Genomic DNA, 144,179 nt, shown 5'->3' with positions numbered 1-144,179 from the left:
CAAAGCCCCATGTACAAACCCCTTGTGGACGTGGCTACACTGGAATACAGGCACATTTTGCTCACCTGTAGTCTGGACAGGGCCACAATCACAGAGCTGTGTGCACAATTGGAAACTGACCTGATATCTGCTATCCGTCTTCCCACTGGGATCCCCCTCTTGTGCAAGTGCTATCAGTGCTCCATTTCCTGGCAACTGGTTCTTTCCACATGACAGTGGGCTTGGCAGCAGGAGTGTCACAGCCAATGTTCTCAATTGTGCTGGCAAGAGTTTTGTCTGCCCTGGTGAAACACATGTGCAGCTACAATAGCTTTCCCCCAAGTGGAAGATCTGGCCACTGTGAAGGCCGGATTCTATGCAATGGGACATATCCCCAATATTGTTGGGGCGAATGATGGAACACATATTGTGTTAGTCCCCCTTGCCAGAATGAACAGGTGTTCAGGAATCAGAAGAGTTTTCACTCACTGAATGTGCAAATGGTGTGCCTGGCGGACCAGTACATCTCCCACATCACTGCTAAATATCCTGGGTCGGTGCATGACGCCTTTGTCCTGAGGAATAGCAGCATCCCAAATGTGATGGCCCAACTACAGAGGCACAGGGAGTGGCTAATAGGTGAGCCATGGTCCCCACCCACTGTATGTTAGTGTATGCCTTCAGGTGTCATCCCCATAGAATTGTGTGAGGCTAAATGTTGTCCCTCAATACTTGCAGGTGACTCTGGCTACCCAAACCTATTGTGGCTGCTGACCCCTGTGAGGAATGCCAACACAGGGCCTGAGGAACGTTATAATGAGGTACATGGGCGAACCAGAAGGATCATTAACCCGTTGAATGCGGGCGTCGGCCACTGGCCGACGCCCACACACCGTCCCTGGTGCGGGTCACGACCAGTGGCCGGCACCAGGAAGGGTATCAATAAATCCTCGGGTGCGTCGCACCGGAGGATTTTTTTTTTTTTTAAACCCCCCCGGGAGACACGGAAGCTTCCGTGTCTCCCCCCGCCCCACCACCCGCCCCTTTGTGACGTCAGCGCGCCTCGCGGCGCGCTGACGTTGCAAAGGTGTTTTCCCCATCAAAGCAGGAAGCAGCCTTGCGGCCGCTTCCTGCTTTGATGGGGAAAACGGCCTTTCCCACGTTCGGGAAGGCCTCGTAAGAAAGGGGAGTGTCTCCCCTTTCTTACGAGGCCTTCCTGAAAGTGTTTCCTGGCCCCCGGTCGCAGCTGTGCTGCGATCGGGGGCCAGGAAACACTTTCAGGTTTCCTGGCCCCCCGATCGCAGCACAGCTGCGATCGGGGGCCAGGAAACACTTTGAGAAGGCCTCGTAAGAAAGGGGAGACTCTCCCATTTCTTACGAGGCCTTCTCAAACTGTTTCTGGCCCCCGATCGCACAGCTGCGATCGGGGGCCAGAAACAGTTTGAGAAGGCCTCGTAAGAAAGGGGAGAGTCTCCCCTTTCTTACGAGGCCTTCTCAAAGTGTTTCCTGGCCCCCAATCGCAGCACAGCTGCGATCGGGGGCCAGGAAACACCACTAGACGCCAGGGATTTCACTTTGGGGGGGCGGCCCCCTCGGAAAACGGGCCGCCCCCCCGGGGGCATAATTAATTTTTAAAAAAAAGGTAGGTGCCCCCTGGGGGGGGGGGGGGGCGCGATCGCGCCCCCCCCCCAGGGGATTGTTTTTTTAAAAAAATAATAAAAAATAAAATAAAAAAAAATGACAGGGGGTCGCCCGTGGGCAGGGTGACCCCCTGTGGGGGCAATTTTTTTTTTAGATGTTGTAGGGTTTCCCTGGGGGCCATTTTGGCCCCCAAGGAAACCATACAACAACTAAAAAAAATAGATCTATATATAGATCTATATTTATATATCTATGTAGATAGATATACCTATGTACATGGATATATCTATAGATATATCTATGTACATAGATATATATATATATATAGAGGTAGATCTATATATACCAAAGAGATTTATAAAGTGTGCTACTCACCTGTGAGGGTCTCAAGGCGCTTGGGGGGGGGGGCGGGGGAGGGAAAGGGGCTGGGAGGTTCACTGTTCGAAAAGCCAGGTTTTGAGGCCCTTCCTGAAAAGAAGTAGGTTTTGGGTCTTGCGAAGGTGGGTTGTGAGGGCGTTCCAGGTTTTGGGTGCAAGGTAGGAGAAGGATCTGCCCCCGGTGGTGGTGTGTTTGATGCGGGGGACAGAGGCGAGAGAGAGGTCAGCTGAGCGGACGTTTCGTGTGGGGGTGTGGAAGGTGACTCTCGTTGAGGTAGGCAGGGCCTGTGTTGTGGAGTGATTTGTGTGCGAGGATGAGGATCTTGAAGGTGATCCTTTTGTCAATGGGGAGCCAGTGGAGGGATTTGAGGTGTGGAGAGATGTGTTCGTGTCGGCGGAGGTCGAGGATGAGTCGTGCTGCTGAGTTCTAGATGCGTGTAGTTTGCGCTTGAGTTTTAGAGTGGTGCCGGCGTAGAGGGCGTTTCCGTAATCAAGCCTGCTGCTGATGTGAGCGTGAGTGACGGTTTTTCTGGTCTCTGTAGGGATCCATTTGAATGTTTTTCAGTATACGGAGTGTGTTGAAGCATGAGGAGGTGAGAGCGTTGATTTGTTGGGTCATCGAGAGGGAGGAGTCTAGGATGATGCTGAGGTTGCGTGCGTGGTTGGCGGGGGTGGGTGCAGGGCCTAGCGTGGTGGGCCACCATGAGGGGTCCCAGGTGTTTTTGTGTGGGCCAAAGAGGATTATTTCGGTTTTGCTTGAGTTGAGTTTCAGGTGATTGGCTCTCATATATATATCACTTTTGTCAATATGTGTGTGGTTTCCCTGGGGGGAAAAGGGTCCGACTTGTCTAGTGGCAGTTTTAGTGCCATAAAGAATCGCAGAAGGTTTATATGCCTACTGCAAAGAGCAAATCTGTATTTTATGTAAATAGCTGAGTACATTAGCAAAGTCTATGGAGAGATGAAGGGCACTTTTGCTGGGTGGTAATGAGGGAATCCGAGGAGGAGGGAGTGGGAGCACCAATAATGATTGTTGGACTGGGCGCAGGAGGTGCTAAAGACTGTGACGAATGGTACGTGACAAGGTGTTTTTTGAGTGTCTTGAAAGTACGTGCTGATTGAGGGAAGAAGCGCAGGTAAGGTGGCCTCTACTGTTGCACGTATCTCACACACCATCGATTTTGTGACTGTCTACGTAGGCTAGTGTTTTAGAGCAACAGTTTAGCCAATAGCAGAGATGGCATCTTGATGGATGACTGCTGCCTGCACTCGGGTTATAGAGGACCGCTCTGACATAGGATCAGAGACTGAGACATCAGATACTGAGACAGCATCTGAGGGATAGGACAATGGCGCAGACTCTGGGAGTGATTTTTCAGTCAGAGGAGTCCCATTCGATAACTCCTCTTCCAGTACATTATGAGGGAGGTGATGAGGACAGTCCTGCTGTCCCTTCGCAAGCTGTTTGTGCAACTGGGTAATAGTGGGTTAGGCCAACCCAGAGAGCAGGTGAATGCGGCGGCAAGCAGAGAGAGAGTGCTCTCTTGGGAGCTCCCCAATTTAGTTCAGTCCCAAATTCCACCACCCAAATCATATTGTGGAGACATCAAAATTATCCATGGCAAAACAAACTGGTTTTGTAAGGCAGGTACCTGTGTTTTTGGTCCTGGATTCGGCGGCCATATAGAGAAACACACTAAACCCAAACATTTCTGGAAACTAGACATTCGGGGGAGTCCACAGAGGTGTGACTTGTGTGGCTTCCCCAAAGTTTTCTTACCCAGAATACCCTGCAAAGCTGAAATGTTGAAAAAAAACTCAATTTTTCTCGCATTTCTGTCACACAAACTACAGGAATATGCTGGGATCCACAATATTCCTACCACCCAGTGACTCCTCACCTGTCCTGATAAAAACACTACCCCACTTGAGTGCCTACACCTAGTGTCTGTGTCAGGAATGGATCACCCCAGGGTCAACAGCTGCCTCACGTAAGGACCAACATTGACCGTTGTGTGATCTATTCCTGTCGCAGGCACCAGGCCTAACCACACAAGTGAGGTATCATTTTTATCGGGAGGCTTGGGGGAACGCTGGGTGGAAGGAAATTTGTGGCTCCTCTCAGATTCCAGAACTTTCTGTCACCGAAATGTGAGGAAAACTTGTTTTTTTAGCCACTTTTTGAGGTTTGCAAAGGATTCTGGGTAACAGAACCTGGTCCGAGCCCCGCAAGTCACCCCTCCTTGGATTCCCCTAGGTCTCTAGTTTTCAGAAATGCACAGGTTTGGTAGGTTTCCCTAGGTGCCGGCTGAGCTAGAGGCCAAAATCTACAGGTAGGCACTTTGCAAAAAACAGCTCTGTTTTCGGTGATGTGTCCACGTTGTGTTTTGGGGCATTTCCTGTCGCGGGCGCTAGGCCTACCCACACAAGTGAGGTATCATTTTTATCGGGAGACTTGGGGGGACGCTGGGTGGAAGGAAATTTGAGGCTCCTCTCAGATTCCAGAACTTTCTGTCACCGAAATGTGAGGAAAACTTGTTTTTTTTGCCACTTTTTGAGGTTTGCAAAGGATTCTGGGTAACAGAACCTGGTCAGAGCCCCGCGAGTCACCCCATCTTGGATTCCCCTAGGTCTCTAGTTTTCAAAAATGTACAGGTTTGGTAGGTTTCCCTAGGTGCTGGCTGAGCTAGAGGCCAAAATCTACAGGTAGGCACTTTGCAAAAAACAGCTCTGTTTTCTGTGATGTGTCCACGTTGTGTTTTGGGGCATTTCCTGTCGCGGGCGCTAGGCCTACCCACACAAGTGAGGTATCATTTTTATCGGGAGACTTGGGGGGACGCTGGGTGGAAGGAAATTTGAGGCTCCTCTCCGATTCCAGAACTTTCTGTCACCGAAATGTGAGGAAAACTTGTTTTTTTAGCCACTTTTTGAGGTTTGCAAAGGATTCTGGGTAACAGAACCTGGTCAGAGCCCCGCGAGTCACCCCATCTTGGATTCCCCTAGGTCTCTAGTTTTCAAAAATGTACAGGTTTGGTAGGTTTCCCTAGGTGCCGGCTGAGCTAGAGGCCAAAATCTACAGGTAGGCACTTTGCAAAAAACAGCTCTGTTTTCTGTGATGTGTCCACGTTGTGTTTTGGGGCATTTCCTGTCGCGGGCGCTAGGCCTACCCACACAAGTGAGGTATCATTTTTATCGGGAGACTTGGGGGGACGCTGGGTGGAAGGAAATTTGAGGCTCCTCTCCGTATCCAGAACTTTCTGTCACCGAAATGTGAGGAAAACTTGTTTTTTTAGCCACTTTTTGAGGTTTGCAAAGGATTCTGGGTAACAGAACCTGGTCAGAGCCCCGCGAGTCACCCCATCTTGGATTCCCCTAGGTCTCTAGTTTTCAAAAATGTACAGGTTTGGTAGGTTTCCCTAGGTGCCGGCTGAGCTAGAGGCCAAAATCTACAGGTAGGCACTTTGCAAAAAACAGCTCTGTTTTCTGTGATGTGTCCACGTTGTGTTTTGGGGCATTTCCTGTCGCGGGCGCTAGGCCTACCCACACAAGTGAGGTATTATTTTTATCGGGAGACTTGGGGGGACGCTGGGTGGAAGGAAATTTGAGGCTCCTCTCCGATTCCAGAACTTTCTGTCACCGAAATGTGAGGAAAACTTGTTTTTTTAGCCACTTTTTGAGGTTTGCAAAGGATTCTGGGTAACAGAACCTGGTCAGAGCCCCGCGAGTCACCCCATCTTGGATTCCCCTAGGTCTCTAGTTTTCAAAAATGTACAGGTTTGGTAGGTTTCCCTATGTGCCGGCTGAGCTAGAGGCCATAATCTACAGGTAGGCACTTTGCAAAAAAACAGCTCTGTATTTTGTGAAAAAATGGGATGTGTCCACGTTGTGTTTTGGGGCATTTCCTGTCGCGGGCGCTAGGCCTACCCACACAAGTGAGGTATCATTTTTATCGGGAGACTTGGGGGAACATAGAATAGCAAAACAAGTGTTATTGCCCCTTATCTTTCTCTACATTTTTTCCTTCCAAATATAAGAGAGTGTGAAAAAAAAGACGTCTATTTGAGAAATGCCCTGCAATTCACATGCTAGTATGGGCACCTCGGAATTCAAAGATGTGCAAATAACCACTGCTCCTCATAACCTTATCTTGATCCCATTTTGGAAATGCAAAGGTTTTCTTGATACCTCTTTTTCACTCCTCATATTTCAGCAAATGAATTGCTGTATACCCAGTATAGAATGAAAACCAACTGCAGGGTGCACCTCATTTATTGGCTCTGGGTACCTAGGGTTCTTGATGAACCTATAAGCCCTTTATATCCCCGCAACCAGAAGAGTCCAGCAGACAAAACGGTATATTGCTTTCAGAAATCTGACATCGCAGGAAAAAGTTACAGAGTAAAACATAAAGAAAAATGGCTGTTGTTTTCAGCTCAATTTCAATATTTTTTTATTTCAGCTGTTATTTTCTGTAGGAAAACCTTGTAGGATCTACACAAATGACCCCTTGCTGAATTCAGAATTTTGTCTAGTTTTCAGAAATGTTTAGCTTTCCAGGATCCAGCATTGGTTTCACACCCATTCCTGTCACTAACTGGAAGGAGGTTGAAAGCACCAAAAATAGTAAAAATGGGGTATGTCCCAGTAAAATGCCAAATTTGTGTTGGAAAATGTGGTTTTCCGATTCAAGTCTGCCTGTTCCTGAAAGGTGGGAAGATAGTGATTTCAGCACCAGAAACCCTTTGTTGATGGCATTTTCAGGGAAAAAACCACAAGCCTTCTTCGGCGGCCCTTTTTTCCCATTTTTTTGGAAAAAACTAAATTTTCACTGTATTTTGGCTATTTTCTTGGTCTCCTCCAGGGGAAACCACAAACTCTGGGTACCATTAGAATCCCTAGGATGTTGGAAAAAAAGGACGCAAATTTGGCGTGGTTAGCTTATGTGGACAAAAAGTTATGAAGCCCTAAGCGCGAACTACCCCAAATAGCCAAAAAAGGGCTCAGCACTGGGGGGGAAAAGGCCCAGCAGCTAAGAGGTTAAGAGGACCTTCGGTCTCCTGAAGGCCAGGTTCAGGTGCCTCCATCAGACAGGTGGATCCCTGTGGTACTCACCTGGGAAGGTCTGCCAGATAGTAGTGGCATGCTGCATGTTGCACAACCTGGCCCTTAGACGGCATGTACCTTTTCTGCAGGAGGAAGAGACTGGAGATTCCCCTGTGGCAGCTATGGACCCTGAGGACAGTGAGGATGAGGACGCAGAGGTTGAGGACAACCGAACATCAGTTATACGTCAATACTTCCAATGACACATAGGTGAGACAGTGCAATTGACCATTGCTCTGACTATTGATGTTTTCAGTGTGGTTGTAGCATGATGGCATTAACTTCCATTACATCTCAATTTACTGTCACCTACGACATTTTACAGATGTTGGTGAGATAACAACTGTGTACTGATGTGATGACTACAGACAGCTACAGGTCATTATTTCTATGCTCTCACAGTGTTCAGATCATTTGCACTAAATGTGACTGTTTCCATAAATGCACATTTTCAACACATAAAATACTAGTAGTCAAGTTGTGTTCAAGGGTGTTTATTATAGTGCTATGAAATTGAGGGAAAAGTGCAATGGAATGGGGTCATGGTGGAGGTAAGTCCAGGGCATTGTTCCAGTCTGTTTGTAGCACAGGTCCAGTGTCCAAGGGGCCCTGGGAAGGGGAGAAAAGGCAGTTCAAAGAGAATGAGGTGGGGGACAATCAGGAGAGTCTTATTTGCTGGTGGTGGTCTTGGCAAGTGTCTCTGGCTTCTGCTGGGTCGCAGGGAATGTTTGCGGGGTGGTTCACTTTCTGCAGGGAGATGGGTGCTGGTGGCCTGTGCGTCATGTGGCGGGGCCTCCTGCCTACTAGCTGCAGCGGAAGTGGAGGGCTGGTCAATGGACTGGCTAGTGGTAGGGGTTCCGATGGTGTGCTGTTGCTTCCCTCATGATGTTGGCCATGTCTGCCAGCACCCCTGCTATGGAGATCAAAGTTGTGCTGATGGCATGCAAGTCCTCCCTGATCCCCAGATAATGTTCCTCTTGCAGCCACCTGTTCTCCTACACGTTGTCAAGGATCTGGCCCATCATGTCCTGGGAATGTTGGTAGGCTCCCAGGATCTCGGTGAGTGCCTCTTGGAGAGTCGGTTCCCTTGACCTGTCTTCTCCCCCCCTGCCCCCTGGTGCACAGCGGTCCTCCCAGTGTCCCTGTTGCCCTGTGCCTCTGTCCCCTGAATGGTGTGCCCATTGCCACTGACCCAGGTCCCTGATTGTCTTGGGGGCGTGGTGTGGACTGGGGTCCCTGTACAGGTGGTCACACTGCTGATTGACGTGTCCTGGGGACAGAGGTGTGGGCATGCTGGGTGGGTGCTGTGGTGTTGGATACTGATGGGGGAGGCTCTGTGGTGGACTGTGAGTGGGCTGGGTTGGCCGACTGTCCAGTGGTGCCTGATGGGCCAGGTTGTTGGTCCAGATCCTGAAGTCCAGAGTTACTGTCATCACAGGGGGCATCTTCTTTTGGGGGACTGGATAGTCGTGGCACCTCCTCTCTGCTGGGATTGGCTTGGGCACCTGTGGGGATGTAAGTGATGTATTATGCTCCATGTTTGTGGCATATTGTACATCCCTGGCTTCCCCTCTATCGTTGCGGTTGCCCTGCCACCTTTGTTTGTGTATGGTGATGTATTGTGGGATTGTTAGTTTCCCTATGCTGTGCATGATTTAGTGATTGGTGTCCATGCAGGGCTGAGAGGGCTGTGCATGCCTTGGAATGGCATGTAGGATTTGGCATTGGGGTTAGTCATATGTGTAGGTGCAGTGTGTGGGATGGAGTGGAGTTATGGGAGTGAGGGTGAGGGGGTGTGATGGCATGCAGGTATGGGGGTGATAAGTAGTAAATATTGACTTAACAGTGTCCAGTCCTCTGGCTACTCCAGCGAGTTCCTCAGGATGCAGTAATGCCAAGACTTGCTCCTCCCATGCTGTGAGCTGGGGGGGAGAGATGGGGGTCCACCACCAGTCCTCTGTATGGCAAGCTGGTGCCTTGCTGCCACCTAACATACCTTCCCACGTAGGTCGTTCCACCTCTTCCTGATGTCATCCCTTGTTCTTGGATGCTGTCCCATGGCGTTCACCCTGACAACAATTCTCCGCCATAGCTCTATCTTCCTGGCAATGGATATTTGCTGTACCTGTGCTCCAAACAGCTCTGGCTCTACCCTGACTATTTCCTCCACCATGACCCTTAACTCCTCATCAGTGAAAAGGGGGTGCCTTAGTGGGGACATGGGCGTTGTGTGGTGTGTGTTGTTGAGAGTGCGATGGGTAATGTGGTGCGGTGTGTGATGTGGAGTGCGTGAGGGATGTATGGGTGTATGTGGTGTGTGTGTCTAGTTGTCTCTGTGCTGTTCGTGTCAATCTCCTGGCAGTAATTGTTGTTCGTAAAGGGTTGTGGGTAATGTGGGTGTGTGTTTTATAGTGCTGTGGGTGTGGTGTGTGTATTATTGTCAGGTGTGTGTTTTTAGTATTGGCCAATGTAGTGTTGTTTTGTATGTGGGTGTCCATTCTGAGCACGGCGGGGGTACCGCCAATGGTTTACCGCCATTGAATGTCAGCTGTGGTGATTCGTGGGTCATGATGTGGTGAGTGCTGTTTTGTTGGCCTAACGGTATGGATGTTGATACCGCCACTTTATCACTGACCTTTGGGCTGGCGGATTTGTGTATGTGGCTGTTTTCTGTCAGATTGGTGTGTGTGTGTCATAATATGTGGAATGGATATTCGCCACCGCAGCGGTATGTTGGCGGCCGTCACCATGGCGGTAAGGGGGATTTATCGCCAATGTCATAATGAGGGCCTATGTTTGACTGCTGGAGACAAAAACTCAGAGTATCCTGGCAGCACTGTTGTGCTGATGGCCCAGGTCTTCTGGACACAGCGAATGTATCCCCAGAATTCAAGTAGTCCACAACGGATTCATCTTCTTTCATTTTTTTAAAGCCCACCATGTTTCATGAGGTTATTGTTATCCGTGAGCCATAGAGGGGCCCATCTGACTTGTTGCTTTCTGTCATGTTAGGGATTCCAAAGAGTTTGGCTTACTGTGGGCCAGGCCATCCATCTCTGTTCCTTTCTGGCAGCCTGAGCTCATACAACCCTTTGCTCATTTATGCATGATATGGTTAAAGTTGTTTCCTTGCAGTATTCTAGTTGGTATTTCTAAGTGTGGTGGGTACTGGTTGTGCCTCTTACAATGGAGTTTGCCCCTTGCTTAGAGGACTGAGAAAGAAGCACATATGGATATTTCGCAATTAGATATTTGTGATTTATTTCCCACATGCAGCAAATTGGGGGGGCTTCCATTATCACTGTGCCTATGTGTGCTTGCTGACATACCCATTTTGGGTGACTCGCCATGCATATCTCCAATGAGTCTTTGAAACCTGACCCAGACAAGATCTTTAGTTCGCAAATGGGCTAGTGATGGAATGTGTTGAAATAGGCGTATCATGCTCCCCCTGTGTGGGATGTCATGGTGGCTACTTGTACGGTAGCGCAGAATTAGCACTGTCTCAGAGATGTCCAATGGGGTGCCTATGTTGTTTGCTGCAAAACACTCTTATGCAGATGTAGCCTTGGGCACATTGGATCCGCTAGTTGGGGGTGCTGCTGAGTTAAGTTCGGCACTGGTGGAATATGTTAACTGTCCGTTTAAATATGTGCACATATTGCATATTACTGTTCCTTGTGACCCGGGAGTTTCTATGCTTAACTCATTTTTTGGTTCACCTTGCGCGCTGGCATCCACTTTTAAACTGGTTAAAAGGAGTGCAGTGTTACTCACATGGGGCAGCAGGTAACTTGTTTGCAGGGCCCTTCCTAGGGCCAACCAAACATCGGTTTTCTAGTGCTAGTGCAATTTTTTGGCTGTTGTGGTTTTCTTGAACTGTTTTTTAAGTTATTTCTTCTATATGAAAGTGTTTTTTGTATTGTTTGTGAATTATCTTTGAAAAACTCTTTACAAATGTGGATTTAAAAATAAAAAAGTTATTTAGAAGCAATGTGAGAATAAAGCTCTCCATTGCTATTAAGTCATTTTGCAGGGATCAGTGTTTATCCTATAGAAATAATTCGTGCTTCCAATTAAGAAACAGTAGTCAGTCCCACACACAAGCGATATAAGACGCAGTGCAGGTACGTTATGGTAGAGGGCAATCTGCTGCGGACAGATAAATCAAAAGCTCCTCTGCTCCATGAGTGAGGCAGGCACTCAGGTCACCGAGAAGACTGAGGGCTATTGCGCAGACACGCACACATCATGCAAAAACATAGGCCCATATTTATGTAAAATGACACACAAGAGTCAAAAAAAATTACGGGAGCTGACGTCATCCCCTAGTGCCATCCGTGCACCCCTATTAAAAAGGACGCACGATGGCGCTAGGGAATGGTTAGCATCATAGAAAATGATGCTAGCAGGTGATGGATGGCGTTACAGAAATGGCCCACATTTCAGTTTGTTGGGCCTCTGTTCCTGTCGCTTTGGTTAGGGACGCATTATTTCCCACACCGGGCAGCATTCCTTTCTTTCCTTCAAGAGTTGGTCACAGAAGCACCCCTTCCTCTACAATCCTGATCCTGTTTGCAACCTTAGTGAAACTAGCAACTTCCAGAGTCCTGTTTCCTACACACAACATATAAGCCCAAGTACACAAAACTCACAAAGAAAATAAAAGGACCTCACTTAGGGGCACTTGAGGATTGACACAGATTGAGATGGCTAATTTCTCTCTGAAAGGTAAAAAAACGCTTCTAGGACCTGATCCAAAATCTATAGAATCTTACATGTCAGCAGTTGGCAGGTTCCCCAACGCATGGTGAATGGGAAGTAGCCTCCTTCTGTTTTGAGTGTAGATAAAGATTGGGTATGCTTTGGCTGAGCTGAGCCTTGTGCTCTCTTGGTGAACAACAGCAAATCACATGGAGTACCTTAAATTGGGCTCACCTATGTTCAGTCCACTGGTAGAAATCAAAGACCCAGACAGAATTTGGAATTAAAAAGCGTAACGCAGATCAGCCTGCATGATGGAGAACTTTCATCCCTGCACATACTTGCCAGCATATGTGTTTTCTTAAAGCACGGGACCGACAGCTTGATAGCCTTTATGTGATTTTTTGGGGGTTGAATGTGACTTTGATACATATATGAAGGTATTAGGTCTCTCAGTATGACTTGTCTTTCTACTTTTCGGGATACCGACACCAACCAATGAGTCATCTGCAAAGTACCTCAGAAAGAGACAAGAGAGTCATACGTAAGTATTGATTCTATGTGTTCCTGTTTTATTTTATGCTTGTACACTCAGGGAATATGCAATGTGGAATGGGTTAGGTTCCTTAAAATCGCACCTGTGACCAAGGGTACAAACTTTGTGCTCAAAACACTGAGGGTAGTATTACCTTTATTAAAGCGTGAGAAAACAAGGGTAACTAGCCCCAACAGAGCACGAGTGCCCCACCAACTTTACGTGCTTCCTTTCTCTGCACCCTCATACACAGCCCTCCCTGCCTTCCAATTAAGTAACTGGAATGCACCTGGCAAAGCCAGGTTCCTCCATGAACATGGATGGGTTCTCCACTTTCTCGGCTGAGCTCAACCGGGCTGTTCTCTGCTCATCTGGGACTGAACTACTCTTCCCACTTTAAAGTCCCCAAAGCCAGTAGGACAGTTGCAGGTCTTCAGTTTCCTACTGCTTCCTCCGCATTCGTCCGATCAAGATCTTTACAGAGTTATCGCCAGGAACTGTTACGATCTTCCTACTTCGGCATCCCTCCTCCCAAATCTGAGACGCTGTCTTCTGGGTCGTTCTCTTCTTTTGTTTCCTGTATGCCAGGGTTATATGTGTGAAGATCCCAGCAAGACCCCGCCTCTCCTGCCCATACATTCTCTTCCTTAAGGGCTCATGATCTTTCTCCTGAGGGAGGAAACAGGCAGTGCTTTGATTATCGTGAGGCAAATGTGACAATGATTTTCTCTCGGTCTAATATCCTGCTTCATCACAATATTGGTTACGTAGTCTTTATACACAGTGGTCATCATTGTCAGGGTCTGTATGAGCCACAGATCAGTGGGGTCTGACCCTCATTGCCCTGTCTCCTGTCTCTTCAGCCTAGAATGAGCACATGGGTCACAGAGAAGTTCAGGAGTAGAGGGAACTGAAAAGGAGAGGAGGGTGGTTGGCAGTCCCTCGATCAGCTCGCACAGTTCATTGACGTGGTGAATAAACTATTTAAAGAAGGAAGACGGATTGCATAGATTATCACTGTGTGTGGTATTTTGTGCCAATCTGCCCCCTGTTGATTTGTACCCATATCTTGACTGGATGAAATATGCTTCTCCACTTTATGGGTATGCAGTGGGGTTGCTCCAGACCTTGATATACCCTCTGCGACTTCTTCACAAAGGAATTTTGCAATATATAAAGTATTACTCCTGTGGTAAATTTTTTTACATAATTTATGACATTGTGACTTGAACACAAATCATCTAAAATGATAATCAAAAGGAAATATATTGTGAATATTTATATACAGTTAGTAGAAACAGAAAGGCCTGTGCCCTTTTTGCATGTTTACCAACTGAAAGTTGGATGTTTCATGAATGATTATCAAAGGTATGAAAGAGTATATAAAAAGTACTTCATACAATGTCTTTCTTATTTTACCCTGCCACAAACTGAAATATCCTTGCTTCCAGCTGACCTCAGTTTTGATTCAGTATTTTAGCTTATTCAGCACTTAACTCAACTAAGATCAAAGGGTCCTTAACAAGTTAGATACAAAGGGGTGGTTTGAAGTACAACAGGCATCCTGCTAGACCGCCGTCTAGGTGAAATCCCTTGTCCACACACCCTCAGAGGAAAAGCTTACTGTCACAGCAGAATCTTCGCAACTGCATCACCATTCAACCTTGTGTGCAGACGTTTTCTAACAGAGGGCCTCATTCACAAAGGTAAATGTGCACTTTTCTGTTAGTTTACAATTGTTTGGTATGCACAAAGGGGTTTACGAGTAGTATATTCACGAGGGTGCAGTCTCTGCACGTAAAAAGATAGGACTGCCCTAGAACAGTATAAAATAATGCAAATTAGTGCTCTGCACTATTTTGTGCTACTTTGCGCCAAGGGGTCAATTTTTGGGTGACACATGGGTGTCTCTTTGCACCCACCTATGGATTTTAATGCAAAGTTCTAGCTACTAACATTAGTAGGCAGGGCTTTGTGCCAAAAATGTATGCCTCCTCAAGGGCAGGTGTAACATTTGAGAAAAGTTTTTTTTTTTTCAGTAAACCTTTTCAAACTTTGCATGCGTGCTGTACTGTAAACCACATATACAAAGTTAGAAAAACTTTAAACTATGTTGAAGCTCAATATTTTGTATTGGAATTATACCTTTCCAATAGAAAACCAAGGCTAATCATCAAGCACATAATCTTGGACTACGGTGTAGCATGTGTGTATTGGTGGATTTCTGTCTAAAGTGAGCCAGAGCTGGCAGAGAAAAAACAGAACAACACTATGGGGGTCATTCCGACCCCGGCGGGCGGTGGGCACCGCCCGCCGGGCGGAAACCGGGCAAAGACCGCACCGCGGTCAAATGACCGCGGGGGTCATTTCAACTTTCCCGCTGGGCCGGCGGGCGATCTCCAAAAGATCGCCCGCCGGCCCAGCGGGAAAGCCCCTGCAAAGAGGAAGCCGGCTCCGAATGGAGCCGGCGGATTTGCAGGGGTGCGACGGGTGCAGTGGCACCCGTCGCGATTTTCACTGTCTGCTAAGCAGACAGTGAAAATCTTTGTGGGGCCCTGTTAGGGGGCCCCTGCACTGCCCATGCCAGTGGCATGGGCAGGGGCCCCCAGGGGCCCCACGACACCCGTTCCCGCCAGCCTACACCGCCAGGAACAGGCTGGCGGGAAGGGGGTCGGAATCCCCATGGCGGCGCTGCAAGCAGAGCCGCCATGGAGGATTCCCTGGGCCAGGGGAAAACCGGCGGGAAACCGCCGGTTCCCCTTTTCTGACCGCAGCTTCCTCTGCCCTCCACCCTGGCGGTTTGAAACCGCCAGGGTCGGAATGAGGGCCTATATCTTATTGGATATGGAACTGCTCTTCTTTCTTTTTTTGACACATCGGAGTGCAGCAACTTTGGCTGCTGTGCTCTGATGCATGACTTTTTAGTAAATTTGCCCCTTTGTGTTTTGTACTGGACATAGTTTTTGCATGGTATATATATGGTTTCCTGTAACATATAACTATTGCTCCTGAGTAAATTAACTACACCACAATCTTTGGTTTTTCCGCTTTCTCTCTTGATATCAGCATAAACTACATAACCACATTAGAATTGACATTCAACATTTTCCACCTCAAGTGAAAAGGGCTGCAAAATCTGTTGTTTTTTAAATTACTGTTTAAAATTCTTCTGTGATATTCATTAATTTGACTCATTGTTTCCAGAATGTTCCAGACCAATAGAGAACACATTGGGTTTCTCCTAGAGTGAAATGTGTGGCTGATATTACATTTTTTCAGGGTTTTGTTGATTTCCTAGCCCAGTGCCACAGTCCAGGGGAGGGAGATACAGCGAGCATCAAAGCCAGCTTATTTCCAGCAATGCAGCACCCCGGTTCAGTTCACTGCTCTGATGCACATTGTACAGAACAACACAGAGTAATAATTCAGAGATCACTGGGGACACACAGATAATACTGATGGCAGAAAGACAGCAGGGAAGATTTATGAAAAGTGGTGTTGCACCTAGTGCAGCGCCACTTTTCTTGCATCCCTTAGGGCCCCCCTAAGGCCATTATGTCTGCGCCATATTTAAAATGCAGTGTACCATGGTGGTAGTCAGGGGGACTAGCATCATACTTTTTTACGCTAGTCCAGTGCTTTGCAGGATTAGTGTAAAAAATAATGACGCTAATCCTGCAAAGCACACAGAGGCCCATTGAACACAATGGGAGCTTCTTTTCAATTTCTGCTCTTGGCATGCGTTAAAAAATGACAATAAAAATGATGTAAAGAAATCTCATAGATTTCTTTGTGCCATTTTTTCACCCCCCAACCCTCAGCGCCGGATTGCCCCCTTTGCATACATTCTGCCTGGCGCAGGCATAATGTGGCATAAGGGGTTGCAAAGTGGCGCAATGCAAGCATTGTGCCACTTTGAAAATATGGCGCAGCGTTTTTGGCCTTCCAACACCAGATTAGCGTAAAAAATTATGCTAATGTGGTGCTGGAATGTCGCTAGGCCTATGGTCAGCTCATAGACAGGAGGAGACTGAAGTAGCTAGCAGGACCTTGGCTCTTCAACTGAATGTACATAGGTGACGTAAGTGACAGTAGTCACTTGTTTATGTGTACAATACTCAGGTCTCACATTTAATGATCTGCCTTGGAGTCTGTGGGTTGGGTATCTGTTGATAACTCTGGGATGCAGTGCTTTCTCCAGGTACAGCAGACAGATAGGTGAGTAACCATGATGTAGAGAAAACCAGCCTCCATATGCAGGGACACATCATCTTCACACAAGGCCTGGAGAGAGCTTTATCCACTTACTCATCCATAATTCATTCATGCACTTATTCACCTATTCACCCATCTACTTAGGCCCATAGTTTTGCATTTTGAGTGCCGCATTTGCGACGCTTTTTGACGGAAAAGCAGAGGAAACTTACAAAATACAATTTATTGTGTACGTTTGCGCCACTTTTGCGTCATAAAATGACGCAAATGCAGCGCTAAAAAGGTATAAATATGGGCCTTATTGTATTTTCTAAGTTTACGCTCCTTTTGCGTAAAAAAATGACACAAATGCGGTGCTAAAAAAGTATAAATATGGGCCTTAGTTCTCACGGATACTTGTATTTCAGACTGAGCCTTCTAGTGCCACAATTTGATGCATGAGCAGCAACAATGCAAGCTTTCAAAGTTAATAACGTCAGCATCTTGGTGCTTTTCAGTTGTTTGAGGCGATCATAGTCCGTGTTTCTCAGACCTGGGGATCCGGTGGGGGGGAAGGGTTCTATGTGTTCTACAGTTAGGTACAAACGCAAAATGCTGATTTTAGGCAGGACCAAAACACATTTCAAATAAAACTTGTTACACCACCGGTACTGGATTCCAGGCCAGTGTACATACATGAACAGTTTCAAGGGAAAAGTGTCTTCCGCGTCAGGGCAGACATTGGGATTAAGTCCCCCGAGATCAGTAATAGAGATGCCTGCTGCCTGGTCAGACATCTCAATGGTGATGTCACTCAGGAGCACTTGGCCATCTTGAGGGTGATACAGCCACAGACATGGACAGGTTCCTCCAATAATTTGCTATAAAATTAAATGTTCTATATACCAACTTCTTGATCTATTCCATTTAAAAAAGAAAGATCTGTCCTGAAGGGCGACTTAAAACGTTGATGAGCAAAGTACTCCTGTAGTTTCATAGATCACATTAGTCGAGTTGGAGCAACTTCAGCACAGGATTTGCATACAAGATGGCAGCAAATCCTCATAAAAAGTACACCACAGCTGGTCCTTAAGGCTCTGACCATTGAGTCTGGATGACCATTTCCTCCCACAGTTATAGAAGATTTCCCAATGCCAATCAATTTCTCTTGAAGGTGACAGAAGAGAAGTTGTCTGTTTCTTATCCAAAAGTCCTCTGTTCTGGGGCACAAAGGGCCAGATGTATCAAAAGATTTTGCACTCGCAAACGGCGAAATCGGCCGTTTGCGAATGCAAAATAGTGGTCAGCAATGCATCAAAGGCATTCGCAGACCATACAATAGAAATCGCAAAAATTTTGATTTTTTGCGTTGCGACCTGAATTTTGCGAATCGCAATTTGCGATTCACAAAATCCAGGTCGCAAGGCAATTCTGCAAAAAATCGCAAATTGCGATTTTTCGCAGAATGGTATTTTGCACATGCAAAATACCATTGTCTGCAACCAGGTGGTAACCTGGTGCAAAATGTAAAAATGCAGTAAAACTGCATTTTTAAATGTAATATGTAAAGCATACATGCCCTTTTGGCATGTGTGTACTTTACATGGTCAAAAAAAAAAATTGGGGTGCAGGAGAGGGGGCCTTAGGCCCCCAGCACCCTGGCCTTTTGCATTTCCCAAATTGCGATTTCTGGCTCAGAAATCGCAATTTAGGAAATGCAAAAAACTCGCAGCTATGGGTCAACAGGCCCGAACTGGCTGCCTACCATCATGATGTGGCTGCTATTCTCAAGAACCAGCAGATACTCCTTGCTGCAGTACTGCCCTTAAGACCTTCACAGGGAGCAGCGACCGGGATGTCTGACTCCATGTCTTCTAACACTGAGGTGTGTGTTGCCCCTTCACAACCAACAACAACAATGACAGAGGAGGCAACACACACATCAGAAGAAGACATGGAACAGATCACATTCACAAGGAAAAGTACCCGGAAGCACTAGTCCCTGCCAATTGGCCAACTATTACCAAGGTCCTGCGCTTTGTAACATGCCAGTCTTGCAACAACGCTACTTAATGACTGCTATGCTTACCACTGTATATCTTGTCAGCCTGCCCAGTGATTGTCTCTCTCCTACTCATTGGCAAATCCTGTCCCTCTGCACTGTCTGAAACATCAACCCCAGCATGTCAAAAGCATTTCCGGAACCCCTTGTGTATGATCACAATGTAAGATGTCACTATAATGGGCTCACAATAATGGACAATGTACAGATAGCACTACAGCACTTTTCAATAAATAGCACTTACACAACAAATCTGTCTCTGGGTAATGTGACATATCAACTGTGCAGTAGATAATTGAAGTGTGCCTACTGTCAAATTACGTAGCTTGTCAATACAACTGTTGTGATATTATGTAGTCAGATAAATCTGCACAGTGCCAATGATTGCATCATACTCTGCCCATCCTGAGGGACATATCTGATGAAGTGAGAAACCATACACCATCATGCTGTGTTGGACAGAATAATGCTTCCACAAGGGATATCTAAGTCATCAAATAGTGTCCGCAAAATGTTGTCACCATGCAATACTAACACATATAACAGTGCACACTAATCTTACCAAACACTACAAAAACTGCATAAATGAAGGTGTCTGAGTTTACATACAAATAGGTAATCATGCTGAACTGTGTCACAAATGACGTGTGAGAGTCATGAAGACAAGAATACAAGAGTGCCTATGAGAACTCATCTTATAAGGGTGTCCTTGATAATCACACTACAGTCAGACTAAAACTGTTCCCCCAATACCAAGTCAGGAAGCACTGTTTATGACGTAGAAAACACACTTATCAACAGAGACACATTGTCATCCATATTAACTGTGATTGGTGGTTGCAACGAAGGGTGGAAACTTTGCAAGGTAGCTCTGGCGTAGCTGCCAATCGTACAGCTCAGTTGGGATTTGTTTGTAGCATAGGGCACAAATGTAATAGTACAAAATTCATGTACACTGATTCCAAACCCAGGATCAAGTAGCATTTAACACATACTGTTAAGGGTTAACCAAATATTTATTAAATGCTAATCACAGAAACTGAGGGAAAAATCTTACCTACCCTAATCTACCCTGACTATTCATTGCCCACAACTGTCCCTAACTAACCTAAGCTACACTTACTTATCACATGTAACAAAACGTTCTAAACATCTATCCCCCACCCCCCTTATGAGAAGGGACACATGGAGGACAACACATACTAACCTAAACACAAACTATACTATCCTAAACAAATATATATTTGTTGTATTATTTTTTTTAATTATTTTTTTGTATATTTTCTTTTTTAAAACACACAAGAACCCCAACATACAACACACACTTAATAAGTAAAAATAGAAAGAATCAGCACCCCCCCACCCCCCACCCACAAACACTAACTAAACTAACAGCCTATACTAACCTAACACTAAGCCCCCTAAGCCCACTAACTATAAGAACAAGGAAAGAGGAGGGAGGGGAGGGAATCATGTCCATTTCAAAAACAGTCTAGAGGTTGGCCCTGCGGAGGGTCCTCTTGATTGACTTCACACGCCGGTTAATGTGGCGCACATCCCGGCTCAGGTGGCTTAACTTGCGCAGCACACGGTCCATCTTCCGTTCCATGTTGTGGAAGGCTGCAGGGTCAACAGATGGAGCTGGGGCAGTCTGGGTATCGGTGGAGGAGGTCTGTGTATGTGTGGAGCCAAGGCCAGTGGGCTGTCCTGCACCTGTACCAATGCTGGGGCCTGGAAGTCCAGCTGATGTAGGGATGACAGTCCCAGCTGTGGGTGGGGCCACCTGGCTTGAAGTGGTGGTTGTGCTGGTGGTGGCTGTGGTGGCCAAAGTAGGGCCACCCTGTGGGAAGGCCCTCCATGCCCCGGAGGCCCATTCATGGCGATATCGACGGGCCAGCCTTCTGAACCCCGACTCCACCAGCAGGATGTACTGGTATCTCATGGCCCGGTGCTGGAATTCACAGACCTGGTCTGGAGTCATGTTTACAGCTGTGAAGACAAATGCAAATATTCTACATTAGTAACTGCATTGTGTGAAATGGCACAAGAAGTTAATCAGACAATACAGCTAGTGTACTTCTAACAGCTCATATCACCGTACAGATCATTGAATGTCCCTGAGGAAGTACATGGCAGGGCAGCCTACAAAGGTCACATCACACATAGCACATCCATAACCTACAAGATGGGTAACAACTGGCTTTGACTTGCCATCTGAGTTCTGCCAGTTATCAGCTAACAATCATGCTGCGTATCCTCCGCCAAGACCTGGGCTACAAATGTCAGTGTACGGAATGCACAACTAAAGCCACATGGTCTGCAAGTTGTAACTGGACTTGCCAGTATAGTACCAAGTGCCATACCTGAGTGTGTATACTAGGTTCCAACCAAACAGTCACTTATTCACATGTATGTGTAACATACTGGTAGCATCAGTACTAGGTACCCCATTCACAAACCCATGCCCATGTTTGAGGGTGGGGGGTGGATAAACAACTATCAATTTCCAACAACATGTACACCAAGGAGTGTATAGAAAACTCCACACGTGTTTGGCTCTACACACACACACACCACAGGTAAGGTCTATCAACAATGAGGAGTCTGCAAACCCTAGACCAATCACAGGGCCACACATGTCAGGAAATGCAGAACTTGGTACACAACATATACTTCCAGTAAGGCCTGACTTACATCAGACACAGAGTTGCAAGAACACCCATGATCATGATTAGCATGCACACCTAGGCCATTGCACTCAAGGTCCACATACTTGTAGCACTACATGTGGAAGTACATGCTGCTAGGAGGTTCTACCTACAGTTTAATAAGTACCTTGGTAAATAGGGAAGCAGAAGTCTATTGGAAAGCAATTTGCTGTACCAATCTTGGAGGATGTGGGTCTGACAGGCTGACTAAATCTGAGCTGACTTCCAGTGCGACTCTTGTTGATACAAGTGTCATACACATGACTCACCCCAGTACTCACTGTGGGGCCTACAGGAATGGCCTACAATCCCTAGACAATACCATAGGATACATATTTGCCAACTCAAAACATTTGAAAAACTGAAATCCCACTCATGGAACAAGAGAAATGATTGCCCAACGCATCACACCTTGCTATGCGTTCAACACACACGAGTCCATAACCAGCAAACACAACACATAACAGACATATCAACACTTACTGGAGTGGTCGGGGTCCTCAAATGTCGCCACCTCTCCCACAGTGTAGGGTGCCGGTCAACCTGTAAGGCATGGAAGGAAGAAATGTGCTCAAAATCTGTGCACTGACCAACAATTTCAAAGACATATACAATGTGTAGGTTGAATAAGGAAATGGCAGCGATTCAGACATGATGATACTGCATCTGATATATCACGGCCAACTTGTACATAGCATGGGTCTCCTGTGACAGTTACACACATGTCTGCACACATGCATTGGCCCTAACTATCATGTGGTGGCAAACATGCCCCGTCATTGGTGACCTGAAAAAAATATGGAGTGTAATCGTCTCATCATGTGCATCCAAGAGATACTTCCAAATCCTGGTTACTTGAGGACTGCATTACCAGTCAAACATGCTATGTGGCCATGACACATTAATGACACATAGGTACAATGTACAGAGGGAGGGGCAGCGACTTTTGTAAGCCATCCTGTTGTTACAGTTTATTCAATTGATGTGGCCGAGCTATGGTGATTTGCACCAACGATGGAGATGTGAACCCATGTGCATACGTTTGGACTGCCATCCCTAATTGGAATATGGCACAACTAACTCCAACAAACATTCTAAGATGTTAGCTGAGGGCACCTTACATCTTTTCCCGATGTTTCCAAATCCAGATCTGACATGTATCCAAAAAGATAAAGGACCACAATAATCCCAAACATTCATAGTACTTCCGTTAACGCTTTCCTTCCACACTCACCAGACTCACATGAGACATATGTCTGAGCCACTTTGCTATAATCAATTGACGTGAAGCCAGCACTCATTTTCTGCATCATGTAGTGATTCTAAAGTCAGTCTATCTATTGCGTCAACAAAGTTAGCCAATATGTTGGTACATCTTTACTTCTCTGGCAAAAGTGCCCTATATAGACATGATTGGCTCCTATTTTGTTTGGTTGTCTGACACAAAGGCCACACCAATTTACTTCATGGAAAAGTATCCTGTAAGTTTGCTGAGCACGTGCTAACTGACAGCTAGCAATTGTGATCCTTACCATAGTGCATCAATTATACCTGTATGTTTCCCCAGCATTACACACAGTCAGCAAGTTAGCTGGCAGACATAGTACAAATCTTCTTATGTCACTACAGAGCATTTAATCGTGCACATTTACATGATTAGTACTCACCAACAGTGCCACCAATCACGATTCCCAGATGGTCCAAGAGATCCTGCTCCCTGGTGATGAGGTCAGCCCACAGGTGCTTCAGCTGGTGGTCACTCCTCTGGCTGGCATACAGACGCTGCAGGTGATGCAGCACCTTTCACCACCGGATTCTGCGCGCCTCTGTTTTATACCCCTGTATCACCCTGCCCCCTGCCTCGATCATGAGTGGCAAGAAATGGCACACAAGCCGTATGAACCCCCCCCCCAACTCCTCTTCACCCATCCTGCCAAGATGTGGCCTACCAGACATAGTAGAGATGTGAAAGGGAATAGGGGTTAAAGAAATAGAAAGGGGAAAAGGGGGAAAGTAGAGGTACAAATACAGATGAAAAGTAAACGTAACCACTAAAAGAGCACAACTATCCCCAAACTACCACTAGCCACAACAGACTCCCACAAACAACAAAAACACTAGGTAAATGGACAAATGTACACTAAACACAGTAGGACAGTATACACCAACAATATTTATTTCACAAATTGACAATACAGACAGCACACAGGACAAAAAAGCACAAAATCTCAGGACACCACTCTCTACACAGCCACACAGTCTAGAAGAATCATAGGGGGTCATTCCAACCCTGGCGGTCGGTGTTAAAGCGGCGGCTAACCCGCCAACAGGCTGGCGGTTGAAAAAATGGAATTCTGACCCTGGCGGAAACCGCCAACAGAGACCGCCACTTTAACACTCCGACCGCCACGGCGGGACAAACAAACAGTGCGGCGGTCACCGCCAACAGACAGGCGGGAGTCAATGTACCGCCCACCCTATCACAACCCACCAATCCGCCACCTTTTCCGGGGCGGTAGCCCCGCCGATAAAAACACGGCGGAAACAAACATTTCAAACGGAAAACGCTCACCTCCAAACACCCCACGAGGAATCTGGACAGCATGGAACCCGAACTACACATCCTACCAGCTATTGTATTCCTGCTCCTCTACCAGGAGCACGAACGCCGGCGCAGAAGACTACGGTGAGTACTGCACCTACGACACAGGGGAGGGGGGAGGAGAAAATATTACGGGCACACATACGCTACACACCCACCACCACCCTCACCCACTACAACACACACATCAATGCATAGCAATACATCACTGTTACAACCCCCAAACCCCCCCGGAAGAATGCAAAGACAAAATGAAATGATCATAAACAGTCGAATATATTGTATTATCGGCATATAAAAATAGCACACATTTAAAACTAATATATACATAAATATTAAAAGTCCGATATTTTAGCAGTCATTGTCCGTGGACCACTGGGCCCAAATCACATGGGCAAGACCCACACAGGATACCTGACACCAACGGAGAGAACACTGCAGGGGAATCAGATAGAAAAACTACAGGCACCTCAGGGGGAAGGGAAGGAGGGGCACCTCAGCCACATGAGTACACGACGCCAGATCCACGAGGGGCCTCCATGGCCACTATCTCTCAAGTCTCTACAGTGGGTGGTTTGCCCACTGTTACATCCTGGGGAGTGCAAAGCCACAGTCTCTTAAGTGGATGACAGTGTCCACTGGTTCTGGAGGGGGACTGGTGCCCTGAGTGCTTCGTGCAGCCCTGCCCGACACAGATGCAGCACTGCCCCTTCCGCCAATGGGCCAGTGGTGCTTGAGATGAAGGGCCCAGAGGAGCGGTGCTTGAGATGAAGGGCCCAGTGCAGCGGTGCTTGAGATGAAGGGCCCAGTGCGGCGGTGCTTGAGAAGGCGGTGCCCAGCGGAGCGGTGCTTGAGATGAAGGGCCCAGCGGAGCGGTGCTTGAGATGAAGGGCCCAGCGGAGCGGTGCTTGAGACGGCGGTGCCCAGCGGAGCGGTGCTTGAGATGAAAGGCCCAGCGGAGCGGTGCTTGAGATGAAGGGCCCAGTGGAGCGGTGCTTGAGACGGCGGTGCCCAGCGGAGCGGTGCTTGAGATGAAGGGCCCAGTGCAGCGGTGCTTGAGATGAAGGGCCCAGCGGAGTGGTGCTTGAGATGAAGGTCCCAGCGGAGCGGTGCTTGAGATGAAGGGCCCAGCGGAGCGGTGCTTGAGACGGCGGTGCCCAGCGGAGCGGTGCTTGAGATGAAGGGCCCAGTGCAGCGGTGCTTGAGATGAAGGGCCCAGCGGAGCGGTGCTTGAGATGAAGGGCCCAGCGGAGCGGTGCTTGAGATGAAGGGCCTAGTGCAGCGGTGCTTGAGATAAAGGGCCCAGCGGAGCGATGCTTGAGATGAAGGGCCCAGCGGAGCGGTGCTTGAGATGAAGGGCCCAGTGCAGCGGTGCTTGAGACGGTGGTGCCCAGCGGAGCGGTGCTTGAGATGAAGGGCCCAGCGGAGCAGTGCTTGAGATGAAGGGCCCAGTGCAGCAGTGCTTGGGATGAAGGGCCCAGCGGAGCGGTGCTTGAGATGAAGGGCCCAGCGGAACGGTGCTTGAGACGGCGGTGCCCAGCGGAGCGGTGCTTGAGATGAAGGGCCCAGTGCAGCGGTGCTTGAGATGAAGGGCCCAGCGGAGCGGTGCTTGAGATGAAGGGCCCAGTGCAGCGGTGCTTGAGATGGGGGTGCCCAGCGGAGCGGTGCTTGAGATGAAGGGCCCAGTGCAGCGGTGCTTGAGATGAAGGGCCCAGTGCAGCGGTGCTTGAGACGGCGGTGCCCAGCGGAGCGGTGCTTGAGATGAAGGGCCCAACGGACCGGTGCTTGAGATGAAGGGCCCAGTGCAGCGGTGCTTGAGATGAAGGGCCCAGCGGAGCGGTGCTTGAGATGAAGGGCCCAGTGCAGCAGTGCTTGAGATGAAGGGCCCAGTGCAGCGGTGCTTGAGACGGCGGTGCCCAGCGGAGCGGTGCTTGAGATGAAGGGCCCAGCGGAGCGGAGCGGTGCTTGAGATGAAGGGCCCAGCGGAGCGGTGCTTGAGATGAAGGGCCCAGCGGAGCGGTGCTTGAGATGAAGGGCCCAGTGCAGCGGTGCTTGAGATGAAGGGCCCAGTGCAGCGGTGCTGGAGACAGCGGTGCCCAGCGGAGCGGTGCTTGAGATGAAGGGCCCAGCGGAGCGCTGCTTGAGATGAAGGGCCCAGTGCAGCGGTGCTTGAGATGAAGGGCCCAGCGGAGCGCTGCTTGAGATGAAGGGCCCAGTGCAGCAGTGCTTGAGATGAAGGGCCCAGTGCAGCGGTGCTTGAGATGAAGGGCCCAGTGCAGCGGTGCTTGAGACGGCGGGGCCCAGCGGAGCGGTGCTTGAGACGGCGGTGCCCAGCGGAGCGGTGCTTGAGATGAAGGGCCCAGCGGAGCGGTGCTTGAGATGAAGGGCCCAGTGCAGCGGTCCTTGCCCTGTTCAGCGGTGCTTGCCTTGGCGGTCCTTGCCCTGTTCAGCGGTGCTTGCCTTGGCGGTCCTTGCCCTGTTCAGCGGTGCTTGCCTTGCCAGTCCTTGCCCTGTTCAGCGGTGCTTGCCCTGTTCAGCGGTCCTTGCCCTGTTCAGCGGTGCTTGCCTTGGCGGTCCTTGCCCTGTTCAGCGGTCCTTGCCCTGTTCAGCGGTGCTTGAGTTGGCGCTCCTTCATTGCCCAGCTGGGCTGTGGCTGGCGCTCCTTCATTGCCCAGCTGGGCTGTGGCTGGCGGGGCCTTCCTGGGCAGCTGGGCTGTGGCTGGCGGGGCCCTCCTGGGCAGCTGGGCTGTGGCTGGCGGGGCCCTCCTGGGCAGCTGGGCTGTGGCTGGCGGGACCCTCCTGCACACCTGGGATGGGGCTGGTGGGGCCCTCCTGGGCAGCTGGCCTGCTGCCGGACTTGTCGGGCGTGCTGCCCTTCCCACCCTTCCCTGGTCGTCTGTGGCCCTTTCCCACCTTTGGCGGTGTGCCAGGTGGCCCCCCACTTCCAGGCGGAGCCAGGGTAGGGATTTTGGTCCCTGGTGTCCTTGGCCTCTCGAGCCGGGCACTGGTGATCTTTGGGTGTTTTTCCGGGGATGGGCTGGCCGTGCCTTGGCTCCTACCAGAACTAGTTGCCCTTGAGGGTGGGGGACTCCACAGTCCTTGGACAACAGTCCTGATAGGTCCTGGTTTGGTGGTGGCTGAGGTGCTGATTGCAGTCTTATTCGATGGACGGGGTGGGGGAGTTGTTGGAAAGAGGTCAAGTTTGGAAAGGAAAATCAATTTGGAAAGAGAGGGACGGCTAGGTGTAGTGGGTATGGGAGTGGAGGAAGAGGATGTGGTTGTAGGAGTGTGAAGTCTGGTGTCTTTGGGTGCAGGTGCTTGGGCTGGAGGCTGTCGTGAGGTGGATGGCTGTTGGGTGGGTGGCTGCCTGCGTTTGTGTGGTTTGGAAGAGGGGGTGACAGACACACTGGGAGAGGACACAGGGGACGTGTAAATGGTAGTGGGGGTGGTGACTGCACGTGTGCGGAGTGTTCTGGTGGGTGTGCTGGTGATGGACGTAGTGGCTGAAGATGTTGTGCATGCAAGTGTGAGTGGAGACGTCACAGGGAGGGAGGAGGGAGATGAGGAGGAGGGGGACACAGTGGAGGCAGTGGGTGTTGGTGTGTCTGCATGTGGATGTTGCTTGTGTGAATGCTTGTGTGAAGTGTGGTGCTTATGTCTGGATGAGCTTCCCTTGGGTGTTGAGGTGTGTGCAGGCTGGTCTGTAGGTGTGTCTGGGATAGGCAGAGGTACAGGGGATTGGGTCTGGGTGGAGGAAGTTGGAGGGGTTAGGCTAGAGACAGGGACAATAGCTGCCGTCAGTGCTGAGGCCAGAGCGTTGAACGATCGCTGATGGGCAGCCTGACCCGAATGAATGCCCTCCAGGTATGCATTACTCCGGTGCACCTCCCTTTCTACACCCTGGATGGCATTTAAAAGGGTAGACTGCCCAACAATGATGGTCCTCAGGAGGTCAATGACCTCCTCACTGAGGGCAGCAGGGGTGACAGGGGCAGGGCCAGAGGTGCCTGGGGCGAAGGAGATGCCCCCCTTCCTGGGTGAGCGGGCACGGGGCAAACGCTGAGGGGCTGCTGGGAGGGCGGTGCTGGTGCGCTGGGTGGCGGCTGTACCTGTTGTTGCGGGGGGCACGGATGTTGCCGCCACCACAAGGGAGCTCCCTTCAGAGGACGAGTCGCTGCCACTGACATCAGCACGAGTCCCCGCTGTGGAGCTCCCCTCGCCCTCCGTCCCACTGGTGTACTCAGAGTCCGTTGCATGGCCCGCCAGGGCCATGTGGGATGCAGCTCCCTCATGCTCCGATGCCACTTCTCCTCCGCCTGATGATGCTAATGCACACATGAACAGGAAGACCACAAAAAAGGGGAGGGGGAGAAAGAAAGACATGTTGAGTGCATGGATTACCGCTACCGTTGGCAGAGAGGACAGACAGAGAAGCCCCCTGCACTATGCTGCGCACTTGGGGTCCACTACTCAATCAGTGGGACATGGCCTACAAGCCTATGGACGACAACTGCACACATAGATGACACAGGGCCATGAATAGCTGTACTTGGCACCCTACAGAGGTGGGGGGCGGGGGCACAGGGCCATGCCTTACAGAGGGGCCTAGCCTACAGAAATCGCCCTGGCCTAGAGATACCCACAGCCCACATCCCCCACCCAGACACCTCCACTGCGCGCAAAGTCACCAGAATGAGAGTGTACTCACCCCCTTGTGTCTGCTGTGATGTCCTCACGCGCCCATCCAAATCGGGGTAGGCCACCGCCAGGATCTGGGACATCAGGGGGGTCAATTGACGACTGGCACCCCTCCTACGTTGGGAGGCCATCCCCAGTAGAGCCTCCGCCGTCTTCCTGCTCCCGCGTCGGATGTCCTCACACCTCTTCCGGCAGTGGCTGCCCCGTCTGTTGTGGACCCCCAGGGTCCGGACGTCCTTTGCGATGGCACGCCAAATAGCGATTTTCTGGTGGGCGCTGACCTATGTGACATGTACAGGGGGAGAAAAAAAATCATCACCTTCTGCATGCTTGATGTGAGTGGCCCCCCATCCCCACCCTTGCCATGTGGCCAATGCTCTCATCTGTTGTCTGATGCATGCCTCAATCGCTCCCCTCCCCACCATCTTTCATCCACCCGACTCAACCCAGGCATTGCCCACAAAGCATGGTCCCAGTGTACTTACCTGTTGGTCTGGAGGACCGTAGAGTAGCGCATACTGGGGGAGGACCCCATCCACGAGTTTCTCCAATTCTTCAGAAGTGAAGGCAGGGGCCCTTTCCCCAGTCGCAGCAGCCCTTGTCTCTTCCAGACCGAGGTCACAGCAGCACTTGCAGTGTAGGTCCTCTCCTGTGGAAGATCAGGTATCGAGTGATTAAGATGATAGAAAATGGCGGTCACGCCCGCGGCGGTGCGTACCGCGGCGGTGCGTACAGCGACCGCCGGCGCACATCGTCATTGGCTTGTAAAACCCATAGGATTCTATGTTAACCAATGCAGCTTTGCGCCGCGGTATTCGACTGCCTACCGCCACGGTGTGCCACGCCAGCGCATTGACCTCACATCCCATTGTCACACTTCACAGGTCAGGCAGCCACCATTTCCAGGGCCCACATGGCTTAATTTCTACTGCGTCACACATACCTAGGCCTTTCCTCAACACTCATACAAACCATTCAATGTATAGTGAATCGTGTTGTGTGCAAGCTGTGGGAACGTACCTGTGGGTTGATTGACTCTGTGCTCGCTGTTGTCCTTCCTAGGCACAGTCCGCTGGGCAATGCGAGGAGATGGAGGAATCTCCCCGTGTACAGACCGCTGGTGGACCTGTCGACAATGGAGGAAAGACATGTCTTACTGACATACAGGCTTGACCGAGCCACTATACAGGAACTGTGTGCCAGCTGGAGGCAGACCTGATGTCACCCATCCGCCAACCCACAGGGATCCCCCCTCTAGTGCAGGTGCTGTCAGTACTCCATTTCTTAGCAAGTGGGTCATTTCAAACAACAGTGGCCATATCATCAGGGATGTCCCAACCTATGTTTTCCAAGGTGTTGTCCAGAGTGTTATCTGCCCTGCTGAAACACATGAGGAGCTACATCATTTTCCCTGAGGTGGGGGTTTGCCTACAGTGAAGGGTGATTTCTATGCCCTTGGACTTTTCCCCAACATCATAGGTGCCATTGATGGGACACATATGGCTTTGGTACCCCCCAGCAGGAGTGAACAGGTGTACAGGAACAGGAAAAGTTACCATTCGATGAATGTACAGATGGTCTGTTTGGCAGACCAGTACATCTCCCATGTTAATGCCAAGTTCCCTGGCTCAGTGCATGACGCCTACATCCTGCGGAATAGCAGCATCCCGTATGTGATGGGTCAACTCCAGAGGCACCGGGTGTGGCTCTTAGGGGACTCTGGTTACCCCAACCTGTCCTGGCTACTGACCCCAGTGAGGAATCCCAGGACCAGGGCAGAGGAACGCTACAATGAGGCCCATGGGCGGACTAGGAGGGTGATCGAATGCACCTTTGGCCTCCTGAAGGCCAGGTTCAGGTGCCTCCATATGACAGGTGGATCCCTAATGTACTCACCAAAGAAGGTGTGCCAGATCATCGTGGCCTGCTGTATGCTTCACAACCTGGCTTTGCGCCACCAGGTGCCTTTTCTGCAGGAGGATGGTCCAGATGGTGGTGTTGTAGCAGCTGTGGAGCCTGTGGAGAGTGAAGAAGAGGAAGCCGGAGAGGATGACATAGACAACAGGAACACAGTAATAGAGCAATATTTTCAGTGACACACAGGTAAGAGTACACACCAGCATATTACATTTACTTAAAGACTCCTACCTCTCTACTGTCTGACTTTTTCCCCCAGTGTATGGTAACTGTGTTGTGACTTTCCCTTCCGTTTTCAGAGTTGTGGGCCCCACTGCGTGACATCTGCTTTGTTTCCCCATGGACTACAGCTGTGTGACAGCGGTTTGTTGGCATCACAATGTGAATAACAATTTTGGCACTGTCATGTCTAATACATTTGTTAAAATCACAGACAGACTCCAGATTGTTTATGTGCAATAAGTGTGTTTATTCAAGTGCTCTAATTTGGATGGGTGGTTGCAAATCGGTGAGGGGTGATGGTGGAGGATTGTCCATGGCAGAGTCCAGACTATCAGGTTCACAGGTGCATTGTCCAAAAGCCTGTGGGAAGTGGAGCAGGGGCAGTTTGAGGTAGGACAGGGTGACAATGTGGGACAGTGGGATGACAATCAGGGCGGTATCCTTTGCTGGCGGGGGTCTTGACATATTACTCTGTCTTCTTCCTGGATCTCAGGGCCCGCTTGCGGGTGGTTCTCCTTCTGCAGGGGGTGGGGTTCTGGTGCCCTGTTGGTCTTCTGTCGGGGCCTCCTGTCCACTAGCGCCGGCGGAGGTGGTAGCCAGTTCTTGGTCCATGCTAGTGTCAGGGGCCCTTTGAGGTGCCACAGTGGTACGCAATGTGGAGATTAACTCATTCAGGGCCACTACGATGGTACCCATGGCGGTACTGATGTTTCTCAGTTCCTCCCTGAACCCCATATACTATTGCTCCTGCAGAAGCTGGATTTCCTGAAATCGGGCCAGGACCGTCGCCATCATCTCCTGGGAGCGGTGGTATGCTCCCATGATGGAGGAGAGGGCCTCGTGGAGAGTGGGTTCCCTTGGCCTGTCCCCCCCCTCTCGCACAGCTGCCCTCCCAGTTCCCCTGTTTCCTTGGGCCTCCGTCCCCTGGACTGTGTGCCCACTACCACTGCCCCCAGGTCCCTGTTGTTGTTGGGGTGGTGGGTTAGCCTGGGTTCCCTGTAGTGGTGGACACACCGCTGATTGACGTGTCCTGGGGACAGAGGTATGGGCCCGCTGGGTGGGTGCTGTGCTGGTGTTCCCAGAGGGGGGAAGGTCTGCTGTGGCCTGTGCCTGTCTGAGGGGAACCGACTGTCCCGAGGTCCCCGATGGACCGGGCTGGTCATCTAGATCCAGGGAGACAGAGCTGCTGTCATCACTGTGGGCCTCTTCGGGGGGTGGAGGGGACATTTGTGGACCCTCCTGCGCGGTGACCTGGCGTTCGGGTCCTGCAGGGGTCTAAAAGTATGGTTATTGCTTCTGTGTGTGCCAATGGCGTGCAATGGGTGGGTGCCCGTGTACCCCAGTGCTGGCATTCCTTTGTGGGGGCTGTTGTGACGGTGTTTTGGGGGGGGGGTGATGGGTATGTGCATTGGGCATGCTTTGGTGATGGGTGTCCATGCTTTGGGGCAGCATGCAGGGCTAAGTTTTGGGATGGGTGGGTTGTGATGGTGAGACATTTGCAAGGGGTAGTTGTGATGGGGGTAAGGGTGAGGGTGGGGGTATGAGTTGGCATGCAGGTGGGGTGGGGGGGATGAAGTAGTGAAGATGAGACTTACCAGAGTTCATTCCTCCACCGACTCCTGCGAGGCCCTCAGGATGCAGGATGTTCAAGACTTGCTCCTCCCATGTTGTAAAATCTGGGGGAGGAGGTGGGGATCCGCCGTCAGTCCGCTGTAACGCGATGTTGTGCCTTGATACCATGGAACGCACCTTCCCCCGTAGGTCGTTCCACCGCTTCCTGATGTCGTCCCGATTTCTTGGGTGCTGTCCCACAGCGTTGACCCTGTCGACTATTCTGCTCCATAGCTCCATCTTCCTGGCAATGGTGGTGTGCTGCACCTGTGTCCCGAACAGCTGGGGCTCTACTCGTACGATTTCCTCCACCATGACCCTGAGTTCAGCATCTGAGAACCTGGGGTGTCTTTGAGGTGCCATGGGGTGGTGTGGATGATGTGTGGGGTGGAGTGTGTAGTGATAGGTGGGGTGCTATTTTGTGGTGTGTTGTGTGAGGTGCGTGGAAGTTCTGTGGGTATTGGTATTGTGTGCCTGTGGATGCTTGGTAGTTGACTGTGGTGTCTCTCTCTCGCCTTCTCTCAGAATTTCTGGTCGTAGGGGTTTGTGGGTGATGTGGGTGTGTGTTTTATATTGTATTGGGTGTGTGGGAGTGGTGTGTGTATGTGTATCAGGTGTGTGTATTTCGAATAGTCCAATGTGGTAGTGTTTTGTACGAGTATGTGTATTTCGACCGCGGCGGTGTGTACCGCCAATAGAATACCACGGTTGAAAGACCGCCGCGTGGATTCGTGGGTCGTAATGGCATGGGCGTATTTCTGTTGGCGTGACAGTGGAGGTTTGGTCATCGCCAGTTTATCGCTGACCTTTGGTGTGGCGGACTTTTGTGGATGTCGGTATTTTGGCGGTTTGCCTGTTGTGGGTCAGAATGACCGTGGCGGTTTACCGCGACTGCGGCGGTGTTATGGCGGTCTTCTGTCTGGCGGTAAGCGCCTTTTACCGCCGAGGTTGGAATGACCTCAATAGACTGCAAAGTGAAAGTGAAAGTACACTCACTGTACATGATCTGTAAACAGGATATCCTATTACATCACTTCCTGTATGAAATGTCCGCCCTTTTTCGCGTTATGCGTCATTTTTTGTCCACCAATACTGTATTTGGCTCATTTTTTTTTACTCACAGGAGTGAAAATTAACCCGCATCCACATAATAGTACATGGCCTGTACAAATATCTGGATGCAGCCTAATGTTCACTCCTGTGCGTCAAAAAAAATGATGCAAATACAGTATTGGAGGCCGAAAAATGACGCATACCGCTAGGAACGTCAAAATTTCAGTGCATGAACTGGCTTTGGGCATTTTTTCAGTTTTCATGTTATGTTACATTTGGGACACATCAGAGATAGGCTGATTGCACCCACTATGGTGTTGATGGTGTATGTTCACATGTGTGACATCATATTGCAGCGGACCATGATCCGCTACTTCCTTAACAGTATTTTTACGGTTGGCTGGCACACTAGATGGCCATATGTGTGGCCTACATATATGTGTTGCACAAATTGGGCATGTTTGGCATAAGTAGAGGATAGCAATGTGACGCACATATGTAGAATACCTAAATGCCTTTGGCTCAATGTGTGTGCTTTGGCAAGTAATTTATTTGTTGACCAAGTGTGTGTGTATTACATGAAGCATTATTGCACATATGCTTGTATGAATGTGACGTCCATGTGTCCAATCCTTAGATGCAAGTCATTGTGGAAATGAGAGAGGACATGTGTTAGTCATACATGTAGCAACATCCGTAATGTGCACTTCCAAGATTTAAGGTAACGTAGACACCACATGTGACAAAGCATGCACCAGATAGATGGCAGACGCTTGTTCATGTCAGTGGTCCACATTTTCAACATCCTATGTCCTAGAGTTTTGGTAACAGCTTCCTAGTCACTAGTTGGTGAATCCCACAGTGAGTCATACACATGCATTTCCCAGACAGACAAAGGTGAATCACAAATGTATGATGACACCACAGTTGAGGTCATAGAAGTGAGCCACAACTCTCAAGTGACTGTGGTGGACCAGCAGATGAGGCAGCACGTGTCCACATATTTCCAGTGATCAATTGCACATAGGTATCTTGTTCATGTGTGTGGTCCAATGATGATCCTGTATATTTTGTGGGTTGTAATTTGTCACAGTTCGGTCCAGGACTCATCATGAGTCAGTGGCAGCTATTCCTGTATCTACTGAGTATCCTTGGTTGATCAATGTGAGTAAAGTGGATGAGGACATGTGAACCTACATGGGGATGCTCCCACCCTGTCACTAAAGACGTGTAATGAGACAGTCAACAGGGCAACCTTGGTGTGCTGAGTGAGATAATGTCTCAGGTGTCATGTTCCGGCAGGTGTCATTACAACATTTGTACACAGGTTAGCCTCTGCAGTTCCCACTGCATCTGGGAACATCGTAGCCTCTGTGCTGATTATTCTCGCAGTTATTAACCACACATGGCCCATCAATATGTTGTGAGCATTGTGATTCTGTGTGTGAACTGTCAAGGTCCTGACATGTGTGGATTTTTCATGGACATTATCAGAGGTTGCTGGTTATGCGGAAGTCCCCATACCCAATCCCTGCATACGGCCCTGGGACACTGTCAAACTTTGTCATTCATGCATAAATGAGACCCAGACAAGGGATGGGCCATGAAGTTTGCTTTTCACAGAGGATTTAACTCAAATGGTACAGTTAAAAGGCAGTTGACGCTATACAATGTATTTGTGTATGCATTGAAGCAGCCCATGCCCAATACCCCCTGATGAATGAGAGGTTTGCTAACTCAAGTGTGGTACATATATAGACACAGGGATACTTTAGTGTGACGCACAGACAGATGCCAGTCAGGCTGACATAATGCAGGGTGAATCAGGATCCAGCAATTTGACAAGTTACATAATCAGTGGTCTGACTCAGACTGTTTGGAGGACGAACTAGAGAGTTGACATGTCAAACTGTGTATGTCCTGTGTTTTTGAAGGTGACAAATGAACCCAAGGGCTGTGTTACACGGCTTAATTAGTAGCAATGCTTAACGGTGTATTTGACAAAATGGCAACTCCTATGCTGTTCCAGGCATCAGCAGGGGCAGTGCTTGTTGAAATGGGTGGTGTGCATGGACGTGATAACAGTTGTGGGCTGCATCTGTTTCTCACAAGTCCTGTAGGTGAGATTTGCATTCTTATGGCCAACAGACATTTTCACACAGGAAGCAATCTACAGGTGCTAACAGGGCTTGGAAACTAGAAGCCAGTGTATTAATTGACCTCACGTCCATGCAGTCAGATGTTCTATGACAATCGCATACCATAGGAAAGGGTGTAGCACACTGGATTGCTATTGTTAGTCTGTGTGTGTAGAGGAGGGAATATCAGGGTACACATCTTAGTATTCAAGGGACCTCTTCAGACAGGTGGGTTGTGATCAGGTGCATGGGTGCGTCAGGAGTTAGGAAATGGGCTGACATGTACATGGAATGTCATGTGCGCAATGCTGCTCATATGAGTGGCACTTGTGCTGTCTATTTTCTGCTTCTATGGAACTCTGGTCACAGATAGTCCTTGCAAATATTGGATGCAGTTGGACTTACTGCAGTCAAGGGTCTGGTCAGACATTTCTGTTACTGATGCAAAAGCACATCGACTGCCTCATGTATGAGGCTTGTTTTCCCCTTATTGAGTGATGGTGTCTTAGTTGTGTGCCATATGCTGCATTGGACCTTGATTTCAACATGTATGTGTGAAATAGGTGTGGTCCTCTGCTATTGCCCTTCAAAGGAGAAATGTACATGACATATGTCATTTACAGTGTGTGTGACCATGGTATGTTACGCATCACATTGGCACTGGGATTTTCAGTGTCCTAATCAGTATCTCAGCAATGCTCCATGAGCCAACACTCTTATTCTGATAAGTAGAGATGAAGGTGTGCAAAAATGATTAGCCAGACCATGATATGGTGATCATTATAGGTGTTTATTTAAATTAGTTCATTAAGGTGGTGATGGTGATTATATTTAAAAGAAATTGTTGACAATATGTTGCCGCCTGTGTATACCAGTGGCCGTGTTCTGTAGTTCCCCCTCATGTTGCAGGCCAGGATCCTCCTCTTCCTCCTCTTCAGGCATGTGTGGCTCTGGTTCCAGGAGGGGAATGTTCCTTTTGATGCATATGTTGTGCAATATTGCACATGTTAGGATGATCTTACAGACCATCTCTGGCAAATATAGGAGGCTACCACCAGTGATGTCGAGGCACCGGAACCTTGACTTGAGGATGCCGAAGGTCCTCTCGACTATGGTGCGTGTCCTCCTATGTGCGTTGTTGTAGGCACGCTCTGCTGCAGTACTCGGGTTGCCAATAGGTGTCATTATCCATGGCTGGATGCCATACCCCTGATCAGCTGCAAGAGAAAATGAATGGGATCATGTGGATGTAGCTGGCCCTATTGAAATTACCTTTCATGGCAGTAGTTGCTTTGTGTTGTCTGTGACAGTGGCCCTGCGACTCCCCATACCGCCAGCCTTTTCCTGGCGGTTTAAACCGCCAGGAAAAGGCTGGCAGTAGGGGGACTCGTAATCCCCTGGGCAGCGCTGCTAGCAGCACTGCCCTGGTGGATTACTACCGCCGGGGCCATTGTGGCGGGAGACCGCCGGCCCCGGCGGTGCGTCCGCGGCACTTCCACTGCGATCGTAATGACCAGGGGAGCACCCCCAGCCTGTTGGCAGTGCTTCCGTCATTTCAATCCTGGTTGGTCCTGTACCACCAGGGTTGTAATGAGGGCCAAAGTCTTTTTTGCCCTGAGACTTCAGAAAACAGGAGGCAAGCTCAATCCAAGCCCTTGGAGAGCACTTCTCAGCAAAGGCAGAGGTCAGCAGGGCAGCAGTCCTTCTCAGCAGAGCAGTCCAGATGAGTCCTTTGGGTAGCCAGGCAGTTCCTCTTGACAGATTGCAAATTCAGGCCCAGAAGAGTCCGAGTTGGTGGAGTCAGAGACCCAGTTTATATACCCAAAAATGCCTTTTAAGTGGAGGAGACTTCAAAGAGTGGTTTTAAATTGCACAAGTTCCCTTTTCAGTACAGGTCTGTCTGCCAAGGTCCCAGTGGAGGGTTTGGCAGTCCACAGTGTGAGGGCAGGCCACTAGCCTTTGAAATGTAAGTGTCAGGCTCTCCACCCTTCCAGCCCAGGAAGATACATTTGGTATGCATATGAGTGCAGGTGTGACTGTGTGTCCTGTGTTTGTGGTTGTTTGGGTGAAATGCACAAGGAAGCTGTCAACCAGCCCAGCCTAGATGTTGATTGGAGAAAGGTTGGAAGGCATAGGTAGATTTTAAGTGCAGAGAAATTCTCACTTTCTAAAAGTGGCATTTCTATAATAGTAATTGAAAATCCAACTTCACTAATAAGCAGGATTTTCTATTACCATTCTGACCATACTAAATATGATGCTATCCTATGAAAGGAGCAGCCCTCACAGTAGTGGAAAACAAATTTGGGAGTTTTCCATTTCGAGGACATATAAAACACACATGTATATGTCCTGCCTTTTACCTACATAGCACCCTGCCCCATGGGTTACCTAAGGCCTACATTAGGGGTGACGTATATATAGAAAAAGGGAAGTTTAAGGCTTGGCAAGTACTTTAAAATGCCAGGTCGAAGTTGTAGTGAAACTGCACACACAGGCCTTGCAATGGCAGGTTTGAGACATGGTTAAGGGGCTACTTATGTGGGTGGCACAACCAGTGCTGCAGGCCCACTGGTAGCATTCAATTTACAGGCCCTGGGCACATGTAGTGCACTTTGCTAGGGACTTACAAGTAAATCAAATAGGCCAATTGGGAATGAACCAATGTTACCATGTTTAAGGGCGAGAGTATGCAATGGTGTGCACCTTATTTACACCTGTTCTGTGCAGGCATCAAATGTTCTGTGTTCTCACATTCCTTTGCAGCGGGCCAACGTTACGACATCCAGCCATGGGTCATAACACCTTTTGGAAATCCTACAATGGAGAGGACATTCGGCCTCCCTAAACCAAGGTTCTGGTGCCTACATCTAACAGGAGGAGGACACTTATATGCACCACCCCTTGTCTGCAAAATGATCTTTGGGTGTGCCATTTTGCATAACAGTTGTCTACTCACCAATGTCCCCTGGGATGAACAATTACATGTCCCCAATGAAGAGGATGACAACAATGGTGTACAATTGGAGGAGGGGGAACAACAAAACTCTGCTGCTAGAATACACAGAAGAGAACTAACTGCACAACATTTTCACATAGACACTGTACTCAAGAATCACCATGTAAATAATTCAATAAAATCACACAAATTCAGAATGCTCAGGCGTACTCATTTACACCATTACATACCATTTGTAACTTGCCCATGCCTCAGGAGCATGACTAAACAACTTTGGAAAATAGGCCCAGATTTAAGAGGGCCTAGTGAATCCTTGTGCAACATTAGTGTCATACATCATACGCTAATGTGGCCCAACGATGCCAAAATCTAAGCACCAAAAACTCACAGTGACGCAATTCATGCATTGCGCCACTTTGTAACACCTTGCGGCACAATATACCAGCAACAGGCATTAATTATTGAAGGGGGTGTACAGCCGGTAAGGGGATGGGGTTGTTGCTAAGATGGTGCAGTGGAATCTAAGAAAATCCACTGTGTCATATTTTGTTACTACTATTAACACCCTCTCAGAGCAGCTGTTTAAAGGGGGCCCACCACTGGTATTAATTAGCCCCAATGTACTGTTCAGGGTTAGGCCCAAATTGTTTCCTCTAACCCTGAACAGTACATCAATGGCGCATGAAATACCTTGACCCTATTTCCCCCCTTCCCTGCGTCATTGTGTGCTATCTTTTAAATACGGCACACACATGGTGGCAGTAGGGGGTACTGAAGGCCAAAAGAAAAGTGTCCTTGCACTGGTTACAGCACCACTTTTCTTGAATTTGCCCCATAGTCAGGGACAAAAAACAATTTAAATGAGTTCACTGCCATATTATGTGTGGTTGGATGTAAGCATAGTCTGTCACATACATATCAGACAAGTGTGTTGGCTTGACATATGCCTGTAGCAATCTTGGAAATATAAGTGAAGACTGCTATAAGTATGTATGGGCTAGGTAGGAAAAGGCTAGCATTTACCTACAACGGCAGGTTTGTGTCTTCTAGGTAACCAGCAAAGCCTGAATGACAATATCACTCCTGAGTACTGAGGACATACTTCTAAATGCCACTCTGATGTTTTAGCAAGAGAGTAACATACAGAGACCAGTTCACATAAATGTCTCAGTGTATCACACCAAATCATTTAGGAATGTGCATGTAAGTCAAGCAATGTACAAACAAGTCACACACCCTTGGCAAATTGTATGTGTGAAGGATGACACAGAAAGGTTGATTGTATAATTTCCTCTACTCATAGCTGACATGAGTAATCACAGTACCAAAATACACTCATTGTGAATGTTACGTAGGTTGTGGAATGAAAATGTGCGTATGTGGCCATGTTTAACAAATGCTGTGAAGCTACAGTACAACAGTTAAGAGAGAAGTTGGAATACTTAGGGCTGATCCCGCTGAAATAATGTATGAATTCTAGGGGTACCTTAAAATACCAAGGGTCTGGCCATGGACCTGTTTGTGGAGGATCTCATCATAAAGCAGCTGCAACGACGTGGGCTTTCCAAAATCATTTAGGAGGAGCAAGCCCACTGCATCCCAGATGCACCATCAAATCCTGGAGCACACCCTCGTCCCCTCATAGCAAGACTCTTCAACTTCTGATATCGGGATATTCTCCAAGCAGCTCACAGTGCCCCTCCATTACATATAGGTAATGCTCGGGTTACCTTATTCCCTGATTTCCGTTTTTGGGTCCAGAGGCTGCTCCGTAGTTTCCTGTAGGTAAAGAGGTCTCTTAGGGAACAGGACCACAAGTATTCAATGATTTACCTGCGTGGTTTTTCTTCGTCTCAGCAGGCAAAACTCACTTTTTATCAACCCCAGAAGCTGGTCGGGATTGGCTAGATGGATGTCAGGTGACAGGAGGGTCAAGACACTGCGACTGCCCTAAGAGGCGCCGGGGTGGCAGCATTGCAAAGGAGAATTGTGATACACTCAAAGTGGAGATGTTGGGCAAAAAGGAATTGCCTAGCCTGGGGCATCATCCTGATCCCTAGAAGAGATCTTGGTTCCCAAGGGGAGACGACGGGGCCTGTGGGATTGTAAATGTTGCACTGGAGAAGCACCCAGGATTCTTGTGGGTTGGCTGGGAGCAGCCCTCAATGTTCTTAAATCGGTGATGGCGGCAAGATAGAGACTGAGGATATGAGAAACCAACTTGGTAAAGACATTCCAGTAAGGGGCCGTGTGTGGCACAGAAGGTGGTAGTGATGCTTTCTCATTAGCAGTATGTTTATTTGGGGCAACAGGTGCTATGCACAGTTGAGGAGGTGGGCAGTTTGGATTCCTCAGAGCAGTGTAGCAGAGAGGGGGGAATTCATGATTGAAGAAGGGTCATTGGAGTTTTGTTGTTGTTTATGTTCAGGCAAGATACATACGGCCAGTCAACATAGCTGAAGCACACAGAACATTCACTCTGACAGTCTGAACCCCACCCCACATTGGTCTGGCACCCCCCAGGTGTGGTCCGTTAACCATATAGTGTGATGGCCAAAGTTGAAATGTTAACCCTAAGGAACGTCAATGGCCTAGGTGACAAAGTCAAATGGGGAGTGCATCAAACAAGACTCAACTGATATAGTTCTCCCAAAAAAGACTCACCTCTTGGGTTTCTAGGTGTCACGGCCTGGACTACTGGGGATATAAAAAGGCTGCTCATGAGGGCCATACAACCTCCTCTAGAGGAGTAGTAATCTCGATGAGGAGAACGCCGCCCTTGGTCATTTGGCAAGTATGGCCGGATCAGCTGGTTTGCTATGTAGTGCTCTCAGGGACCTGGGAGGTGGGCATCTTAAACATGCTTTCAGTATATATCCCAGTATGACTTACCAACTCGGTACTACCAGCCCTGACCTCTCTGCTACACAGTTTTCCATATGGGGAATTGATCATGTGAGGGGACTTTACCGCAATGCTGAGTAATAGCATTCATCAACAATTCCTCCAGGCCCTAGACTCACTTAGAAAACCATTTGCAGACTTCCACACTGCCCAGGGACTGGCAGAGATATGGTGTACCCTTTACCCAGCGACTCAGCCTTTTATCCTTTTACTTGGAGGTGCATGATAGTCTCCCATGAACTGATCATTTTCTCATGCCGGCTCTCCAGTTGTTAAAAGCCAGGGAGATTACTAGCTTAGTCAGGGGTATTTCTGACCATTCTCCCCTGTGGCTGGTGTATGGTCGGGGCAAGAGGCCAAACACTAGCTGCATTACATTGAGCTCTTGGTACGTTAAACTGCCAAAAATTAGAGAAGGGATATTAGCTGCAACAGATCATTATTTTCTGGAAAACAGCACTTCAGTTGAGTCTGCACTCAGGTTGTGGGCAGCCTATAAGACAGGAGCCAAGGGGGTGAGATGTAGCCTAGGGAGCTGCTAAAATGCACCAAAGGGCAACACAGCACCACATGAATTAAATGGGGGAGAAGACAGGAAAACTATTGGCCTGGCTGGGCAGGTAGGAGGCAGCAGGTAGATGGGTTCCTGGGATCCAGAAGGAGCCAGGGAAACTTGCTAGTAGTTCAGAATCTATATCCCAAAGGTTTGCCCACTACTATGCGGAAATCTATTATGCAAGGTGTTTCTCCACAAGAAGCAAAGCTACTGGGTGACATCCCCCTCCCAAACCTCCCTACAGAGTATAGGGAAGCCTTAGAAGAAGAACTTTCCCAGGAGGAAATAGTATGAGCCATCAGGGATGTGAAGTCAGGCAAAGCATCAGGGCCCAACGGGGTACCAATAGAACTCTATAACTTGACAGCCATTAAGCTTGCCCCACTTCTGAAGCAGATGTATGAGGAGAGCCAGAAGGGGGGGAGCACTCCTGTTAGACTAGCACCAGACTTCCATAGTGGTCATCCACAAAGAAGGGAAGCCCAGGCAGGACAGTGGGTCCTACAGGACTATCTAATTTCTGAATGCCAAGGAGAAAATGTTAGCCAAAGTGCTGGCCTCTCAGTTGACCCCCATAGTCCTTAACGTGATCAGACCAGTCAGGCTTTATGCCACGACGCAATACGGCTCTTAAGCTCTGTAGATTACACTTGGTACTAGGCCACACAGACACCATTCAGGAATACGCCGTGATCTTGTCCCTTGACGTGCATATGACATTTGACACCGTGGAATGGCCATACCTGTTTGCATTGCTGGAGAAGCTGGCCTTAGGCACCGACTCTATAAGATGGATACAACTCCTATATACAGTCCCCCAGCCCCACATAGTAGTGACTGCCACTTAGTCAGAACCATTTGCCCTTTACCAGGGCACAAAGCAAGGTTGGCCACTCTCCCGCTCCTGTTTGCCTTAGTCCTAAAACCGCTGGTAACATGGATTTGTCATGACCCCTCAATCCAAGACCTCAGCTGTGCAGACCAATGGCAAGACAGAATATCACTGTATGCTGCTGATATTCAGCACTCTGTTGCAGATCCTACCAGGACCCTAGACCTCATAGTGCTCCTAGTGACTCAATTTGGCCAGTACTCAGGCTATAAAATTACCTAGACCACATCTACTATCTACATTCTCAAAGGAGCTCCCCCCCAGACTGCAGTGCAACTGTGAATCCGAGGTGGTGACTGAGGGCTTCAAATACCTGGGCATAAAGACCCAACAGTCTTCTACTCCTGTAATCACCTCCCAATCCTGACCCGCCTTAGACGAGACGTTCAAAAATGGAGGGCACTTCCCTTATTATTGTTGTGCAGGGCCGTTCTTTTTAAGATGATGTCCCTCCCATGCTTTTTAAACGTATTGCATTATACCCACTTCCCAGTACCCTCATCATACCATAGAGCTATAGACAACAAACTCAAAAATATATTATGGGATGGAGGTACAGCAAGAATATCTCTGGACAAACTTACTAGGAGCTGCAATGATGGCAAGATTTCCCTTCTTGATATCAGAAAATATCACTGGCCAGCCCAACTCACAACCATCAAATATTGGATGCACGCATCCCCAGATGACCCTGCCTACCATATGTATAGGTGGCTGATGCAACCGGGGGGGATAATTAAGAGCCATATATGCAAAACCTGAAAGGATAAACACTAGTGGACCAACGGCGACATCACTCACACACTGGTGCAGCACATTTCTGGCCCTGGGTTGGATTGGGAAACTTACACATGCCTGCCCCTATGGGATTCTGAGGCACTTTGCAACCTGAGAGATTTGTCCAGGTTTGGTCAATGGGATCTAATAGGCATATCAAAGGTGTGAGACCTATGGTCGAAAGGCTCAGGTACACCTTGGCTCCTACTGAATATTACCACTATCTTCAGGTGCGTCACCCTCTTTGGTCGGTGATTCCAGGGGGAGTAGACCTGGCCAAGTCCTCTCCTCTGGAAAGTAGACTGCTGGAAGAGCACCTGCATTCAAAAGCCATATCCTAAACGTATCACAAGCTAATCAATAATACACCACACCCACTTACACACCAGGAGGGAAGATCAGAGCGGACATGGGAAGTCTTGATGAGCACAAATGGTACGTGGCGTTGGCTGCCCCACAGGAGGCAGGAACTAGCGCTGGGTTTCGCCTGGTGAAGCTACAGATCCTGCCTAGGTCCTACCTGGCAGGCAAGGTTAAAGCCAAAATAGACAAAACAAATGACGCTCACTGTCTGAGGGGGGTGCATTCTTGAGGGCTATTGTTTGCACATTATATGGGAGTGTCCTGCCATACAGACTTATGGGAATTCAGTGATTGTCAGCATGAACGAGGTGTGGGGTAGCACAATAGTTAGGTCAACATCTGGTGGGATACAGGTCTTGGGAGGGTGGCGGTGTCATTGATAATGCTAAGACTGACAATAGTCAAAAGAAACATTGCAAGACTATGGGAGGTGTTCCTTGCGCCTGAAGTCAGCGACTGTAAGAGAGACTTTAACTGGTGCATAGAGGTTAAGAATGTGGTAAATGAAGGCCGGGACTGCTCCCAGAAATGGGTTAACATCAGGGATTGCTGGAACACTTACAGGGGAAATATATGTAGTAGCCCCCTCGTTGAAAAAATGTCAGTCCCGGATGGGAACCATTGTGAGCCACAGGTAGACCAGGAGGGGTCGGAGAGGGAATTGTGCATGTCCATATGGTAAAGATTGGTTATGACAGCGGCTATGCTCCATCTAGAATGCATTCTGATGTATATGAAATGTTCTTGCCAAACTGTTGCTAAAAAGGTAAATAAAGAAAATAATTCAAAATTATGTGAAAGGACAGCTGAGAGACACCTTTAAGTCATTTTGAGGTCCATCATGTGGAGGTTACTCAGACACTTCACAAGTGCTGTGGCTGGTGTTCTGTGATGTGTTGGGGACAGTCATGAGATCTAGCAAAAGCCTGTAAATGGGAAGGATACTATTACTTAGCCTATAGAGGAGGCTGTGTCCATCTACAAAGTACACAAGTCTGACTTTCCATGCTGTGCATGAATGAAGACACAATGTTGATGATGAAGATGGGTACTAAGGCTAATCTGTTGAAATTATGCCAGAAATGTAGGTTTAGTAATATACATGACCAGATATGCCATCAATTTATGTGAAGGAACACACATAGACTAATACTCACTGTATAACACAACTATGTTTCCTTGTAACACCAGACACATATTTACAGAGAAAGTGTAGGTCAGTATATATTCTAGTCACATAGGCAACAACTACAACTATGTGCTTTGCCAGCATAAACAGGTGTGACAGAAGCTAGTGTCAAATGACAGTATCAGTACCCTGTTGTGCCTACAGACATTTCCCAGTTTCACAACCTATCAATGACTTAACCAAGCATCCTAGGAATAATCTCACCTATTTATGGCATGTCATGTAAAATCACGGCAAGTGATGAGACATGTCCTACACAAACAACCTGCCAGTCCCCAATATATGATAGGGCAAGCCTGACATCAAGGACCCAACAGTTAACAAAACATACTTGGCCATGGGATTGCAAATGTGAAGGTGTATGTCTGCAGGGGACTGTGCTGATGATCCATCATGAGGATGGCAGATCACCCAACGACGCCCCACTCCCCAGAGGAGGCTATACTGACTTTTGACACAGTCAGGGCGCTGCTGGTTGTGCACAGTAAACTGAGCTGAGGTGACCACAGTCAATCTGTGTCAATACATGCAACAATGGGCCTGTGTGGTCATTCAAAGTGCCACAGGAGCACTGATGACTAGGGTGGCATCACTGCATATGAGCAGCCCTGAAATACAGATTGCATTCAATTTTAGAAATTTGGCAATAACAACAAAGTTTGAGTCATTGAACATTCAAAATTCATGTTAACACATAAGACCTAAATTCTTTCGCTCACGTCCCAGCTAGGTAGACCAGGCTTGGTGTCGTCTAGTTGCGTATGGACAATAGAGTTCAACTTACATGAGAAAATGTGTATGTGTCACATGATTACTTACAAATTATTATGACCAGTATAAATGTCCCCACATTGTGAAACATATTTTACACAGATGAGTACACAGCCTTGAGACAATGACCTGCGTATAACACTTCTGGAATCGAGAAGTGGTATGTGTCTAATCGCTAAACACACCATTGTATCATGCATAACTCATCAGAAATGATACATGTATTTTAACACAAAACATGTCATATATATGCCTACAAAGACACATGTGAGCACACCGTCTCCTACATTTTGCGTGAATGGGGAACTATACATCACATGTGTTGCTTTGCATCTTTTAGTCTGGTCCTTACAACACACCAGAATGTGGAAATACGTGCACTCACATTGTAATGGCTTACAGGATCTTATCCCAGCCTTAGTCAGCAGCATCCTTTGCCAAAGGTTTGTTGAGGGTATCATATGCATGAAAATGTACTGCACATGCCCCTTCCTATCTTATATTGTGTTTTGAAACATACAGTCAAAATTTGGACATGACAATGTGGTAGACCCACAATATGAGTAGCATCACATATGTAAACTCAGTACACATGTGTAAACGTGTATGTGGCAAAGTATCTTCATACACACAGATTTTCAAACTGTATCAGTCCTCACATGCATCACACACACCTACAAACATATGGTAACACATTCCTGCGTTACCGGTACTCAATGAAAAGCACATGCACAGACACCTAGCCATTCCATACAAACTACATAGATGCATAGACCCTGTAACAAGGTATGTGAATCTGGGTACACTGTCAGCCTTTCCTGCAAAATCCACGCATGGCAGTTATATGTTAAAAAAATTAAGCACACAGTACTTCTCCATACATTGCAAATCACAAAAATGATGCCTGGAACCATGCGCATCTAGTCTGTCTTGCCTTCTCAGCCTTCCCTCCAAAATCCAAGAATGCCCAGCATGCCATACCATTGTCCTAAAAACATCACACATACCAAAAATGATGCTTGGCACTTGTGAGTCAATTCTAAGTCGACAGGTCTTGTCAGCCTTCATAGAAAAATTCCACGCATGGCCGCCATGCATCACACAAAATGACACATATCAGAAAATGTGATGCATACGCCCAGGAAGTGATGTAATAGGACTCCATGCTGCACTAATGGTAAAGTGAATTTACTTTCACTTTACAGTCTTCTAGTCTGCGGTTGAGAGAGGTTGTGTGGAGATTTTGCTGGTGAGAGGAGTGGCGGTTTTGGAGTGTTTTGTGTTGTGTCCTGTCTGTGTCAAGTCCAATTCATTATATTTGTAATTCTTTTTGTACTTTATTGTCCTGTTATTGTTTTAGAATTGTCAGGTGTTTGTCTTTTGGGTAGTGTAGTTTGTTGGGGTATTTGGGGTTAGGTGGGGTATTGTTTAATAATTATTGGGGGTTATTATTTTTGCACTTGAGGAAAACTTCAAGATGTCGAGGAAGGGAAGAGCCCATCGTATGAGTGGTGATGAACTGGGAGGGTTCATCTGGTTAGTGTGCCACTACCTCCCCAACATGCTGGCTATGGGTGGCCTGGTCAAGATGGCCTACCCATCGGAGGCAAGAAAGCTGTGGACGGGCAACGTGCTCCACCAGCTTCACAGGATCTTTCAAGGCGTGGACAGACACCCGCCAAAACTCTGGTGGGCTGACCTCATTGACCATGAAGGAGATCTCCTGGATCACCTGATGATTTGGGTTGGCGGACCTGTTGGTAGGCACCTCATTTACATTGCAACATCCTCATTTGCATGTGCATGACATTAAGATATAAGGATAACTGCAACATGTAATGACAAGGGTTAGTACAGCAATTTCATCTCTCAACAAACCTGCATTTATGAGAGCTCAGTAATGCACTGGTTGCAGACAAATTGCACATTCCTCTCTGTGTACCGTGTGTATTGCATATACGTAAAGAAGTGCCTAAAATGGTACACACATGTGCAATGGTGCAAGGGTTCATATTTCCCAGGCACAAATGTATATGTCCATTATGGGCTTTTCAACTGTGGAAATGTGCTAAGTAATATTTAAGTAATGACAAACATGACACAGGAGTATTGTTAGTCGGGAGTGTGTGTATGCCTTGAGTCATGTATGTGCAAAGTGACATGACAAGAACACAAATGTAAGAAGAAGTCATTGGCTCATAATGCAACATCTGTGTCTTAGTCTTTTGAAGATAATGTTGCTGATGGAGGCAGGTATTACCTAACCATATGTCAAAATCTGGGCAGGGCAAGCATTGTGGCAGTTTTAAAGCCTGGTGCCACATGATGGCAGTGCCAGGACTGAAGAATGCAAGGTGTGTATTTTTGCTTGTAATGGCACATGGATAAAACAGCCTTTAAATCTACTTGGTTACACTGTGCCTTTTTTGGAGTTCACTATTATTTCTGCCTAAGGCAGGTTGCTTACATGACAATTCATTGTTATCAAAATGTCTAATTTCACTAAGCAGGTATAGCACCTTCATCTATGGTGCAAAACATGCTAAGAGCAACCATAATATCATAGTTTACAATGGCAGTGTCTTTACATCTTCGATGGTGTGACATATGTTACATACCGTACACACATGATGGAGTTATGTTGTGGTAGTATGGGTTTGAAAAGAGTCAAGCATCTGAGTGGTTGCTCCTTTTTCAAATAGATGAACTACAAAGTTCTAAGCTTCTGCCAATGGACAGTATCCTGTCACCAAAAATGTGAAATGTATGTATCTGAGACATGTATATATGTCTGCATCCCATATCTGTACATGTTTTTGTGGGCTAACTATGGACCAGATATTAAAGAAAGCTGGCGCAGCGCTGTGCTGTGTCAACATCAGCAGCGCCGCGATACACCAGTCTTTAAACATAGGGCTGCGGCGTATTTACAAGAGTACTCCTCCTTGCATCCAAGCAATCATCCATGGCATTTTGCTTCTTCTGTGTGCGCTGCAAAATGCAGTACACATAGAAAAAGCAAGAAACGAGACGGAATAAAAGCATCCCTCCTCATTTTGCCATACTAAGCGTTTGTTTTTGGCACTGCTACAAATCGACAATTTGTTCTAAATCTGGGGCACTGTCAAAAGCTATAGGTTTTGCAATGGGACACCCACTGCAACACCCATTGTATGCCGCTCTGATGTAGAAAACTGTGTCAGAGTGGCCTATATTTGCAAGGAGGGGTTACACCACAAAAAGTGGCGTTACAGCTCTTTGTACATATGGTGCATTGAAAAGTGCCACTGAAGCGTCAATGAAAGTGATGCTTTAGTGGGGCTACAGCCTTTTAAATCTGCCACTTTGTCTTTCTGTCAGACATGTAATAGTTGGCAGTTGTTCATTCCGAACACTGAGTTGACTAGCTCACTCAGCTAAACAAGTTGAATGTGTAACAGTTGTCCATGTTTTTATTTGTTCGACAATTACAAAGCTATGTTTTCCTGTCATGTCTTGCAGGTGGACCTCCACCCTAGAGGTTTCCCAGTTTAAAGACCCTGATGCAGCCTGAAGTGTTACCTTGTATGCCACATGTGTAGATCCAGGGTTGTGTTTGAGAGGGTATGACGTGTGCAATGCAATTTTAAAATGGCATGTATGACAATTAAGAAACCATCATCTATGCTTAGGTATCGGAATCATGTCTTTCATGCCATTCATGTGGAATGAGTTGATTGATGCACAGGTGCCAACGTGTGCTGCAATGGATTTGCGGGTCTTAGGAAAAGGCAATTATGGCCACAAACACAGTGATGTCAATTAAGATATGTGTCAGAAGTGCTGGATTTTAGAAATGCATGGATGTTGCCAACATATTTGTCACAGCACATGTTGCTGCACTATGTGCCACATGTTGCACTAATTTAGTCTGGGCATTGTACAATTTATGTACATGTGTTGCGATCTCCAAGGGGCTTCTCAATGAGACACTTTCACCCCCAGTGTTTCACTATTCTTCAGGAATGAAGTGAGGCACCAACTATGCAAGGAACATTTTGTGAAGGGCAACTATCAGTTGAGTACAGATAGAACCTCATTATGACATTGGCAGTAAAACCCGCTTGCTGCCACGGTGACGGCCGCCTACATACCACCGCGGTGGCGAATATCCGTTTGCCATATTATGACACACACACCAATCCAACAGAATACAGCCACATACAAAAATCTGCCAGCCCAAAAGGCTAGTGATAAAGTGGCGGTACCAACACCCATACCGTTATCCCAACAAAACAACGCCCGCCACATTATGACCCTCGAGTCTCCACGGCGGATATTCAACGGCGGTAAACCATTGGCGGTACATACTGCCGCGCTCAGAATGGACACCCACATATAAAACAACACCAAATTGGCCAATACTAAAACACACACCTGACACTCATACACACACAAAACTCACACACCCACACCACTATAAAACACACACCCACAGTACCCACAACCCTTTATGAATACAAATCATTGCCACCAGACTGGCACCAATACCACTGCGACAACAAGACACACACACCACTTACACCCATACATCCCTCACGTACCTTACATCACACACCCCACCACATTACTTAACACACTCTCACCAACACACAACACCCATGTCCCCACAAAGACACCCCCGTTTCACTGATGAGGAGTTAAGGGTCATGGTGGAGGAAATTGTCAGGGTAGAGCCACAGCTGTTTGGAGCACAGGTACAGCAGATATCCATTGCAAGGAAGATGGAGCTATGGCAGAGGATCGTGGACAGGGTGAACGCCATGGGACAGCACCCAAGAACAAGGGACGACATCAGGAAGAAGTGGAACAACCTACGGGGGAAGTCAGGTTCCATTGCAGCAAGGCACCAGCTCGCCATGCAGAGGACTAGCGGTGGACCCCCACCTCCTCCCCCACAGCTCACAGCATGGGAGGAGCAAGTCTTGGCAATACAGCATCCTGAGGGACTCGCTGGAGTAGCCGGAGGACTGGACACTGGTAAGTCTACATTTACTACTTATCACCCCCATACCTGCATGCCATCACATCCCCTCACCCTCACTCCCATCACTCCACTTCCTCCCACATACTGCACCTACACATAGACTAACCCCAATGCCAGGCCCTACATGCGATATCAATGCATGGACAGCCCTCCCAGCCCTGCATGGACACCCATCACAAAAGCATGCACAGCATAGGGAAACTATCAATCCCACAATACCTCACCATACACAAACAAAGGTGGCAGGGCAACACCAACGATAGAGGGGAAGCCAGGGGTGTACAAATGTCATACACATGAAGCATGATACATCACTTACATCCCCACAGGTACCCCAGCCAGTGTCAGTGGAGAGGAGGTGCCACGACTATCCAGTCTCCCAACAGAAGATGCCCCCAGTGATGTGATGACAGTAACTCTGGACTTCAGGATCTGGACGACCTACCTGGCCCATCAGGGACCACTGGACAGCCGGTCACCCAAGCCCGCTCACAGACACCTCAGAGCCTCCCCTTCAGTATCCCACACCACAGCACCCATCCAGCGTACCACACGTCTGTCCCCAGGACACGTCAATCAACAGTGTGCCCACCTGTACAGGGACCCCAGGCCACACCTCTCCCCCAAGAGAATCAGGGACCTGGGGTCAGTGGCAGTGGGCACACCATTCAGAGGCACAGGCCAACAGGGACACTGGGAGTCCTGCTGTGCCCAGGGGAGGGGAGGACCAGGGAACCGACTCTCCAGGAGACACTCTCCAAGTTCCTGGAAGCCTACCAACTTTCCCAGGACACGATGGTCCAGATCCTTGACCACGTGCAGGAGAACAGGCAGCTGCAGGAGGAACAATATCAGGGAATCAGGGAGGACTTGCAGGCCAATAACACCACCCTGATCTCCATAGCTGGGGTGCTGGCAGACATGGCCAACATCATGAGGGAGGCAACAGCACAGCAGCGGGCCCTATCACTAGCCAGTCCATTGACCAGCCCTCCACTTCCACTGCCGCTAGTGGGCAGAAGGCCCCGCCACAGGACCCACAGGCCACCAGCATCCCTCCCCCTGCAGAATGTGAACCATCCCGCAAAAGTTCACTGCAACCCAGACAGAAGCCAGAGACACTTGCCAAGACCACCGTCAGGAAATTAGACTCTCCAGATTGTCCTCCTTGTGTCCCACACTGTCACCTTGTCCACTTTGAGCTGCCTTTATTCCCCTTCCAATGGCCCCATGGACACTGCACCTGTGCTACAAACAGACTGGAACAATACCCTGGACTTTCCTCCATCACTCCATTCCATTGCACTTTCCCCTCTATTTCTTAGCACTACAGTAAACACCCTTGAATACAACTCGACTACTGGTATTTTATGTGATGAAAATGTGTATTTATAGACATAGTCACATCCATTGCAAATGAAATGTACACTGTGAGAGGATAGAAATAATTTCCTGTAGCTGGCTGTAGTCAGCACATCAGTACACAGTTGTTATATCACCAACATCTGTAAAATGACAAACCATAGGTGACAGTAAGTAGAGATAAGTCAATGCCATCATGCTACATCCACATAGAATACACCAATAGTCATAGGAATGTGCAGTTGCACTATCTCACCTGTGTGTCATTGGAAGTACTGACGGATAACTGCTGTTCTGCTGTCCTCATGCTCATCCTCAGCCTCTTCATCCTCACTGTCATCAGGGTCTACTGCTGCCACAGGGGCATCTCCTGTCTCCTCCTCCTGCAGAAAGGGTACATGGCATCGGAGGGTCAGGTTGAGCAACATGCAGCATGGCACTACTATCTGGCAGGCCTTCTTGGGTGAGTAGCACCTGTCAGATGGAGGCACCTAAACCTGGCCTTCAGGAGACTGAAGGTCCTTTCGATGATCCGCCTCTTTCGCCCATGGGCCTCCTTATAACGTTCCTCTAACCCTGTCCTGGCATTCCTCACAGGAGTTAGCAGCCACAATAGGTTTGGGTAGCCAGAGTCACCTGCAAGTATCGAGGGAACACATGTAGGCCCATATTTATACTTTTTGACGCAAACCAGAGCCTGTGATGGTTTGCGTCAAAAACTTTACCACCGGCTAACGCCATTCCTACGCACCATGTGGGAGCCTTATTTAAGGAATTACATTAGCCGGCGCTGTGGACTGATCAGAGTAAAAGAAAATGACTCAAACCAGGCAGCGCCGGAGTAAGGGAAAATAGGCGTTGTGCATCAAAAAATGGTGCAAGTCAGGTTTGAGGCAAAAATCATGCCTCAAACCGGACTTGCGCCATTGTTTGACGCACAACCCCCATTGAAATTACTCCTGTCTTAGCAAAGACAGGAGTCATGCCCCCTTGCCCAATGACCATGCCCAGGGGACTGCTGTCCCCTGGGCATGGTCATTGGGCACAGTGGCATGTAGGTGGGCCCAATTTAGACCCCCCATGCCACTTTAAAAAAATAAAAATAAATATATCACCTCAACTTACCTATACTTACCTGGGATGGGTCCCCCCATCCATGGGTGTCCTCCAGGGGTGGGCTAGGGTGGCAGGGGCTGTCCCTGGGGGCAGGGAAGGGCACCTCTGGACTCCTTCCATGGTCAGAGACCATGGAAGTGAGCCCACAGGTCCCTTAACGTCTGCCCTGAACCAGGTGTTAGAAAACGGCGCACATCATGCTGTGCGCCGTTTTTTAAGGCCCACCCTCTCCTGTGCACCAAAATGACGCTGGAGTATAAATAAGGCGCACAGGCCTTAAAGTCATTTTTTGGGCGGGAACGCCTACCTTGCATGTCATCAATTCAAGGCAGTTTCCCACATCCAAAAAATGACTTACACTGAAGAATTTTGATGTCCGTGGGTTCTGGCGTCAAAGTTTAAATATGGTGCACGGTTTGTGCCGAATGTGTGTCAAAATTTTTGACGCACATTCTGCGCAAACAGAGTATAAATATGTCCCTTAGCCTCACACAATCCTATGGGGTTAACACCAGAGGCATATACTAACATAGAGTGGGTGGGGACCAAGGCTCATCTATTAGCCACACCCTGTGCCTCTGTAGTTGGGCCATCAGATTTGGGATGCTACTATTACTCAGAACAAAGGCATCATGCACCGACCCAGGACACTTAGCATTGACGTGGGAGGTGTACTGGTCCGCCAGGCACACCATCTGCACATTCAGTGAGTGGAAACTCTTATGATTCCTGAACACCTGTTCATTCTGGCGGGGGGGACAAATGCAATATGTGTACTGTCAATCGCCCCAATAATATTGAGGATATGTCCCATTGCATAGAATCCGGCCTTCACAGTGGCCAAATCTTCCACCTGGGGGAAAGCTATGTAGCTGCACATGTTTTTTACCAGGGCAGACAACACTCTTGTCAGCACGATTGAGAACATTGGCTGTGACATTCCTGCTGCCAAGCCCACTGTCACTTGGAAATAACCAGTTACCAGGAAATGGAGCACTGATACCACTTGCACAAGAGGGGGGATCCCAGTTGGTTGATGGATAGATGTGATCAGGTCAGGCTCCAATTGGGCACACAGCTCTGTGATTGTGGCCCTGTCCAGTCTATAGGTGAGGATAATATGCCTGTCCTCCAGTGTGGCTAAGTCTACCAGAGGTCTGTACACGGGGGTATGTCTCCACCTCCCATTCATCCACAGTGGTAGGTATCTAAGGGGACACAAGAGTGAGTAGGCTGTCACAGTTGGAACAATTAAACCACAACGGGGGTCGACTTATGTATTGGGACACTGTTAATGGCAAAGTATCTGCAAATCTAATCTGTGAAGCAGTAATTGTCGATATGACTCTCCCCCCCCACCCATGAAATGGCGACCCCCTGCCCTGTGAGTGTCGACAGGTGGAAGTGAGGTAATTCCACCGACTTTGGGCACCGTGCAATTCCTCATTGGATAATATGGGGTTCTATGGAGTGCAGTGGCCAATGAGGATCTACGCTGGCAGTGACAGTGTACACCGCCGTGGACGAGATCACCATTTTCTATCAGATTCCTCACTTGTTTCCTGACCTTCAACAGGAGAACACCTACACTGCATGTGCTGCAGTGACCTGTGTCTGGAACCTATCATGGCCTGTGTGACTGGGGAAAGGGCCCCATCCTTCACTTCGGAGAAGTTGGAACGACTGGTGTATGGGGTCCTACCCCAGTACGGACAGCTGTATGGGCCTCAAGACCAACAGGTGAGTACTCTTTGGGCACGATGCATGTGGGAAGGATGCGAGGAGATGTGTGTGCAAGCATCATGTAAGGGGATTGGAGGAATGTCTTGTGGCGGTGTACATGGTGTGCTGGGCTATGTGTGTACCAATGGTCTGGACTGTTTGTTTAATGGTGTTCTCCTGTCTGTATTGCCTCTGCAGGTCAGGGCCCACTAAAAGAAGGGAATATGACGTGCCATCACCAAGGACGTGAGGACCCTGGGGGTCTATGGCAGGCGGAGCACCCACTGTCGGAAACGGTGGTAGAACCTGAGACGCTGGGCACGGAAGAATGTGGAGGCCCAACTGGGGATGACCTCCCAACGAGGAAGGGGTGCCCATCGAACCCTGACCCCCCGATGGCCCGCATACTGGCGGTGGCCTACCCTGAGCTGGATGGGCGCTTGAGGGAATCACAGCAGCCACAAGAAGGTGAGTACAGTGGGTATCATTACATATTTTGGCTGTTGGGGTGGTATCCAGGTGGTGGATGTGTGTTGGTGGATGCCCCTAAGGCCAGGCCAGACATTGCAGCATAGGTCATCTGAAGGGTAATGGGTGTATGGCAAATACAGGTAACCTAGCTTGTTAGCAGTCCATTTCAGCCAGGGCATTGTGGGTCCCAGGAGGTGGTGTGTGGTCCTCATCTTGCCTTAGTCACTAGCTCTATCACTGGTAGTGCAATGCATAGTGCTTAAGCCTATTCCCTGTGTTTGACGGCGATGGGTATGCCAACAGTGGTGTTGTTGCAGTCATTGACCCAGTGTTTCCTTTGTCTCTCTCCCCCTTGGTTGTTGTGTCTTCCTGTCCTTGTGTGCATTAGCATCATCTGGTGGAGGAGCAGGGGCACCGGTGACAGAGGGAGCTGTATCCCACAGCACCCAGGAGGCAAAGTCCACCGACGCCAAGGGTAACCAGTGTGATAGAGGGCGAGGGGAGCACCACGGCGGAGACTGGAGGAGACAGCACAGACTCAGATACCTCCTCTGATGGGAGCTCCCTGGTGGTGGTGGACACCTGTGACCACCCCTGCTGCATGTACAGCCACCACTCCTGTACCAGCACCGCCCTACCAGCAGCTCCTCAGCGAGTTGCCCGTGCCCGCTCACCCAGGAGCGTGGGCATCTACTTCGCCCCAGGCACGTCAGGCCCTGCCCCAGTCAGCCCTGCGGCCCGGAGTGAGGAGGTTATTGACCTCCTGAGATCCATCTCTGTAGGGAAATCAACCGTTGTGAATGCCATCCAGGGGCTGGCATCCCAGATGCAGCAATGCAATGCATTCCTGGAGTGCATTCACGGTGGAGTGGCGGCCCAACAGAGATCGATCAGGCTCTGGCCTACTCTCTAATGGCAGCCATTGTCCCTGTTTCTACCATCCCCCCTCCAACTACCACTTCCCAGTTCCATTCTCTTCAACCCCAACCCATCCCAGGCACACATACAGATCAGCATGCACACAATACAACACCCAAGAGTGGCACAGGCAAACACAAGCACCACACTTCCTCACCCAAGCACTCACGCAAACACCATACATTTGCAGACACAACAAAATCCACTGCCTCCACTGTCTCCCCTACCTCCTCATCCTCCTCCACCTCCCTCCCAGTCATGTTCACACTCACACCCATGCACTACATCAACATCCACCACTAGCATCACCACACCAAGCAGCACACACACCTCACTAGCAGACACCTCCACAACAGCGATGTACGCGCCCCTGTGTCCTCTTCCACTCTGTCTGTCCCCCTCCTAAAGAACATAAACGCAAGCACTCACACAGCCATCCACCTCAAATCAGCATACAGCCCATGCACCTGCACCCAAATCCAGCAGACATACACCTCCTACAACCACTCACTCTACCTCCACTCCCATCACTCCTACCTCCTCCCAACCCACCGTCCCTAAAAAGCTTTTCCTTGCCCAGCTTGACCTCTTCCCTCCTAGTCACCCCGTCCTGCCTGTATGAGCAGGGTACCAAAGACCCAGCCCAGCACCTAAGCCAAGCAGTCCAATGGGACAGTGGTGGCACCACCTGCTCATGGTGGTAAGGATACCACACCTCCATCAAAGAAGGGGAAGGAGCCTGCACCTCCATCAAAGAAGGGGAAGAAGTCTGCACCTCCACCGAAGAAGGGGACGGAGTCTGCACCTTCATTAACGAAGGGGAAGGAGTCTGCACCTCCATCGAAGAAGGAGAAGTAGCCGGCACCTCCAGGCAAGAAGAGGAAAGAGCCTGCCCCTCCATCCAAGAAGGGAAAGAAGAAGCCATCTACCCACGCCAGGAAGGGTAAGGAATCCACACCCCATGTAATGTAGGAGACGAAGCCCTCTACTGCAGCTGAGGCTGTCAGGGTGACACCACCACCAGCTGTCACAGGCCACCACCGCCAGCTGAGAAAGTGCAGCCATAACCAACTGCAGAGGCTGCCCAGGAGGCACCTCCATCCACCACCACACTGCAGCCATCGGCAACTGCAGAGGTTACCCAGGAGGCACCTCCATCCACCACCACACTGCAGCCATCAGCAACTGCAGAGTCTGCCCAGGAGGCACCTCCATCCAACACCACACTGCAGCTATTGCTAACTGCAGAGTCTGCCTAGGAGGCACATCCATCCGCCAACACACTGTAGCCGTCACCGCCAGCGGACGTCATGGAGGCTACCCTCCAGGGGCTGCTGTATGAGGGGTCCCCTAATGAACCAGTGGGGAAGTCATCCACCTGAGAGACTGTGGCCTTGCACTCCCCAGGACAGAGCAATCGGCATGTTTCCCCATCCAGACCCAGTGGGCAAGTCACCCACCTGAAAGACTGTGGCCTTGCACTCCCCAGGACAGAGCAATTGGCATGTTGCCCTTTCCAGAACCAGTGGGCAAGTCAACCACCTGAGAGACTGTGGCCTTGCACTCCCCAGGACAGAGCAATGTGCATGTTGTCCCATCTAGAACCAGTGGGGAAGTCATCCTCTCCAGAGACTGTGGCCTTGCACTCCCCAGGACAGAGCAATGGGCATGGAGCCCCCTCCAGAACCAGTGGGCTTGTTCCCGCATTCGGTTGAGGTACCCCATCTCCCCCTGAGGTGCCTCCCATTTGCAAACTGATGTCCCTGCAGAGTTCTATCCGGATGAAGTAAGGATTCGAGTTGGGCCGTAGACTGTGCCCTGTGGCCATGTGGGCCCTTTGAACATTGGACTGGGCAGTGTCCCTTTCTGTACATGTGTACATATCTGTTTCATTAACAAATCTATTAATTATTTTAGAAGTTGATTTGAATACAATCACTTTCATCCATTCCTGTTGTCCTTGCATTATTCTGCTGTGTATCGGGGGCAAATTGTTTTTCGTATGCAGCTGGTTGTGCGTATGGTGTGTTTGTGTGTCGGGTGTGTGTTGTACGTGTGTGTGTGTGTCACTCTCATTTTCCTCCCTCCCTCCCTTGTGTGGTAGGCGGCTGTACTCACCGTCGTCATCTTCCTCTGCTTTGGTGTTCCAGGTGGAGCATAACGTAGAAGATCATCGGGAAAACTTGCAGTTCGGGTTCCATGGTGGTGTTCTTCTTCCCTGTGTCTCACATCGTGAGTCCTTTCTCTTCTATGATGCGTTTCCACCATGCTTTTGATGGCATTGGTACCGCCCCGGAAAAGGTGGCGGTTTGCATTGTCTTAATATGGTGGGTGGTACTTTGTCTCCCGCCTGGCTGTGGGCGGCTACCGCTGTGTCGAGTGTTGTTTCCGCCCTGGCGGTTGGTGTGGTACATTGGCTGTCTATGGGAGTTATCACCGCCATGGTCATAATATGGCGGTACTTACCGCCAGCCTGTTGGTGGCATTATCGCCACTTTATCACTCACCGCCAGGGTCGTAATGAGGGCCATAGAGATTTCAGCTCCTCTCCAGATGGATGTGGGACATATCTACAGATTGCAGCAAAAAGATGTGTGCAGATTAACCTCCATGATCTACCCATCATGATAATTGTGAACAAGCATGGTCATATCACATGTGTATGAGATGTGCATGGTGAGTGTTTACCTAGTACTTAGGAGATGTAAAATAGCTTGTGGACAGATAGGGTAAAAATTTAGAAAAGTGATGCTACACCCAGTGCAGCTCCACTTTTCCTGTGGCCCTACCGCCACCATGTGTGCCCCACATTAGAAAATTAGCATACCATGCCACAGGGTAGGGGACAAAAGGGTAAAATGTATAGACGATGTTGATGTATTGTTCAGGGTTAGGGCAAAATAAATTGCCAGTATCTCTGAACTGTACGTAGGGGCCCATTGTAACCAGTGGTGTGCCTCCTTATATCGCCTGCTCTGAGAAGGTTTTAAAAGAAGCAAGAAAAAATGATGCTGTGGAATCTCTTAGAATCCCCACCACCATTTTTCTGGCCCCCCTACTGGGGGAACCCCCCTTGCATATAGTGTCTGGCCAAGATTCAATGTGGTGCAATGGCTGACAAAGTGGCGCAATCCGTGCATTGCGCCACTTTGTTAAAATGGTGCAGGGATTTTGGCCTTGTTGGGCTACATCAGTGACACAATAATGATAACGCTAATGTGGCGCAAGGAGGCACTGGTCCAAGTCAAATCTGGGCCCTAATGTGCAACATTAGATAGTCGCTATCCCTGTGACATGAACATGATACTTTAGATGCCTGTTAGGCAGATTTGTATTGATTTGGATCTTGACATTGTTGTACTATGTCTGGTGAACAACACGTGTCATCTGAAGATGCTGTATATATTGCATGGTTGTTCTTCCCCACCCAATGTAGTTTTTGATGTCATGTTCTCCTCAATTTTGAGCAGGCACAATTACCCCAGCACCAGAGGTATGCATTTGAGAAGAGGGCAGAGCGTTTCTAGCACACATTGGAAGTGCAAGAAGGTTACCGCAAGATGGCCAAGATGTACTGTAGGGAGAAGCCATCGGGGTCATGGCTGGCATTCCTATACGGGGGACCAGCTACACAGCCAGCAAACAGCAGCAAAAAAGCTACAACCTCTACGCCAAGTGTCGGGGTGCCTCAGCAGGTCCCACCCTCTCCACATCCACAGCACAAACTATGACAGCAGCCCAGCAACAGCCACCACCAGCTGCCACAGGCTCCACCTTTGAGGCTGATATGCGAAGGGACATGGCAGATGTAAAGGCCAGATTGGTAAAACTTGAGCAAGATAATGCCCTTAATCACAAACTCTTGAAATTCATAAAGAAGAAGCTAAAAAAGCTATGAGTGTGCACATTGACCGATCCCCAGTTCCTTCTCTTTCCCTATTTTATATTTTAAATAAGTTTAGTGTTGTTTTGGTGGGTAGTCATAGGTTAGGTAGCATAGATTAGGTTAGCTGTAGGACATTGTATAATTGGGGGGGTTGGTATATATTTGTTTGGGGGTGTTGGGAGAGGGTAATGTATGGGGCTCTCTATTTAAAAAATGAATACAACAAAAAATACAAATACAAAAAAAATTGTTTAGGCAATGGGTTTAGTTAGTTTATGTGTAGGTTTAGTTCATGTTTTCCTACTCGTCTATTTTTTCTTAAGGGGGTGGGGGGGGACAATGTTTATTGTGTGGCATTACATGTATAAGCTTAGCCCCTTCGCAGCCAAGGATGTAACCGTTACGTCCTTGGCTGAGGCGTTGAGGCACCAAGGATGTAACCATTACGTCCATGGAGCGGCTTATGGGGGGAGCGCTAGCTCGGCGCATCGCTTCCGCTTCCACTCCCGCCACACCTAACCCCCGTGGCGTGGCATCTGATGACGTCAGCGCGTGATTGCGCGCTAACCTCAACAGAGCCCTGCCCCTACATGCTGGAAGCTCATCTTCCAGGGCCGATCGGAGGAGAAATGTTTTTGCATTTCTACTCCAATCACGTGGATGGGCCGAGAGAGGCATCAAAGGCAAGGAAAGGCCTTTCCTTTGATGCGATCGGCCAGCAGAAATGCCCAATAGACACCAGGGAGTTTGTTTTTTATGTTATTGTCATGAGGGGAGCGGCCCCTTGGGCAAGGGCTGCTCCCCAGAGGGGGGGGAATTATTTTTTAGGCTATTTCTGCCCCCTTTGGGGGCAGATCGGCCTATTAGAATTTTTTATTTCTTTTTTTTATATGTGGGAAGCGACCCCTTAGGCAAGGGTCGCTCCCCGGGGGGGCAAAATTACTTTTAGGCCATTCCTTCCCCTAGACACCAGGATTTTTTTTTTTTTTTTAATACTATTGAATGAGGGGTGCAGCCCCTAGGGCAAGGACCACTCACCATGGGGGCAAAATATTTTTAGATCTTTTCTGCCCCCCTGGGGGGCAGATCAGCCTATTACAATTAGGCCAATCTGCCCGTGGGGGGGGGGGGGCAGAAACTCCTAGACACCAGTGATATATATTTTTTTGTTTACTTTATTTTTTTATATATGGGGAGTGAACCCTTAGGCGAGGGTCGTTCCCCTGGGGGGAACATTTATTTTAGGCAATTTCTGCTCCCTTTGGGGGCAGATCGGCCTATTTTTATTAAGCCGATCTGCCCCCAGGTGGGGCATAAACAAGTAGGCACCAGGGATTTGTTTTTGCTCCAATTTCACGCAAGGGGAGCGACCCCTTAAGCAAGGGTTGCTCCCCTGGGGTTAGGCAAATTTATTTTAGGCCATTTCTGCTCCCCATCAGGGTAGATAGGTCTATTAGGCTGATCTGTCCCTGGGGGGGATGAAACCACTTAGGCACCAGGAATAGGTGTATGTGTATGTGTGTGTTTTGTTTGGGGGAACAGCCCCTTGGGCAAGGTTTGCTCCCCAAGGGGGCACAGTACTGCTGGCCATTCCTGCCCCCCTTGGGGGCATATCTGCCTATTTTTGGAAGGCCCATCTGCCCCCAAGGGGGGCAGAAAGCCCACCAGATACCAAGGAAGATTATATTTTTTCCAAAATAAGAGGGTGGGGGTATGGCCATACCCCACCCCAAATAAATGGGGACAAAGTTGTTCTCCCCACCAGTGGGTAGATAGGGCAATTACCCCGGATCCACACGCGGGGGGGGGGCAGAAAGTCTACTAGATGCCAGGGAATTTTAAAAAAAAATAGTGGGGTGGTGGCTACCAACCACTATGGACCTGGTTATGCCCCCACCCCAACTGAAGGGGGTAACCGTCTTTCAGCTCCCTCACTGCACACTAAAACATCTTATCCCACGGCAAGCAAGAGGACATTTGATTATTTTCGGTTTTGGTTTTACATTTGGGCCATGAGAGCTTGGCTAACACTCAAAATCATCCCACTTGGAATGGTGAGGGCTGCAGTTTTTGGACTTTAGGACGCTGCCATGTAGACAAATCCACAAGACCTAGACACATCTGAAAACTAAACATCTGGGTGAGTCCAGGGTGGTGTGCTTCACATGCACCCCACACCATTTTCTTACCCACAATGCCCTGCAAACCTCCAAATTTGCTGGAAATCACACATTTTTTCCCCATTTTTGTGATAGAACCTTCTGGAATCTGCAGGAATCCACAACATTCCTACCACCCAGCATTGTCTCATCTATATTGATAAAAATTCTACCCCACTTGTCAGCCTAAAAATGTTTTTTCCCAACTGCCCTTTTGGACCCACTTTGGTTCCCCCTCAGTTTTGACATTTTTTTGTCTCTTCCCTGTCACAGGCACTTCGCCCACCTACACAAGTGAGGTATCATTTTTACCGGGTGACTGAGGGGAACATTGGGTGGTAGGAAATTTGTCCCAGTGAGGTGATCCCACACAGAAATGTGGGAAAATACGATTTGTTAGCTAAATTTGAGTTTTGCAGAGGATTCTGGGTAAGAAAACACTGTGGGATCCATGCAAGTCACACCTCCCTGGACTCCCTCGGGAGTCTAGTTTTCAAAAATGTCTGGGTTTGGTAAGTTTCCCCATATGGCAGCAGAGCCCAGGACCAAAAACGCAGGTGCCCCCTGCAAAAACAGGTAGTTTTGTATTTGATCTTTTTGATGTGTCCAGATAGTGTTTTTGGGGCATTTTCTTTTGCGGGCACTAGGCCTACCCACACAAGTGAGGTACCATTTTTATCGGGAGACATGGGGGAACGCTGGGCGGAAGGAACTTTGTGGCTCCTCTCAGATTCCAGAAATTTCTGTCACCGAAATGTGAGGAAAAAGTGTTTTTGGGCCAAATTTTGAGGTTTGCAAAGGATTTTGGGTGATAGAACCTGGTGAGAGCCCCACAAGTCACTCCATCTTGGATTCCCCATAGGTGTCTAGTTTTAAAAAATGCACAGGTTTGGAAGGTTTCCTTAGTTGTCAGCTGAGCTAGAGGCCAAAATCCACAGCTAGGCACCTTCCAAAAAGCAGCTCTGTTTTCTTTGGGAAAATTTGATGTGTCCACGCAGGAGCTGGGCCTACCCACACAAGTGAGGTACCATTTTTATCGGGAGACTTGGAGGAACGCTGGGGGAAGGAAATTTGTGTCTCCTCTTAGATTCCAGAACTTTCTGTCACCAAAATGTGAGTAAAAAGTGTTTCTTTGGCCACATTTTGAGGTTTGCAAAGGATTCTGGGTAACAGAACCTGGTGAGAGCCCCACAAGTCATCCCATCCTGGATTCCTCTAGGTGTCTAGTTGTCAGAAATGCACAGGTTTGGTAGGTTTCCCCAGGTGCCGGCTGAACTAGAGGCCAAAATCTACGGCTATGGACTTTGCAAAAAACATGTCAGATTTCAATGTAAAAATGTGATGTGTCCATGTTGCGTTTCCTGTCGCGAGCATTAGGCCTACCCACGCAAGTGAGGTACCATTTTTATCAGGAGACTTAGGGAAACACAGAATAGCAAAACAAGTGTTATTGCCTCTTGTCTTTCTCTTTATTTTCTCCTCCAAATTTAAGACAGTGTGCAAAAAAGACATCTATTTGAGAAATGCCCTGTAATCCACATGGTAGTATGCCCCCCCTGGGAATTCTGAGATGTACAAATAACTACTGCTACTCAACACATTATCTTGTACCCATTTTGGAAATATGAAGGTTTTCTTGATACCTATTTTTCACTCTTTATATTTTAGCAAATGAACTGCTGTATACCCAGTATAGAATGAAAACCCATTACAAGGTGCAGCTCATTTATTGGCTCTGGGTACCTAGGGCTCTTGATGAACCTACAAGCCCTATATATCCCCACAAACAGAAGAGTCCAGCAGACGTAACGGTATATTGCTTTAAAAAATCTGACATCACAGGAAAAAGCTACAGAGTAAAACATGAAGAAAAATTGCTGTTTTTTTACCTCAATTTCAATTTTTTTTTTATTTCAGCTGTTATTTTCTGTAGGACACCTTTGTAGGATCTACACAAATTACCCCTGATGAATTTAGAATTGTATCTACTTTTCAGAAATGTTTAGCTGTCTGGGATCCAGTATTGGTTTCACAACCATTTCTGTCACTAACTGGAAAGAGGCTGAAAGCACAAAAAGAATAGTAAAAATGGGGTATGTCCTAGTAAAATGCCAAAATTGTGTTGAAAAATGGGGGATTCTGATTCAAGTCTGCCTGTTCCTGAAAGCTGTGAAGATGGTGATTTTAGCACTGCAAACCCTTTGTTGATGCCATTTTCAGGGAAAAAACACAAGCCTTCTTCTGCAGCCCTTTTTTTCCATTTTTTAGAAAAAAACATTTGTGCTGTATTTTGGCTAATTTCTTGGTTTCCTTCATGGGAACCCACAAAGTCTGGGTACTTCTAGAATCCCTAGGATGTTGGAAAAAAAGGACACAAATTTGGCGTGGGTAGCTTATGTGGACAAAAAGTTATGAGGGCCTAAATACGAACTGCCGCAAACAGCCCAAATAAATGCTTGGAACCTGAGGGGGAAAAGGCCTGGCAGCGAAGGGGTTAGATTAGGACAGTTACCTGTAGGATTAGTATAGGTTAGCTTAGTGTCTAGGTTAGGTTTTTAATAGGTTATGTTTTTTAGTAGCAATAAATCCAGTTAGTTTTCTACAATAAGGTGTCCATGATGATTGACTGTCGGGGTGTTCTCATGTCTGCACTGACCACGTTAGAAAAATGACCTTCGGTATGCATTCTGTATTGATTTACATATGTGACTATGTGTATCCCCTATGGCCAAGGAGCTGTTTGATTGGCAGCTGCATGACATCAGCTACTCAGGACAGATTTCTGCGCAGTTCTTGACACTCGGATTATGTATGGGTGCAAATTCTATGACAGGTAATAATGCAACATCAGCTGTTATTGCTTAGGTCTGTAACAATCATTCTTGAAAAGCACAATAAACTCCACCTTATATGGGGAATGGATAATGGCACACTAACAGCTGCCACTCACAGTCTTACATAGGCCTCTTTTGTTTCTCACATAAATGTTGCACAGGTACAATCATCAGGAAAAGTTCCTGACACTTGTGTTCTGAACATACATGCCATATGTCCACTTGCATGATATCTGTTTAATACATGCTTTGAAGCCTCAGAAAGTTGGTTGCAGTCTACAATACTTTTGGGCACCTTTAGCATGTTTAAGTTCTAATGTGTGCCTTTGTGTCTAACAGTAAGCCACACATGTCCAATTGTTCTGTACTCATTAACATAGCTTCACACAATGCATACATTTATGGAAGGTGACGGAACACTGAAAAAAGCAGGACACGTGAATGTTGTGATTTATTTACATGTTTTGTTTCCATTGATGTGCAATGTACTATTCAATGACTCCATGAGAGATCCCACACCATTGAATGCCCAGTCAGAGTCCAAGGGTGAGGAACATGGCATGAGACATGTTTAGAGAGGTGAGCATTAGTGATGAGGTGTCCAAATTGACAATAGGTAGGGATTGAGACAATAGCAGTCCATACATGATAAGTCAACAGCGGTATAGTGAAGAGGGCACATTGCCAGCTGTCACAACACTGGCATGATCTTAAGCACAGAACTAAAGAGATACTGTCCATGTGGCACAGACTGGAGGTTTCTTCCACATCTTCATACTCTTATGCATGTGGTGCCTCATGTGTGATGGGTGGTGCTGTTGTTGAAGTTGAGAAGAGCACACACACATCAGTGCATAGAGATGTGGAATCAAATGTCCCAGCAGCTGCCATTTGTGGAAATGCATAAGGCATCACTGCAGCAAGGAGCAACTGCTGGTTTTGCAACACCTCTGCTATGCCACGGTGGTAGGCAGCCATGTTTTCCCTAAGAGAGGCCACTTCCCACTATATAGACTCCAGGGTATTTTGTTTAGCCCCCAGACTGTTATCAATCATGCTACTGGCACTTTGGGAGGGCAATTGGTCAAGCCTCTGCCTCATGACACCACAGCAACTATGTCAGCCAGGGACTGCTGGAGTCCATGTAGCGGGAGTGGGTGCCTCTGAGGGCAGCAGAGTTGTCCTTATTCGGACTGAGGCACCTCTGCACTCCCTCTAGGCTGCCCACCATGATCTCCAACCCCACCCGCACGTGCTGTGCCAGCTCCTGCTACACTCCTACCGCTGTCCTCAGAAACGTAATGTCTGGGTCCTCAGAATCCAGGATTGTGGCAGGACTAGTCGGTGCTGTGTGTTGGTAGTTGGGTGGTTCATGTGGAGACCCCGCAACACTGTGTGTCCTCCCTTAAACTGTGGGTGGTGTCTGGAAGGGACCCAGAACATCCTGGAGAGTGTAAGCATTGATGGTCGGCAGCTGGTCATCCATATAATCTATAAAATCTGGGACAAGTAGGTCTGCAGGAGGTAAGGCATCATCCTCTGCAATGGACTAGTGAACGGTCAATCTTTGTCTGTAGTGGCTGTTGTCATGGCTCGTCATTTACTTGCTACTGATGGCTCAGTGACATGGTACAGACCCCCACATCAAGGCACACATTTATGGACCACTATTGGTGCACTGTGCTACCTGAACATCATGTGTGTGTAGTCACCGTTTGCACAATCTTCCAGTCCACAGTTATCAGTGTGTTACACTCATCTTGATTATTTAATCATTGTCTTCGACATATGTACCCCTTTCATTGACTCAACTGTGTTAACTCTGCAAGCCATGGGCGTTGTTCCAGATTTGTGCCCACACCACAAGTGAAGATGTACAGAAGTACTTGGAATTTGTTCTTAACAGATATTTGAGTTAGTCTCATCTGCCACGCTACATATGCTGTTGGAGTGATGGTAGGGAGTGAGCTGTCCACATGCATCCTCCTAGCAACTTTGAGTGGTATGTACAGCATCCTGCCCCACCAATTGTGAGATTCAACCACATTGTGTGTATGTGAGCAAGCAGGACTTCCTGCAGGACAACACTCATCGGTGCATCTCAAATATCCTTGTTGCATAGCTGCAAGGATGGCTGCATTACAGGACTGAGTGTTGTATGGGTGGAAGGTAGACCTTCCCGTTTGCATACATAGACACAAGATGGTTCATTGTTATGTTGTGTGGTGCAGGATGCAGAGCGCATGACTCTAGGGGCCAGATTTACAAGGCCCTATCGCCAATGGAGCGTCACTTTTTGCAGCGCTCCGGTGGCACTTTTCACTGTTCCATATTTACAAGGATGTGTAGTGCCACCTTATGTGACGTTGTGCCTTCTTGTAAATATGGGCCCCTCTGATGCATTTTTCTGCACCAAAGGGGCGTACAGTGGGTGTTTCAGTGGCCGTTCTACCACAATCTCTATTGCTCTTGATGCTGCCCCAGATTTACAAGAAATCATAAATCTGTGGCAGCTGCAATTGCTGCCACCACCCCAGGGGTGGTGTTAGCAAGGCATAATGAGGAGGAATGCTTTAATTCCTCGTAATTTTTTGCTTTTTCTATGTGTGGTGCATTCTGCTACTTTTTGAGCAGCACCGCGCTGCACCACTTTGTCATAAATCTGGGCCTAAGTGGCTAGGAGGATGCATGTGGAAAGCCCAACCACTTCCATCACTGTGTCAACACACGTGTGGTGGGAGGCGGACCTGATACATTTTGTGGCGTGTTGATGTGTGGATGCATCATGTTGGGACACAATATCAGGGGTGGCATTATAGTTGTGGTACTAAGGACAGACATAGTAGTAATACCATTGTTGACTACTTTCAATGTGTATTGCAGTCACTGTCAAACATTGTAAGTATAGATAGCATTCCTGTTATTAGATTTAGCAGGATATGTTCCTTCCTGAATGTGCATTGGGGCCCAAAAGAGGAACACCCCTACATCATGCAGGTTGTGTGGCAATGTTGGTGAGGTCTGTCATATAGTTAGGTATTACCAAGGTTAGTAGATAGACACATTGACTATCTATGACAAGTACACATCCCTGCACATTTGAATTGATGCTGCACAGCGGAGCAAGCTGAGCTGTTGCACTGCGTGTTTCTTCCTAAATGGGTAATTATGTGCTAGTATTTCCAGACACAGACGTCATAGTGCTGTACTCAAGCATATTCATTTTTTGACTTCTACTTGAGTGGTGGAAAGTAATAGGTCATAATTAACATGCCAAGGTGAGGCACCTTGCATACCTTATCTGGCATAATTTCTATGTGCCCATCTCACACCTGACACTGCATGTAATAGGCATTCTGTGTGCATATTTGTGATCTTCCTCTACAACACAAGTGTGATCTGATGCCTTTGAAAAGGTCAGCAAATCTGGATTTAGTTAAGTGTAGTCTAAGAACTCAGGGTGGTGTGGGAGTGACAGATGGGTATGTGACAAGTTTGTAATTCCACAGATTGCATTGCGCATCACACATAGGGCAAACTTTCAACATATTAGGTACATTGATCCCACACCAACATTTTCCTTGCAGGTCCCTTGCCCCAGCAACAACACCATAGAAGCAAGTTATTTACATTACTAGTCGCCATGGTGGACATTCCCACAGTAGTCTTCTGAGTTTTGTCACCATATTGGTGCTTTACTGCATTGGCACCATAAATTATGGCACTAGTGCAGCTAAGCACAGGGAGGTTTATTGCTTACAATGCTTGCGTCAGTTTGTCATCTGCCTTTGGCAGGCCTCACACATGAGGTTATTAGATGGCACAGTGCGTGCAACCTTAATGGATTGTCAGCCCATTAGTTCTTCCCTCCTTGTGTAAGAAACATTTCCTTGCATAGACCATGTCTGCCACAGGCATAGAGTGGTAGAAAGATGTACAAAGTGGATCAATTCATTCATTGTGTGAGTTTGTTAATGTAGCACAAAGGGAATGGGCAGCTTGGATCCACTTTGGCATCAATTTGTCTGATGCTAATGTGTTACAGGCTTGTAAAATTGGGCCGCCAGTTGCGACATTGATACCTCTTATAGCTGTTGTTACGCATGAAGTTGTCCCTTTGTGCACAACACCAATCATTCCCACAACACAGGCAACCCTGCTACATGGTGAAATGGAAGCTACCTGTATAGCAGCACAAATGATGATCCCAGACATTCCCCATATGTTGTATATGTTCACTTTTGTGCCCATTCCCAAATGGTGCATTGAGGTGTGTTGCAGTTCTTGTTGGAACACTCTGTGCAACAAGCATGTGCCCACTAATTGTTATACATGGGCAGGTGGATCAGTGGCAACAGTGAAGTGATTGCCGGGATGGTTGAGAAATGGTCAGTGCATATAGGGGGGAAGGCGTGGATGCATCTGAAGTGTTTGGCCATTATGGTCCAGGTTTCAGGGAAAATGACGGAGCACAATGTTGCTCCACATTTAGCAATGCCGCACTCCTTCATTTTCAATACACAGGATGCACCGTTTTAAAGCGTAGACAGTCCACCCCTATGTTGGCCCCTGTGCCGGTTCTATTTTTGCTGCCGAACCAATGCAGACAACCTTGTGCCATGGGTCAAGGATGGCTGCGCTGTGGGAGGGATTGTTTTTGTGCAGGAAGGTTCACCTTCCTGCACAAAAACAATCTTCTATGGCCATTTGCACTTCCTATGTGCATCCTGCAGCACACATAGGAGGAGCAAAAACACAAGGAGGAAGGAAAGGATTTCTCCTTGTTGCACAATGCTAGCACCACCCTTGGGGTGGTGTCAGATTTTAGTGCAGCCTCAGGTTTACAAATCTCGTAAATCTGGGCCAACGCCAAAATGCAATGGATGTAGTTGTGGCACGCCCACAGCAACACCGATTGCACACCCCTTCCAGGAAAAGTGCTGCGTGTGAAGAGGCCATATTTACAAAGTGGTGTTAAGCCACAAAAAGTGGCTTAACATCAACTTGTAAATATGGCATAGTGCCACCAGAGCGTCACCAAAATTGATGCTCCAGTGGCTATAGAGCCTTTTGATTTTGGCACTTTGGCCCTCATTATGACATTGGTGCTGCTGCCTACCGCCACTGTGACGGCTGCCAACATACTGCCGCCGTGGCTACCAGCCGTCCACGCACATTATGACCGTCGACGGCATTCCCCAACAAGGCGTCCCGTCTCCAGCCGGAGGAACCCCTGCAAGCAGGTAAGTCGGGTTCTCCTACAGGAGAGGGGTCGGGGGTGTTGTGTGCATGTGTGGCGGTGTTTGTGTGTGTGTGTGTATGTTTTGGTATGTGTGCATGCAGGTGTGAGTCGCGTTGAATGAGTGTGTGAATGACTGAATGTGAGTGTCCGCGTATGTAGTGTGTTGTGAATGCGTGTGTGCGACAAAGTATGTTGGTGTGTGTTGCGGTGTGTGGGTAAATATGTGTGCATTCAGTGTGTCCTATGTGCCTTTCCCTTCTACCATTTGTTAATTTCCAGATTGTCCCCTGCTGCAACTTACAGAGCATTTGTGGTAGGTCTTGGAAGTCTGCGCTGACCTGCGATTCCGTTGACCAGCTCCTCCGGGATGAACGCTGCCACTGTCTCCTCCAGGTCAACCAGGTCTTCCTGGGGTGCTGGACTTCCACCTCCAGTCTGCAGCGCTGCATTTCTGTTCCTGGCCCATTTCTCTTTAGTTCTGCACTGGCAACCCTGCCAGTGCTTCTTACAATCAGTGAAAATCCTCTTCACCTCTGCCACACTGTTGATTTTATCTACTATTGCCCACCATGTGGCCTCCTTCCTACCTATTGGCAATTTGGAGCTGACAAAGAGCTGTTGTTGGAGCTCCATCACCTCTCTAACCAAGATGTCATTCTCCTTCTCACTGAAGCGACACTTCCACTTCCTTTTCTCCTTCTCCTCGGATTTACGTGGTCCATTCTGACTTGTACTGAGCTGATTGGGGTCTCTCTGGGGTCTCTCCTGGCTTGCATTCTCCATCTTGGCTCCCTGTTTTTTTTTGTTGCACACAGGCTTTTTTTATGTTAATGCTGGAAGTATGAGGCTAGCACGATTAGCGTAAAAAATGTGCTGTTAATCATGCTAACGCCACTTTTGAGCATTAGTGTTGTTTTTCCTTACGATGTGTCACAGAGGTTAGTGTTATGTTTTTTTACGCTAACCTTTCCTTAGCGCCATGGTGTGTTGTTTTCTAAATACGATGCTCGGATGGTGCAAGGAAAGGTCATTAGCCGGCATTATATTTTTTGATGCACAACTATTTTTATAGCATTAGTATATCATCCACATGTATACAGAAATGGCTGAAGACTGCAGAGAGACTTTAGAGATGGGGAGCGACCCATCAGGCAAGAGTCGCTCCCCTGGGGGACAAATTGTATTTAGGCCATTTCTGCCCCCCTTGGGGGCAGATTGGCTGATTTTAGGTCAATCTGCCCCCAAGGGGGCAGAAACCACTAGGCACCGGGGATTTGTTTTTTGGCGCCAATGTCACGCAGGGGGAGCGACCCCGTAGGCAAGGGTCGCTCCCGGGGGGGGGTTGGGGGGTTGGAGAAATTTATTTTAGGCCATTTCTGCCCCCCCCCTGGGGGCAGATCGGCCTATTATTTGGCCAATCTGCCCCCGGGGGGGGGCAGAAACCTCTAGGCGCCAGGGCAATTTTTTTTTTGTGTTTTTTTTTTTTGTTTGTTTGTTTTTTTAGAGATGGGGAGCAACCCATCAGGCAAGGGTCGCTCCCCAGGGGGGGGCAAATTGTATTTAGACCATTTCTGCCCCCCCTGGGGGCAGATTGGCAGAGTTTAGGTCAATCTGCCCCCAAGGGGGCAGAAACCACTAGGCACGGGGATTTGTTTTTTGGCGCCAATGTCACGCAGGGGGAGCGACCCCGTAGGCAAGGGTCGCTCCCGGGGGGGGGAGGGGTTGGAGGGGGAGAAATTTATTTTAGGCCATTTCTGCCCCCCCCTGGGGGCAGATCGGCCTATTATTAGGCTGATCTGCCCCCGGGGGGGGCAGAAACCTCTAGGCGCCAGGGGATTTTTTTTTTGTTTTTTTTGTTTTTGTTTTTTTAGAGATGGGGAGCGACCCATCAGGCAAGGGTCGCTCCCCTGGGGGGCAAATTGTATTTAGGCCATTTCCGCCCCCCTTGGGGGCAGATTGGCTGATTTTAGGTCAATCTGCCCCCAAGGGGGCAGAAACCGCTAGGCACCGGGGATTTGTTTTTTGGTGCCAATGTCACGCAGGGGGAGCGACCCCGTAGGCAAGGGTCGCTACCGGGGGGGGGGGGTTTGGGGGCCAAATTTATTTTAGGCCATTTCTACCCCCCCTGGGGGCAGATCGGCCTATTATTAGGCTGATCTGCCCCCGGGGGGGCAGAAACCTCTAGGCGCCAGGGGATTTTTTGGGGTTTTTTTTTTTGTTGTTTATTTAGAGATGGGGAGCGACCCATCAGGCAAGGGTCGCTCCCCTGGGGGGCAAATTGTATTTAGGCCATTTCTGCCCCCCTGGGGGCAGATTGGCAGAGTTTAGGTCAATCTGCCCCCAAGGGGGCAGAAACCACTAGGCACCGGGGATTTGTTTTTTGGTGCCAATGTCACGCAGGGGGAGCGACCCCGTAGGCAAGGGTCGCTACCGGGGGGGGGGGGGGGTTTGGGGGGCAAATTTATTTTAGGCCATTTCTACCCCCCCTGGGGGCAGATCGGCCTATTATTAGGCTGATCTGCCCCCGGGGGGGCAGAAACCTCTAGGCGCCAGGGGATTTTTTTTTGGTTTTTTTTGTTTTGGTTTTTTTAGAGATGGGGAGCGACCCATCAGGCAAGGGTCGCTCCCCTGGGGGGCAAATTGTATTTAGGCCATTTCCGCCCCCTTTGGGGGCAGATTGGCCGATTTTAGGTCAATCTGCCCCCAAGGGGGCAGAAACCGGTAGGCACCGGGGATTTGTTTTTTGGCGCCAATGTCACGCAGGGGGTGCGACCCCGTAGGCAAGGGTCGCTCCCGGGGGGGGGTGGGGGCTGGGGGGGCAAATTTATTTTAGGGCATTTCTGCCCCCCCCCCCCCTCCCGGGGCCGGCTGAGCTAGAGGCCAAACTCCACAGGTAGGGACTTTGCAAAAAACACCTCTGTTTTCTGTGAAAAAATATGTTCTGTCCACGTTGTGTTTTGGGCCATTTCCTTTCGTGGGCGCTAGGCCTACCCACAGAAGTGAAGTACCATTTCTATTGAGAGACTTAGGGGAACGCTGGGTGGAAGGAAATTTGTGGCTCCTCTCAGATTCCAGAACTTTCTGCCACTGAAATGAGAGGAACATGTGTTTTTTTAGCCACATTTTGAGGTTTGCAAAGGATTCTGGGTAACAGAACCTGGTCCGAGCCCCGCAAGTCACCCCATCTTGGATTCCCCTAGGTCTCTAGTTTTCAGAAATGCACAGGTTTGGTAGGTTTCCCTAGGTGCCGGCTGAGCTAGAGGCCAAAATCTACAGGTAGGCACTTCGCAAAAAACACCTCTGTTTTCTTCCAAAATTTTGGATGTGTCCACGTTGCGCTTTGGGGTGTTACCTGTCGCCGGCGCTAGGCCTTCCCACGCAAGTGAGGTATCATTTTTATCGGGAGACTTGGGGGAACGCTGGGTGGAAGGAAATTTGTGGCTCCTCTCAGATTCCAGAACTTTCTGCCACAGAAATGTGAGGAACATGTGTTTTTTTAGCCAAATTTTGAGGTTTGCAAAGGATTCTGGGTAACAGAACCTGGTCCGAGCCCCACAAGTCACCCCTCCTTGGATTCCCCTAGGTCTCTAGTTTTCAGAAATGCACAGGTTTGGTAGGTTTCCCTAGGTGCCGGCTGAGCTAGAGGCCAAAATCTACAGGTAGGCACTTCGCAAAAAACACCTCTGTTTTCTTCCAAAATTTTGGATGTGTCCACGTTGCGCTTTGGGGCCTTTCCTGTCGCTGGCGCTAGGCCTACCGACGCAAGTGAGGTATCATTTTTATCGGGAGACTTGGGGGAACGCTGGGTGGAAGGAAATTTGTGGCTCCTCTCAGATTCCAGAACTTTCTGCCACAGAAATGTGAGGAACATGTGTTTTTTTAGCCAAATTTTGAGGTTTGCAAAGGATTCTGGGTAACAGAACCTGGTCCGAGCCCCACAAGTCACCCCTCCTTGGATTCCCCTAGGTGTCTAGTTTTCAGAAATGCACAGGTTTGGTAGGTTTCCCTAGGTGCCGGCTGAGCTAGAGGCCAAAATCTACAGGTAGGCACTTCGCAAAAAACACCTCTGTTTTCTTCCAAACTTTTGGATGTGTCCACGTTGCGCTTTGGGGCCTTGCCTGTCGCTGGCGCTAGGCCTACCCACGCAAGTGAGGTATCATTTTTATCGGGAGACTTGGGGGAACGCTGGGTGGAAGGAAATTTGTGGCTCCTCTCAGATTCCAGAACTTTCTGCCACAGAAATGTGAGGAACATGTGTTTTTTTAGCCAAATTCTGAGGTTTGCAAAGGATTCTGGGTAACAGAACCTGGTCCGAGCCCCACAAGTCACCCCTCCTTGGATTCCCCTAGGTCTCTAGTTTTCAGAAATGCACAGGTTTGGTAGGTTTCCCTAGGTGCCGGCTGAGCTAGAGGCCAAAATCTACAGGTAGGCACTTCGCAAAAAACACCTCTGTTTTCTTCCAAAATTTTGGATGTGTCCATGTTGCGCTTTGGGGCCTTTCCTGTCGCTGGCGCTAGGCCTACCCACGCAAGTGAGGTATCATTTTTATCGGGAGACTTGGGGGAACGCTGGGTGGAAGGAAATTTGTGGCTCCTCTCAGATTCCAGAACTTTCTGCCACAGAAATGTGAGGAACATGTGTTTTTTTAGCCAAATTTTGAGGTTTGCAAAGGATTCTGGGTAACAGAACCTGGTCCGAGCCCCGCAAGTCAACCCTCCTTGGATTCCCCTAGGTCTCTAGTTTTCAGAAATGCACAGGTTTGGTAGGTTTCCCTAGGTGCCGGCTGAGCTAGAGGCCAAAATCTACAGGTAGGCACTTCGCAAAAAACACCTCTGTTTTCTTCCAAAATTTTGGACGTCTCCACGTTGCGCTTTGGGGTGTTTCCTGTCGCCGGCGCTAGGCCTACCCACGCAAGTGAGGTATCATTTTTATCGGGAGACTTGGGGGAACGCTGGGTGGAAGGAAATTTGTGGCTCCTCTCAGATTCCAGAACTTTCTGCAACAGAAATGTGAGGAACATGTGTTTTTTTAGCCAAATTTTGAGGTTTGCAAAGGATTCTGGGTAACAGAACCTGGTCCGAGCCCCGCAAGTCACCCCTCCTTGGATTCCCCTAGGTCTCTAGTTTTCAGAAATGCACAGGTTTGGTAGGTTTCCCTAGGTGCCGGCTGAGCTAGAGGCCAAAATCTACAGGTAGGCACTTCGCAAAAAACACCTCTGTTTTCTTCCTAAATTTTGGATGTGTCCACGTTGTGCTTTGGGGTGTTTCCTGTCGCGGGCGCTAGGCCTACCCACGCAAGTGAGGTATCATTTTTATCGGGAGACTTGGGGGAACGCTGGGTGGAAGGAAATTTGTGGCTCCTCTCAGATTCCAGAACTTTCTGCAACAGAAATGTGAGGAACATGTGTTTTTTTAGCCAAATTTTGAGGTTTGCAAAGGATTCTGGGTAACAGAACCTGGTCCGAGCCCCGCAAGTCACCCCTCCTTGGATTCCTCTAGGTCTCTAGTTTTCAGAAATGCACAGGTTTGGTAGGTTTCCCTAGGTGCCGGCTGAGCTAGAGGCCAAAATCTACAGGTAGGCACTTCGCAAAAAACACCTCTGTTTTCTTCCAAAATTTTGGATGTGTCCACGTTGCGCTTTGGGGCCTTTCCTGTTGCTGGCGCTAGGCCTACCCACGCAAGTGAGGTATCATTTTTATCGGGAGACTTGGGGGAACGCTGGGTGGAAGGAAATTTGTGGCTCCTCTCAGATTCCAGAACTTTCTGCCACAGAAATGTGAGGAACATGTGTTTTTTTAGCCAAATTTTGAGGTTTGCAAAGGATTCTGGGTAACAGAACCTGGTCCGAGCCCCGCAAGTCACCCCTCCTTGGATTCCCCTAGGTCTCTAGTTTTCAGAAATGCACAGGTTTGGTAGGTTTCCCTAGGTGCCGGCTGAGCTAGAGGCCAAAATCTACAGGTAGGCACTTCACAAAAAACACCTCTGTTTTCTTCCAAAATTTTGGATGTGTCCACGTTGTTCTTTGGGGTGTTTCCTGTGGCGGGCGCTAGGCCTACCCACGCAAGTGAGGTATCATTTTTATCGGGAGACTTGGGGGAACGCTGGATGGAAGGAAATTTGTGGCTCCTCTCAGATTCCAGAACTTTCTGCCACAGAAATGTGAGGAACATGTGTTTTTTTAGCCAAATTTTGAGGTTTGCAAAGGATTCTGGGTAACAGAACCTGGTCCGAGCCCCGCAAGTCACCCCTCCTTGGATTCCCCTAGGTCTCTAGTTTTCAGAAATGCACAGGTTTGGTAGGTTTCCCTAGGTGTCGGCTGAGCTAGAGGCCAAAATCTACAGGTAGGCACTTCGCAAAAAACACCTCTGTTTTCTTCCAAAATTTTGGATGTGTCCACATTGCGCTTTGGGGCCTTTCCTGTCGCTGGCGCTAGGCCTACCCACGCAAGTGAGGTATCATTTTTATCGGGAGACTTGGGGGAACGCTGGGTGGAAGGAAATTTGTGGCTCCTCTCAGATTCCAGAACTTTCTGCCACAGAAATGTGAGGAACATGTGTTTTTTTAGCCAAATTTTGAGGTTTGCAAAGGATTCTGGGTAACAGAACCTGGTCCGAGCCCCGCAAGTCACCCCTCCTTGGATTCCCCTAGGTCTCTAGTTTTCAGAAATGCACAGGTTTGGTAGGTTTCCCTAGGTGCCGACTGAGCTAGAGGCCAAAATCTACAGGTAGGCACTTCACAAAAAACACCTATGTTTTCTTCCAAAATTTTGGATGTGTCCACGTTGTTCTTTGGGGTGTTTCCTGTCGCGGGCGCTAGGCCTACCCACGCAAGTGAGGTATCATTTTTATCGGGAGACTTGGGGGAACGCTGGGTCGAAGGAAATTTGTGGCTCCTCTCGGATTCCAGAACTTTCTGCCACAGAAATGTGAGGAACATGTGTTTTTTTAGCCAAATTTTGAGGTTTGCAAAGGATTCTGGGTAACAGAACCTGGTCCGAGCCCCGCAAGTCACCTCTCCTTGGATTCCCCTAGGTCTCTAGTTTTCAGAAATGCACAGGTTTGGTAGGTTTCCCTAGGTGCCGGCTGAGCTAGAGGCCAAAATCTACAGGTAGGCACTTCACAAAAAACACCTCTGTTTTCTTCCAAAAATTTGGATGTGTCCACGTTGCGCTTTGGGGTGTTTCCTGTCGCGGGCGCTAGGCCTACCCACACAAGTGAGGTATCTTTTTTATCGGGAGACTTGGGGGAACATAGATTAGCAAAACAAGTGTTATTGCCCCTTGTCTTTCTCTACATTTTTTCCTTCCAAATATAGGAGAGTGTGTAAAAAAGACATCTATTTGAGAAATGCCCTGTAATTCACATGCTAGTTTGGTCACCCCGGAATTCAGATATGTGCAAATAACCACTGCTCCTCAACACCTTATCTTGTGCCCTTTTTGGAAATACAAAGGTTTTCTTGATAGCAATTTTTTACTCTTTATATTTCAGCAAATGAATTGCTGTATACCCGGTATAGAATGAAAACGCACGTCAGGGTGCAGCTCATTTATTGGCTCTGGGTTCCTTGGGTTCTTGATGAACCTACAAGCCCTATATATCCCCGCAACCAGAGGAGTCCAGCAGACGTAACGATATATTGCTTTCGATAATCTGACATTGCAGGGAAAAGTTACAGAGTAAAACGTAGAGAAACATTTATGTTTTTTTCACCTCAATTTCAATATTTTTCTTTTTCAGTTGTTATTTTCTGTAGGAAACCCTTGTAGGATCTACACAAATGACCCCTTGCTAAATTCAGAATTTTGTCTACTTTTCAGAAATGTTTAGGTTTCTGGGATCCAGCATTGGTTTCATGCCCATTTCGGTCACTGACTGGAAGGAGGCTGAAAGCACAAAAAAATGCAAAAATGGGGTATGTCCCAGTAAAATGTCAAAATTGTGTTGAAAAATTGGGTTTTCTGATTCAAGTCTGCCTGTTCCTGAAAGCTGGGAAGCTGCTGAGTTTAGCACCGCAAACCCTTTGTTGATGCCATTTTCAGGGGAAAAACCACAAGCCTTCTTCTGCAGCCACTTTTTCCAATTTATTTGAAAAAAACGAAAGTTTCACTGTATTTTGGCCAATTTCTTGGCCTCCTTCAAGGGAACCCACAAAGTCTGGGTACCTCTAGAATCCCTAGGATGTTGGAAAAAAAGGACGCAAATTTGGCTTGGTTAGCTTATGTGGACAAAAAGTTATGAGGGCCTAAGCGCGAACTGCCCCAAATAGGCAAAAAAAGGCCTGGCACAGGAGGGGGAAAAGGCCTGGCAGCGAAGGGGATAAAAGCAGGCAGGATATCCGACACGTTTGTGATGGAGTAATCCCCTCTGCCAAACTCACAATGAGGCCAACATCACACTGATGCCGATTGGCATGTACTCCAGATAACGTGTGCACCATAACATTCCTTATGCATGCTTCACAGTATTGCAGTTGGGCAACATGCTACCGCCATAGTAACTGGGCACCAACAACCAAAGAGAAGATGAAGAAGTGCAAGTGGCAGATGGAAATGGCCTATTTGGAACATCCTGCCCTTACTATTGCGCATATTGCGTCTTGACAAGAGACGTGCTTAACATTAATGCTTAAAGACTTTGCCTTTCCTGAACTCTGATGCTGAATCCTGATGCCTTGCTGATCAACTGATGTCCTCAGGAGGAAGACTGATTCTGCTTTGCTGATCCACTCTGAGAATAGGTATAATGAAACTGTGATTGTTATGCATATTTGCTTTTTGTCTTTCTAGGTACCAACTGTGCTGTTTTGATAGAGCCATAGTTAGATGTTTTTCCACATTTGTGTTACTAAATTGTTTTGCATGAAGACCAACATGCTGATGCTAATCTGATGTTAGTTAAGGATCCTCACTAATGAATTATGATAACAGGGACTAATGTTTGGTGAATTTCTTTGCTAAACTTCATGTACATCATTACATTAACGCAATTGACTTTGTTATTGATTTGCACCATAACCTTAGAATGTGTTGTAGTTCAAGCTTTGATTAGATTACGCTTTTTCCGCCGCTTTGGACAGAGAGTATTGTTTCTGTATGTGTTTCATTTGATATTGGGATTAATCTATATGACCTTAGCATTATTAATATAGGGAAATAAACATTCTAAACTTGTACTAAAGGGTGTGGTTATTTATGACTGAAAGGTCATGGTGTGTAACAATTACTGACTCCATTGATTATTGATGTTATTGATTGCTAATGATTATTGATTAATGTGCATTGTTTATTGATTATGTACTGGAGCTATGATAAGAACATCTTAATTGTGAGTCAAAAGGTTCATTGACCTATTTGCGTCCCCTTGTAAGTTTACTTATTAAGGTCAGAATCGCTAACACTACTGCCACACTTACCTGGCTCAACTGATCCTCTGGTTTCCACTTCTCTGGGAATACCCTGCAGGCTGGCCAAGATGACTGTGACATTCATGGTTTCCTCTCACAGCTACAGGGCCAGTTCTGATGCTGGGATACCTCCCTGACCAAACTCTTTGATCAGTGTCTTGACAGTAGGTCTCTCACCTTCTTTTCTGGTCATTAAACCACTTTTTTCTACAATTATTCATCTATCTTGGTTGGGAGGAGAGGGCATCCAACTAATCAGCCATGGGTTTAAGGACTCTCTCACAGATGGTGGGAGAAGTGTAGACCATGGGATAGTCTATTAACTTTACTTCCTGTGTTTGCACTTCCTCCACAATTACATTGAGTTCCTGATATGAAAATGTGAGCTATCTCCTGTCCTGTGAGTGCCATTAAATACATTTCAGCGAAAGGATGAAAGAGAATGATACTTAATGTGGCTGCGAAATGTGTTTTTTAATTTCCAATAAACCTGAGGCACTCCCTGATGAAACATTTCCTGATTACATGACCCTGACACACTTGAAGCTACAGTAACCCATAGTAACCCATATCCCTTGCCTAGAGAAAAAGGTTACAGTGTCGGCTTTGAGGCAATGTAACAAAAATATAGTGGGCTATCTCACAAAAATATGATGTGGACAGTATGCAAAGTGGATATTATGTAACTACAGTGGGAGGAAGAACAACCAAGGTGGATCTGACGTTTGTGGGGAGCAACCCTCCAGTACATTGTAGGGCAAAGGCGATTCTGCTTCGCCCTGTTCTTGGGCTGACGCTCCAATGATCAGGAGAAGTCCGAGAAAATCAGGGCATGTCCACATGTGGGGAGCCAGAACAATCACAAAGTACCAGAATTTGATAGCACTTCACACTCAATGGGAAAAAAACAAGCTTACTGCTCAAACAGAACTGCTGACCCGAAAAAAGCACCTCTAAATAAGGTTGGGCAGCCACTAGGAGGTCATATTAATTGTACATGGTTTTGTCTTCTTAACAAATTAGTTGGAATACACTTTTCTTCATTGTGATTCGTAGCCGAGTGTCTATATTCACTTTATTCAGAGCTAGTGAATGCTAGAGGATTTGTTCTAGTAGTGCTCCCATATTCCTCGTGCATCTGATTGGGCATTCATAGCTATTGAGCACCGGTGACAAATTCTTATGGAGTGTGGTGGTGCTTCTGCAGTAAAGTCTGAAAATAATGCAGCAAATACATGGTTACTTGCCAAGGGCCACTTGTAGTTTGTGTGAAAGTAACAGTGAAAGGCAGTCACTCTGCTCTCTTGTATTGATAACCATCTCTACCTTGGCACAGATATGGGAGCAGGGAGATGTCACTGCACAGACAAGATGTCAGTGTTATATCCTGATAGCCCGTCCCTGATTTCAGGAGACCATGTGCCAAACAAGTTGTCAGTGTTATATCCCGATGGCAAGTCTCTGACCTCAGGAGACCACGTGAAGTTTAATTCTCCACTTAGGTACTGTGTGGTATAATCTGTGAGGCCATGGATCAGCTACTAAACCTACAAGTAGTTCCTCGTACCAGTATTCTGCCTGTGTGCTTCTTTGGGGAAGTGTACACGATTCGTGGGTCTTTTCCTACCTCCGGCAAGATGGATTTTATGGCACGAGCTGTTGTAAAACCTTTTCTCAGTTAAACCTGATGATTGGGATATTTCTGCTCAGACTAGTGCTGAAAAAAATAACCCATGGTGTTTTCTATGTCGTACCGATCACAGGCTCCAGGCTTTAAGGTCTCTTGGACCTGGTCCCATTAAAAATTAATAATATTAATAATAATAATAACAATAATGATTTATGGTAGGAGCCCTAGGTCCCGGCCAGGATCTTCCACGCTGTTTATCCTGGTCAAACGTGGCTGAGGGAGAAAGCACTGTGAGCTGAGGAGCGGGTGGCACAAAGCATGACAACTTCAGCTTGCTGCATTGTGTGGTGTCTGTTTTACATAGACCTGCTGTTAGCTAAGAAGCACATGTAAAGGATACTGCGGGAAGTCGTAGACTCACATAAGGCTGCATTTGCAAGCCATATTTCACTGTACAGAATCAAAGCATTACCACATACCAGGCAGAACATTTGTTTTACTCATTGAGAACCCGCCTCTTTCCAATGTCGTAACTAGAGTCCCACATAGACTTATCTCCCCTGAGTTTTAAAAATGTATTTTTGAGCTTAATCAGTAATCTACCGCTACATATGTTTGTAATGTTTGTGTGATTTCCAATAGTAACTGTACATGTTATATTTTTCCATATTTCTAATTGTGACAGTAGTTATTCTTATTTAACACGCACACAGTCAAGAGGTTGCTTCAAGGCACAAATAAAAACATAACATTATCGAAAACCTCTAAGATCTGACTATGTAAAACTACAAGGGGTGCGGGCATCTACAATTGCATTCATGTCCCACCACGCCCTTTCCATATAAAGTATTGTAAATGAGTACAGTTAATATGGTACCTCATCTGGGATACTAACCTGTTGAGTTCCAAATATAATGAATATAAGCAGTACCGGGCTTCTTAAAGCAAACGTTGTAGTGTGAGATCGAGTGTTCAATTAATGAATAACACTATTACGATCTTTAAGGTGAGTTTATTATTGCAATTGCCCCAGCCATCAGCAACGCATCTCCGCCTTCACTCGACCGCCGTCAACCTTCATTTTCCACTCGCGCGAGCCCCTCATTACCACGGAGCCCGCGTGAGGATTCTCACACGGCATCACCGTGGAAAATGCCTTCGCGCGGCGCGCAGATAAAGTAATAAACACCACACATCTCCCTCCCTTATAATGAACAAAATTTTCAACAAAAAGAGTGTCTTAACTGTATAAAAGATCATGAACATAAACCAACAACTACAGTATATGTTTTCCCAAAAGATGATTGCATTCCAACCAGAAACCCCACAACCTTTATCTCTTGTATGAAATATTGCTCTACGAAATTACAGCATAAACACCCCATACCCTATTACACAAATTACATTCAATTTATAAAATAGTCTTCAGGTGTTAAGGAATTACATTCAATTTAGAACATAGTCCTTCAGGTGTTCAGGAGAAGTTTTCCTCCTACAACTTCTTCTTATCCCTTCACACCTAGTATCACCACACGAGCTGTCACTTTGTGTTCTTGACTCAGAACCACTACTGCTTTTACCTCCAATCCTTGACTCTGGTCGCACCACATCATTAATGCAAACCACTCAGTTCATGTTCCAAATTCTGCCATCAGAAGTTTTTATAGCGTTTTTAAAAAGTTTGATCACTACAAAAGGTCTTGTGAAACTTGAATTTTTTACACACCCTGTGGGTGCCTTAATCTTCACCACATCACCTACAGCTAGCTTCATTTCCGAAACTTTCTTTCTTGCATCAAATTCTTGTTTCCTCTTCTCCAAAAGTCTTAGTTCTCTGTCCCGAAAATCAGAATTATCTAAATTGAAACAATTTTTCCTCCACTCCATCCAACCAGGACACAACTTGGTATTTGGTAATCTCTTCTTGAACAACACAAAAGGAGATTTCCCAGTGGTGGCATGCGGTGAAAATCGATAACTTGTAATCCTCTTCAAAAGCTCTGTCCTCCAATTTAAAGTGTTCGCTTTTGCCAGTTGTATACCTTCTTTAATGAATTTATTAAATCTCTCCACCGCTCCATTTGTCTCGGGATGATATATTGCAGATTTTTTGTGTTTGATGCCACACTCACTCATAAATTTCTCAAAACTAGTAGAACAAAATTGTGGACCATTGTCAGATAGCAAAGATTTAGGAAAACCTTCTTTCCTAAAAATGTCCTCTAAGAAACACATCACACTGGAAGAGGAGACATCACATACACTTTTGACTTCAACCCATCTGGAATATAAATCAATTAATACAATCAAATATGGGGTAGAATGTTCACCCGATAATGGACCAACAATGTCTATAGCAACTTCATCCCAGGATTTACAAGGCAATTGCTTACAGCACATTGGTACATTGCGAGTCCTCAATACTTTATCACTTTGCGAACATTGTATACACTCTCTAACTACACGTTCCACCTCCAAATCCATTCCTGGCCACCAGAAACACTCTCTCAAACTTTCTTTTGTCTTAACAATTCCCAGATGACCCTCATGAGCTTGGTTCATTATTTTAACCCTTAATACTTCAGGTGGAACCAATCTTGTGCCTCTCAGCAACATGCCATTATCCACTGCTAATTCATTTTTTACCAAAAGCCACACTCTATTTAGTGATCTAAATCTTCCACTCTCCAGTGCTTCACACACCTCCTGCAGTTCTACATCATCCTTCACTGCTTCTTTCCACTATTGTTCAGATATCACCCCACATGTAATTTCACATACATCAGAGAATAATTCACAATCTTTATCTTCCTGTCCCTGTAATCCTTTCCCATTCTCCTTAACATCTTCCACAACCAATCTGGATAGACAATCTGCGGTAAAATTCAATGTTCCTGGCAGATATTCTACTTTAAATCTGAATTCTTGTAGAGCAATAATCCACCTCCTGATTCTTGCAGAAATAGAATTCAAACCTTTGTTGCTAAATACCTCAACTAAAGGTTTATGATCGGACAGCACCACAAACTCCGTACCCCAGACAAAATGCTTGAATTTCCTTAGTGCCCAGTGAATGGCCAACGACTCCCTTTCAATTACCGAGTAATTTTTTTCAGCTCCACTCAAAGCTTTAGATGCACAAGCAATTAAACACTTCTTCCCTTTGTCATCTTACATTAAAATTGCACCCAAACCCTTCGCACTGGCATCAGTGACAATAAAGGTAGGCTTGTCCGGTTTAAAGGCCTGAAGACACGGAGCATTGTCCAATTCTTCCTTAACCTTATTAAATTCCTTTTCACAATCAGTATCCCAAATAAATTCCTTCCCTTTCTTTAAAAGAAGTCTCATGTTCACTGTCTTCTCAGACAAATTCTTGATGTACCTCCCATAATACTCTACGATCCCCAAAAATGAACTCAGTTCTTCCTTGGTTTGAGGAGCTAATAATTTCCTTATTGTCGAGACTAACTCAGGTTTGGGTTTTATACCTTCCCCTGTGATTAAATGTCCTAAGTACTCGACTTCAGTTAGACCAAACCGACTTTTTTTTTCTTTTAAGAGTAAAACCAGCTTGACTTAATCTCCTCAACACTAACCTCACACGCTTCCAATGTTCTCCCACTGTGTCTGCAAAGATTAAAACATCGTCCTGGTAATATTTCACACCCTCTACATTCCCCAAAACCTTGTGCATAATGCGTTGGAATACAGAGGCTGCCGATACTAATCCAAAAGGCATCCTCTTAAATTTAAAGGCGCCAAAAGGAGTGATGAATGCCGTCAACTCCTGTGAACTCTCTTCCAGCTCAACCTGATGGTACGCTGACGTTAAGTCTAAAGTGGAATTTTTTTTGCTCCTCCAAGTGTGGACACAATTTCTTCAATATTTGGAAGAGGAAATCTGTCCACTACAACTTCTCCGTTTAGGGCCCTAAGATCCACACATAATCTGATGTCTCCATCTCCCTTCCTTGCTACCACTATGGGTGCCAACCATTCTGTTGCTTCCACTTCCTCTATTATACCCAAATCCTGCAATCTATTGAGCTCTGACCTCACAGAGTCTTGTAGCGCCAAAGGTATTTTCCTCACTTTAGCTACTACCGGAGTGGCATCCTTCTTCAGTCTAATTCTATGTCTGTATCCTTTAAGACAACCTAACGTCTCCAAAAACACTCCAGGAAATTTAGAGATTACCTCTTCTTCCACACCCTTCACACACTGTACCTGCACTTGTGGTTGTGCATTGGGATTTAACACTACCCCCAACAACCTTTTAATGTGCCCAACTTAAAAGATTATCCCCTTGATTGGACACATAAACTTTACCTATTATATGTCTCCCTTTTAGTTCAAGATGACCCTCAAAGTATCCTAACATTTTTATTGGTTGTCCACCATATCCACCTGGACATACATCCATTTTATTCAAAACTCTAACTTTCTTTGCTAATAAGTCAAAGCTTTTCTGGGAAATTATTGTTAGTTGTGAACATGAATCAAACCTCATCAACAGATCAACTGCCTCTACTTTCATCACTTCACTTGGATGTTCCTTACTTTTCTCCCATGTTTTAACTTGAAAAACCACCTCCTGAGACACTTCTTTAATCTCTTTCATGGAGTTGCCGTAACCATACTTCTTTTTCTTGTTACGACAACATCTATAGTAGTGACCTTTTCTCCCACAGCCATTGCACACCACATTTAGAGCTGGACAATTGCTAGCATTAGCTTTTTGTCCAGTTCTCCCACATCGAAAACATTCTCCTTTAAACTTAGTCTCATCATCTTTTTTCTTTAATGCAATAAGTTCTTTACTTTTTACTTCACAAATCACCTCATCAACCTTTGTAGAATCACCAGTTATAACTTTGTTATTGCCTAGTTCTTTAACGCATTTAAGCATATGTTCAACTCCTTTTGCTACCAAGATCACTTCTTCCAAAGGTGGTTCATCCTTTAACCACAATTCTTCCCTTACTTTGTCACTACTGCACCTAAGCACAAATTGATCCCTAATTCTTTCGTCCACTAAAGATCCAAATTTACAAGAGGCTGCAAGTTTCCTCAGACTTGTAATGTATTCTTCCACCGATTCATCTTTCCCTTGTTCCCTTCTCCCAAAATAATACCTTTCCATTATCGTACTGATTCTTGGTATATAATGTTTGTCCAACTTTTTAATGCACAATTCATATTCATTTAGATTTCTAGATTCTTCAAGACTTAAATATGGTAGGTTTTCAAGTACCTCTTGACCTTCACCCCCTAAACAGTGCATTAAAAGTGCGTGTTTCCTCTCTGCGCTGAGTGTCGGTCCACACACTCTAGCATAGTGAACAAACATTTTCTTCCACTTAGACCAAGAATATGTAGGATCACCTGGACTGCTTAAGAAAAAGGGAGGGGGTGTTACGTTCTGCATTTTTTAAATAATAGATATTTTAAAATACCTAACACAAACACTAAATGTACTACTATAGACTCAAACAGAATACTAAAACCTCAAATCACCTATATAATCTTCATCATACACAATTTCAAATTAAATGCGCGTTTAAACTTAAAAAAAAAAAATAATAATCCCCTTCCCAATGCTGTGCCTGTCACCGTACAAATGTATACGACAGGCGAATTGAAACAGAATTTTGAAAACGTATTTGAACTCAAACAAAATCTCACTACTAATAGGTGTGCCTGTCACAGTGCAATGTACATGACAGGCAAGCGCGCTTAGATGTAAAAGGTGTGCCTATCACCGTGTACAGATACTGCAGATCTTTCAACATCTTAAATCCATCATTGAGAATGCAGTACAACACTTCCCCTTTAACGTCGTTCCACAACTTTCCCTTTAAGAAAAAGCCACGCCTCCAGGAAATCTTGAAATTCTTGCCACTGCTGCTGAGTAGAGAGGAAAACCTCCCCTTTAAAGCTGTTCCACATCCATGCCTTTAAGATGAAACCACACCTCCAGGAACTCAGGAAATTCAGAGTCTTTCACCTCTTCAACACGACTCCAGTGTCCTCCACTCGATTCCCTTGCTCCTCGCGTTGAAAGACTCACATCTTCAACCAATGGACCCTTGGTTTGCCGTTGTACAAATTTCCTTGGATGTTGGGGCAACAATTATCCCATCCTCGTCGCCAGTGTGAGATCGAGTGTTCAATTAATGAATAACACTATTACGATCTTTAAGGTCAGTTTATTATTATAATTGCCCCAGCCATCAGCAACGCATCTCCGCCTTCACTCGACCACCGTCAACCGTCGTTTTCCACTTGCGCGAGCCCCTCATTACCACGGGGCCCGCGTGAGGATTCTCACACGGCATCACCGTGGAAACTGCCTTCGCGCGGCGCGCAGATAAAGTAATAAACACCACATGTAGCTGTTGGATTTCTTGCACGTCAGGCATTATTGGATAATTATAAATACAGGCATTTTTTCAAAAATGTATGGGTAGTATTGTTCCAAACACTAACTGTTTTGCAATGACAGTCAGATGGGCGTGAAAACACATTGGAAATCACAAATTTTCAAAAGCAAATCTATTTCATTGCACTGCAGTTTGTACTTCTGCTGCAAGTGTAAAGAAAGGTATAATATGATTGTGAGAGCCCTTCCAAAGATGAAGTGACATTATTGTCTATGTTAATTAGACCCTCCTCATTTTTAGGTTGAGCATACAGCACGCAAGCTCTGCTTTTCCCGAGGTGTAGTTATCTATTTGGGGTTTTAGCCGTGCCCACCTCACGCCCATCACATTCACTTGTTCGTGGGCTTGCCCTTTCAAAAATCCTTTGTTCTCATTGGTAAATGCTTTACGTTTGTCCCTCCTTGGGGCGGTTTGATTACCACCTTGGACATCACCCCTGTTACATGGCAATTGCACTTTTGCCGATATGTTTGGGTGTGAGCGAACTTCTTTTTCCTTTTGTGTGTCCCCTTTACACTTGAGGGAGCGTAGGTCTTATACTCAAAAATTAACATTAAATGTTTATGAACTAATGCATAATAATGCTGCATAGAAAATGTATTAATGTGTTATTGCTAAACCCGCGCTTGAAATGTGCCCACGGGGAGTGGCCACCAATGTATACAATAACTAATGAAGCTGACTAATAATGAAATAATTGATACGTTACTGTATTATTTTGCACTTATATTAAGAGTTATATGTTAAAGTTTTGCTAATAAATCAATAGGCCTTAGTTAGCATGAGTCGAGGCCTAGCTCACCGATTTCATATTAAATGAGTTTTTCTAACCTGCAGTGTGCTGACTTGCTGAAGGACATGTACTCGTATTTTTCCAAAGCTAGAAGATAAGTGTAACCGTAGTAGATCCGTTCTCATGAAATTCGACTTGCTCAAGGAAACATTTTTGCTGAATGCAACAGTGTAGACTAGATACAGGTAGAAGGTCGCCTAAACCAGTATAGACAATGGACCTACTGACTGAGGATGCGAGAGGACCACGAGAGTATGAAATCATACTGGACATTCTACCCGCTGGAGACGTCAATCACAAGAACCAATAAACTACGTGAGAACTGTTATGGGGTGACAAATTTGATAGCACCCTTGGAAACCCATTGGATGGAGATAGTGGGGTGCCAACCCTACCCAAAAAGAAATTAGGCGACTAGAACAGAAAAGGGATAAAAACCTTTGACACGAGGAGCCATTAGGAGATGCCATTGCAAACTTTGGCTATGACCCATACACTTTGTCACTCTGCATAGAGACTTTGCTGTTTGGTGCTTTAAACCATCCTTGCTCTTATCTCGCCCATATCATACTTCTCCTCCTTATGAGGGAAGTGTCCCTTTTTACCCGTCTTGCTGAATTCCCTAGCTGATGGTGAATCAACTTATGTCCTGAGGACGAAGACTGACTCTGTACGCTGTCCCATTACGGAGGGTAACTATATGATGATGGAATTGTAATTGCCTGTTTGCCTTTCCTTTCTAGGTACCAACTGCTTCTTTTGACAGAGACCATAGATAGATGTTTTCCAAATTTGTGTTACCAAAATGTTTTGCATGAAGCCCAACATGCCAATGCTAATTCGAGGTTAGTTAAGGGGTTCACTAAACGGACGCAAATAGACAAATGACTGAATCAATGCTTTGTTAAATGATGCACTATGATACTCTGCTAAGGATAATTCATGCTGACGTCGTGTTATGTTCTAATGTTCGTGATCTTTGCTTTGATGAAATCTTATTCGAGTTGCCATATTATGACAATGCTGATGTGTTTCATAGTTTTGAGACTAATAAACTTACTAGTAGAATTGTAATCAATAGGGAATAAACATCACAAAATCGTACAAAACTGGTATGGTTATTCATGACTGAAAGGTCATGGTGGTTTCCGAGTTTTATTGATAACGCTATTGACTTGTTGCTTGACATGTTGATTAGTTATCTCGCCCTAAGGTGTCTTCAATCATGGTCAAAAGATTCATTGGCCTAAAACGAGTCCCAGAGAGAGTAAATTAACTAGATTGGGACGTGTTAACACACTCATGCTCATGGCAACCGTTGGCTCGCTTATGTGAATCTGTTTTACTTTTCAGTTTCAATTTACGTGGCAAGAAAAGTCCGGTTAGGCGTTACAGTGCCAATAGCTCTAACTCAAAATTGCACATAATTAATTTAAATGAAATACACTTCAGTTTAAAAGTGATACAGTGAGAAGCCTTAAAAGTGATCTGAGGCATACCATAGTGAAAAAACAAAAGAACATATTACAACTTGTATTGCTGTGTGCGCATGCTGAAGCTTCTCCTTAGTCTAATGGCGGTATATTGATAGTACTTATGCAAATCAGTGCCCTGCCGTCTTGGACAGCACTGGCTTTTTCACCTAAAAGGAGCAGAGGTTTATCTCACTGAAGTCCTACTTCTGTTTCGAACTGTATGACTATATTCCTTGCTCTAAGTAGCTCTAACAGTGTACATAGGTAGATGGTGCTTACCGGCTAGTGATCTCTCCAGAGCACCCTAGCCTGTGTTCAGTGGCATAACGAAGCTTAAGAGGAGGGGGCCCTACAAACTACCTGTAGGGCACTTTGTAGTGGACCTTCCCCTGGACCCAGTCAGCGGCCTGCTGCCCTTGCACTGTGCTGAGGGGGCCCTGGAGCTGTGGGGGCCTTTGTTTTGCATCTGCCAGTGTCTTATTCCCTCTTTCTAATAAGACACTCAGCCCATGTCCGTCCACCCCTGCATCTGTCTGTTTTGACCCTATGATGTTCTGCCTCTCTCTCTCATAGTTGCTTGACGACCCCACCCCATCACCAACCACTTCCAGCATCCCAAAGATGACACGTCTTTCTACACTGTGCCTGTTTTTCACGGAGCGCACTCATTAGTCTGTGCCTCTTTTTGGCCCTTTCCTTCCATGGTTCGTGATCCTTGTTCCACTCACCCTTACACCTGTCCATTTCAGCATCCACCTCCTGCCTTTCGCTCAGTGAGCACTAGTGGTCTCTCAGGCTGTGGACTGGAATACACCTCTTCATGAAACACATTACCTGCCCATTCTTAATCATGCAAAATGTAAAGAATCCTCCACCTTTGGATTCCCTGCTGAACAAAATTTGAGCTCATACCAGAGGTATTCTGTGCCTAAACTCCTTAAGTTGTTACTTAGAGAAATTTGCATGAAAAAACAGGCTACTAAAAAGGAGACCTGGGCTTAACATTCAGAAAAACTGCAACCTAATGTTTCCATTCAACCTTGAAAACTCGTTGCACGCAAACAAGCAGTTGCAGTATTTTCAGAAACGCTTGTAAGCCAAATCCAGCACACAGCAAGATCAAATCCTAGTCCTAGCTTGCGTCCTTAGGAAAATGCTGTTCATACTGATGGATGGTTAAGGCTACTCAGCAGGTTTAAGCCCCTGCCAAATAAATCTGTGTAACCTACAGGAAATAGGCTTCAGTACCAGTAGGGCCAACTGACCTTTTGGGGGTTGCTTGCATGAATGTTGTTAGCACATCTGACCTTAATAAGTAAAATTGCAAGGGGACGCAAATAGGTAAATGAACCCTTTGTCTACGCTTAAGATGTTCCCACCATATAAACCCTGTACCAATACCGATCAATAACAAATATTTATCATTAATGATCAATAGGAGTCAGTAAATGTCACACCCCATGACCTTACGATCATGAATAACCATACCTTTATGTAAAAGTTAGAATATTTATTTCCCTATACTAACAATGTTAATGTAATGTAGGTTAATCTCAGAATTAATTGATAAACATAGAGAAACAACACTGGCTGACCGAAACAACGAAAGAATCGCAAACTAATCAAAGCTTGAGCTACTACACATTCTAAAATTACAGTGCCAATTAATAACTAGAATAACTGCACAAACGGTATTACATACATTTAAATTCAGCAAAGAAAAGACATCAAAATGTTACTCCATGTATTAAGCTTAATTAGTGAGGACCCTAACTGACACCAGATTAGAATAGCATGTTTGGGCTTCATGCAAAACAATTTGGTCAACACAAATTTTGAAAAACATCTAACTATGGCCCTATCAAAATAGCGGTTGGTACCAAGAAACAAAAGCAAAGATACATAGCAAACTGTATCATAGTCAATATACCTATCCTCAGCTGGATCAGCAAGCTGTGACAGTCTTCGTCATCAGGACATCAGTCTGGTCAGCATGGCATCAGGATTCAGCATCAAAGTTCAGAAACTGCGAAGTCTTTTGAGCAATGAAGTTAAGCACGTCTCTTCTGAAGACGGTCAAGAAAGTAATGGCGGTATCTCCTCCCTGTGCAGTCTGGCTAAGTTAGATTTCCTAAAACTACTTCCCAAGTCCCTATTGGTCAAGGGATCACATGTTAACACTTTGTTCAATAAAACTAAAACTTCAAATCTACATTTCTACTAGTACATGGTTCACATGTCGTTGATTGGCTCCTTTCGTACTGTTCTCATCATCTGGCTTGTCAGATAACAATATTGTTGCAGTTTATATTCCAGTCAGAGTCTCCACTGTCAGAGTCTCCACTGTCTTCTCCTGAGAATGTCAGTCTCACATACATTACATTAACAATGTTGCATTAGCAAGTACATCATCTCCTAGCAAGCAGTTCTCATGAGAAAGATTTTTACCTACAAGCATTTGTCAGCACAGTGGAAAATCACATTTTAATTCTCTAAGCAGACATCTTATTAAATGCCTAAGAAATGCAGCTTGACATGAGGCCGTGCAACTAGGCCAAGACCTCCGTTAAGTTAAGGCCTACAATTAATAAAGCCCATATATAATGACATATTACTACATTAATCAAACAAAAGCTAATCATTTCATATTAGTAAGCCATTAATAAGTACACTTCGTGAATATTTGCGGCCACTCACAAAGTTGCACCTTCAAATGCGTGAATTATTTTCCTCTGTTATTACATTTTCTACGCAAATTCAACACTCGGAATACATGAATATTCATTAGTAAAATCAGCATTAACAATACCATTGAATTAGCTGTTCTTAGAATAGTACACTTGCTTTAAGAAAAACACACTCACATTTCGTAATTAAACATTGCCTTTTACTCCAGAGATTGAATTTTCAGTGCCCGGATTTGGTCTTTATCAAGCAATGTTTTAAACTTTTCTCTGCACTAATAAATCACTTCACTAATTGGGCCACTTGAAAGTAGCAGCATACACTTTAACATGATTGACATTGAAAGTAGTTTAATCTTTCTCTCAGTGTACTTACTTTACCTGAGAAGGTGTGCTGCTATTGTACTTGTTTCTCAAGTTGCTACCATCCTGCCATCTCACTTTCTCTCTTTTTCTCTCTTTGTCCCCCTCTCTGTTTTCTCTCGCTCTTTTTTACACACACATACTCACACATTAACACACAGCATATCACTCTCTATTTCTTTATTTTTCACCACACAAACACAGACACACACTATCTACAACTAAAAAACACACACCTTTACACACACAAACAAACCACCATACAAAACCTATACACCCCATCTTTCGATCGCACACACGATAACACATGCACATCTTGCAACAACATTCACACATCTCACAGCAACATACATGCTATGACATTACCAAACAAATACACACATAAACGGCATAACATACAATCAGACACCACTGCATCACTAAACACAAATGCAACCACACACACACACCCCAAAGGAAACACTGCTGCTTCCTGTGCTATTGCAGTTCTGGGTATGTCAGTGAAGCTTGCACAAGCTGTACCTGTTCCGTATATGAGTGTGTAGAAAGAAGTGTGCATTGTGCTGCCAGTAAAGTTATAATTTTGTCAAAAGATTCCTGAATTTTAGCTTTACATGTTGCACTTGTTTTTTTGTGTGTGTGAAGTATAGCACTGATTCGTTCTGTGCAGTTACAGTTCTGTTTATTTCAGATAAGTTTGCACTGCTTCTGAGCATTCGGTGCATGTTTTTTTTTTTGTCCTCATTCCACCACCCTCGCTTTGGTAGAGAGAGAAAAGAAAGAGCCAAAAGGCCTTTGATGTATGCATACAAGGGCGAGGCCCACAGTACCACTGGGCCAAACCGCCTGTCTTACACGCACCAAATTTCCCCCCGACTGCCATCGGCCACATCTTACTGTTTTACTCAGGCTGTGGTCATACCAAAGCGACACCCAATTAGGTGGAGGAAGTTTTAATCATTGGACTTAATTTTTGAGAGGAGGAAACCAGAAAGAAAACAAGAAATTAAACATCTAAACACACTCCAGACTTATTAACTACTGGTAAACATTTTCCCAATCCACCCAAAAATCGTCTCTTCTACTAAGAGGACCAAATTGTTCCATTTTACATAACCGTTTTACTGATGATTGCCAGTCCTGAACAAAGGGGGGTAATGAGTTCACCCATTTACAACATATTTCCCGTCTAGCCAAAAGCATTAATACAAACAACAAATGCTCTTGCTGCACAGTCACTTTCTGAACCTATAGATCTGGATCGCATACCCCAACCATTACCGTAAGGAGATTTATTCTTAAGTTATCACCAAAAATTACTTACCTATATCCTCCCAGTACTTACTCAAAATTGGACATTGCCAAAACATATGAACATCATCTGCATTGGCATCCCCACACCGCGGACAATTTTTGTTGAATTTCCCAATGGCCGTTAATCTAGCTGGTGACCAATATACCCTATGTAATGTAAACAGATGATTCTTCTTCAATGCCTCCGATTTAATAGTACACCACAACTCAGAACATGACTTTTGCCATAGAGATGTAATTTCTAGAGTAGGAAAAATCTTCCCCCATTTCAGCACAGGGAGAGAAAAAACATCTTCTACTACTTCCAACTGCACATGTTACCAAAAGGCAATCTCCTTCTTAATACATGTCTGATTTAATTTCCCCTCCCACAAACTCCTCCCTATTTCTCTTACTTGGCAAGACTTAACCCAACTAGATAATTGGAGATACTTAAACTTGGAAATTGTCCCACCTGTACACTCCTGGAGTGCAGACCAAGATATTAATTCGGAGTCTTCCATGATCTGCCCCCATCTTACCACACCATTAACTCTCAGCAGAATTGATAACTTATCCATAAGACAATCAGGAGTACCTGGTGAATCCCAAATGGGAGCAGAGCTGCAATAATAAGCTATCCCTAACACCTTTCGAAATTGCATCCAGACCTTACAGGCATGTCTGGGGATCTTCAAGCGAACCTTCTTAAAAAACTTTGGATGCCCAAATTGATATAGAAAATTATCAGCTCCTTCCGCAAGATGCACCGTCAAGGCTCTCCAGACCGATGAATAATCTGACTTCTTATTCAATAACACTCTAATATTCTTTAGTTGGAAAGCCTAATAGTACCTATAAAAATCTGGAGATGCTATGCCCCCCCCGCTCCTTCTTTCTACATAGCTTCTTCCATGATATCCTTACTCCCTTAAAAGCCCAAACAAATGTAGATAAGTCCCCCTGTAGTTTTTGAAACCTGACCGACTTGAACTCTAAAGGAATAGTATTAAATAAGAAAGTAAACTTTGGAAGAATGAACATCTTTAAAATATTAGATCTTCTAATCATAAAAAGGGGAAGAGCAGACCATGCCTTTAGAAGTTTTTTAGTTTCCATATAAGCTCTGTCAAAATTAACCCTAGCCACATCACTCAGATCAGCCGTAAACTGGATTCCCAAATATTTAATCTCCTGTTTAACTAACGGAGAAACATAAACCATATTCCAACACATAATTTCCGTCTTCTCTGTATTTATACTATAACCTGAAATTCCACCAAACTGCTCCATCAATGTACTAATAATAGGTAGGGAGCCCGCCACATCACTAGTATACAGCATCAGATCATCCGCATATAATGCTACTTTCTTTTCCCAACCCCCACTCAAAAAAGGGGGAATATCCCTGCAGGCCCGTAACAGGATTGCCAAAGGTTCAATGTATAAATTAAAAAGCAAAGGTGACAAAGGACAACCCTGTCGAGTACCCTGACCAATCCTAAATTCTTGAGACAACAAACCGTTAACCAAGATTCTCGCAGTTGGGTGTCTATACAGTTCCCTAATAGCCCTAATAAAAGAAATTCCCAGTCCACCTGATTCCATCACAACCTGCAAAAAGAGCCAATTAACACAATCAAAAGCTTTGGCTGCGTCGAAAGTCAAAACCGCCAAGGGAGCCTTTTCCTGTAACGCCAAATCTACTGCGGCAAGTAAATCATGGGTTAACTCATAAAGCTGTCTGCCTTTCATAAAACCCTTCTGATCTGGGTGAACCAAGTTACCTATAACTTTCCCTAATCTTCTGGAAAGGATCCCTGTATAGAACTTGTAATCTGAATTTAGTAATGAGATAGGTCTATTCGATGAACATAACATTGAATCCTTGCCTGGTTTTAACAATAAACAAATTATAGCTTCATTCCATGATTTAGGTACCTGTGCCCCCTCTAGAAGCATAGAATTAAATAATTCCAGTAAAATTGGTATAAGTTCCTCCCCCAGTACCTTATATAACTCATTTGGTAGACTATCAGGCCCAACTGCCTTCCCTTTCTTCAAAGCTTTTATAACTTCAACAAGCTCTCCCCCGCTTATCTCATTACCAAGTAACTGCCTTGCTGATTCATCCAAAACAGGGAGATGGGCTTCTTTCAAAAATGCTCTGATCATCTCCTCTGAATTTTCAAGATTCTCTGTGTATATTTCTTGAAAACACGACACAAAGGCTCTCTCTATTTCTGACTGCTCCACACAAGGCTGACTTGCAGTATCCAATTTAATCGATGAAATATACCTATTTGAGTAATCTGACTTGACCTTCCAAGCTAAGTTTGCTGCACCCTTCCCCATATTCATAATGCGCGTACCGACTACTTTCCCACTTTAATCTATTACGATTCTCCAGAAAGAAATCTAACTCCATCTGTGCTTTTTCCTCTTGACGCATCAATGCCTCTAGTTGCCCTTCCTTCCCTTCTCTTCGTGCATTGTGCATTAATACCTGTTAGGCATTTATAGATGTTTCAATACTTCCCAACTTCTCTTTCTCTTCTCGACGCGTATAGGTTGCCAAACTAATAAGTCTCCCTCTAATATATGCCTTATGAGCATCCCATACACACCATAAACTTGCTGATCCACGATTCAAATCAAAATACTCTCTCGTATCTTTCTTTAGCACCTCCACTATTGAATCATCTAAAAATAAAGAGCGATCTATTGTGCACCTAGGACCCGGACTCTCCACCTTAATACTCAGATGTAACTTTAAAGCTGAGTGATCCGAAAGGTGTGCTGGGATGTGAGCTACTTTTATCACATCTGTACACAAGCTCTTATGAATTAAGAAGAAATCTATTCTAGATTTATGCCCATATTTTTTATTATAGAATGTATATCTAGATTCTTCACCCCCTTTCCAATGCCAGATATCTATCAATCCTAAATCCAGCATGGCCTGCTTCACCTGTGACCTAGTTTTAGGTGAGTTAACCGTACCCCGAGGGGTGGACTTATCTAGAGCAGGATCCAAGAGTATATTGAAATCACCTCTCAACACCACCGGATACCTAGCTAAAAGTAGAATATTGTATAATTCTTGAAATGGTGTCGGATCGTCTAAATTTGGGCCATAATAACCTGCCACTGTGACCCAGTATCCATATACACACACTTCAACCACTACCCATCTACCCCTGGAATCTACTTGCACATTACCTACCTTAAACCTTATAGACTTTTTAAACAAAATTGCCACACGTTTGACTACACAAGATTGAGTGGAGCATGCACTATATAACACCCATTTCATTTGTTTAAGCCAATTTTCCCACTCTTCTCGTTGTAAATGAGTTTCCTGCAGTATAATTATCTCTTCCTCGGCCAGTCTTAGATATTCAAAAATCTTCCTCCTTCTATGCATCGCCCTTAAACCATTAACATTCCATGAGAGAATCTTTAACTGTGATCTTCCGTACTTAGTCATTTTCAAAAAAAGAAATCTGAACACTATCCTCCCCCCTCCTATCTAAGCAGATTATGAGGACTCTCTTATTTTTATCTTTTTGTGCCCACATGCAACTACACCCAGTGCAAAGCCACTCCTCCACCCACCAAACCACCACCCAACCAAAACCCCACCCCAGGGGAACCCTCCCTACTTCTTTTAGGATAACCATCATGCTACCCTTATTTGAGCTCTCCGTCGGACATCATTTCCCATTTTCTAATGAGACTCCTTAATCTGCTCTATAAAAGCCCTGACCTCCCCCGGATCTCTCATATTGTGCATTTTGTTTCTCCACATAATGCGTAAAGCAGCCGGAAACCTTAACTGTACAGTGGCCCCAAGAGATCGAAGCTCTTGCATGAAGTTCCCCAATTCCCACTGCCTATCCAATGTTGCTCTAGACACATCTGATCTCACACGAAAAGACCAATCTCCTTTAGAGAAAGTTCCGATTTTAAGGGCTTCGAACAGGATTTTCTCCTTGATTGTATATGTAGCAAAGTTTATCAAAATCCTCCTGGGGTTTTTCCTTCCGGGGTTCTTCCTAAACGGATCCAGATGAACTCTTTGGATATCCTTCTCTAAATTCAAAGAAGCTAGGCTCGGAATAGCCTCCTTGATCAGTGAAATCACATACCCTTTAATATCCTCCCCTTCTAAGCCCTCAGGAACTCCCAGTAGCCTAATATTGTTTTTTCTCATATTGTTCCCCAACGACTCCAACTTATCCTGCAACATCTTTTCTCCAAGTTTTAGCTGTGAGATATCCTTAGTATGTACCAACAACCGCTCCTCCTGGGCCTCCACCACAGCTTCCAGCTTACCCAGCCTATCAGTTAACAAATTAATTTTGCTCTCCAACACTTCACAGGCTTCCTGAATTTTGACTTGATTATTTTCTGAGATCTCAAACTTCTCCCTAATCTCTTTAGTGAGAGAGATTAGCAATTCCTCCACGTCTGAGCTATTAGTCGCTGAAACGGCTCAGGGAGTCATTTCTGCCTCCGCCAAAGTTGGTGTGGCAGAAGAGGCCTCCATTTGTCCTACTGGGTCCTCAGCTGGCTGGTCTAGCATATTACTATCAGAGCCCGCAAATTGTTGTGTTGACCCCAGACCACCTAAAGAAAATCGAACGTCAGCCCTGCCCTGCGGGGGAAGGGTTGTATTCCGAAAGTATCTAGTAATCAAAAATTCACTTTTCCCCGCAGGATCAGCCCGACCCTCCTTTGAGAAAAATTGGGAAACCTCCAGGGGTAGTTCTTTATGTTCAACCCCCCTCCTCTCACCACTTTTGCTGCAAGTCTCAAATCCACTTTCACCTCTGTTTTTGTTTATAGCCGTTACTGGTAAATGGGGAGTAATACTCGCCCCCAGGGGGCCAGGCTTACCTTTCTTTATGCTCTCCAACTCACTGACCTCTGCCCGGACGCCCCTGGAGTCCGACGTGCGCTTCCAGCACCGCTCCTCGTCACCCTTCGCCGGAGCGCGCGTCTCCCCTGTCGCGTCTTTCTTACCCGCCGTATTCCCTTTTTTTTTAACGACCCGTCCGGGGCCGAAAACAAACACGGCTTGAAAACTTCTTGCGGCTCACACGCTCTGTTTCCTCGATCCGGGCTCTAACTCTGACGCCGGCACAGCAGCGTAACGTCACAACGCCTCGCGTCCGACAGAGAGCTCGCGGACCAGCTCTCTAACTGGCCGCCATGTTCCCCCATTCGGTGCATGTTTTGCGTGTGTCAGGAAACATGCACTGCTGCTGTGTTGTACCAGTTCTACATGCAAGAAGAAGCATGCATTAAGCTATCTGTACCATTACTTTGGGGGGAGGGGAAGGCCTGCACTGCTTTTGCACCTGTTCTGTGTGCGTTTGCATGAATATGCGTACTTGCAGGGATGTGTGTAAGTGTGCACTGCTTTAACTTGCATTGTATCAGTTCTGTATGTGTGTGTAAAGCTTTCATTGCTGCTGCCACAGATGTTTGTATCTGTTCTTTGTGATATGAAAATTGCATATGCTGTGATTATTATGTGTTACTGAAGCATTATAAGCATCTTTTCACCTTACAAAAGCCATACCTATTGGCTGTGTCAATGCTTGTTTGTAATTCCAGCCATTTCTTTCTGTGTGGTGGCTTTAAAACTCCCCATGATTTCATGGTGAAATGTTCTGCTTACCTATTTTTGTAATCTCTAGTATAGTACTCATTGAAAATTGGTTGAGCGCTCAAGCACTCTAGCCTGTTGTGATCCCTCTGTGGGTTTTTCACCACGTCCACTGTAGCTATTCATTCGTTGCTGCGCTTTTCTTAAATGCTTCATTTTTATTGGTGCATTTTCGGACATGTCCCTCCTTAGTGTGCTGAGTTCCCTCCCCGGGCATTTTAACTAAGTGCACATCTTAATTTTGGCCATCACACTACGTCACGCACTTTCCTGTTACAGCATGTGATGGCCCCTCCTCTGATTCCGGTTTGCCTTTCATCCCAGCTGCAATCCTTTCTATACATTCACGCAGGCAATAACTCTCACGGCGGCGGTGGCGCTTTGAATCGGCTTGCTTCTGTCAACTGTTTTGCTTTTAATTTTCAGTTTATGTGGCAAGAAAAGTCCAGTTGTGAATTTACAACGCTAATAGCTCTAACTTGGGTAAACACGAGACCCATTGCATTGCAAATGCTTGTTCTAGGATACTTGTTTCCTGCTTTCTATTGTCAATTGGGTGGAGCTTGGATGAGCAATGCTAGGCTGTTGTTGCTACACAAAATGAATAAACAAGTGACTTATCAAGTCTTGGAGTCTGAGACACATGATCATTCATTGGTGTGTTCCAATAACCATCTGGGCACATTAATGTGGCCATCCTGCTGGCCACAAGTGGACGTTTGAGTCTATGGACCTGCCGATATGATCAAGGACTTGGCCCTACTAATAATTGGGTTAATCTACCTCCAATGATACTAAATATACTGGCCTGTACATGCATATTCAAATATGCTGAGGATGAAATTAAAGTGAAAGTGCTCCAGGAATAATGGTGGCCAAATCTGTACCACCTCATGTGTGACTCTCTCCCCAAATATCAGACAGAAGAGCATCAGAAATGGAATCAGAAGTAGCTTACAAGGCCATCAAAACTGGACCTCGAAAGCAAGTCACAATTTTGAAGTTTCTTGGTGTTGGTGATGCAGTAACATAAATAGCAGTACTGCTGCAGCACATAAACACACACTGCAGAAAGCACAGTGAAGGCAAATACGTTTGCGAAAGTGTGTTACTCAAAAGTTTAATTTCAGAAGTACAGGATGTAGAAAGGTAGCCCACAAGCTGCCAGTGCATTTGAACTGGAGGCTACAGAAAATGTCATGGATGATGTGAAAGAAAACACAAACATTCAGGATGGTGCATAGAAGTAAAACATCCATTTACTGCAAAATAGCCAGCAAGCAGTCAAAATAAGCAAGGCAACTGCCATTTCAAATGTCCATATCTTTGCCTTCGATCAATGGAACATATTTTTTCTCAATGCTAGTGAACGTAAGTGAGAACAGGTGATGCAAAGACACTACAAAGAGGCACTAATGGTAAGGTGCCAGGCTTTGCTCACGGGAAGCATGTGAAAAGACCTTGGCTTAACGGAGTTGAAAACTACTTCCTAAAAATCTTCAAATCAATATGCCAACCTCAGATCGAGATTACATTTACTAGAATCCTTCAGCAGAAATGTGCAGCGTACAGCAGAGGATAATATGGAGAGTTATTTACAATGTGATTAAGTGTGTAATATTACTAAGCTTTTAGTGGCTTACTATTAGGGCCAGCTTTAGGTGGGTGTGACCGGTATTTAGAAATTACTTACAATTTAAAAGCAACTGAAACAGAGTTTCTTGTGTGTCCAGTTTTCAGGCAACAATAAAAATGTCAAGCTAACTCATGTGATTAATGTACCTGGTAGAGAGAGAGAGATCAGAGTTTTGTCCAATGGCAGTTTTGACTCACCATAAAATAGTGCAGAGAGTTAATGTGCCTGCTGCAAAGAACAGATATGTATTTTATGTGGATAGCTGAGTGGATTAGTAAGGCTAACCTTTACTAGTACTTTAAAACAAATGAAATGTATGTGAGAAAGGGACTTTGGAAAGTTGGGGGGGAACTTTTGTAGGCTGATAGTCAGGGATCAGAGGAGGAGGTAATGAGCGGGTGCCAAAAAATATAGTTGCGCAGGGCACCACCAGACTAAAGTCTGCCCTGCTTACTATTGATTAATAAAATGTAACAGCACACTTTAAAGAACATATGGGCATTTATATTGTCATCGTACATATGCAAGTAATAAATCACACATGCATGGTAATTTATTTCTCAGTTGTTAAAAATAAATAAATGGCATAATCCTTATTGTATACCTGGTGAATTAGTCATTTTGTTGATGCAAACACCAGCTAAAGGGGCCTTTTCAGAAATTGCACTGTGTAGCATGTGAATTAGTAGTACAGTAGTACTACTTGCTTAGTACAAATGCTATTCACAAACCTACAGCAAAAACCTCTGCCTTCTCTATCTTTTCTATACAGAGCTCTGCCCCAGTGACAGAGATCTCCACACAGGTATGCAAACCTTTTGAAAGCAAACATGAGAAGGACAGTTGGGAGTGGCTGGGATATGAGTAATACTTTTACCTTAATTGGAGGGGTTAAGAGAGAAGATGATTTAGGGAGAGTTAAGAAACGGATTAGGGAGGGACAAATACTGATTCATAAAAAATAGTCTGATTGCTATTCACAAACTACACTAAAGTCACTACAGTCAAAAAGCTCCCAAAGCAGTAGTATGTGTACTCCAGCTTAGCCTTGGAGTAAGTTTAGCACCACACATGGTCAGTCACAGATACTGCAACACACTCCCATAAAAGCAAGCATTGGCAAAGTCAATAGATCTGCCATAGATTGCCAGTCTTTTGACTTTGTCAATGCTTGCTTTTTTGTCGTTTTTTAAATCGTTATTTTTGGGGAGCTGCTGGGCCCTCCCTCATTAATCTTAATCAAATATTGGCTAAAAGCACAAGTATGTTTCTTCTAAAAAAGCACATTGCTTTAGTAGTTCTTGGCACTTAAGGTGACCTTCTTGGTGTGTGGATGTTTGCCTTGAGAAAGGGAATAATATATTCACTCACAATAAAGTTGCCCAGTAGCCAAAGCGGCCTGATCCACTGCCACATGCTGTATGCTGTTGTGAGTGGAAAAAAGACGTGATTGACACAGGAACAGACACATGGACAATAATGGCTAGAAGAAAGCTCCTATGAGTATGAATATTATACATATAATTTTAGTAACATCAGAAGGTTTTGGCTAATGCCAGAAACCCCCCAAAAATTATAACTACCAATAGGTAGTTATAGTTAGGACCTAGTTCCCAAGGGAAAAGCATTTTTTTGTTTTACCAATAGCTTTGGCACCGTTGACAAATCTTCACAAACCTTTCAAAACTAATACAACAGTCTGTTCAGCTGCTGTCTTGAAAGTTTCAGGGTAATCCGTCAAGCGGGGGCTGAGAAAAAGGGGGTCCCAAAACAAGTTTTCACCATGCATTTTCCCACAGAGATTTCGACCACAACTACAGCCCGAACCACTGGATGGAATTGCACCAAATTTGGCGGAAAGCTAGCCCTTGGTCCAGAAAGTACACTTTTTGTGACTTGGTGTAAATGTGTTCAGTAGTTTTTGGCATGTTAAAGAAAAAAGAAATATAGATATCTGGAAAGAGCCTAAACAAAGATCTCATGGTGAGGCCTGATTGGCTGCCAGCAGTTCAACCAGAAAGTGCTGGCAGCCATCTTGGGACCAATATACATGCTAATACCCATTGAAATGCAGTGTAGTGAACAGCAGGTTTTGAGGGTCACAAAAAGGAAAATGTATAAAGGGTGATAACAGATTTTAGTTACAATATAAAAATGTGTTGCTAAGGTGACTTTACGCTGTGAAGAAGCCTTCTGCTGGGATTTCATGAATCATGTTTGAGAGAAAACAGTTTTCTCATGATTTTCCCATAGAGATTATGGAATGTGCTCTCAAAGCTAAAATGAGAGCAGATTTTCTGTAAATTCACAGTTTCTCAGCCATATAAGAATTAAGTTTGACATTCTCAGTAAAGCATGTACTTCCAACAGGAGTGGCCTGTCAGTTGATTCCCTTGTGTCCAACTGCAATATCCCAGAGTGTTCTAAAGAACAAGTAGAGCACTTATAATCTTATTAATGACAAAAGCGTGGCACACCTGGAGCCATCTTGATTGAATCAAACTGGAAAAACTTAAAACATTTAATTTAGAAAGGAACAAAATGAGGGGTTCATTTTTTTCATGGAATTATGGTTAGTGCAACAGAAAGAAATCTAGGACATGTTTTAGGTGAATTCTCAAATATCTTCCTCTTCCATTTCATGAAATCATTGTGACATGTAGGCTGAAATAAGTACTTTTAACACCAGCAGCAGACTGCCAGTTAACTCCCTGGTGAACAGCAGTTTACTACAGTATTGTAATGAGCAACTAGAGTGCTTATGTCCTGAATTTATACCAAAAGTGTGGCACATCTGACCGCTACCATGATGGAATCAAAGTGGAAATTCAAAGAATTCTCCACTGAGAATACTGCAGTAAATGAGGAGATTAGGAAGCATCATAACATATAAGTCTCCCAAGATGGCCTGTAGGAGTGCATCAGAAATGGAGGAACACACTTGTCTTTGTTGTAATGGTTTATTAAAGTAAAAAGAAAGAGTTTGACAGTCTCTTAATCGTTTTATCCTTGGTGTGTCTTGACTCTTTTTGTCTTTGCCTTCTCTTTTGATCTCCTAGCTTTTTTCCTCTTGTTATTCTTCTCTTATCCAGGGTCAACTCAGGAGGAGCGTGTAAGAAAAAAAGAAGAACACAGAGGTTGGTAAGTATGTCCTCTTTAGTTTTATGTTCCTTCTCTTTCCTGGCTGCCTCTTACTTTCCTCGCTAGCTTTCTTTTCTGGTGCTGGTCTCTCGCTTTGTTTTTCTCTCTGTACCCCATCTATTCCTGTACTTCTCTTAACTTCCTGTTGTGCTTCTTTCTCTTCTTTTTATTACTTTTCTTCCTGTCTTGCTTCCGTTTTCCTGTCTTTACTGTGTTGTCCTTTTCTGCTCGTTATTGTTTGTCTTCTTTATTATTCTCACATATTCAATCAAATGACTACTGTATTTCTAAATAAATAAAGATGTAAGCCCCTGATTTCACTGTTTTTCCATTGGTCCTTTACTTTTCCCTTGTATTTTATATTGGGCTGCCAACTAACGCAATATTATGCCTTAGTGCAACTAAACACAACCTTCGAGTTAGAAAACAAAAGACCCAAGAAACACAACCAATTCAGACCAAGTTCCGGTATTTTTTTTAATCTGGGGCCAGTATTCCGCACTTAAGGAGAATACCGAAAAATTAAAGCAAAGCACAGACAACAAAAATAAACCTGTTCCCTTTCTCGCCCGCCCCCTTCCCATACCTGGTTAGGCCACACTCTCCTAGAGCGTGGCCGGCTTCAGCGAGTTGCTGCCTCCTAGTCGCCCAGTCCGCTGCGCCGCATTCGGGTGGAGTCCTCATCGTCCCACGTTGTCGTCGGCCTGTTCCTCTTTCCCAGCTCCTGCATTGACAGCGTCGGCTGCGGTGCTCCTCTCTCCTCAATGTCCTGGGGTGTTTAAAAGCACTGCAGTACCTTACGTTTCTTTGAACCTCGCTCTCCTGGAAGGTTCTTCTGGGTCAGATAATCCGAAAGCGGAAGTACCCCCGGGGCCAGTTTGCACCAAAAAGTTTAGCACCGGCTTGCTTGCACCATTCCTGAGCACCAGCCAGGTGCCATATTTATGGAATGGCATAAGCCAGTGCAAAGGATGGGCTAGGGTAAAAAAAAAATGACGTTAGCTGGGTGGGGCTGGCGGTATAGGAGAAGGGGGTTTTGCACCAAAAAATGACGTTAGGCTGGTTAGAGTAAAAAAAGATGACTCTAACCAGCCTAGCGTCATTTTCTGACGCAAAACCATCCATACCACATGACTCCTGTCTTAGAAAAGACAGGAGTCATGCCCACCACCCCAATGACCCGCACAGGGGACCAGTGTCCCCTGGGCATGGCCATTGCACCCTATGCCATGTAGGGGGGCCCAAGTTCGCCCCCCAATGGCACTTAAAAAAAAAAAAAGATTACTTACCTATACTTACCTGGAATGGGGTCCCCCACCCTCTGGAGTCCCTCTGGTGTGGATGGGGGTGTTCCTGGGGCTTGAGGAGGGCACCTGTGGACCCATTCCATGGTGTTTAACAATGGAAATGGGTCCACAGGTTCCTTAACACCTGGTTTGACCCGGGCGTTAAATAATGGTGCAAAGCAAGCTTTGCATCATTATTTAGCCCCTCCTCCCACCCATGCGTCATTTTAGCACAGGGGTATAAATATGGAGCTGTGGGGTTAGCACCATTTTTTAGATGGGAACACCCACCTTGCATCTCATTGACGCAAGGTAGGACACGCATCTAAAAAATGCGGCAAACTCCAATATTTTAATGTTAGACGGGTCTAATGTCAAAATATAAATATGCAGTTAGTTTTGCGCCAGATTTGCGTAAAAAAAGTTTTATATAGCACAGATTTGACCCAAAGGTATTGGAGTGCTTTACATGAGCCTCAGTTACATTGCACAAGGAAACAGTTCTTTTGGGCTTTAGGCATGGAGAGATTAAGGGCCGGATTACAACTTTAGCAGAGGGGGTTAATCCGTCCCAAATGTGACAGATATCCCACCTGCCATATTACGAGTCCATTATATCCTATGGAACTCGTAATACTGTGGGTGGTATATCCGTCACATTTGGGATGGATTAACTCCCTCCGCCAAATTTGTAATCAGGCCCTAAGTGATTTGCCCAGAATCACAGGATATCGAGCTGACACTGAAAGGCAAACCTGATTCTTCAAATGAAAAGACTGCAGCTCTGGCCATCACACCACATTCCCTCCACTAAGTGTAACATATAAACAAGTGATCAACTAGATAAAAAAACTTAATGATACCAAATAATTTAACAGTGCTTTGTCGCTATTTGAGAACTCAGAAAATATGTTCTCATTTTAGCTTTTTAATGCACTAACCATACTTTCTCTGGGAATAAGAACCTCTTGTTTTTATAATTTCTAAAATACATGCTTTAGGTATTACAGTTTTGATTACAAGATCAAGATGACATCAGGTGTGCCACACATTTGTCATAAATATAGAATGTTAGCAATCTTGTTGTCAGGGGCATAGACTTAATTTAGACTTAGATAATTGAGGGCAGGAATGAGGATAAAGCAGCGGGAGGGGCAGTGGCAGCACAATGGACCATGGAGGGTAAGGGATGGAGGCAGGGGCAACAAACGAACCATGCAGGACAGGCAAGAGAGACTGCATCAACATAAAAGGCCATAGAGACCAGAAGGAAGAGGCAGTAGCAGTACAACAATCCATGCCAACAGACCCGATTCAGGGAGAAGGCTCCCGAATGTTTTATCTATCTCCTTCATACAATCTCCTCTTTTTAATGAAAGCCAATGGGAAAACAATTCCTCAGTTTGTTTTCAAAATCTCCCTCTTACCAAGTTAAAAATGTTGGCAAGTATGGTATATTGGACCACTGAGGTTAGGAGGAATGGGGTAGGTACTTGGTCTCGGATAACAGAAGGCAGGAATGAGATTGGCAAGGGTACCAAACTGACCTTACAAGGCAGGCATCAGGGGTTGCAGCAGCACAATGCACCACACAGGGTAGGCAGGACAGCAGTGCCACACAACAGATTATGGAAAGCAATAGGAAGGGGACAGGGCCATGCAACTGGACAACAGAGAGGAGAGGGGAAAGTGGCAAAGGCAGCAAGCTGACCACACCGGACAGACAGGAGGGACAGTTGCAGCATAACTTACCATGAAGGGCACGGGGCAGGGGACCAACAAACAGCCAGACAAGGCAGGAGGGAGGGGACAGGGGCCTGCACATGGAAAACAGTGAGCAGTGGGCCTGGTCTCCAGCCAGTCCACGTGGCCAACCCCCCAACCACCTAATCCCACCCTGTGCACATCCTTTGACCATGTGGAGTGCAAGTTGGCCACAGGTCCGTATGCCTCCCTTTTCCGACCAATTTCAGCCCTGGGGACCCCATTCCCCGGGGCCCACTACAATTCCATAGGGAGGCACCTTCTAAATATATTTTTTTTTAGGAGTGAGGGCCGCGTGACCCCATTTCCCTGGCTGATTTTGGCCGAGAGGACCCCATCCTCCGGGGCCCTGCCTTCATAGATTATTTTTATTTAGTGGGGCATGTCATCTGTGAACCCCCTGTGAACACCCAGTCAGAATGGTTGGGGCCCACAGAGGGAGCCATAAAGCCCCCGCGGTCCCAGCTGGCTCACCACCTCCTGTCTGAACCAGCATTGTTCTCACAGAGAGGGACCTGCTAATGATGCAGTGGACAGTGGGAGGCCATGCGCCCCCGCATAGCATATCACATTGGACCCATGGAGGTGGTATTCCCTGGGGCTAGAAGGACAGGCCGCATGGCCAACACACACAATATAATTAGTCTAGCCCCAGGCAGGTGACAGTCACTGAGGCCTTACACTGCCCTTGGACGGGGGCCCGTGCACCTCCTTCTCAAATTGTACATTCCCCCAAGACCTGTCCCACCTGTGGGCTTCCTAAAAACAAGCATGAGATCCCAGCACCAGAGCTTAGGGGTCGGGTGTCCCTACCCTGGTCCCTTGTCTTAATTTCTTTACTTTTTTTGTGGGTCTTGGCTGTGTTGGCAGCCAATCGGAGCTCTGCATTTCTCTGCACAAGCTCGTCGTAATTCGCAAAGTGGTCGTGGCCAGAAATATACAAATTTGAATTTCCTTAAATTTCTCAATAACTACTGGACGGATTTACACCAAATAACTGAAAGCTTAATCTGCATACCGAAAGCTACCTTTTTGCCAAATTTGGTGTAATTCCATCCAGCAGTTTGGACTGTAACTGTCTTAAAAATCCCTATGGGAATTAACAATGGAAACCCACGTTTTATTACCTTCCCTTTTTCTTGACCTTCCCCCCTCCCACTTGACAGATCACCTGAAACTTTCAGTGCGCAACAAGAATCACCAGCACATTTTTTTGGGGCAAACTTTTGTGGAGATTCGTCAAATTGTGCCAAAGATATAGACAAGTCAAAAATGCATATATATGTATATATATACTGAAGAAAACAAATGTTATAGTTGTCAACATTAGCGTTTTGATCTAAGAAAACACAGAACTTCACCAGTTGTAGTTAGTGCTAACTATAACTTACGTCCTTGCCATGCACAGCTTATGACCTTACATATTACATCACTAATGACATGTTCAATTACATCATATATGACATCAGTGATGACATCTGAGATCTCAATTGAAAAAGCCAAAGGTAAAAGCTAGGAAAACATATTTTCCCTGTACAAATTAAGTTTAACCTGCTCAAACTTTAGAAATTCTAAAGTTATGATTATAACTTTCATTTACAATTTATCCACCACCTTCAAATTATTATAAGTTGTGGACTTTGTTACACACACCTTTCAGCTCACTAACTAGACAACCCTAACTATAAATGTTGTAAAGCAGAGTAGAGTGTTTTAGAGTGGAGTACAGTGAAGTAGAGTGTCATAAAGTGGAGTATTGTCAGGTGGAGTGCCATAGAGTACAGTGGAGGAGAGTGTCGTACAGTGAAATGGCGTATCCTGGAAAGAAGTTGAGTGGTGTGTTGTTGAGATTCATACAGTGTAATACAGTGGCATAGAGTAGATGGGCATAGAGTGGAGTAGAGTGTCATAGAATGGGATAGAGCATAGGACAGTGTTGTAGAGTGGAGTTGCATGCAGTGGGCCAGAGTGTCAGCCAGGAACAGCATAGAATAAAGTATAGTACAGTGACGTAGACGGGATAAATTGTAGTAGTGTGGAGTATACTGGAGTGGAGTACACTGGAGTGGTGTAGTGTAGAGTGAAGTAAAGTGTCACAGAGTGGAGTGGTGTGTCCTAGACAATAGTAGTATGGAGTGCCGTAGAGTGGAGTGACACAGCATACAGTTGAGTAAAGTGTCAGAAATTGAAGTACAATGTTGTACAGTAGAGTGCAGTGGGGTGGCATAAGGTATTGGAAAGTGATGTAGAGTACAGTAGAGTAAAGTGGGGTGTAGTGGCATACAAAGAGTTGTGTGCAGTGTTATATTGTATACTAGAGTATTGTAGAGTAGAGTACAGTAGAGTGCTGTACAGGGACATACAGTATAGGACAGTGTTGTACAGTGGAATGAAGGGGTTCAGACAGGAGTAAAGTGTTGAAGAGTGGCATACAGTGTAGTAGAGTGTTGTAGAGTGTAGCTGCATAGAGTACAGTAGTATGTGAAACAGTGGAGCTGGGTAGAGTGGATTGTTGTATAGAAGCATAGAGTGAGGTAAAGCCTTGTACAATAGAATAGAGTCAAGTGGAGTGGATTGGTGTAACATGGTGTGAAGTAAAGTACAATAGAGTCTAATGGTGTGTCATAGAGTGGCATGGAGTGGAGTGTACTGACACGTCATAGGTAGTAAGCTGTTATAAATTGGAGAGGGGTCTCATACCGTACAGTGGAGTGCCGTGTTGTAGAGAAAAGTGTCATATGGTGGAATAGAGTGTTGTACATTGGCGTGCACGGGCAAAGAGAAGAGTATAGAGTTGGACAGTGAAGTGTACGGTTATAGTTTGGAGTAGGTAGAATGCCTTAGAGTTAAAGGCTTTTATACATTGGAGTTATATTGAGTGAAGGAGAGTGCCATACAATAGAGTGGCGTAGAGTGGAGTGGCGTACACTATAGTGGTATAGAGTAGATTACTATAAAGTGCAGTAGCATAAGGGGAATAGTGTACAGTGGAATACTGTACACTGGAATGTAGAAGAGTGGCGTGGCATAGAGTGGAATAGCGTAGAGTGGAGCGGTGTGCAGTGAAGTACATAAAGTGGAGTCGGGTACAGTGGATTAGTGTAGAGTGGGGTGGCAAACATTAAAGTGGGGAAGCCTAGCTGAGGAAACTGTTATACATTGGAGTGGTTTTTCACACAGTAGAGTGGGGTGCTGTGTCATACAGTGTTGGAAACTGTCATAGAGTAGAGTAGAGTGTTGTACAATAGAGTGCATGGGCTTAGAGGTGAGTGCAAATTTGGACAGTGAAGGTTACAGGGATGGAGTGGAGTAAAGTCAAGAAGAATGGCATAGAGTGGAGTAGAGTGCTGTTATATAGAGTGGAGGAGAGTACACTGGCGTGGCATAGAGTGGAGTAGTGTACAATGGAGTGGCATAAAGTGGAATAGCGAGAGCGGAGTAGCATAGACTAGGGTGGAAAACAGTGGAGTGGTGTAAAGTGTAATTGTGATTTGTGTAGTAATGTATAGTGGAGTGGCATAGAGTGCAGTGGTTTAGACTGGAGTGGTGTATTGTAAGGTGGGGTAGAGTGTAATAGCATACAATGAAATACCATACAGTAGAGGAGCAAAAATTGAAGATGTGTACAGTGTAATAGGGTAAAATGGAGTGGCGTACAGTGGAATATCGTAGCTTGGAGTACAGTGGAGTGTTGTAGAGTAGAGTAGCATAGAGTAGAGTGTTGTGCAATAGAGTGCATGGGCTTAGAGTTGAGTGCAAATTTGGACAGTGAAGCTTACAGGGATAGAGTGGATTAAATTCTAGAAGAGTGGAGTAGAGTGGAGTAGAGTGCTGTTATATAGAGTGGAGGAGAGTACACTGTTGTGGTATAGAGTGAGTAGTGTACAATGGAGTGGCATAAAGTTGAATAGCGTGGAGTGGAGTGGAGTAGCATAGACTGGACTGATGAACAGTGGAGTGGTGTAAAGTGTAATTGTGATTAGTGTAGTAATGAACAGTGGAGTGGCATAGAGTGAAGTGGTTTAGACTGGAGTGGTGTATTGTGGGGTGGGGTAGAGTGTAATAGTATACAATGAAATACCACACAGTAGAGGAGCAAAAACTGAAGTTGTGTACAGTGTAATAGCATAGAATGAAGTGGCATACAGTGGAATATCATAGACTGGAGTACAGTGGAGTGGCGTAGAGTAGAATAGCGTTAAGTGAAATACCGTAAAGTAGAATAGCATAGAGTGGAGTGGTGTAGAGTGGAGTCGTGTAGACTGGAGCTGTGTACAGTTGAGTAGGGTAAAGTGAAATAGCATATAGTGGAGTGGTGCCAATGGACTAGCATATAATTAAATTGTGCAGAATGGAGTGGTGTACACTGGAGTGGTGTAGAATGGAGTAGTGTATAGTGGTGTGGCATACAGTGGAATACTGGTCAGTGGAGCAGCAAGCAGTGCAGTGGTTTATAGTGAAGTGGTGTAGACTGGAGTGGTATACAATGGAATGGGGTAGAGTGTAATAGCATACAGTGGAGTGGCATACAGTGGAGTACCATTCAATGGAATAGCATAGAATGGAGTGTGGTAGAGTGGAGTGGCATACACTGGAGTGGTGTAGAGTGGAGTATCATACGGTAGGGTGGCATACAGTGGAATGATATAGAGTAGGATAGCATATACCGGAGTAGTGTGTAGCAGAGTGACCTACAGTGGAGTGGCATACACTGAAGAGGTGTAGAGTGGAGTTGCATACAGTGTAATAGCGTAGAGTGGACTGGTGCAGATTATTCAGTGTAATTGCGTAGAGTGGAGTAGCATAGAGTGAAGTGTTGTGTAGTAGAGTGGCGTGGAGTGTAATAGTGTATAGTGGAGTAGTGTGCAAAAGAGTGATGTATAATGGAATGGTGTAGACTGGAGTGGCATACCGTGGCATGGGGTAGAGTGCAATAACATATAGTAGAGTGCCGTATATTGGAGTGGGGTCCTATCGAATAGTGTTGAATGAATTTGGCTTATAGTGGAGTGCCATACACTGGAATGGCATTGAGTGGAGTAGCATACTCTGTAATGGCATAGAGTCGAATAGTATATACTGGAGTAGCGTATAGCGGAGTTACATACAGTGAGTGGCGCACACTGAAGAGGCGTAGAGTGAAGTTGCATACAGTGTAATAGCATAGAGTGGATTGGCGTAGAGTGGGGTGGTGTAGAGTGTACTAGTATATAGTAGACTAGCGTAGTGGGGTGGCGTATTAAAGAGAATTATAGACTAGAGTTTCATACAATAGCATGGGGCATACAGTATTTAGGTAAAGGTAAGCAGTAGGTCCCTACCTATTACCAATTTCTAAAAGTGGTGATAGGTATGGAAATACATATATGTATATTAAAATAAGTTTACAGCCATATACTGTGGTAGTTTCACAAAATGTAGTCAAATTCTGTGAAAGTACAGTGGTGACAGATATCACTAAGATGAAATGCCTTATAACTTAACGAATACTTACTACTACTTACTCTACTTAACTTCCATACCTTAAAGAAATCATCACTGCACCATAATGTGCAATCCTGCCAAATTTCATGTAAATCTATTCAGCTGTTTTCACGTTGCATCAAATTCAATAGTCTATGGAAAATGCATTGGTGGAAAAATGTGTTTTGGGACCCGCTTTTATCTTTGGACCCCTTTAATTCACCACAAAAATTAGCATCATCTCCAAATGTAAAAAATGATATAGGTCTGAAAAGTTTTGTGGTGATTCATCAAATGGGTCAAAAGTTATTATGGAGATAATATCCAAGGAATTGCTATCTTTGGGAATACAAAGGCCCATATTTATACTTTTTGACGCAAAACTGCGCTAACGCAGTTTTGCGTCAAAAAAATTAGCGCCGGCTAACGCCATTCTGAAGCGCCATGCGGGCGCCGTATTTATTGAATGACGTTAGCCAGCGTTAGCCGGCGTTAGCCGCCGGCGTCGTCTGGTGTGCGTAGGGGGATATGGGGCTTGGGCGTCAAGAAATGGGGCAAGTCAGGTTGAGGCAATTTTTTCGCCTCAACCCGATTTGCGCCATTTTTTTTTCACTCCCAACCCCCATAGAAATGACTCCTGTCTTAGCAAAGACAGGAGTCATGCCCCCTTGCCCAATGGCCATGCCCAGGGGACTTCTGTCCCCTGGGCATGGTCATTGGGCATAGTGGCATGTAGGGGGGCACAAATCAGGCCCCCCTATGCCACAAATTTTGTTTTTTTTAAAAACTTACCTGAACTTACCTTAATGTCCCTGGGATGGGTCCCTCCAGCCTTGGGTGTCCTCCTGGGGTGGGCAAGGGTGACAGGCGGGGTCCCTGGGGGCATGGGAGGGCACCTCTGGGCTCCTTCAGAGCCCACAGGTCCCTTAACGCCTGCCTTTTGCAGGTGCTAAAAAACGGCGCAAAAGCGGCCGTACGTCATTTTTTTTGACCCGCCCACTCCCGGGCGTGAATTTTGCCCGGGAGTACAAATCCGCCGCACATGCCTCGGAGTCTATTTTTTATACGGGAACGCCTACCTTGCATATAATTAACGCAAAGTAGGTGTCCACGCTAAAAAATGACGCAAACTCCATGGACTTTGGCGCTAGATGCGTCTAACGCCAAAGTATAAACATGGAGTTAGTTTTGCGTCGAAATTGCGTTAAAAAAAATGACGCAATTCCGGCACAAACAGAGTATAAATATGCCCCTAAATATAACTATATAGTGGCAATCAGATTTAATGTGATGTCTTTCTTTACATCTATTGTATTTGTTATGTATTTGTTTATTGGTTTACATAATCATGTGTCTTTTAGTTCTTAATGTAGTAATTCTGAAACTTTACATATGCAGTCTAGAATATTTTTTGGGCTTCCTTGCTACATTGAGTAGGATTATGCAACATAAGAACCCCAAAGTGAATGAAAACTAATCATTGCTGTAAAAAACACATAAGCTTACTATTTTTTTCTAATGGCCAATTATCATGTCCTCCATATAGTAGTTTGTGTAGCTTACTGCTAGGTCACTTTTCCATTTTGTTGCACAGGTGTATTTAAGGAAGAACGTTTTGGTTGGCTTGTTGGGCACAGTTTTATTTGGTGCGCCAGAGAGCATACAAAGACAACTTATGTACACTAAGATGTATTCTAATCATTATGTATTTGTTTATAGGTTTCCATGAGCATGTGACCATTTACTTACTCTACTTGCCTGCAGTTCCACACAGAATCATCTGCGCCCCTAATATGTAATACTACAGAATGTCATAAAAACCCTTTTTGCGCTATGTGTAATGCAAAAGTCTGTGGAAAATGCTTTGGATTTGAAGCCCATTTTGGGACTCCCCTTTTTTCTTTGCACCTTCTGACCAAACACCCAAAAACATTCAGTACTTCCAAAATGAAACAGGCCTGCAAAGTTTCACATGCATTCATCAAATGGGTGCAAAGTTATAAAGGAACGAAAATCTATATATCTCAAGGAGCAAAAACAAAGTCCAAAGTGTGGTATGCATAGTCATAACAGCCATTAAATCGTGAAAAGGTGATCATTAACACAGTGAAAAGACAATAAAAACGAATCCACGTATTTGTAAGTATAAATGCCATCTTGGAAAAGGAGAAAGTCAATTAATTGAAGAGAAAAGCCTTGGCTTTACAAGAATCCAAAGTCATGCAAAATAAAATACAGAATTCGTTAATGGGGCATATGGTGATCTGTGGTACCTATTCCAAAGAGCATTTCTATTATTCATTGAAAATATTGACCTTCCAGTTCCAAATTTAAAAGATAGCTTTGTGAATGAAAAGTCACCTTGCATTTACCCAGTGCTTAATTTGTAAAATAGTGTTAGACCTGGCAGCTTTTTGGCGTGCCTCCCCTGTCTTTTTGCCTTCTGATCTCCTGTTTTTATGTTTACGGTATTCTGTTTCTGCTGGTTTATTGTCTGTGTGCAATTTACCACTGCTGATCAGCACTAAAGTGCAAGTGCTCCCTAGGTAAAAATGTACTGTTGATTGGTTTATCCATAATTGGCATATTTGATGTACTGGTAAGTCTCTGGTAAAGTGCACCAGAGGTGCCAAGGACCTGTAAATCAAATGCTACTAGTGGGTCTGCAGCACTGATTGTGCCAACCACATAAGTAGCTGTGTGTAAACATGGCTCAAACCTCCTACTGCAGTGTCTGTGTGTGCAGTGCTAAACTGCCAATTCAACCAAACCTTCCCTTTTGGTACATGTAAGGCACCCCTAAGGTAGACCCTCGGTAGCCCCGTGGGCAGGGTGCAGTGTATTTAAAAGGTTGTACATGTCCTAACAGTGAAATACTGCCAAAGTCGGGTTTCCCTGTTGCAAGGCCTATCTCCCTCATAGGTTAACATGGGGGCTGCCTTTAAATAACTTTAAAGTGTAGAATCCCTTTGAGGGCAGACAGAAATATGGAGTTTGGGGTCACTGAACTCACAATTGAAAAATACATCTTTTAGTGAAGTTGTTTTTTAGATTGAGTTTGAAAATGCCACATTTAGGTAGTAGGCATTTTCTTGCTTAAACCATTCTGTGACTCTGCCTGTTTGTGGATTCCCTGTCTGGGTTAGTTTGACAGTTGGGTTGTTGTGAATTTCCTCTAGACAGTGACACAAAGGGGCTTGGGGTGTAGCCTGCATATCCTGATGGGCCATCTGAGCTAGAGGGAGCGAGGAGTGGCCGCTTACACCTGAAAGGACTATGCCTGCCCTCACACAATGCTGTCTCCAACCCCCTGGTGTGTGTCTAGGGCCTGGCCTGGAAAAGGAAGGATCTTGCAAACACTTGAGATTTTGCTTTGAAGGTTTCCAACTTCAAAGGCAGAAAGAGGTATAAGAAGACCAAAAACCCCAGATTTTTAGAATCTTTCTGGAATCAAGAGGAACCTCTGCCCAGGAGAAGATCTGAAGAGCTGGAGGAGGAGTACTGTCCCTTTGCTGCTGGACTGGCTTGCAGTTACTGCATCTGCCTGAAAAGAGTGCAAAGGCTGAACTTTGCTGTGTGTACTGCTTGAGAAAGTTCTCCAAGAGCTTGGAGTAGAGCTTTCCTCCTGTTGGAAGTCTCAGGGACACCAAAGACTTGAGTTTCCTCGACCTGCAGCACTAAGAACTGTGTGTTTTGTGCTGTTCAAGGAGACAAACTACCGCAATGCCACCAACGAAGCCGCTGGCCTGCACCGTGACCTGATCCGCACTGCCCCGCTTCAGACCACGACCCTGGTCTCATCGACTCATCGACTCTGTCATCGGACGACTTCACTGAACCACTGCTCGCACCGCGACTTGTGGGCCTGCACTCCGTCAATCCTGCTTTACACCACAGCATCTGCGACGATGATGCTCTTACTGACACCGGTGACGATGCCTGCACTGTGGGCAGTGGACACTGTTTGTGAGGTACACAACACCGTCCTGTCCCACACTGCAGCCCCAGTCCACCGCAGCCAGCACCATTGATTCCAGTGTCGTCACCAGGTATCCCCGCCTGCACTGTGGCCTGTGGACACCGCTTGTAAGGGTCACAAAGCACTGTCCCGTCCTGAACCACTGGTTTGGGCCTACTGAAGGCAATGCTTCAGCAACGAAGCTGCCTGCACCGTGACCTGGTGACACTGCACGTCGCACCACCCAGCTTCATACCACAGCCCTGGTCTCACCGACGCCACTGGATGCCATTACCAATCCGCTGCCTGCACCGTGACCTGTGGGCAGCGCATGTCACAGCGTGGTGCTTCGCACTGCAGCCCCGATGTCATCCACGTCCATCGCACCTGACTGCATCAGCCCGGAGTTTGATTGGCAAGGCGTGTGACTTCAAGGTCCCAACGACCCCCTCACCGACTCCGGAACTGACACCGTGACGCCAGCGACGCCGCTCTCTGGAGGTCACCATGAGGACCATGATGCCCTGCAATTCCAAAGGTGCTGTTTGCGGGTTTTCCTGACACCGTAGCTGGCCTGCGACGCCGCGGCTGGCCTGAACTCTTTGTTTTGTTGATCCCGACACAGTGATCGCCCCAGGTGGAGCTATCAACTTCAAGGAACTGTATTTTTGAGTAAATCTGGTGTGGTGTCCTTTTGTAGTGTTTCCATTTATTACTGTGTGTTATGTACAAATGCTTTACACATTGCTCCTGAGATAAGAACCACTGCTTGTGTCAAGCTACCAAGGGGGTAAACAGGGGTTATTTGAGCAGGTATCTCCCGTATCTTGACTAGAGTGAGGGTCCCTACTTGGACAGGGTGCAAACCGACTGCCGACTAGAGACCCCATTTCTAACATTAGTTGTCAGCAGTGAGGATAGGACTTGCATTTGCACTTGACCCACAATGATTGGTGCACACTACTACCATATCACAGACCACTACATAAAGATTTTTGTTTGGATTTTCTTTTCTCTTTGACCTATTTTTGATCTTGAGTTCAATTGAAATCCAATGACATTATGTCTCACTCAAGAGCATCTTCAGTTGCATCCCAGGATTTGGTATTTGAGGAGGATAGGTTGTAAACCTATACCGTGAAGGAGCTGAAAGCAGTTTGTAAAAACCTCAAAGTTCAGATCAGAGGCCACACCAAAAAGAAGGAGCTACAGAAGGTGCTGAGAGCCTGGGTAGCAGCCAGAACTGCCAGTTTGCAGTCTGAGGAACCAAATGGGGACTCTGTGGATACAAATCATTGAGAAGATGTGCTGAGGGTGCAGGAGCTGCAGTGGTGGATCAAAATGCCTTACTCCAGAGGAGCTGGAGGACAGTAGGGAAGCCAGGAGGCACCAGATTGAGTTGGAGATATTACAAATGGAGGCTCAGAAGGAGCAGTTAGCCGTGGTGGAGAAAAACATGCTTTTGGACCATGAGCTCTGAATAAAGGAGTTGGATGCGAGGAGTAGGTCCAGCTAGGATGGTGGCAGCAATTCCTCAGTACAGTCAGACAGAATTGTGCACAATCCTAAGAATGTAGGGAAAGAGTACAAGAAGGGAGACAACATACAGAGGTGGTTTCAGGGATATGAGGCATCCATCCAAATGATTGGGGTCCCTGAGAAGAATTAGGGGGGCAAGATTGTGGAACCACTTGGCAGAGAAGGGGAGGGACACTTTGCTAGCTTTGGGTAAGGGGTACAACCTAACCTACACTGACATGAAGGAGGCCCTTCTCATTTGGTATGGTCTTACTCCTGACAAGTACAGGGATCAGTTTAGGCAGAGTAGGAAAACTGATTCCCAGACAAGGTTAGAATGTGTAGATTCCTTCTGCAGAGCACTCGATGGTTGGGTGAAGGTCAGTAATGTGACAGATTTTCAGGGGCTGTAAACTTAATTGCGTGGGAGCACTTGTCTAGTCTGTGTTTTGCAGAACTGCGCCAGCACCTGACTGATAGTAAGCTGACTGACCCCAGGAAGCTTGCTATGGAGGTGGACCACTGGGTGAGTACCAGAGTCCACAAGAAGGTATATGGGGGAGATTCAGCCAAAGGTGGGCAGGGTTCCCAGCAGCTGAGTGGGGGGACAAGGGTAAACTTGTCTTCCAAAGGTCTCAAATTTAGTAATCCGGGTAAGAAATCCCACCCCCCAGGAGAGAAGAAACCATGGGTCTCTTCAGGAAAGCCTGCAGAGACAGGGCACCGTAAGTGCTTTGCATGTGACCAGGAGGGTAACATGAAGGGAGATCCCAAATGTCCCAAGTGGAAACCGCCACCTAGCGGTGGGCAGACCAAGGGGTTAGCCAGTGTGACGCTTGGGAAGGAGGTGGTCCCAGGAGGGTGTGGGGATCCCACAGAGATGACCCTTGTCTCACTAGGGGACGGTGAAATGGTCCAGAGAAACCTAATGCCTGATAATACTAAGAAATACAGGCAGTGGGCGACCATTAATGGGCAGAGGGTAGAGGCTCTCACTGATACTGGAGCCAGAGTGACCACGGTCCTGTGTCACCTAGTGTCTGAAGAGCAAATAGCCCCTGGTGCATCCCACCAAGTAGTTGCAGTAGGCAACTCAGAGCACCAATGTAGAATGGCACAGGGGAGCGGTCTCAGGTTCCTTGAAGGTAGCTGTGAGTCCTACCATGGCAGTTGACTGTCTGCTGGGCAACAACCTGGAGACTTCCGTCTGGAAGGAGGTGGATCTCAGGTTATACTTGGGGATGTTGAAGGTGCCAGAGTGGGCATGCGTGACCACTCGGTCCATGACGGCCAGACAGGTTGATCAGACAGACCTGGAGCCTGAAACAGTGGCCCAGGTGACAGCCAAGAAAAAGGGCAAAGGGCATGTGAAACCTGCCCCAGAAGTCCCCACGTCCGGGAAGAGGCTGACCTTGATGGGGATGCACCAGCACCTAAAGGGGAACAACTGTGAAAACTATTTGAGCTATTACATTGGCAGAAAGAAGGGAGTCCCACCAGGGAGGAGTACTGCGCAGAGCAGAAGGTGCCCTACTCTCATGCGTCTTAGGCAGCAGGCCGAAGACCAGGCAGCTGGCGCTGAGCCCAAGGATCACCAGATCACCTGAGAGAATGATCTCCTGTATAGCGAGCCTGCTGAGCCTGGGGCAGCCCGTGTGCTGGTGGAGCCCCAGCGCTTCAGAACCTTCCTACTGGCTTTGGCTCATGATGTGCCTCTGACAGGTATTTTGGCAGGGCAAGACCTTTGACAGGCTTGTTAACCAATTCTATTGGCCCTAAATGAGAAAGTATTCAGATGTGTTCTGTAGATCCTGTCAGACTTGCCAAGCAAGTGGTAAAAGTGGAGGGAAATGTAAAGCCTCCTCCAACCCTTTCCTGTCATCAGCACCCTTTTTGAGCGGATGGGCATCAACAAACGGGGGTCTCTGGACCCCAAGACAGCCCTAAGCAACAGGTTAATCCTGGTCTTGGTGGGCGACGCCACCTGGTGCCCATAAGCTATCCCTCTGAAGACAGTGACTGCGCCCGTTGTGGCCCGGGCACTGATGGGGATCTTTGCCCACATGGGTTTCCCCCAGGAGGTGGTATCTGACTGGGGTACTAACTTTATATCCACGTACATAAAGGCCATGTGGAAGGAATGTGGAGTGAACTACAAATTCACCGCTCCTTACCACCCCCAAAGTAACATGTTGGTTGAGAGATTTAACTGAACCTTGAAAGGCATGACTTGGGGTCTGTCAGACTCCATGAGGCTACAGTGGGAAAGTATCACAGAATAGAATTGGCTTTAGCCCCTTTGAACTGTTGTATGGACACCTGGTCAGAGGACCTCTGAGTCTGTTGAAAGAAGACTGGGAGCAAGCTCCTAGGAAGCCACCCCAGGATGTATTTAGCTACATGCTGGCCTTCAGAAACCAGACTGCATGCTTCAGGAAGTTCGTGTAAGAGAACCTAGAGGCAAGCCAGGAAGACATGAAACACTGGTATGACCAGAATAACACTCTGGTTGAGAGTCAGCCTGAACAGAGAGTGTGGGTCATGGCTCAGTAGAGCCTTGTGCTCTGCAGGACAGGGGGTCAGGGTAATTTGAGGTGAAGGCGCACAAGAGTGACATCACCTATACGGTGGACTTGCAGACTCCAAGGAACCCCTTGAGAGTCCTCCATGTGAACCGCCTCAAACCCTGCTTTGAGAGGTCTGAGTTAACCATGCTTCTGGCTACAGACAATTGGGTGGAAGAGGAGAGTGAACCTCTTCCTGACCTCCTGTCTGTGAAGGAGCAGGATGGGTCAGTAGAAGGCGTAGTCCTCTTCCCTTCTCTGATTCTAGAACAGCAGAGTGAGTGTTACCAGTTACTCGGACACTTTGCCTGTCTGTTCTCACTCACTCCAGGTGTCACCCATCTATGCACGCATGATGTGGACACTGGGGACAGCCTGCCTGTGATAAACAAGGTTTACAGGTTGGCTGACAGAGTGAAGGCCAGAATCAAGGAGGAGGTCTCCAAGATGTTGGCTTTAGGGGAGATTGAGCGCTCCAGCAGCCCTTGGTCCAGCCCAGTGGTTTTGATACCCAAGCCTGCTTCACCTGGTGCCACACCAGAACTTCGGTACTGTGTGGACTACCAGGGGCTCAATGCCATCACCAAAACGGACACCCACCATATCCCCAGAGCTGATCAGCTCATAGATCGATTGGGACAGCCAAGTTCCTCAGCACGTTGGATTTAACCTCTGTGCACTGGCAGAATTCCTTAACCGAGGGGGCCAAGGAGAGGTCAGCGTTCTCAATACCAGAGGAGCACTTCCAGTTCCAGGTCCTGCCTTTTGGGGTGAAGAACGTCCCTGGCACCTTCCAAAGGTTGGTCCATCAGGTTCTGGCTGGGGTAGAAAACTTCAGTGCCGACTAGCTTGATGATATTGTGATGTTCAGCTCCAACTGGGAGGACTATTTGCACCACCTCTGAGAATTTTTGAAGGCTCTGCAAGCCACATGCCTCAATATCAAGGCTAGTAAGTGTCAGATAGGACAGGGGTCAGTGGTGTACTTGAGACACCAGGTATGGAGCGACCAGGTGGTGACCCTACAACTCAAAATTGATGCCATTTGGGCTTGGGCACCCCCAAGACCCAGACAGAGGTGAGCGCCTTCTTAGGTCTCACCGGGTACTACAGGGGATGTGTCAAGGGGTATGGCACCATTGTTGCCCCATTGCTGGTTTATTGTCTCTGTGCACTTTACCACTGCTGGTCAGTGCTAAAGTGCAAGTGATCCCTAGGTAAATTGTACTGTTGATTGGTTTACCCATGATTGGCATATTTGATTTACTTGTAAGTGCTTGGTAAACTGCAGCAGAGCAGCCAAGGGCCTGTAGATCAAATTCTACTAGTGGGTCTGCAGCACTGATTGTGCCACCCACCTAAGTAGTCCTGTAAACATGGCTCATACTTGCCACTGCAGAGTCTGTGTGTGCAGTTTTAAACTGCCAATTCAACCTGGCAAGTGTACCCACTTGCCAGGCCCAAACCTTCCCCCATGGGCAGCGTACAGTGTATTTAAAAGGTAGGTCATGTACTGGTGTGTTGCACATGTCCTAACAGTGAAATACTGCCAAATTCGGGTTTCCCTGTTGCAAGGCCAACCTCCCTCATAGGCTAACATGGGGGCTGCCTTTAAATAACATTTTCAAGCACAGGTTCACTTTGAGGGCAGATAGAAATATGGAGTTTGGGGTCACTGAACTAGCAATTGAAAAATACATATTTTAGTGAAGTTGGTTTTTAGATTGAGTTTGAAAATGCCACTTTTAGAAAGAAGGCATTATCTTGCTTAAACCATTCTGTGACTCTGCCTGTTTGTGGATTCCCCGTCTGGGTTAGTTTGACAGTTGGGCTGTTGTAAATTCCCTCAAGACAATGACACAAAGGGGTCTGGAGTGTAGCCTTTGTATCCTGATGGGCCATCTGAACTAGAGTGGAGGGAGGAGTGGTCACTTACACCTGAAAGGACTGTGCCTGCCCTCACACAATGCAGTCTTCAACCCCCTCGTGTGTGTCTGGGGCCTGGCCTGGACAAGGAAGGATCTTGCAAACACTTGAGACTTTGCCTTGAAGTTTTCCAACTTCAAAGGCAGAAAGGGGTATCAGAAGAAGACCCAAAACCCCAGACTTTGAGAATCTTTCTGGAATGAAGAGGAACCTCTGCCCAGGAGAAGATCTGAAGAGCTGGAGGAGGAGTACTGTCCCTGGACTGGCCTGCAGTTCCTGCTTCTGCCTGAAAGTAGAGCAAAGGCTTAACTTTGCTGTGTGTCCTGCTTGAGAAAGTTCTCCAAAAGCTTGGAGTAGAGCTTGCCTCCTGTGAGAAGTCTCAGGGACACCAAAGACTTTAGTTTCCTCGACCTGCAGCACTGGGAACTGTGTGTTTTGTGCTGTTCGAGGGGAGAAACCACCATAATGCCACCAGCGAAGCCGCTGGCCTGTACCGTGACATGCTGCCGCTGCACGGAGCTGCACTGCCAGCTTCGCACTGTGACCCTGGTCTCACCGACGCCATCATCAGGCGACTTCACTCTGCCGCTGCTCGCACCGCGACTTGTGGGCCTCGCACTCCGGCATTGCCTGCTCACACCACAGCCTGGGCATCCACGATGATGCCACACTTGCTGACACTGGTGCAGCGTGGCCTCTGGACACCACTCATGAAGTACACAAAGCACCATCCCGTCCCGTACCGCAGCCCCGGTCCACCGACACCAGCACCATCGACTCCAGTGCTGTCACCAGCATCCTTGACTGCACCTTGGCCTGTGGACACCGCTCGTGAGTGTCACGAAGCACCGTCCCGCACCGCTGGCTTGGGCCTACCGACGAGAGAGCTTCAGCAACTATGACACCGCTGCCTGCACCGTGACCTGGTGACACCGCACAGCCTCAATTCACACAGCAGCCTTGGTCTTACCCACGCCACTGGAAACGTCACCAACCCGCTGCCTGCATCATGACCTGTGGGCACCGCATGTCGCTTCATCCCGCTTCGCACCGCAACCCCGACGCAATCCACGCTAGTGCACCTGACTGCATCAGCCCAGAGTTCGATGGGCAAAATGTGTGAGTTCAAGGGCCCGACGACCCCTGCACCGACTCCGTAACCGACACCGCGACACAAGTGACACCGCTCTCTGGAGCTCACCGCGAGGATCACGATGCCCGGCAATTCCAAAGGTATTGGTTGAAGGTCTTCTCAACACCGTAGCTGGCCCGCGAAGCCGCAGCTGGCCTGAACTGTTGGTTTGGTTGATCACAATGTCGTGATAGCCCCAGGTGGAGCTATTGACTTCAAGGAACTGTATTTTTGAGTAAATCTTGTAGAATTCATATATTTATTCCTATATTGTGGATTTTTATAGTATTTTGATCTTGTTTTATATAGATAAATATTGGCTATTTTTTCTAAAACCGGTATGGTGTCCTTTTGTAGTGTTTTCCTTTATTACTGTGTGTTATGATCAAATGCTTTACACATTGCTTCTGAGATAAGCCTGACTGCTTGTGGCAAGCTACTGAGGGGGTGAGCCGGGGTTATCTGAGCGGGTATCTCCCTTATCCTGACTAGAGTGAGGGTCCCCACTTAGACAGGGTGCAAACTGACTGCTAACTAGAGACCCCATTTCTGACAAATGGTAAGCAATCGGGCCCATCATTTTACTCAGAACCCCTCGGCAGCTGTGAATGTTGAAGTGCTGAATACCAATGCTGCATAGTTTTGGTTCTATGCAGGCGTCTCCAGTCCACCACCAGAAACTACTATCCTCTTTATCTCACTCTTGCATGTTCTTTTTAGGTCGAGCGTAAGCGTACAACCTGTTTTATACTTTAGTATACTTGTTTGCTAGTGGTCAGTCCTTCCTCTTTGTTCCTCCTTTTAAGATCAAGGGCGAGAGCGCTCTGGCCAGTTGTAATCTATCTGTGGGCTTTATACCATGCCCACCACAGTCTATCACTATAACTCGTTCATGGGCTTGCCTTTCAAAAATCCTTTGTTATCATTGGTAAATGGTTTACGTTTGTCTCTCCTTGGGGCGGTTTTGTAATCGCCTTGGTCATCAACCCTATTATATGGATAATTGCATGAGTGATGATACTTTTGAACGTGAGCAAACTTCTTTTTCCTTTTGTGTTTCTCCTTCGCGCTCATGTTCATGGTGGCCATGGTGCTTTGAATCAGCTTGCTTATGTCAACTGTTTTACTTTCCATTTTCAATTGATGTGGCGAGAACCAAGTCCAGTTAGGAATTTACAATACTAATAGCTCTAACTCGAGCAAACGTGAGACCCATCGCATTTCAAAGGCTTGTTCTCTTTGCTCCTCCCATAGAGCAGAGACGAACTACTGTATAATTGCGCTTTGTCGTGTTTATCTGTCTTAGGGGGACTTTATTTTCTTGGTTTCCTGCTCGTGTTCAGCGAAGGTTCCCTTTTCATTTGCAGAACATTCTTACTCACAGCTTAGCTTTGCTGCAATGCTGCTTCTGTAAGCAGGGCTGTAAATCATGCTGTTATCTTGGTCACATTTGCTAAGCATTCAGAGCCCGAGCTCAAACGCCAAAGGGTGCCTGTTAGTGAACCAAATCCCCTCATCGCTGCTTGCCCCTCCTGACATACCAAACGGTTCATTACATTTTTATTTTAAAAAAATGTCTTCACAATCACACGATGTTGAGCATCCCGCAGAGGCTCGAGCCTGGTTCCTCAGTTTAAAAGTACGCTACAGCCACATTGAAGTTGTGACTTTGGTGTCGGCATCAGTCGGAGCTTCGTTAATATATGCTTCCTGCTCCTGTGTGGTGTGATTGTTTATTTATTCTTTGTGTGCAAGTGGGGTTAGTACTTCCTCAGTGTCCTTCATGCTGTCGCTCATCCTCTTGCACGGCGCACTTGGGGCCATATTTATACTTTTCGACGCACAACTGCGCCAACGCAGTTGTGCGTCAAAAAATCTAACGCCGGCTAACGCCATTCTGAAGCGCCATGCAGGCGCCGTATTTATTCAATGACGTTAGCCGGCGGAGCTGCCTGGTGTCCGTGAAAAAAAATGACGTACACCAGGCAGCGCCGGCGTAGGGGAATATGGAGCTTGGGCGCCAAAAAATGAGGCAAGTAAGGCTGAGGCAAAATTTTAGCAAAGACAGGAGTCATGCCCCCTTGCCCAATGGCCATGCCCAGGGGACTTCTGTCCCCTGGGCATGGTCATTGGGCATAGTGGCATGTAGGGGGGCACAAATCAGGCCCCCCTATGCCACAAAAAAAAAAAAAAATTACTTACCTGAACTTACCTTATGTTCCCTGGGATGGGTCCCTCCATCCTTAGGCGTCCTCCTGGGGTGGGCAAGGGTGACAGGGGGGGTCCCTGGGGGCATGGGAGGGCACCTCTGGGCTCCTTCCGAGCCCACAGGTCCCTTAACGCCTGCCCTGACCAGGCGCTAAAAAACTACGCAAAAGCGGCTGGACGTCATTTTTTTTGACCCGCCCACTCCCGGGCGTGATTTTTGCCCGGGAGTGTAAATACGGCGCACATGCCTCGGAGTAAATTTTTTAGACGGGAACGCCTACCTTGCATATCATTAACGCAAAGTAGGTGTCCACGCTAAAAAGTGACGCAAACTCCATGGACTTTGGCGCTAGACGCGTCTAACGCCAGAGTATAAATATGGAGTTAGTTTTGCGTCGAATTTGCGTCAAAAACAACGACGCAAATCCGGCGCAAACGGAGTATAAATATGCCCCTTGGTTGCTTGTATTTAGTTCCTCGACTTATTTGTGAAGCCCCAGTTTAGTGTTCTTTGCTGTCATGTTGTGTGTTATGCAATGGATGCCCATGGCCATGTCGGAGGCTCGCTGAGGTGCCGGAGGTGTTGAGAGCAAGAACAGCTGAGGAGGCAGCGAGCCACCCCCACTTGTAGGAGTACGAGCCTATGCCTAGGCCAACGCTTGTTTCGCTCAACCTGATAGTGGGAACAGCTCAGCTGGCACCGAGCGGGCTGCAGAAGAAGATCTGAGTGAATGCAGCCTGTGAGGAACAGTGCCAAGGAGGACAGGGAAGCTCCCCTGTTGTGAGGGCTGGGGTAAGCAAACACGTACTGGGGACCACTCTGTGTTACAAGGTGGCTCAATTGGTGATTTCATGTGTCATTTTTTTTTTGGGCCGGGTGTAAGTGTCTTCTGGGGTTAAAATGGGAATTGGAGTGTGCATGTTGGTGTGTTTTATTTCATTTCTGGTGGGCGAATGCATGTGGTAGTCAAATGTTTAAAGGGGGGTTGTAGTACTAGGGCTGGTGGATGTGAGCTAGTTGCGGAAATTTGTGGTTGCGGTTAAACACCATGTTGCCTTCTCTGTGGTGACTTGTAATGAGCTAGCAAAAATACCACCAGGGACTTTATCTAAGAAAATTAATCCACACTATTTGATTGTGTACTTTGGTTGGTCACAACTTGCAAATTAATATCACCTTACAACAATGTGATCCTGTCTGTCATCTAAATGTAAAATTTAACACACTGGCAGTCTTGTACACTATCTTATGGCCACAAATGATGACATGGTTACATCTAAGCATGCCAGAACTTGAAACTCGTGCACAAACGTCTACTGGAAGTTTATGTGTTTATACCTCACAGTGCTAATTCTTTGTGTAGCACATCAAGATGTTGCTTCCCTCTGCTGATTTCACTGTTTGACATTTCTTTGCCAAATGTATGCAAACCTAGCACAGTTTATTTCTGTCTTTTCTGGACAAAAGGTTGGCATGTGAAACCCTTTACCAGCAGGCCCAGATGGCCTCCAAAGGCCTCACTGGTGAAATGAAATGGACCATTAAGTGAAATATGCTCCGGCTTTTGTTCATCTGCACAGAGTGGACAGTACAGATATGTGTCTTAGTAACACTTTGACATACATAATGAAGGATGTTATCCGGTACGTCCACGTTTGTGGAAATGTGGACTTTTGTATTACTCCGCCCTCCTATTCTTAACATTTGCATTTTAAAATTCTAATTGTTCTGAAAAACATGCCAATACTATTTTTTTGGGCTCTAAATGCATACATTTTATTAGTCCTGTTTAATGTAGTGTAACTTGAAGGTTTTTACTTAATTTTATTTTAGAAGATTGTGGAGTTTTGAACGGAGGAAACTCTTTTGGTTTCCAACAGCGTGTCACACTCATTATCGTTTTTTCCTCATCCATGCCACTTTTTTACTATGTTGGAAAAATACATCTTAGAGCAAAGCGTAACATTATTAGTTCATTTACATGCCCATGACTAGTCATGGTTTTTGGATTGCTGATATTAGTGGCAAGGAGGGTACTGGGAATCAAATGGACTGTACTTCATGGTGAAGGAGCATTGCCCCACTGTTCCTGAAGCAGACAAATAAAATGATAGATTGTTTTATTTTTCTGCTTCTGGCACAGCCAGCAGTGCGGGAAGGGGTGGGGCTGGGCCATGGGAGGTGGGATGGGGGTGGAAGGCAGAGTGCCACCTAAGGCCAGCCAAACACACATACTCACTTAGGTTTCTCCAGCCTGGCCGTGTATACAGCAGCGCTGGAGAAACCGCACAGACCCCAGGGCTATGTCTAAGCGGCAGTCACTGCCCCTCAGACCAATCCTGGCCATGCTTTCATGCAAGGTTTTGCATGAAAGCAGCGCCAGGATTGCTGGGGAGCCTGTGCTGGTGTCCCAGTAGTGAACGCTGGGACACCGGAAGTAGAGGAGTACGAAGTGGCAGGAGGCAGCAGGGACGGAGGCAAGGTAAGTTCTTTATTTTTTTTTATTTTTACCTTGTCTTCGTTCCACCTCCCCACCCAGTCCCTTGCGTTATGCAGCCGCTACTGCTATATGCCAATGCTTGCTAAACTCTGCTATTTCTTGTTGCCACTGATTTTCAGTATTTCCTGTTCTCCTTCTATCCCCCTTTTGTGCTTTCTCTCTGTTACTCTGGATCAAAGTATGTTGATGAAAAGTAAGTGACGGTCCCAAAAAATTAGCACCAGTCGGCCCTTCCGGCAACCATCGGCTCAAATTAAGCACTGTATTTACTCTTGAGCATCGCTCTTGCAAGCAAATGCTCCAGTGCACAAAGTCCCTTAGTGATGCAGAGGGATATCTGAAGATGGGTGTACTTCTCCTGCCTTTGTTTCCACTGCACACTAGAGGTGGTCAGCCACTGGCCATATCTTACAATATGCACCTGTGTGGTAATGATATCCCTCATGGACTTAGATCCCGGGCATCCGTAACTATAGACATTTAACTACAGACATTTACAAACAAACGTAACCAGCTCCCTTTCATCTCATTAGGTGGGTTGCCAGAGGCTTTGGATAGAAAGATTCCATCCATTTACAAAAGTTATAACCCGCTGTAAACATCTTCTATTGATTTGCTTTTCTCCTAAAATAGTTTTTTCCCTTTTAGTGGAAATGTATTGACGTCAATTCCATTTATTTCTGTGACTGTTGTAGGGAAGAGGAAATGACCTCCGTTCGAAAAACCACATAAACACTTCTTGTATATTTAGCATGGTTTCATTTATCATTTATAGGTCTGTCACGTCCCACCGTGCTGTTCTTCTTTCTTGGCAGTACCAAGTTCACTTTTTAACCGAGGTTCTCTTGCACTGCACAAACCCTCTTCAAAGGAGAAAGAAAGGAAGCATTTTCAGCGTTTCTTATCTGTATTTGTCTATGAACTTTGTTGTTAAGCGTGAACAGGTCAAGCAGGCAATTTATCGTTAAAGACAGGAGCTTGAATACTTCAAGCATGGTTGTAGAGAAAGAGAAATTTCGTTAGACTGCATAATGGTGGAAACAGACTTAGAAATTTGTTAGACACAACTTATCTAGATAGCATAGCTTCATTGTGCCTCCAGGCCAATTCAGAATTAAATGGCAGGCAGAGAAAAGAAAACAATGGTATAAACAGGCTTCAGCATTTCATAGATCCATAACATTAAAATAACGATTTATTGAATAACTGGGGTCATATTTATACTCTGTCTGAGCCGAATGTGCGTCAAACAATTTGACGCACATTCCGAGCAAACCTTGCCCCATATTTAAACTTTGACGCCCGAGCCCGCAGACGTCAAAATCCCACTGTGTGCATCATTTTTTGTATGCGGCAACCCATTTTGCGTCAATCGTATGCAAGGTAGGTGTTCCCGTCCAAAAAATGACTTAAACGGCTGTGCGTCGTATATATGCTTTCAGGCAAAAATGCTGCACGGCCGGGAGGCGGAGCCGGAAAATGACGCACAGCCCGATTTGCGTAAAAAATTAACTCCTGGGTCAGGGCAGGCATTAAAATGGGGCAAACACACCTGTATTTAATCAGAACGCACAGAAGCAACAGCAGAGCAGCAGAGCAGAAAAAGGGAAACATGGAGGTGCTTCTCATCCAGGGTGCACGCAGACGCAGAGCCCAGCAACAACAACAGCAGCTACCACAACACCAGCAGGGACTCCAAAGGCAGCGCAGAAGGCAGGAGAGGATATTCCGCACCAGAACAACCCTTCATGGACTCAGGGAACATGACATCATCCAGAGGTACAGATTGAACTGGCAGCTGCTGCGCAACATAGAGCCACAGTTGGCACCCACCTTGCTGACACCCCGCACCATCCCAACAGAAACCAAGCTGCTTGCCGTACTTCACATGCTGGCAAGTGACTCTTTTCAAACAACTGGTGCCCTGGTTGCCGGAATATCACAGCCATCATTCTCTGCCTTTTTGCCCAAAGTACCGGATGCCATCATTGGACTCACACCCAGCCACATCTGCTTCCCTAACACACTGCAGAAGCAGCAGGAAAAAAAACAGGGGTTTTACCTCATTAGTGGCTTCCCACACGTCCTTGGTGCAATTGACTGCACACATGTACGCCTTGTGCCACCTGCTGCAACTGAACACCTCTACCGCAACAGGATGCACACACATTCCATCAATGTGCAGGCCATTGTCGATCACCAAGGATTGATCACCAACATCGTTGCAAAATATCCTGGGAGTGTCCATGACTCATTCATCTTCCGTCACTCTACCATCAATCAACACTTCCAGGATGGACGGTATGGCAATGGACTACTTGTTGGTAAGTACAGAAACCTACTTATATACACACAGCACAGCAACCCTCTAGGACACACAACACATACACCACAACAGCAACATGTCGACAGGAACACACTGAGCTTGTGACATGCTAGCCATGTTTCATAGGTAAGCATTGAACCTGTCACACATCTGAAATAAGTGTACAGTCTAATGTTAAGACGTCAATGATCACAACGTTTGGAGTGGTTTGCCTAATTGTCACCTTGCAAAATGTAAGCGTCTCAATTATGTTTAAATTAATCCATTGCATACGTTTAAAGGTATGGGATGTCCAGGGTAAATAGATGTGAATGTGTTAACAACACTGTCAAAATGAATCTGTGTACGGAACTATCATCTCACCCCCAGTGAAGACACAGGGACACCTGTATCACAAGTCACAATGCTAGGGAGTGCACACTGTACTGCAAATCCCAAAACTTACTGCTGACAACCGGTCAGCAGCCAAACACTCATTCAGCCAAGGAAACAACACAATGCAGATGGTACATCCTAGAAGCCTATGAAGCAACACAATAACACAAAAGAGTCACAGACAACACAAGACAACTACTGCCATGCAAGGTGATATTAATGGGGCAAGCTACGTCAACATGAACCCAATCATTTTCTCGTTCAGCTGATCAGGGGGATGGGATCCAGCCATGGATAATGACACCATTTGGCAACCCAAGCACTGCAGCAGAGCGTGCCTACAATGACGCACATAGGAGGACACGCAGCATAGTCAAGAGGACCATCGGCATCCTCAAGTCGAGATTCAGGTGCCTCGACATCACTGGTGGTAGCCTCCTATATTCCCCTGAAATGGTCTGTAAGATCATTCTAACATGTGCCATCCTGCACAACATTTGCATAAAAAGGAACATTCCCCTCTTGGAACCAGAGCCACACATGCCTGAAGAGGAGGAAGAGGAGGAAGAGGAGGATGGTGGCCTGCAACATGAGGGGGAACTACAAAACACAGCTGCTGGATTGCGCAGGCGCCAACATGCTGTGAACAATTTCTTTTCAAAATAATCACCATCACCACTGTATTAACTAATGTAAATAAACACCGATAATAATCACCATATCATGGTCTGGCTAATCATTTTTGCTCACCTTTATCTCTAACTATCAGAATAAAAGTGTAGCCTCATGGAGCATAGCTGATATACCGATCAGGACACAGAAAATCCCAGAGCAATTGTGATGCGTATCATACAACAGTCACATACGCAAACACTGTAAATGAAATATATCCTGTACATTTCACCTTTGAAGCGCAATAGCAGAGGACCACACCTATTTCACACATACATGTTGGAAACATGGTTCATCGCAGCATATGGCACACAACTAAGACACCATCACTCAATAAGGGGAAAACAAGCCTCATACATAAGGCAGTTGATGTGCTATTGCATTGGTAACAGGAATGTATGACCAGACCCTTGACAGCAGTAAGTCCAACTGCATCCAATCTTTGCAAGGACTATCTGTGACTAGAGTTCCATATAAGCAGAACATAGACAGCACAAGTGCCACACATATGACAAGCATTGCGCACATGACATTCCATGTACATGTCAGCCCATTTCCTAACTCCTGACACACCAATGCTCCTGGTCACAACCCACCTGTCTGAAGAGGTCCCTGGAATAGTAATATGTGTACCCCGATATTCCCTCCTCTACACACACAGACAAACAATAGTAATCCTGTGTGCTTGTCCCTTTCCTATGTTATGCCATTGTCATAGTACATCTGACTGCATGGACGTCAGGTCAATTAATACACTGGCTTGTAGCTACTAAACCCTGTTAGCACCTGTAGATTGCTTCACATGTGAAAGGTACTGTTGACCATTTGAATTCAATACTCACATACAGGACTTGTGAGAAACAGATGCAGCACACACCTGTGAGCACCTCCATGCACACCACCCATCTGAACATGCACTGCCCCTGCTTATGCCTGGAACAGCATAGAAGTTGCCACAGGACATACCCAGTTTTCCATGTCAACTGTCTTGTTCTTCCTCCGACAAGTCTTAGTCAGACCACTGATTGTGTAACTTGCGAAATTGCAGAATCCTGATTGACCCTGCATCCTGTCAGCCTGACTGGCACCTGTCTGTGCGTTACCCTAAAGATTCCTTGTGGCTACATATGTACAACACTTGTTTTACCAAACCTCACATTCCTCAGAGGGTATTTTGTCATGAGCTTCATCAATGCATACACAAATACATTGTATAGCATCATCTGCCTTTTAATTGTACCATATTTGTTAAATTGTCTTTGAATACCAAAATCATGGGCCATCCCTTGTCTGGGTCTCATGTATTCATGAACGACAAAGTGTGACAGTGTACCAGGGCCGTAAGCAGGGATTGGGCACGGTACTCCAGCAGAACCAGCTACCTCTGATAATGTCCATGAAAAGTCCACACATGTTAGGACCCTGACAGTTCACACCATGAATCACATTGCTCACAACATATTGAGGGGCCGTGCGTGGTGAATAGCTGCGAGAATAATCAGCACAGAGGCTATGATGTTCCCAGATGCAGTGGGAAATTTAGAGGCCAACCTGTGTACAAATGTTGTAATGACATCTGCTGGAACATGACACCAGAGACATTATTTCACTCAGCATACCAAGGTTGCCCTGTTGACAGTCTCATTACACGTCTTCAGTGACAGGGTGGGACCATCCCCATGTTGGTTCTCATATCCTCATCGACTTTACTCACATTGATCTCCGGAGGATACTCAGTAGATACAGGAATATCTGCCACTGACTCATGATGAGACCTGGATGTAACTGTGACAACATACATCCCTAAAAATATACAGGATCAACATTGGACCACACACATGAACAAGACACCTCTGTGCAATTGATCACTGGAAAAATGTGGACATGTGCTGCCTCGTCTGCTGGTCCACCACAGCCACTGGAGAGTTGTGGCTCCGTCATATGACCACAACTGTGCCGTCATATTACATTTGTGGTTAACCTTTGGCTGTCTGGGCCAATGACATGGTACCCACTTCGTCTATGCATGTGCCTGACTCACTGTGGGTTCACCAACAAGTCCCTAGGAAGCAGTTACCAAAAATCTAGGACATGGGATGGGCAACTTGTGGACCATTGACATGAACAAGAGTCTGTCATCTATCTGGTGCATGCTTTGTCATTTGTGGTGTCTACGTTAGCCAAAATCTTGGAAGTGCACACAACAGATGTTGCTACATGTATGATTAGCACATGTCCTCTCTCATTTCCACAATGACTTGCATCTAAGGTTTGGACACATTGACTTCACATTCACACAAGCATATTTGCAATAATGCATCTTGTGATACACACACACTGGGTCGACTAATACATTAGCAGCCATTGCACACACATTGAGCCATAGGCATTGAGGTATTGTACTCATGTGCGTCACCTTGCTATCCTCTCCTGATGTGAAACATGCCCAAATTGTGCAATACATATATGTAGGCCACACATATGGCCATCTAGTGCGTCAGCCAAGTGTCAAAATCCTGTTAAGGAAGTAGCGGGTCATGGCCCGCTCCAGTATGATGCCTCACATGTGAACATACACCATCAACACCAAAGTGGGTGCAATCAACCTGTCTCAGTTGTGTCCCAAATGTAACATTACATTAAAATGGAAAAAATACCCAAAACCAGTTCATGCCCTGATATTTTGACGTTTTTATGGTTATGCGTCATATTTTTTCACGCGCACAGATTGTGCGTCATATTTTTCAATGCACACGAGTCAAAATTAGGCCGCATCCAAATAATTGTAAAGATTATTTACAATTATTTGGATGCAGCCTAATTTTCACTCTTGTGCGTCAAAAAAGATGACGCAAATACTGTATGCGTGAACAAAAATGACAGATAACGATAAAAACAGCAGCCATTTTATGCAGGAAGTGATGTAATAGGATATCCTGTTTACAGATTATGTACAGTGCGTGTACTTTCACTTTCGCTTTGCAGTCTGTGATTCTTCTAGACTGTGTGGCTGTGTTCAGAGTGTTGTCCAGTGATTATGTGCTTTTGTGTCCTGTGTGCTACATTACTTGTTATTTGTGAAATAAATATTGTTGTTGTATACTGTCTGAGTGTGTTTTGTTTACAATTGTCTGGTATTGTATTGTATATGTTGTTCGTGGGAGTCTGTTGTTGGTAGTGCTAGTTTGGGGATAGTTGGGCTCTTTTAGTTGTTAAGTTGACTTATTTTTTGTACTTCTACTTTCCCCCTTTTCTCCTTTTTTCTTCTTTATCCCCTATTCCCCTTTTCGTCTTGGCAGGATGGGTGAGGAGGAGCTTGGGGGGTTTATATGGCTGGTGTGCCATTTCCTCCCACTGATGATCGAGGCAGGGTGATACAGGGGTATCACACTGAGGCACGACGAATCCGGTGGGGAAAAGTGCTGCATCACCTGCAGCGCGTGTATGGGAGCCAGAGGAATGACCACCAACTGAAGCACCGCTGGGCTGACCTCATCACCAGGGAGCAAGGTCTGCTGGACCACCTGGGAATAGTGATTGGTGCCCTGTTGGTGAGTACAAATAAGGTAAATCTGCACAATTAAAAGCTCAGTAGTGACATCAGATGATTTGTACAATATCTGCCGGCTAAGTTGCTGACTGTGTGGAATGCTGCGAAACATACAGGGTCATTGATGGACTATGTGAAGGACCACAATTGCTAGCTGTCAGGAATCACGTGCTCTGCAAACTTACAGAATACTTTTGCTTAATGTAATTTGGTGCCGCCTTTGTGTCAGACAGCAACACAAAATAGGAGCCAATCATGTCTATATAGGTCACATTTGCCAGTGAAGTATAGATTTACTAAAATATTGGCAACCTTTGTTGACGCAATAGCTAGAATGACTTTAGAAACACTACATGATGCAGAAAATGAGTGCTGGCTTCACGTCAATTGATGATAGCAATGTGGCCCAGACATATGTCTCATGTGTGTCTGGTGAGTGTGTAAGGAAAGCATTTTTGGAAGTTCTATGAATGTTAGGGATTATTGTGGTCCTTCATCATTTTGGATACATGTCAGATCTGGCTTTGAAAACATCAGGAAAAGGTGTAAGGTGCCCTCAGCTAATATCTTACACTAGTATTTGGAGTTTGTAGTGCCACATTCCAATTAGGGATGGTAGTCCAAAGGTATGCACCTGGGTTCATAGCTCTATGTTTGGTGCAAATCACCATTGCTGGGCCACATCAAATGAAGAAACTGTAACAACATGAGGGCTTACAAAAGTCCCTGCCCCTCTGTACATTGTACCTATGTGTCATAAATGTGTCATGGCCACATAGGCTGTTTGACTGGTACTGCAGTCCTCATGTAACTAGGCTTTGGATGTCTCTCTTTGATGCACATGATGAGACGATTACACTCCATTATTATTTCTGCTCACTAATGAAGGAGCATGTTTGCCACCACATGATATTTAGGGCCATTGCATGTGTGCAGATATGTGTGTAATTGTCACAGGAGACCCATGCTATGTACATGTTAGCCGTGCTATATCGGATGCAGTATCATCATGTCTGAATGGCTTTAATTACTTATGTCATCTTACACATAGTTTTTTGTCTTTGGAATTGTTGGTCAGTCCACAGATTTTGAGCACATTTCTTCCTTCCATGCCTTACAGATGGACCGGCACCCTACACTGTTGGAGAGGTGGCTTCATTTGAGGACCCCGACAACTCCAGTAAGTGTTGATATGTCTGTTATGTGTTGTGTTTGCTGGTGATGTGTGATGGACTTCTGTGTGTTGAACACATAGCAAGGTATGAAGCGCTGGCCATCATTTGTCTTGTTCCATGAGTGGGATTTCATTGTCTCACCATTTTTGAGTTGGCCAATGCTTTTCCTATTGTCTTATCTAGGGATTCTAGGTCATTCCTGTAGGCCCTGCAATGAGAACTGGGGTGAGTCATGTGGATAACACTTGTATCAACAAGATTCGCAGATTTAGTCTGCCTGTCAGACCCACATTCTCCCAGATTGGAACTGCAAAATGCTTACCCACAGACTTCTGCTTCCCTATTCACTAAAGTACTTCTTAAAATGTAGGTTGAACTTCCTAGCAGCATGTAGCTCCACATGTAATGCTACAAGGGTTTGCTGTCTCCTATTTGTTGATAGACCTTACCTGTGGTGTGTGTGTAGAGCCAAACACATGGCCAGCTTTCTATAGACTCCTGGGTGTCCATGTTGTTTAGAATTGTTAGTTGTTTCTCCACCCACCCACCCTCAAACACAGGCATGGGTTTGTGAATAGAGTACCTAGGACTGATGCAACCAGTATGTTACACAGACATGTAAATCAGTGAATGTTTGATCGGAACCTAGTATAGACACTCAGGTATAGCACATGAGTACTATACTAGCAAGTCCATTTACAACTTGCAGATCATGTGGCTTTAGATTTCCATCCCGTACACTGGCATTTGTAGCCCTGGCATTGGCGGAGGATGTGCAGCATGATTGTTAGCTGACAACTGGCAGAACTCTGATGCCAAATTAATGCTAGTTGTTATCCATCTTGTAGGGTTTGGATGTGCTATGTGTGATATGACCTTTGTAGGCTGCCATGCCATGTACTTCCTCAGGGACATTCAATGATCTGTATGATGATATGAGCTGTTACAAGTACAGTAGATGTACTGTCTGATTTACTTCTTGTGCCATTTCACACAATGCAGTTCCTAATGTAAATTGATTGCCCTTGACTTCACAGCTGCGAACATGACACCCATCCAGGTCCACGAGTTCCAGAGGCGGGCAATGAGGTAGCAGCATAACCTGCTGGTAGAGTCGGGGTTCAGACGGATGGCCCGAAGATACCGGAACGAACGGGCCTCCGGAGCATGGAGGGATTTCCCACAGGGTGGCCCTACTTTGCCCACCACAGCCACCACCAGCACAACCACCACTTCCACCCAGGTGGCACCACCCACAGCTGGGACTGTTGTCCCAACGTCTGCAGTTGCTCCAGGCCCTAGCAGTGGAACACCTTCAGGGCAGCCCACAGGCATAGACTCTACACGCCCACACACATCCTCAGCTGGTACCCAGACTGCCCCAGCTGCTACAGTTGACCCTGCAGCTTTTCAGGCAATGGAAAGAAACATGGACCGTGTCCTCCGGAAAATTACGCACCTGCAGCGGGACATTCGCCATATGAACAGGCGTGTGCGGTCCATAAAGTGGACCCTCCAGAGGGCCAACCTCTAGACTTTTAAAAATGGACATCATTCCCTCCCCTCCCTCCTCTTTCCTTGTTCTTATACTTAGTGGGCTGAGGGGGCTTAGTGTTAGGTTAGTAAAGGCTGTTAGTTTAGTTAGTGTTAGTGGGTGGGGGGTCCTGATTATTTCTATTTTTTCTTTTTGAGTGTGTGGGTGGGTGGGTGGGGGGCTATGTTGGGGTTCTTGTGTGTTTACAAAAAAAAAAAATCGCTTTTTACATATATGAAAAAATACAAAAAATATATATATTTGTTTAGGATAGTATAGTATGTGGTTAGGTTAGTATCTGTTGTCCTCCATGTGTCGCGTCTCATAAGGGGGTTGGGAGGTTGATGTTTAGAACGTTCCCTTACATGTGATAAGTAAGTTTAGCTTAGGTTAGTTAGGGACAGTTGTGGGTAATGAGTAGTTAGGGTAGATTAGGGTAGGTAAGACTTTTCCCCGAGTTTCCTCTTCTGTTATTACCGTTTAATAAATATATAGTGAACCCTTTACAGTATGTGTTAAATGCTTCTTGATCAGGGCCTTGGCATAAGTGTACATGAAGTTTCTTCTATTACATTTGTGTCCTATGCTACAAACAAATCCCAACTGAGCTGTAAGATTGGCAGGTACCCCAGAGCTACCTTGCAAAGATTCCACCATTCATTGCAACCACCAATCACAGTTTATATGGATCCCAACGTGCTTTTGTCAATAAGTATGTTCTCAAAGTCACAAACAGTGCTACCAGATTTGGTATTGGGGGAACTGTTTTAGGTCTGACTGCAGTGTGATGTTCAAGGACACCCTTATAAGGTGAGTGGTCGTAAGCACTCTTGTAGTATCGTCTTCATGACTCACAGACATAATTTGTGACACTGTTCAGCATGATTACTTATTTGGATGAAAACTCAGACACCTTCATTCATGCAGTTGTTGGAGTGTTTGCTTAGATTTGTGGGCACTGTTATATGTGTTGGTATTGCATGGTGACAACTTTTTGCTGCCACTATTTGATGACTTAGATATCCCTTGAGGAAGCATTACTTCTGTCCAACACAGCATGATGGTATATGTTTTCTCTCTTCATCAGATATTACCCTCAGGAAGGGCAGAGTATGATGCAATCCTGGCACTGTGTTATCTGACTACATAATTTCAGGACAGTTGTATTGACAAGCTACGTAATTTGACAGGAGGCACATTTCAGTTATCTACTGCACAGTTGATGTGTCACATTACACAGAGACAAATTTGTTGTGTAAGTGCTATTTATTGAAAATTGCTGTAGTGCTATATGTACATTGTCCATGAATGTGTGTCCATTATAGTGACATCTTCCATTGTGATCCTACACAAGTGGTAAAGGAAAATGCTTTTGACATGCTGGGGTGATGTGTCAGACAGTGCAGAGGGACAGGATTTGCCAATGAGTAAGTGAGAGACAATCACTGGGCAGGATGACAAGATTAAAAGTGGTTTGCAGAACAGTCATTGAGTACAGTTGTTGTAAGACTGACATGTTACAAAGCGCTGGACCTTGGTAATAGTTGGCCATGTGGTTGGGACTAGTGCTTCTGGGTACTTTTCCGTGTGAAGGTGATCTGTTCCATGTCTTCTTCTTCTGATGTGTGTGTTGCCTCCTCTGTTCTTGGTGGTGGTGAAGGAGCAACACACACCTCAGTGTTAGAAGACGTGGAGTCAGACATCCCGGTTGCTGCTACCTGTGAAGGTCTTAAGGGCAGTACTGCAGCAAGGAGGATCTGCTGATTCTTAACAATAGCAGCCACATCACGATGGTAGGCAGCCAGGTCGGCCCTGAGGGGTTCAATATTGCATTTGTGCACGCGTTGACAGGATTGCTGTTGTAGGTGCTGAGTCAACTGTATTACAGCTGTGCTGATTTCCTTCAGCCTTTATTCTACTTCCTGCAAGATAGCTGTTCGCCATTGCATTGCTGCTGCCTGTTCATCAGTTGACATCATGCACAAACGCATCCCCTATAGGCTGGCTGCCATAGTTTGCATCCCCACCCGCACCTCATTGGCCAGCTCCCGCTGTACTCCAACTACAGTTCTCTCAAAGCTGGTGCCTGTGTTGTCTGATTCCTCAGCTGTTTGGAGCTGGCAGGTCTTACAATTGGGGTGGTGGGTGGATCCTCTGCGATGGCTGCTTGTTCTATTCGCCTCCTTGTCACTGAAGGTGGGGTCTGGAGGCTTCCAAGGACATCTTGGATGGTCTGTTGGGGGATGTTTGTCAGCTCGTCATCCATGTCATCAGGGTATTCCTGGACAGGCATATCCGCTGGAGATCCATCGTCCTCTGAAATGAAATAGGGTACAATTAGTGTGTCTGTGTTGTGGCATTTGTGATGTGACAGGCCTGCCTTGTGATGATTTCACATTGTGATCTTGTTTCCTGTTCATTGCTCCAGTCTTTCAGATGGGCATTCTCCCAGGCCTATGGCCCACCTACATGTCACATGTATTGTATTAAGTTATTAGACTTGTCAGCATCATCTCCTCTAGTGTTATTTTAGGCCAAATAATGAATTGCCACCTTCTTGCCCTACTCAAGCCTCCGTCTACATCCATTCTCATGGTGAGACCTTTCACTGGCTGTGGGTGTTCTGATGGCACTAGCAGCACACTTAACAATCTGGACCTGGCCCAGTCTGATCTTTCACATCCACTTATATGTAGTTGAAATGTAGCGTATCCTAGGCATAGCATTGTTATGGCACGATATGGATGTTAGCATTGGTAATGTGTACATCTGATGTTGGGGAATGTGTGGTACATTGGATTGCCCTAATAGTCGTAGCAGTGTCCTATTTCCTCCTCTGACTGTGCAGGTGTATGTCAGTGACCAGTTACATGTGTCCTCCCCCTCAATGCTGATGTCTGAGTAGTATGACATTTGGGATTTGCACTGTGACCCAGGCACAGGATGGACCCTGACATATGCAGCATGGGTGTGTCCTTAGTGCTGTGTAGCTCATAATGTTGATGACATTGGCTGATGTTTGCGAAAACTATGGGCATTCACAATTGACAGGACTGGAACATTTGTCTTGTTTCAGGGGATTGTTGAAGTTGTCATCCTCAACCCTCTAATTTAGGTGTGTATGATCCATGGGGACGTTAATGCCATTGGCTACTTGAGCTGCACACAGAGCAGAGGTGGTAGTGGCAACTGTTGTCACTGTTACATTCCAGTTGTCGGTATGACTAGAGGTTGTTAATTGGGCCCTAGTTATTGTAGAGGGTATAGTTGCTGACATGTGCTGGGATGTCAGTTGTATGCTGTGCCCTTCGCTCCTGGCGTGGCTTTACCTTTGCTCCATCATTGGCATGGCAGCATGCCCCCATGGGACTGTTGTTTGTGTAGTGTAATGGTGTGCCCCAGCTTCTCTCTGTGCAGGCCATGTCCCCATGCCATACCCCTTTACCCATGCCACTCCATGTAAATGATGACTTCCATGCATTTTGTGGTCCGTATCCCCCTCCTGCTTACAGTTAACATTTGTGCAATTTAATTCCCCATGCGACTTACCCTGCATGTGCGTTGTCTCCTGGTAGTCTGCGCTGTCCTGTCCTTGAATCCCTGTGACGATCTCCTCAGGGATGACGGCTGCGACCATCTCATCCATGTGGTCCAGGGCCACCTGGTGTTCTGGACTCCCACCTCCAGTCTGCAGTGCTGCCTTCCTGTTCCTGGCCATCTTTTTCTTGGTCCTGCGCTTGCAGTCATGCCAGCGTTTCTTGCACTCGATGACTGTTCTGCGTACTTCTGCCACACTGTTAATCTTGTCAACAATTTGTTGCTATATTGCCTCTCTCCTACTGATTGGCAACTTTGAGGTGACAAACAGTTGGTGCTGGTGTTCCGTCACCTCTTTAACCAGAATTTCCTGTTCCTCTGCACTGAAGTGACACTTTAATTTCTTCTTAAAACTGTCCTGGGTCTTGTGTTGGTCCTCCTGACTCGTTCCTGGTCTGTTGTCATCTTCCTGGGGTCTGTACAGGCATCTGGGATCCATTTTGGCTCTCCTCTGCTGAAATGTGACACCCGCACGGCGCACAGAAATGGCGTTAGCCGGCGGTAATATTTTTGACGCAAAACTGCACCAGTGCAGTTTTGCGTCAAAAAGTCTAAATATGGGCCCTAGTTTTTTTTTTTACTTTTCCCTACACGGAAAGAGTCTTGACATATCTTTTCAGGGTTGGAGATGTGAGTTCTAAGTCATTGTACTTCAGACCACAAACTTACAGTTCCCACAGAGTTTCGGAGGTGTGGGTTTGTGAGAAGTTTGTTGGAAGAGAGATTATTCATTACCCAATTATTACATGGGCTGGTGGCGTGGAAAGATAGGTGAGGGATGGAAGTGGGGCATGCCTGCTCAGGGCTGGTGTTAGACCTCCATCTATTTTGTCCCATCCTGGGGGCTCAGGAAATGCCTCTGCATTCCCTAAGGCCTAGAGAGTTGGAATCAGCTTTGCCAACTGTGCTGCACAGGTAATCTCAGCATCCATCTCGGCCTTTATACCAGTGGCGTTATGAACGTTGATGGCCCCCCCTGCACAATACATGGGGGGGCTATCCCTGCACACCACCTAACACCTTTCAAGTCCTGTCAGCATTCTGTGCAGAGGAGGCCCCCTGGAGCTCGATGCCCCCTCTCACAGCAGGGGCTGCGGGGGGAGGGGCTAATGTTATGCCAGTGCTTTATACAATGGAATAAAGCCTGTAAGGAAGCAAGGTCCGCTCTTATGTCTGCATGACGGGGGTGAAAGCAGCTCAGAGGGAGGCTTTTAAGAAGACCATTAAAACTGCTAAAAGAATTGGGGATAGTACTCCCCATATCTATCTTGCAGACTAATAAAAAATCAGAGGAGGATAATGGAAGCATTATTGAAGAGATTCCATTGATCGCATTATCAGACGTAAGATCAACAATTACCAAGATTGTCCCAAATAAAGCCCCTGGGCTGGGTAAC

The sequence above is a fragment of the Pleurodeles waltl genome, chromosome 8 (assembly GCF_031143425.1).
Source record: "Pleurodeles waltl isolate 20211129_DDA chromosome 8, aPleWal1.hap1.20221129, whole genome shotgun sequence".
Taxonomy (NCBI): Eukaryota; Metazoa; Chordata; class Amphibia; order Caudata; family Salamandridae; genus Pleurodeles; species Pleurodeles waltl.
The sequence above is the reverse complement of the archived record's forward strand: the minus strand, read 5'-3'. Positions refer to the sequence as shown.